This window comes from Zootoca vivipara, chromosome 15 (assembly GCF_965207765.1).
Source record: "Zootoca vivipara chromosome 15, rZooViv2.hap1.1, whole genome shotgun sequence".
NCBI lineage: Eukaryota > Metazoa > Chordata > Lepidosauria > Squamata > Lacertidae > Zootoca > Zootoca vivipara.
In genome coordinates, this window is record NC_142598.1 from 16,775,061 (window position 1) to 16,916,562 (window position 141,502).

The 141,502-nt window shown below is 46.4% G+C and overlaps 8 protein-coding genes and 1 non-coding gene across 11 annotated transcripts; 2 read left to right on the forward strand and 7 right to left on the reverse strand.

The window, feature by feature from the left end:
• Nucleotides 1-8,462: 8,462 nt before the first annotated feature.
• NCAPD2 (non-SMC condensin I complex subunit D2) lies at nt 8,463-37,438 on the reverse strand. Its single transcript, XM_035141283.3, has 31 exons — nt 37,074-37,438; nt 35,410-35,485; nt 34,550-34,608; nt 33,925-34,106; nt 33,496-33,629; nt 33,077-33,204; nt 32,656-32,779; nt 32,433-32,580; nt 31,282-31,479; nt 30,040-30,174; nt 29,043-29,127; nt 28,229-28,406; nt 27,916-28,040; nt 26,579-26,776; nt 25,346-25,520; nt 24,741-24,825; nt 23,753-23,886; nt 21,671-21,803; nt 20,523-20,607; nt 20,274-20,432; nt 19,839-20,059; nt 18,615-18,726; nt 17,298-17,421; nt 17,003-17,158; nt 16,619-16,796; nt 14,167-14,261; nt 13,267-13,347; nt 11,114-11,300; nt 10,778-10,922; nt 9,294-9,446; nt 8,463-9,011 (listed from the first exon to the last, which is right to left on the reverse strand). The coding sequence occupies exons 1-31, from the start codon at nt 37,216-37,218 to the stop codon at nt 8,926-8,928; spliced, it is 4,224 nt and encodes a 1,407-aa protein (XP_034997174.3). The 5' UTR covers nt 37,219-37,438; the 3' UTR covers nt 8,463-8,925.
• On the reverse strand, nt 34,182-34,499 carry LOC118075513 (small nucleolar RNA U85). The gene has a single exon (XR_004691391.1). It is a non-coding gene; the product is annotated as a small nucleolar RNA U85 (small nucleolar RNA).
• Nucleotides 37,439-38,168: 730 nt separating the features above from the next.
• Nucleotides 38,169-41,715, forward strand: MRPL51 (mitochondrial ribosomal protein L51). Its single transcript, XM_035141047.3, has 3 exons — nt 38,169-38,332; nt 40,446-40,553; nt 41,366-41,715. Exons 1-3 carry the CDS (start codon nt 38,245-38,247, stop codon nt 41,560-41,562), a joined length of 393 nt encoding a protein of 130 aa, XP_034996938.1. The 5' UTR covers nt 38,169-38,244; the 3' UTR covers nt 41,563-41,715.
• A 2,372-nt stretch (nt 41,716-44,087) lies between these two features.
• On the forward strand, nt 44,088-53,419 carry VAMP1 (vesicle associated membrane protein 1). Its single transcript, XM_088658936.1, has 6 exons — nt 44,088-44,126; nt 46,111-46,283; nt 49,202-49,328; nt 49,457-49,615; nt 49,982-50,033; nt 50,884-53,419. The coding sequence occupies exons 1-6, from the start codon at nt 44,088-44,090 to the stop codon at nt 50,898-50,900; spliced, it is 567 nt and encodes a 188-aa protein (XP_088515062.1). The 3' UTR covers nt 50,901-53,419.
• Nucleotides 53,420-54,875: 1,456 nt separating this feature from the next.
• On the reverse strand, nt 54,876-81,300 carry SCNN1A (sodium channel epithelial 1 subunit alpha). Of its 3 annotated transcripts, none has more exons than XM_060269158.2 (15): nt 81,173-81,300; nt 79,625-79,675; nt 76,850-76,895; nt 74,944-75,349; nt 73,722-73,971; nt 71,838-72,025; nt 65,976-66,076; nt 64,702-64,865; nt 63,637-63,735; nt 63,347-63,464; nt 63,132-63,210; nt 61,356-61,413; nt 60,048-60,103; nt 58,810-58,885; nt 54,876-56,685 (listed from the first exon to the last, which is right to left on the reverse strand). In XM_060269158.2, the coding sequence occupies exons 3-15, from the start codon at nt 76,887-76,889 to the stop codon at nt 56,365-56,367; spliced, it is 1,956 nt and encodes a 651-aa protein (XP_060125141.2). In that variant the 5' UTR covers nt 76,890-76,895; nt 79,625-79,675; nt 81,173-81,300; the 3' UTR covers nt 54,876-56,364. The 3 variants fall into 3 exon arrangements, with proteins under 3 accessions (XP_060125141.2, XP_088515136.1, XP_034953096.3); XM_088659010.1 differs by having other exon boundaries at nt 79,625-79,984; XM_035097205.3 differs by lacking the exon at nt 79,625-79,675.
• A 24,650-nt stretch (nt 81,301-105,950) lies between these two features.
• Nucleotides 105,951-106,694, reverse strand: LOC132591271 (taste receptor type 2 member 119-like). The gene has a single exon (XM_060269107.2). The coding sequence runs from the start codon at nt 106,692-106,694 to the stop codon at nt 105,951-105,953; it is 744 nt and encodes a 247-aa protein (XP_060125090.2).
• A 25,193-nt stretch (nt 106,695-131,887) lies between these two features.
• On the reverse strand, nt 131,888-134,337 carry LOC118075298 (taste receptor type 2 member 40-like). The gene has a single exon (XM_088658685.1). The coding sequence runs from the start codon at nt 133,811-133,813 to the stop codon at nt 132,902-132,904; it is 912 nt and encodes a 303-aa protein (XP_088514811.1). The 5' UTR covers nt 133,814-134,337; the 3' UTR covers nt 131,888-132,901.
• A 1-nt stretch (nt 134,338) lies between these two features.
• Nucleotides 134,339-137,250, reverse strand: LOC118079007 (taste receptor type 2 member 8-like). Its single transcript, XM_088658684.1, has one exon. It carries the CDS (start codon nt 136,980-136,982, stop codon nt 136,068-136,070), a length of 915 nt encoding a protein of 304 aa, XP_088514810.1. The 5' UTR covers nt 136,983-137,250; the 3' UTR covers nt 134,339-136,067.
• Nucleotides 137,251-140,119: 2,869 nt separating this feature from the next.
• Nucleotides 140,120-140,803, reverse strand: LOC148683395 (taste receptor type 2 member 41-like). The gene has a single exon (XM_088658937.1). It carries the CDS (start codon nt 140,801-140,803, stop codon nt 140,120-140,122), a length of 684 nt encoding a protein of 227 aa, XP_088515063.1.
• Nucleotides 140,804-141,502: the final 699 nt, after the last annotated feature.

Genomic DNA, 141,502 nt, shown 5'->3' on the forward strand with positions numbered 1-141,502 from the left:
ATCCTGGGCTAAAACCAACGAACATAGCTTTCCTGATTTAATTTTACAAGAGAGGGCCAACCCCCGCTCCCCACCCCGCTCTGATTTTTGTGGAAAGAGTTGTTTTCTCTTATAACATGGTGTTCTATCCTGCCTAGTGGCTGACTCTTCTCGCTTTGGATTCAACCCAGACAGATGGGCGGGGTAAAAATAATAAATTATTATCATTATCAACGCCCCAGATGCATATGAGGAAGGCCAGCACTGTGATTTCTCGGCGGTCAGGAAAAAGTGGGTGTCCTTTTTGTAATTGAAGGTTTAATGGAAGTTTTAACATAAACCTTTTCAAAACGCAGCAAACCGTTGACACACCATAACACTGTAATTAAACTGAGTAACGCAGAACATGGTAACAACCCTGAAAGTAGAACAAATTGGGCTGCACAAAAAGGATGGAGGACACACCTTTCTTAACTCTCGAAAAGCTAGGCTCCCTGGCCTTAAATAATAATGCAGTTAAATAATCTAAGAGGTTCCGCATCGTTAATTGGAATTATGTTGAAATCAATGAGACATATCGATGAACAAGCCTGGGTAGGAGGAGGACTAGATTGCATCAGCTGGGCTCCCAAATATGCATGTCTGGGAAACGTCTAGCCGTTGCAATCTAGTCTTACCCGCGTTTACCGAGGAGGAAGTCCCGTTAATTTCAGCAGACCTGAACTTAACTTCAATTTAAACAAGACTGCAAACTCTTAGACGCAGCCCTCATGTCATGGGGGTCGGTTTGGGGATTCGTGTCTCCGCTTCTTGGTGTGTGAAAAGCGACGGTTCCAAATACAATGGGCCAACTTTTGCAAAACGCTCCCTCTCTTTACAAGGGCAGCTCTCCCATTTCCCTCGCCCCCAATTGGGGCTCTTTGTTGGCTCTCTTCTGCTGTGGCCGCGCTGCGATTGCTCATTGACCCAGCTACACCCGCCGACCCGCTTCTTCCCCGTAACAGCCGCATCTCTAATAAGGCCAGGCGAGGGGAAGTGTCCCCCAGGGTTCTACCCGAGGGACGTGACAGCGGAAATCCCGCCTTCTCTTTGCAGTTTGGGGTTGCGCACGCCAACAGGAGCCAAGGGCCAATCGTCGCTGGATGCTACAGGAGCGAGAGGGGCAGCGGGGCTGGAAGGAAGATTCGAGAAGAAGCATTTCCCCCTTAGCAGCTCCCGGAAGGCGTTAGCCCGAGAAGCACTGCGCAGGGAGGGAACATGCAGGTAGTGTTTGGGCACAAGCATGCCTGGAGGCTGAGCGGGGTGAGGTTACAGCGGTGGAACTGGCAGCGCCTGCCTACTTATTGCAAGACTGTGCAAGGTGGCGAGAAGGAAACGTCTCAAACCTAGGCAATGGATCTAGGCTGAAGCAGCAGCTTCCCAGTGGTGGCACAGCACCACTACCACCACCATAGTGAAATGTGCAAAATGTACACGGACTCTCGCCAAAAAGCAAATTACTAGCTGAAGAGTACAGCAGCGAGAGAACAAGCAACAAGAGAGTTGCAAAGTGCAAAGTGCACCATATCTAGAGGAAAGAGAATGCTGCAGGGGAAAGGCACCATTTAGGCCAGAGTTGGACAGAAGGTAGACTAGGGGCCCAAGGTGAACTTTCAGGCCATACTGTCTCTGGCCCTCAAAACTCTTCCCCAGCTTGCTAGCCTTGCTTTGCACCCCAAATGCATCTACCCAGCTAGAATGTGGCCTTGACCTCTGGTGTCATTTGCTTGTCTGGATGGAGGCTACAGGGTGTGTGTGTGTGCAGAAACTAGCCTAGGGTACAAAGGTAAAATGTACATTTATTGCTTCTCTAACTTTTGCCTCTGGCCCCACTCCCACTAGCTTATGCCCCCTCACTCAAAGTTACTTGGAAGCGAATGCAACCGTTGGGCTGAAAAGGGTTCCCCACCACTGAGGTAGGCTATGGTTTATTGGAGAGACCACTGCCTAATTTCCAGTGGGCCCACCTGGCACCTGCTGATTTAACTTCCTCCTCCTTCAAAGTGGCATGGAGCTCAGAAACATCTGGCATCAAAGACATGGTGTGGAAAACATGAGAGAGTTGACATTTAGCCGAGTTGCAGTTTGCCATAGGGCACTGTGATGAATTCAGATGAATTCAAATCTGTCACCTGACAAAGTCCTGAGAAGCCTACATGTGATCTGGCCGATAATACCTTTAGTTTTTAAATGGTTGCCCTGCTGAATTAAAAGACAATTAGGCGAAATATATATTCCAATGGGACTTCTTGCCATCCTTGCACCATGAGCACCAGAGTAAAATGTCTGCAGACAGTATCAAATGGCCTCTTAACTGAATGCAGGTTAGGATATTTGATGCTGATAGGGGCCAAGGAACACTAGCAGGATCTGAAACTCTGTGTTCCAGACTTGTGGCCTCTGAGAGGCAGAGATGTCACTCTTACTGTTTGTATAGGAAAGACATACAGCAGTAGAGCATCTCTTCTGCATGCAGAAGGCCTCCGGTCCAATCCCTGGGATTCCCAGGTGGGGTTGGGAATGTTCCGTCTCACTCCCTGAAGAGAGACTTCTAGCCAGTGCAGACAACACTCAGATAGCTGAACCAGGAGTCTCAGCAATAGTGAGACTTTGCCATTATGGTGGACAAAAAGACTCTGCTTTTAATGGATGATGATGATAATAATAATAACAACAACAACCACCAAACTGCGGGAGGCAGTGGAAGACAGGAGTGCCTGGCATGCTATGGTCCATGGGGTCACGAAGAGTCGGACACAACTAAACGACTAAATAATAATAATAATAATAATAATAATAATATGGTAATAATAATATGGTAATAATAATATGGTAATAATAATAATAATAATAATAATAATAATAATAATAATAATAATATATTTATACCCCGCCCATCTGACTGGGTTTCCCCAGCCACTCTGGGCGGCTTCCAACAGAAGGATTAAAATACAATAATTTATTAAACATTAAAAGCTTCCCTAAACAGGGCTGCCTTCAGATGTCCTCTAAAAGTCTGGTAGTTGTTTTTCTCTTTGACATCTGGTGGGAGGGTGTTCCACAGGGTGGGTGCCACTACCGAGAAGGCCCTCTGCCTGGTTCCCTGTAACTTGGCTTCTCACAGCGAGGGAACCGTCAGAAGGCCCTCGGCGCTGGACCTGCCCAGTGTCTGGGCAGAATGATGGAGGTGGAGACGCTCCTTCAGGTATATTGGACCGAGGCCGTTTAGGGCTTTAAAGGTCAGCACCAACACTTTGAATTGTGCTCGGAAACGTACAGGGAGCCAGTGTAGGTTTTCAAGACTGGTGTTATGTGGTCTCGGCGGCTGCTCCCAGTCACCAGTCTAGCTGCCGCATTCTGGATTAGTGGCACTTTCCGGGTCACCTTCAAAGGTAGCCCCACATAGAGCGCATTGCAGTCCAAGCGAGAGATAATTAGAGCATGCACCACTCTGGCGAGACAGTCTGCGGGCAGGTAGGGTCTCAGCCTGCGTACCAGATGGAGCTGATAAACAGCTGCCCTGGATACAGAATTAACCTGTGCCTCCATGGGACCCAGGTGGCGCTGTGGTTAAACCACTGAGCCTAGGGCTTGCTGATCAGAAGGTCGGCGGTTCGAATCCCTGTGACGGGGTGAGCTCCCGTTGCTCGGTCCCAGCTCCTGCCAACCTAGCAGTTCGAAAGCACGTCAAAATGCAAGTAGATAAATAGGAACCGCTACAGCGGGAAGGTAAACAGCGTTTCCATGTGCTGCTCTGGTTTGCCAGAAGCGGCTTTGTCATGCTGGCCACATGACCTGGAAGCTATACGCCGGCTCCCTTGGCCAATAATGCGAGATGAGCGCGCAACCCCAGAGTCGGTCACGACTGGACCTAATGGTCAGGGGTCCCTTTACCTTTACCTTCCATGGACAGCTGTGAGTCCAAAATGACTCCCAGGCTGCGCACCTTGTCCTTCAGGGGCACAATTACCCCATACAGGACCAGGGAGTTGTCCACACCTGCTCGCCTCCTGTCCCCCACAAACAGTACTTCTGTCTTGTCAGAATTCAACCTCAATCTGTTAGCCACCATCCATCCTCCAACTGCCTCCAGGCACTCACACAGGACTTTCACCGGCCTTCACTGGTTCTGATTTGAGAGAGACATAGAGCTGGGTATCATCCGCATACTGATGAATGAATCCGATTGACAACAATTGCATCATCATTATTGTTTTCCTAGCACTGAATTCCAGGAAATCCAAAGTCCTAAGCTAGTGATAGGAGAACCAAAACAGACTCAACGCCGCCAGGATTTAACATATGTGATTAGTGCCCACAAGTTCTTAACTAGCCACACAGCTATGCACAAATCCTTGCATGCACACACACATTTCTCCATTTAAAAAAATCAAGGTTGCACTCTCATGGGATTCTGAGCAGAACCACAGATCAAAAGATCGAACTTTTATTTTTTTTAAAAAATATGCCTCTGAAATTGCTTTTGCAATGGAACTCTTGACTTGTTCCTTGACCTATGTGGCTTTGCAAAACAGGACAAAAAAAGGCTGAAGAGATGGTGGGAGGTGCCATTTTCAAGAGACGCTGGAGAAAGTTCATTTGGCTCAGGAGGTAACCTGATTCTCATCACCCAGCTGCTGTTCCCAGTACTACTGAAGGACCAAGGCACTAAGTTTAGCCCTGGCTGAGGTTATGACCTTTAACGAAAGGCCAGGGGGATGGTTTATAACTTGATACTAAAAGGATGCCAAGGAAGGCAGGAAGACCCCGTTGCCACTGTCTGCACTAGGATGGTAATTCCCTCTATTGGATATGGGCTACTATGTGGCAAGCCAGCAGAAACTGTGAGGCACCAGGCTGAGTGTGGATTGTGGCCTTTAATCTCCACCAACACCGCAGGCAGGCAGCAAAAGGAGCAGGTGGAGAGTCTCTGAGAAGGCACAAGACTGTCATAGGATTAGGGATGGTGCTTTAGGTATAATATTTGGGGTCCTCTCCAAGCCTGCATTTTTATATCTGGAAGATGGGATTCTGCAGAGAGGCTTCTAAAATGGTTGAAGTCATCTGCCAAGTCTTGCCTCTTCAAGACTAAAGAGTACATGTAGTTGGTGGGCCACATAAACTGCTACTAGCTGCAGCTGCTTCTGAAAAGTGGGCTAAATGGCGAGGCCTTCTCCTTACTCCCCTGACTGGAGGTGATATCATCTGTGAGTGACAAAGAAAAGGAAGTCCTGGGGCCAATGTAATAAATTGAGCTAGAAAGAGACACATTATCTACTTGCTCTCTGTACTGAATCCAGAGCTATGGCTTGAATACGTGTGTAAATGAAGCCATATATCCTAAAGACAGCAAAAATGCATCATCGTATCCAGCGATGCCAAACCCAAGGGATGCAGGTACACCCCTTATTTCGCTTGCTGCTTGGGGTACACATAATACATTGCTGCAAGAGTGGATTTAGAATAGTAGAATTGTAGCATTGAGACTTTGATGGCAACATGTTCTGGGCTACTACGAAGGAAAGTGGAGAGAGCTGGTTTTGAGTCTCGAAGCATTTGCACAATCCGAGTGTTCTGTTTGATGAGCAAACAATTGCCAGCAAGGACTCTGCTTGCAGGGGCCAGAGGACAAATGACACAGGCACACAAACGTTTGCCTGAAGTTTGTACTATCACCAGAACACCCTAGTACTTTGTGGTGGGAGGTAACCAGCTGGGTAGACACCCATTTATTAGGAACATAGGAAATTGCCTTACACCAAGTCAGACTGGCACCAGCCTTGCAGGAAGACGTCTTTCTTAGCAACACCTGGGGAGGCTGAGGGTTGGACCTGGGACCTTTTGCATACAAAGCATGTCCTCTGTTACTGAGCTATGCCTGTTTCCCAACCACTAAACTCTCACTCGTTTAGTTATGGCTCCTAGTTGACCCCTGTGGTATATTTTAGGGCTTGAAGCTGGGGTGGGTGGGGAAGAGACATGGCAGCAAGTGGATAAAGTTGAAAGGTGAGATTGATAAGGCACAGCAGCGAGAGCTGTGTCTCTGCCATAGGAAGATCGCAATATGCTACACTTTATCTTTGAGCATTTTCTCTCAGTGGAGCTGCCTGTTTCATAGCACCCCACAATCTTGCAGCACCTTGTCAGTTGCAACAATATTTTATAGCATGCTGTAACGAAATAACCCTAGGATGATATATTTGGTCACAGCCTGGATGTAGAAGGGTTAATGCACCTCCTGGCGGGGTTACGAACATTCTATGAGGAGAAAAGAGCGGTTATGACAGTGGGGAGAGAGAGGGAGATGAAGCAGGGGAGTGTGAGCTTGGGTGATGGTAGAATAGGTTTATAGAGTAGTGTTAGGTGAGGAATTGGTGAGGTTTGAAGTTATATGTTTAACAAGAACAGTTCCATTGAAACCACATGCTTGTACACATGAACCTTGAATGCAACCGTTAAGTTCATAAGACATTAAATGTTAAAGTTCCATCCGTACCATCGTCTGTGTGATCTTTCCAGCAGAGGTATCTATTGCTCTTCTGGTGGGGATACTCATTAAAAGGACAAAACCCCTTATCTAAGGCAGGAAGGATAGGTTGTTGTCCCTTGAGTGCACCGATAGGAGGAGGAAGAGGGAGACTGGTTCAAGGGTGACACAGAGTTTCCTCGGGAGGGAGGAAAGCTTTGCAATGGGGAAAGCTCAAGAGAGGAGAACCCCTTACTGGTGTGTACACTAGGAATAGTCTCATATCCACCTCAGAGCTTGGGCTGGAAGAGTACTTTCATTTAATCTTTAAACCCCAAGCGTTGTGAGGGGGGTTTATAAGGAGAATAACTGGGATAGTGGGAGGTGGACTTTACCTCAGGACATCCCCATTAAAGCCTTGCACAATCTGAGAAGTAGGTTGTACAATAAAGACGGAAAGTAGAGGACTTTCGTCACACATGCTAAGAAAAGCTTTTACAATTTCTGCCTCTTAACATGAAAAATATTCAAGAGGCAATAGCTCAACATGCAAATGTAGTATAAAGCTCATGTCACCACCTCAACTTCCACTGCTGACTAACGAAAAAATCTGGTGGGATCCTGGCAGTGGGAAGCCTCAGCTGTTCAAAGTGGTAGGATACTGCTTTAAAAGTGCATTGCAGATGGAGCCACACACACATGCATCTATGACTTTAGAGATTTGTTCAAGTCTGACAAAAGCTACAATAAATAAATGGTGTTCAAGGGTCAGGTGCCTGTGGCAGCAACCATCAGGCTGAGCAGGAGCTGCTCTTTCTATGAGGTTATCCATCATTGCAGCATGTCAGCCAGCCTAGGCCTTGACCAGGCCTATCATCCTTAAATGTAGTGGTGGTAGCTGTAGGGAACAGTTTGGCTCATAGCTGCCAAGTTTCCCCTTTTCTCGCGAGGAAGCCTATTCAGCATAAGGGAAAATCCCTTAAAAAAAGGGATAACTTGGCAGCTATGGTTTGGCTGTTCAAAGGCTAAAAACATTTCTGACACCCTTCCCCGCCTTCTGACCACGGCTTGGAAAATGAGACTCAAGATTAACTTGGAGCTTCCTGACAAATGCTGTCGCTGAGATACTGGAGGTTGTGTTGCCATCTGCTGGCAATAGCTTGCAACCCTATCTCACATATTTTCTATAACTGCCCCATAATTAGCAACAGTTTCCTCCTCTCTAAACCATTTTGTCATAGGCTTTAGATACATGGTTGCTCCGTTAAGTAATTTTCTATGCCTGTAAGCAAGAGCCAGTATGAATTGATGCTGTAACGGTATTTAACACTAGGGTTGATTTAATAAAGCGTATTCTGTCACCAGGTTTCAAATACTGTAGCTATAAGGCTCTATGAGCAGGAATTTTTTTTCATGTGGTAGAACTGTCAACTCCTATGATCTGCATCCAATACTTTTACAGGGTCCATATTTGCTTTAGATCCTCTGTTAGTTGAATTTAATGTTGTGGATGTAGGTCTAGATTTGTTAATTGCATGGTTGACCAGGGGTAGTCAGCTTTTTTATACCTACCACCCACTAATGCATCTTCCTTGATGGTAAAATTTCCTTACCGCCCACCAGTGCTCGATGGAAGGAGGATTCAGCTTGTGCCGTAGAACCCCCTATCGCCCACCTAGAATCCTGAAACACCCACTAGGGGGCGGTAGGGACCAGGTTGACATCCCTGGTCTAGACCAGGCATCCCCAAACTGCAGCCCTCCAGATGTTTTGGCCTACAACTCCCATGATCCCTAGCTAACAGGACCAGTGGTCGGGAAAGATGGGAATAGTAGTCCAAAACATCTGAAGGGCTGAAGTTTGGGGATGCCTGGTCTAGACAATGTAGAGATCCCAAGATACTCAATGTTTTAATTTGGCAGAGATGATTGATATAACACACGCATGCACACAAATGAGTATGCAATGGACAGTTCAGTTGACAAGTGAACAGACTTTATTCAATGCTGGAATAGGCACTGTGATCACATAACTTTGCATACGAGCATGTTTGTATTAATTACATTTATTGTGATTACATATTTTACATTTTTAAAAAAGTGACACACACATCAGTGGCTTTTCAAGGGCCAATTTTGAAAACCCGGGACCCATCTGAAATGCAAGGACAGTTCTTGCGAGTGAATGGCACATATTTTCTCAAGGCCTAAGCTGCCTTTTTGCTATCTTTTTTGCCTGTGTGTACCAGCACCTTCACCTCTGTTGAAAACCCATGGGGCAGAGAAGCTGCGCAATCTCCATGTTGAGATGCAAGAACTCAAAAGTCCAAGCTTGCTTTCTGCATTGCTTTAGCATATACAAAAACCTGGAGAAGCAATACTTCCAAAACCCAGAGAGTTTTACTCCCAAATTAACCAGGAGAGAGTCTATGCGGGGTGTCTTCATCGCCGAGCACGGCGGGATGAAGCACGTAAAATGGGAGTAGTTTTGCTCGGCGTCTCCGCATCCGTCAGTTCAGCAGAGAGTTCTGAAAGAGAAGAAGGCACCAGCTGGTTTGGGAGGGAAATGGCCTGTGCACTGGGTGATAGCTGCAGCAAGCTTCAAGCAGCAATCTACCATTTAATGAAATTCTAACCCACTTTTCAATATAAAAATGTTTCCAGGGTGGCCAACGGATCAAACAGGAAATTAAGGAAACGCACAAGAGGTGGCTCTGTGTGTTCATGCCTCCATGGGGAGAAAAAAAAGACCATTCCAAACTGAGACCCCTCCATCTCAATGTTCAGGCACATACGGAACATAATCTCACCTTCCTCTGGGGTGTTTTCCTCATCGCTAGAGAAGACAACAGAAACTTTGAGTCTTGAAGTCTTTCTGCGGGGTTTGGAAACACGGGGCTCTGGAGTGGTGAAGGACGAGTCTGCCTCTCTGTTGGCTGCATGCAAAGGTTGCCGTCGGGAGCCTGCGTAAGAAGTGGGAGTTTGAAGAAGCTACAAGAACACAGACTGAACATGCAAATGATTAAGTAGATACTACTTTCAACCTAGCAGTTTGAAAGCACGTCATGGTGCAAGTCGATAAATAGGTACTGCTCCGGCAGGAAGGTAAGCGGCGTTTCCGTGCACTGCTCTGGTTCACCAGAAGCTTAGTCATGCTGGCCACATGACCCAGAAGCTGTACGCCAGCTCCCTCGGCCAGATGAGCGCCACAACCCCAGAGTCGTCCGCGACTGGACCTAACGGTCAGGGGTCCCTTTACCGTATTCATAAAGCAAAAGTGGGACACTTAAACCACACATACCTTTTCCTAGCCTGTCATGGATGTTTCAGTTGAGATTCCTCCATTTTTGGGGTTGGACTAATGACCCTCAGGGTCCCCTCCCAATTTTACAATTTTGATTCCTAAAGTTTTCCCAAGCCTACTTCTACAAGGGACAATTCCGGTGCAAGGTGCTTTGCATACCATCTCCAAGTGTGCCGCCCCACAACTAAGATGGAAGGTACAAGCTCTGGAGGCTAATAGAAACCTGCAAGTTAAGTTATACTGCCAGATCGCTGAAAGTTTTCCCCCCAGTATCCTGAGGTTTTTTTGTGCTTTCATTAAAAGAAAAAAAGGCTGCAGGTCAAATTTTCCTCGTTTCAAAGAAAACCCAAATGTTTTTCTACAACAGGTCTACAAAAATCATGGAATGAGGATGGGCATTCTTTAATCAACCGTGATAAGCTACCCCAGCACTTGCCTTTACACGCCTTATAAGCTGCTGCAAGAGAGAGACTGTGAGCAACATCATGGCAGAGGTGTGTCTACAACTGAGGTGAAACTGTCAAGCTTCCTTGCTATTTTTGCTTTTGGATGCTGTTAATGTCATTTTGTTAGATTTGAATTGTTTCATATTGTTATATTTGCTATTGTTATTTCATTACATTATTATGAAACTGTTTTGCAGTGTTTGATTTTGAAATGCGTTTCTCTTTGTTGTAAGCAGCTTTGAGCATGATTTATCTGTGGAAAAGCAGGAGACAAATAATACAATGGGTGACAGACGGAAGTCCTATTCATTGTGTATATTTCCCAGTGTCTCTTGCGGCACCCTCTTTGCAACTGTTGCGCCATGGTGGCCTTGAGTTCAATTCCTCTTAACCCCTCAAAAGTTTAGAAAAATATTCCAAGAGTTGTTAAAAAAAACAACACCCTATCAAGCTAGTGAAGATTTGGCACTTTGCTTTAGTAGGCAACCCTGAGCGTTCATGCTGCCGAAAGGTGTTAGTGCAAACTCTTAAACTGTGGACATACTTGCTGCTGCTTTCTTTGTCGTCCGGGGCGCAGGAGTATTTCTGACTTTGTGGTCTATTGATTCCCTAGGAGGATCTTCAGTGAGAGAGTCCAGGCCCCTGTTGTGGCACGTGCGGAGCTTCTGCTCGAATTCTTCAGCAAGAGCCTGATAAATGACACCACATGCAAAAGCAGAAATCAACACATATCACAAAACAAGGAAAATATTGCATGTCTGGATGCCAGCAGTTGAAGAAACTTGATTTTTCTTTGTTTCAGGAGGAAGATGGCAACCTCTTCCCTGCCCTACCTAGGGGGATGGGGGGGACGACCACAAAACACAACAAAGGCCCTCACCTTCATCTCAGGCTTAGTGGTCATTCTGCGAAGCCGGCTCAGCACAGTCAGGAAGCAGTTGTAAACAGCTGCATCCTGAAGCTTGTCAGCAAAGCAATCAAAGTTGTCTTGCATCTTGCGAAGACCTCGTTCTGTGAGAGGAAGCAAGGTGAGGCAGTACGCCAGATCATGGTGCTGACGCTCTGTTCTGCAGGAGAGAGGCAAAAAAGCAACCCGCCTTCAGCTTCAGGGATTGCAAACCAGCTGCAACAAGGGAGGGTGTCTTGTCTTTGCCACAGTGGCCAGGGGATTCTGCTCTAGGTGGAAGTGTCCTGGCTTGCCCTGAGAGGTAAAGGAACCCCTGACCATTAGGTCCAGTCGTGACCGACTCTGGGGTTGCGCGCTCATCTCGCATTATTGGCCGAGGGAGCCGGCGTATAGCTTCCAGGTCATGTGGCCAGCATGACAAAGCAGCTTCTGGCAAACCAGAGCAGCACATGGAAACGCCGTTTACCTTCCCGCTGTAGCGGTACCTATTTATCTACTTGCACTTCGACGTGCTTTCGAACTGCTAGGTGGGCAGGAGCTGGGACCGAGCAACGGGAGCTCACCCCGTCACAGGGATTCGAACCGCCAACCTTCTGATCAGCAAGCCCTAGGAGAGAAGCCTGCAAATGGCTCTGCACTTCTGCTGCGAAGCACAGAGCCCTGACTGAAAATGAGGGCTGGGTTTCATCCACTCTCCTTTGTAGCGCCAAAGCTCATCTCACTCACCTGAGCCTTGCCTTTCCCTTGCCATGGTGAGCAAGGCTGTCAAACCCTGGTTCAAGGTTTATGGCACTAAGGAGATACTAATGCCTAGCTCTAATAAGAGCTGGGAAATTTCTGCCTGGGCTGGACCGCTTCCGATTGAAAGCACCATCACCACTGACATTGCTTCTTTACCTGCTGCTAGGGCCGCTTTGGCAGATAAGCTTTCAAAAGATAGTGAACAAAGCAGGAGATCCGGAAAAAGGACCTTGCTGTGGAATGTCCTGAGGAGTGCTTTACATCCTGTCGGCTCCTGCAGCCCAGCCCAAACCACTTCACCCAGAACTAGGCCTGCCTGTTGTATGCAGAAATCAGGAAGCGGAGAGCTAATCAGAGACACAGGACAAAGTACCGACTTGCATGAGCATTTCATACTATTTTCCCTAACAGCCTGTGCAAGAATAGTTGGAAATTGGTAGCACAAGGATTCGGGGCCATTCGTGGAAGACGGAATAAGAGATTTCAAAGACAGAAACAACTAAAGGAAACATCCAATAGCATAGCAAATCACACTGAACACAAGATTTTACTAATGCTATGCTTGGGTTGCTAATTCACTTTGTTGAAGCACTGCAGAAAATCTTGGCTGGCTGTAGCTGCCTCCTCAGTTTCTGGCAAGTATTCAAACTGGACAAAGAGCTTCTTTCTAAATAATCAGCACATAACCTAGAAAAAAAAAGGCTGCAGACACTGCCATTTAGGCACACCTCTTTTATAGCACTATAAAGGATTTCTATGCCCTAGTCACTGGCTCTCCCATTAAAACTAGAACAATACCCTTCTTAATTTCAGAAAAAAACCCTCAGGAAAGCTTGCCTTCACTAGCTTCAAAATAACACACACACTCCACCCTAGCAAGATTGAAAGTATGGCAAATAAGGAAATCATAACTACTTCTGTCCCCCCCCCCCTTTTTGGCCTGCCACTAATAATTCCTGCAAGGACACTATGCAGCAACTTCAGAGAGACAAGGTGCAGTTCTGACGGACTTTCTCCCTGCCAGGGAGATAATACAGTCTGGCAGGATCAATCCCTCCACACCCAGAAGCACTACAGATTTCTATAGCTATTGGTCCACTGGCCAACGGATGAGCCCAGACAGTCTTGCCCACTGAACTGTCTCGCAGGCAGGCCAAGTGCTCTTCATCGTCTATTTGTAACTTCCTACGGTAAGGCAGTAGTAACATGGAGCTTTTGCTCCCCATGACTCGTTATCATACTTTTGTGAAGCAAGCACACCCTTTCCATCCAATTCTCACCCACCAAGTTCCTTATTCCAGAGCCCACAGCTTCTAATTTCAGGATCTAGTGGACCGAGTTGTGTGTTCCCTGATAGCACATTCCCCTGGCAATTCCTCACTCACCGAGCAGTCCGGAATCGCTGACAAAGCTTCTCCACCAAGCTCTCCGTCTGCTTCTCCTTTGTGATATAAGAGAAGAGCTGCCTGTGGAGGAGAGCAAAAAGAGGAATGAAGGAGGCAGTTGTTGCTGGCCCCCAAGGGTTCCATAGTTTCACACAGACTCTCCTATTGCAGCTTCCCTATCAGCAGGAGCTACAAAGAGTAGGAAGGAACCAAAAAAGGAGAAGCCTATCCAAACATCCGACGCCAGAATTTACAATGCTAGTCGATTTATACAAGAGCATTGTTACCAAGAATGGCAGCTTCACTCTCTGAAAACAGTCTTTAGCAGTGGAGGGAATCGGGAATGTTAACATGTAATATTGAAATTAAAAGTGAGCCTCACAGGAACCCGTATGATGAGAAGAGACGGACCTCCTCTAAGTAAAGGAATAAGAGTCTCACCAAGCCCTCTCTGCAAACTTGAATAGACTTGGGATCCCAAAACGCTGCTGCATCCTGCAGGAGCCTTAAAACAGGACAGGCATTAAGGGTAAGTTTGGCTCCCATAGTGACTCCTTAATACAGCTTACCTGGATAAGACCAAGGATTCAAATGGCGGCCAGCCAAGTATCTCTGGGAAACCCACAAGGTGTGAAAGAAGCAACATGCCTTCATCAATCTGCCTCCCAGAAACTCGCATGTCTGAACCAGGAGATTCAATCTAGCCAGTTGACACGTCTGTCCCTCCCCAACCTGATACACTGTTCTGTTTTCCATTTTATATCGAGCAAGCATTTTAGGACAGCCATTAGCAAATTTGGCCTGGTACCACAGCTGCACCCTTCTGTCAGCCTGAGCACATAGGAAGTTCTGTGCCTCAAAGGAGGGGCGGGTGGGAAACACAAGCCAAAACAAGGCTACCTCATAACGATGCGGAAAGGCTGCTCCTCTATGCCGGAGTCTGGATCTGAGAGACGACTGATGATGTCCGGGAGCAAGTTGTACACAGCGTTATCCTGCATGGAAAGGAGCAGAAGTTGTTGAACTGTTGCTCCATTCGACTATTTGTGCCCTGAAAATGGGCCCCTGGATTCTAGAGCTTTTGGGGATTCTTGGTTAAGATACACTCTAAAACCAAGACAGGAGTCTGACCCAGAGACTGCCTTTTTGTTTTTTAGCTAGGGATACAGAGAGAAGCATCTTTGACAGAATGCAAGCACAGCCACCTGCAAGCAAGCCTAGAAAGAGCATAAGGGCTCTGTCTCTCCTTGGGATAAGCAGGTGCCACTTTTATCACAAAGTACAGAAGGATACTTTCTGAGAATGGGAAAAAAGGAGGAGGATGTCTAACACTAGCAAAATTGTTTGTTTGTTTTTTGTGTTCTTCTTGGTGGAGAAAGTAGCAATTTGATCTGTTTTGGAACATTTAAATATACAATCAAAGCAACACACTGGAAAATGTACTAACAGTTCATGATTAAGAACATTTAGTTCTGGTGGCCACTGAACAGGGACTCACAAAGTTTGGCTAACCTTTGTTGCCTGGATCCCTTCCAACTGGCCTTCTGATTGGGTTTTGTGGCCGAAACTGCACTGGCTGTCCTAATGCAGGGGTGGGGAAGCTCAGGCCCAAGGGCCATTTGCAGCCCTCCAGGCTGCTCTAACTGGCTCCGTGTCACACCCTTGTCTTTGCCTGGCTGGAATGTGTCCTTGAACTCTGATGCCTTGTGTGTCTGGATGGAGGACAGAGGGGTGCATAAGTGTGTGCAGAAAGTCTTCAGCACAAAGGTAATGTTTACATTTGCTGCTCATCCATGTTTGCCTCTACCCTGCCTACCACTGACATGTAACCCTCAGAAGGGAATGCACCCCCTGGCTGAAAGGGTTCTGCATCCCTTTGCTAATGGACGAGTTGTGGCAGGAGATGGACAGGGATATATTATTATGCTTCATTCCCTGAGGCCTCTCCGTAATCAATCGTGCTATCCTTCTGGGTTGGCTTTCGGATAGTTTGGGAAAGCACTGTGTTAAAAGATGTGCTCCAGGTCTGAGGTGGTTTTGAGGGATTAATGTTTTACTTTCTGACCAGATGAGGTCCCATCTCATCACTCACGCTTTTCAACATCTATATGAAGCTACAGTTGTCCAGAGATCTGGGCAACACCCAGCTCTCTCACTCTCAACAGATCTGAGGAAGGCAGTAGAATCCGAGAACTGTTTGAAACTCAATCTAGTTGCGATGGGGATATTGCTGGATGGTGTCGCCTGATTGATGATTAGGCTTTGGCTGGGGTTGCATTCCCCTTGAAAAAAATTAGTTGTACAGCTTGGGGTGTGCTCCTTTGTCAGACAGAGAGATCACTAGGAGTAAAAGTAAAAAAGGTAAACGACCCCTGGACGGTTAAGTCCAGTCAAAGGTGACTATGGGGTTGTGGCGCTCATCTCGCTTTCAGGCCAAGGGAGCTGGTGTTTGTCCACAGACAGCTTTCCGGGTTATGTGGCCAGCAGGACTAAACCGCTTCTGGTGCAACGGGACACAGTGACGGAAACCAGTGCGCACGGAAACGCCGTTTACCTTTCTGCCACAGTGGTACCTATTTATCTACTTGCACTGGCGTGCTTTCAAACTGCTAGGTTGGCAGGAGCTGGGACAAAGCAACGGGAGCTCACTCAGTCGCAGGGATTCGAACCGAGTGCTTTCTACTAGCTCTGGCTAGTATATCAACTGTGTCTGTTCCAAAAAAGTCAGACTTGGCGATGGTCATTCAAGCTGTAGGAACCTCTAGACTTGACCTCTAGGGATGCACACATAAAATATTTGGAGACTTCAACTGGTTACTGCCATATTGTCTAGTGCCTACCAACAAAGAACAGCATCATAGCTTGATTTGGACCCATCTGCACTGTCCTTTCTGTTTCCTCTGCTGGGACGGTGTGCTGCTGTCCTCGTTATTTTGTATTCCTGTGATGAAACAGGAATTGAACCTCAAGCTTACATAAGTCCTAGTGGAGGAGGTGAAACCTTGGGAAATATAGGCATTGGCCAGCAGTGAATGAGTGTGTCACCGTCATAAATCCCAGATTACTAGGAAGTTTCCACATAAAGGGGAGTTTCAGATTTACAGGTTAACTTTGAGGTGAAATTCAATTTGCATCTTCCTCTGTCCTGAGTGGGCATGTCCCAAACCAAAGTGCTTAAGCCCATTTCCGTTTTGAATTGTCCTGTGCTGCTTTTTTAATTTTTTTAAAAAAGGAACTGAAGCTTTTATATGGCAACTACAGTATACTTCATATAACATTTTAAAAGCATAGTAAGTGAGCAAGATTGATGCTTTGCACTCCAGAAGTTTTGCACGATGCCCTTTTGCCTCACCTTGCCAGAGAGTTCTGCGAAGAAGTTCCGAGCGAGTCCCACTATGTCCTCCTCTGGGTCGATGAGAAGAGCTGCCATTTCGCTCACCTGCCCCTTCACTTTCACCATGTCCTTCAGGATCAGGTGAGTCATAACCAAAGCAGCTGTCTGCCTCACACTCCGACAAGGGTCCCGCAGCCTGAGGAGCAAAGCGCCCCGCCCCCAGCAACAGTAGTAAGTAGCCAGGCCATTATCACCTGATGCTTCCACTGGACTCCTGCAGGCTTCCCCCCATCTGGAGAAGTCCTGCTCCTGCTTCAAGCACTGTTGCGTGTTATTACAGCCCTCCATCGCCCAGATTCAAAAGCCCTACACCCCTCCCAATCTTCCTTACCAAAGATTTACCTAGCATAGAGGTGGGGTGTCCAAGGCTCCACCAAGTTGGGGAAGCGAATGGCCAGGTCTCCGGCGGCAATCATGAGGTTGGCGCGCACGCTAGGGAGGGCGGATTTTTCCATCATGGTGAAGAAAAGCCGCAACTGAGAGTCACAAAACTCTGAACTGAATGTGAACGGAAAGGGAATCGGTGTCAAGTATGTCAGAGTGGTGGCTCCAAGTTGTTGAACTTGGAATGGAATACAGAACCATGCAAGAGGGGTTCGAGAGGAGCAGGAAGGGGAGGATCACAAAAGATAAATACCTGATCATGCAAAATTTCCCAAGAGCCAATGTGGCAGCGGCTGAGAGTGCTGGATCACTGTAGAGTCCGGGGTTGTTGCAAATCTTGAGTACCAGGGGAATAAAAGTTGAAAGCAACTGTTTTCCTATACAGAAAGAGGCGGTAGAGAGGTTGCAGCAGATCAGTCCAAAATATAAGCCTACAACTGTGGCTTCATTTGTGTGATGGTTTCTCACAAACTAAGGAAAGTAGCCTACAGCCTGCATGCTACATGCATGTAGTATTTCTGTAGTGGGCAGGCTTGTTAGGAACGTGAGTTTCTAGGGAACAGGAAAATCATCTCCTCTCTTTATACCAATTGCTAACACAATTTACATATTCCTGCTCAACTAGCTTACATTGTATTCCATCAAGGAGCCATTACCACCATATCCATAAAGCACTGGGGTCTCCATTGGACACCTGCGGGAAGTACAGTACCCTCAGATCTCTCTCCCTTGGCATCTGCCAAGGGTCCTTGCCCTCCCCCCATTTTAATTTTTATAAAATAGTTTTTTGGGGAGGGTTGTTTGCCTGTTTTTCCACCCATTTATATGTTTCTCTGTGCGTACACACAGAGATAGGTGCTCTTGTTGCTTGTTTAGAGAGTTCTGAACATTGCCAGTTTTTCTTCCCAGAAATTGACATTTTGTGGAACTCAAAGCGCTCTGTAAGTCAAAGCTTTCCCAACTTTTCATGTTGGTGACACACTTCTTAGGCGTGCATCATTTCGTGACACAGTAATTTAGTTTTACTAGAAAACTGGAGGTTCAACTAACCCCTTTCTAGCCCCGAGGAGCGCAGAGAGCATTCGCACGACAAACCTACACACTGCAGGCGACACACTAACATGCTGTGACACACAGTTTGGAAAGCTCTGCTATACATATTACCAGGAATCCTTACATCAGGTGCCACCAACCCTTTTGGGTCAATGGGCATGTTTACAAACCAGAGTTGTGGTGGATTACTCCCCCCGCCCCCAGTGAAATGACTATTCTATTTGCTACAATAGAATATTTATTTCAAGCTTAATATATTTTTTTTGCGTGTGTACGTATACTAGGGAAGGCTTTTGTGGATGCATGTGCATCTCTGGGTGCTGCCTCCGCAACCCTTGCTTCACATGAATCCTTTAACGCAGGTCACTCTCATACCACATTGCAGACAGGCTGAGAATTCACAGCAGAGCCAAGATTTATGGGAACGTTTTGATCTGAAGTTCAGTTTCTTAAGACATCTAAGGCATGGGAGATGTGTGCCAGGAGGAAAAATTCCTACTCAAACAGCAACACTCACCATCCAGCAGCTCTGCCTCAGTAATGGTGCGGATGAGCTCTGCTTCTGTGTCGTCAGCAGAGGCCCCAACCAAGCCAAGGTCCTCCTCCATGGTGGTATCATTCCCAGTACTCTGAGCAGAGAGAAAGAAGCTGACAAAAGTTAGCACTTTCTCTCTTCCCCTCCGGCACAGACCGCCCAGCTTAAAAGCAGGGGAGAGTTAAGTGCAAAGAAAGGCAGGACACTGATAACTCTTTATTTACCAAAGCCAGGCTAAATGTATTTCCCTCGGAAGTTCTAAATGGCAGACTGAGAGCTGCACCCTCTATCAGAATAGGCTTTGCTTATGTTCCCAGGATGTCGATTGTACGAAGCAATCCTATTGCTTCGTACCAATGAATGATAAAGCAAGGAATCAACTGATCAAACCCTTACTGGCAAATTTGCAGGGGAAACCTGAAGCCTCCCATATTAAATATCTTTTGGAAGACAAGTCAAATGATATTACACTGGCCATGGCAAAGTTTCTTTCAGAGGTTATAAGAAACAAAGATCATTATGCCCTAGATGAAACAAAATGACTGCCTTGGTTCTACCATCTGTCTGGTCATTTTAACTGTATCTAGTTTTGAAATTGTTTTATGGTTTATGGGTCTTTGGACCGCGATAAAAGTATTGATTGATTGGTAACTCTTGTCAGGCAGTATTCCCTGCACCTCCAATTCCAATTGAGGAAGCACTTCCAGAAAATTGGGGCTCCGTCTCTAACTCAAGTATTGGGGATCTACTTTGCAGATCAGATTCATTGGTTTTTATAGCAGAGCGCAGAGCAGAGGTCAAGGGTTTACAAACAAACTGAAAGATTTTGAATACCAAGCAATTCTAGCAAGCGGCATGTTTGCAGCATAAGATGTCCAGGAAAAGGATCCCACTAGTCCTAATGGGATAACATGGAACAACCCGGACTCTTTGCATTACCTTTGTAAAAACAGTGTCAAACCAGGTATGATCAACTTGTATAAATATCTAAGGACTTAGTAACACTCTGCTTCTCCTCCACCTTCCAGATGAAGCAGTGACAAGCAAGCACACCTAGCAAGGGACTTATACAGAAGGATCAGCTCAGAAAGGTTTGGCAGAGGGACCTGCAGAATTTTATGGCCAGATGAGAAACAGAGATCAGTTCCTGCTTTGGTGTCAAAGTGCCAGGAGGCCAATGAAGCAGCAGTGATCCAGCCCCCTCACCTTGCCATTCTGCACCTTCGTTTTGCTTGCAGCCTTTTCTTTCGCTTCCCGTTCTTCCCCAAGGACTCGGCGCTTGCGTAGCTCTGAGCTCACTGACAACTCCAGATGTACAAGCTGCTGCAACGCCACATCCCCAGCCAGAGAGATCAGATGTGTCAACACCATGGTGTCAATAGTGCTAAGGTCATCAGCAACCTTGTTGGGAGAAGATGGCCCAGGCTCTGGAAGCAAATTAAAACTGTTTCATGGTGCATTCGCAGTCTGCCCTTATTTTTCAGCGCTGCACATTTACTACCCAGAGTCCTTGTTTTGCCCTGTATCTAACCTGCCCATCTATTGGGTTCTTGGTAATCTCTTTTCCATTTCACCCTTTCTCCTCACAGCCACATAAGAGTAAACCAGAAGGAATGGGGGAGTTTCCCACCTCCAACTCACCTGCCTCAGTCCCTTCAGACTCCAACTTCTCCAGGGCCTGCTGGCTGCAGCACTGCAAGATCTGAGCACATATTTCATCAGGCCCTTCTGCCAACTGATAGATGAGGGCAATTGCTGTCTCTGTGAAAGGGATCCAGTATGCACTTGATCTAGCAAAGCCTGAAGAAGAGCAGAAGGACTACTTATATTAGGTAAGGCAACAAGCTTGCATACAGGCTCACCCATTGTCTTGCAGTTTCAGTAACTCACCCACAATTATCACTTCGCGCAAGCGTTCAAAGAGCTGATGTGACTGAGGAAGCCGGAAGGAATGACTCCTTTTCTCAAGGCCAGGCTGTAAGTAGAAAGAGAACGCATCATGTTTTTTCCCAGCAAAACCTTGCCCTGTTTGCCTTTCGGCAATAAACTGATTAAATGTAGCAAAAATAAACAGTTCTAATTTAAAGCTACCCTCGCGACTGCTCCGTGAGTTTGGCCAAGCACAGCAGCTTGAGATTTTCGCATCAGAACTCAGTCCTTTATTCACAACAACGGTTAAATGACACATGCTTGGTCAGATTGGGCCGTGGCACTTAAAAGGGTACTGGAGAGGCCTGGCTTTTGGACAATGATCTGGAACTGGAATGGGGAAACTTTCGCCCTCCAGGTGTTGTTGAACCACAAATCCCATCAGTTACAGCAAGCATAGCCAATGACCAGGGATAATGTGAGCAACATCTGGAGGGTCAAAGGTTCCTCACACCTGATCTAGAGCAGGTATATTCAACATTCTCAGATGCAGGGCCCACTTTTAACCCAAACATACCCATTTCTTAATCTTTTACCATCTATATTTGCATAGTGGTAGTTGTCCTGTTGCAGTCCATTTTGGATCAAGCCACAACCCACTAGCACAGGCACCCCCAAACTCGGCCCTCCAGATGTCTTGGGACTACAACTCCCATCATCCCTAGCTAACAGGACCAGTGGTCAGGGATGATTGGAATTGTAGTCCCAAAACATCTGGAGGACAGAGTTTGGGGGTGCCTGCACTAGCAGGTCACAACCCACCAGTTGCAGACCAGTCTACACAACATACTGCAATATTGTGGAGTGATTAAAAGAGCATGAATTCCCCATAGCAGAAAGTGTCTTCCAAATGCCAATTAAAAGGTAGAACACTAGGCACAGTAGGGCTGTTGTAAAAGATGCAAGGTGAAGGAGGAGAGTACTCAAAAACATGCTGTTTAGTTGCACTGTATAGTTACACTGAATATTATTACAGTTTGGGACAAAGAATAAATGCAATATTCATTCCTGATAAAGCTCCAAGACCCAGACTTATCGAAGTTGGGTACACCTGTTGTGGCAGAAAATGCAAGAACAGAACTTTATACCCATCACAGGCAGATTCTGACCTTCTGGCTACTGGCAATTTTGGAGATGGCATTGCACACTTCTCGGGCAAGGCGATAATCTTCATGCACTCTCTCATCCAACCCCACTGCTACCAGAACATCCAGGTTGCTCCCGACAATCTCAGGCTTCCCTCTGGTGAAGGCAAAAACATATTTCGTTAGAACCACATGAGGGTGACTCTGAAGGACTCAAGCCACTAAAATCCAACTATACCACAGAAGCAAAACAATCTAAGAGATTATTCCCCATGCTTAGTTATGCATTAAGCCTCAGCTAGTGGGAGACAAGATAAATTTATTTCACTGGGGTACCACAACAGTAAGACGACTGTGGCTGATATCTGACTTGTGAAATTTGTTGGCCCACACAAAATGCAACACCTTTGAATGCTGGTGAGGACCACATACCTATGGCAAAAAGGGCAATACAGCCAAACCAACCAAATTTCAAGATTACTTTGGCTTCCCCTCACCTACCTAACCCAAGAGAGTGAGGGTAGAAAAGAGCAGGAGCATAGGGGTGGGTGGTGAGGGAGAGAAACTGTTGCTTTGAAAGAGACAGGACTAGCATTGGGTGGGGTTCTCTATCAGAGAAGTTTAACAGTCTGTCTTAATTGACATGACCCTGCCTGTGGCATGACTGGGAAGAGTAACCAATCTCAAGCTAACGTCCTCCACTAAAGAGAGATCATCAGGGGGTTTGGGCTGGGTGTTCATCAATATGCTGATGATACCCAGCTCTACCTCTCTTTCAAATCAGAACCAGTGAAAACGGTGAAGGTCCTGTGTGAGTGCCTGGAGGTGGTTGGAGGATGGATGGCGGCTAACAGATTGAGGTTGAATCCTGACAAGACAGAAGTATAGTGGTACCTCTACTTACGAATTTAATGCGTTCCGAACGCACATTCGTAAGTTGAAAAAATTTGTAAGTCGAATCCCATAGGAAAGCATTGGGAGAAAAAATTTGTAAGTCGAAGCAACCCTATCTAAAAATTCGTAAGTAGAAAAAATCCTATCTAAACCGCATCCAAGATGGCGGACGGAGCTCTGTTCGTAGAGTTATTCGTAAGTAGAGGTACCACTGTACTGTTTGTGGGGGACAGGAGACAGGCAGGTGTGGAGGACTCCCTGGTCCTGAATGGGGTGATTGTGCTCCTGAAGGACAAGGTGCGCAGCCTGGGAGTCATTTTGGACTCACAGCTGTCCATGGAGGCACAGGTTAGTTCTGTATCCAGGGCAGCTGTTTATCAGCTCCATCTGGTACGCAGGCTGAGACTCTACCTGCCCGCGGACTGTCTCGCCAGAGTGGTGCATGCTCTAGTTATCTCTCGTTTGGACTACTGCAATGCGCTCTATGTGGGGCTACCTTTGAAGGTGACCCGGAAACAATTAATCCAGAATGCGGCAGCTAGACTGGTGCCTGGGAGCAGCTGCCGAGACCACATAACACCAATCTTGAAAGACCTACATTGGCTCCCAGTACGTTTCTGAGCACAATTCAAAGTGTTGGTGCTGACCTTTAAAGCCCTGAAGGAGCGTCTCCACCCCCATTGTTCTACCCGGACACTGATGTCCAGTGCTGAGGGCCTTCTGGCAGTTGTCTCACTGCAAGAAGCCAAGTTCAGGGAACCAGGCAGAGGGCCTTCTTGGTAGTGGCACCCGCCCTGTGGAACACCCTCCCACCAGATGTCAAAGAGAAAAACAACTACCAGATTTTTAGAAGACACCTGAAGGCAGCCCTGTTTAGGGAAGCTTTTAATGTTTGATGGATTACTGTATTTTAATATTTTGTTGGAAGCTGCCCAGAGTGGCTGGGGAAACCCAGCCAGATGGCGGGGTATAATAATAATAGTAATAATAATAGTAATAATAGTAATAATAATAATAATTTCAGTGAGAGAGCAGTAAACCCAGTGAGAGAGCAGCTATGCAGTAAACCCTTGTGCGGGCTTCTGTTAGTAAAGCTGGTTGGTTGAATGCAACTCCAGGTCTTTGGAATGACAGTAGTTGGGGGGAAACTGCATTAGAAAGGATTAATCTAAGCTTTTTGCCAGCACACAGGAGGCTAAATTAATGACTCACCGTGCCATCATCCCAAGAAGCATGATGGCAGCATGGCGCTCCAATGCTGAACACTGCAATTTCTCTGTAAACTGTTCCCAGAGCAGCTGGACCACAGCAGGTTTTATTTCATCTTTTTGCACAAACTCAGAGATCTAGGGAACCACAAAGATTATCAGGGGAGAAAAAGCAATCAATTGTTAATTGTTTATTTTTTTAAAAAAAGCATGTAAGTTATTCCCCCCACCCCTGAGTGAGGTCAATTCTGTGCAGATTAAGTGGATGGAATAAATAAGTTGCAATTTTGAGCAGCAGAGTGCTTTTATGCTGCAGAAATTTGGGTGAGTTACACACACACACACACACACACACACACACACACACACACAGTATATAGGAGTTCTATTCCAACTTTTCAAAGCTACTGTCAGGAATGTGGGTTAAGAGACCAATCTGGTTGACCAATTTCCCTTTCCCACCCCAACACAATAATTAAACAAGGACTAAAAATACATTACAATATACAAGATCCCAATAACAACAGACCAATAGTCCATAATTCTCTTCCCAACAATATCCAGCATGATGCTTCAAAGCTGTTCATAAGCAGGGCACGGAAGCAACAACCTTCCTCCTAGTACTATACTTGCCCCCCAATAGCAGGATTCAGAGGACCACAGCCTCTGAACAGAGGTACAATTTGATCTGCAAATTTGTCTTATCCCTCCCTTTGAACTGAGATCTAAGCAGGTGGCCACCAGCATAGCAAATTCCACAAATTATGTGTCCAGGGAAGTACTCTTTTCTTTAACTTGCTTCAACCAAATTACCACCCAATGTCAGTAAATTGGACCAATCTGAAATTGTTCTGCCAGATATGCCTATATTAGTAAGTTCCTCAAGAGCTCAAAGAACTCAAGAAAAAAAACTTTCAAAACAGGCTTATACTCCAAGTCAAGTGTGATTGGGTTTGTGAGAGGTGGTCTGTTACAGGGGAAAGCGCACTCACAATTTCTCCGAGACACTGAGTAGTCCCCAGTGACGCATCCACCAGGAGGAGGGAGAGAGACTTCACCAAGTGCTGGGCTCGAGCCCTGTGTATTGAAGAGAGGCAGGAAGAGAAAAGAAAAAGATAAAGGATTTAGAGATTCTACTTAACAGCTGTCATGATCGCAAACCTAGATTAAAAAGTTGAATGGGGACTACACCAATAGTAGTAACTTGACATAGTTCATAACCAGAGTATTCATTTAGAGGGAAAAGGCAGTTTGAGAGATGCATTGCTTGTTATGTGAACCCCAAGGAGTACACTGGATTTCAGTCTGACAGTTTAAAACAGACCTCAGGACTGGCCACACAGAAATAGTATGCTTGATTGTAACTGCATCTTCTCCACGCCTCCCCGAAACTCCCAGTTAAGATAAAGCACAATCTACTCCAGGCATCCCCAAACTGCGGCCCTCCAGATGTTTTGGCCGACAACTCCCATGATCCCTAGCTAACAGGACCAGTTGTTGAGGAAGATGGGAATTGTAGTCCAAAACATCTGTAGGGCTGAAGTTTGGGGATGCCTGATCTACTCTGTCATGGCAGGTGGAAGGGTGTCAGCCAAACCTTTCAGAGTCTCCACTAGGATTCAGGTAGAGCGTCCTGTAGGCATCCAACACAGCATCTCTGATTCCTGGCTCTTTGGACCATACAAGTGGAAGCATTCGACGTATTCCAAGAACAGCCTGAGGGACACCAAACTGAGAGACTATCACAAAGAATTCAATAGCTTCCTGCATAACTGGGGGGGAAAGAAGAGAAAAGGATGGTGAGGGCACTTGGTTTTCTACTGCATCTTTAAAAAAAACACCCAGATGTCTTAAATGCTGCAATGTTCATGTTACATTTCTGTTAGGCAGCCTTGTAAATGAGCCACAGCAAAAGTTACTAGCCAAAGCATGTAATTGGCCTCCTGAGGGGTGGCAGAAGGACGGAGAGCTCCACCCTGCCTGCTACATCTCTATCCTAAGGAGAGGATGGTGCTTTCGTCCTATGGCAGTAGACCTGGTTTCAATGCTAGACACATAGGAGGGATTGAGTGCTCCACCCCTCCTCCACATATTGGACCAAAGTTGTTTATAGGTAGCTAAGTCAGCAGCTAAGCAGTCTTCAAAGGCAGCCCCTTGTGGAACACGTCACAGTAGATGTTCAACAAGATGGGGGACAGAATAGAATCCTGCAGGACCCCATAAGATAGAGCCCATGGTGTTGTATAGGACCCACAACCATCTTCTGAAACCCCTTCCAGGAAAGACTGGAACCACCACAAAACAGTGCCACCCAGTCCAATGACCCAGGGTACCCTGGTATTGAAAGCGGCTCAGAACCAATTGGGGTGCTCTCCCCTAGCCTAGTTCCTGCTGTAGATCACCTAAGGTGACTAGAGTTGTCTCTGTCCCAGAACCAAATGACTGAAATGGCGGAGTTGAGATGCCATAACATCCTTAAACTTCTCCCCCACCCCCCCAATACTGGAGACCGTCTGGCAATTCTTCAACAAGATGCGATTCATGGAGGGTTTTGCTTTTTAAACAAAGATCTTAACCATGCCTCTTTTGAGCCTGATGGAAACAGCTCTGTCTCGGAGACAATGACCATTCCCCTTGCCCACTCAACCAGTTCCCTCTTCTGCTAGGGCTTTTATAAGCAAAGAAGGGCAAACGATGAGCTATCCTGTGATAGGCATTACTTCACCAAAAATTCTGTCCACATCCTTGGGCTCCACAAACTAAAAAACAACATTATATAAGACTAGCATTATCAGGAAAAGATAAATAAGGAGTAGAAGATTACACCTACCGGAGACTGAGCTTTCATACATTAGTCTGGAGACCAAGCTCAAGGCTTCCGTGATTTTTGCAGAGAAGTTGTAGGCATCCTGCAAGTACTGCACCAGCATCTCCTGCTTTATTAACTCTTCTGGAGGCTGCTCCACTTCCTGGGCTTGTTCTTCCTCCCCATCTGTAGATTCTTGGACACCACCTTCAGCCTGGGACCCTGAAACACAGAAAGAAGACCCATGCAGCTCCAACACACTATCATAGAGGTCTAAATACAATGGCATAGAGACCTATATTGCAATGGTGAATTTTTCACCACATGCAGAGTCTGATGAAAGATAACAGTGTTCTCCATGTTTCCAGACAAAGGTCCAGTGTGGCAGGGAACTAGTGTCAATCTAACAATAGCTGTAGCCACTATGATGTATATAATATGGGAGTGGATGGACAGACTAAATTTCATTAAACATGAGTGGGAGAACTGAATCCATCACCCCTCCCACTGTGCTCTATTGCTTTGGGTGCTTTTCTTCCATCCTGATTCAAGAGTGGGAGTGCGATGGGGTCAAGGGAACATGTTTGGGTGCCTGACTGCTGAGAGGTATGGTGAAGAAGGACGAGTTTAGCTTCCACATCCACAACCCCTTTTTGATTTCGGTACCTTCCACTACTCACTTCATATGAGAAAAGACACACAATTAGATGCAATAGCGGCATCCACATTTGTTTAGTTTGGTCCTCATAAAGAGGGGATACTGGAGCCAACCAAGCAGCAATGTGAGGTGGAGCACTAACAGTGTCAGTTTGCAGAAAGTATTGTCTGATGTGATCTTTCCTATTCTAATTAATTCAAGACGGTTCTGGAAGCTTCTCTGTGTGAAAGAAACAAGCAAAAGGTTCATGATGTTTGGGTTATTCCTTCAGAGAAGCTGAGTACAGCTGGTTTAAACTGGTTCTCTTATCTCTTTCTGTCAAGGTCATGCTGACTATAAAAGTAAGGCCAGTAGGAGCCTGTGCTTCACTTTCTCTTTCTATCTCTTTTCTGTCTGTTTTGTTCTGTTCTGTATATAGCATTAAGGTTTAGTCTTATTATAGTTACTGTAAGCGTAAGTTAAGTCACCTGCAACTGGATTTCTTATGGACAGTGCCAATCCTAAAAGTGTTGGATTTGTGACCATTATGCTCATTTGCCGTCAGTAGCAGTAAAGCTCTGTTGGATGAAATATTTATTGCCTCTGGTCTATTATTTTTTTTTGAATCCTGCAATGTGTTTAAGATGTTACTGTGCTAATTATATGTTGAGGTTCTACTCTGGATCAATATTGAATAGAATTTCAATGACAAATGGATGGTTACCTATGTAAAGTGTTCTCAACACGCTCAGGATGAAGTCTTCCTCATCACCCTTTGTTCTTGGTCCGCTGAAGGGCTCCACTGCCTGGAACTGGCGCATACCTTGTTGTGTCAGATGAATGGCACCCCTGCATTGAAAGCACGTGTGGCAAAATATGTGATCCAGCTGCCCTTCGCACACTCATCCAGCTCATCTGAGAGATGCAGCGTCCCCTTATAATTACTTGCGGGGGAATATTTGGGACACGTAGCTCCCAAGAAAAAACCCCACCATACTGCAATGAGAAGCACACAAATCCTTTCTGGGTTTACTCACTTATAATTGGATTTCCTTAACAGCTGGATGATGCTCTCAAATAATCGTTCTGGGTTCTCCGTCTCAAGCTCACCCACCTCTTCTTCTTCCTGCTTTCGTGAGCAAAGGCAACTCTTCAAGGTCGCTTGAAGCTCTGGCTGCATGGCTTCCCACTCCTCCTCTGGGGGGATCACTGCAGCTGCGAGGTGAAATGAACAGCAGTGAATGGGAGGTTAGTATTCTATAGAGCAAGTGGTGAGGGAACCCTTTTCAACCCAAGGGCTGCATTCACTTCTAGGCAACCTTTCAAAAGCTACATGACAGTGATGTACGGGGCTAGAGGCAAAAGTGGATGGACCAATGAATGGAGATGTTACTTCTGTACAGAGCCAGTGGTATAGTGGTTAAGAGTGCCAGGTTAGGAGTGGGGGAAGATCTTTCCCAACTGATTAACTGGTTTTTACCATGCCATGGAAAACTGCTTGAAATGGGAAACATTTCTGAATCCAAAGCAGCCATGGACTTATGAACTGGGCTTAAGCCTCCTTAATAAAGGAGACAACACACAACTACGTACCAATTGCAAATGTCTTAAGGTGTGTTCTCTAAGACATCCCCTCATACAGGCTTTGCTGGAGCTGAAGGTACAATTTTGAATTGTGTTCAAGTCTCCAGGAGGTTTCTGCCTTTTCTCCTGTGTTCCACTCTCACCACTGGTATCAAACTTTGCCTTTCTATTCTCCATGCCTTTTCCTTTTCCATTTCTGCCTTTTCCCACACCTCCCCAGCCAGGGGCACCTCAAATGTCGAGCTGCGGCACAGGGAAGCACATTACCAGTTTTGGTTCTGCCTTTGCTCTTCATTTCCTGAAGTTTCTGCTTCTCTTTCTTAAGCAGCTCAGTTAAGTCTGTGCAGCTCAACTGTGAACATAAGAATTCTTGTTAACGCAGCTAATTTCATGCTCCTCCCACCAAACCCCTTCTTCCCCTACTATCACCAAATTTCATATCCAAATCTTGTGAGATCTAAGGGAATGTGATCCAAAAGTTAGATTGTCTTCAAGTTACCTGAGCGAATGCAGATATAAAAAGGTAAAGGGACCCCTGACCATTAGGTCCAGTCGTGACAGACTCTGGGGTTGCGGCGCTCATCTTGCTTTATCGGCCGAGGAAGCTGGCGTACAGCTTCCAGGTCATGTGGCCACCATGACTAAGCCGCTTCTGGTGAACTAGAGCAGTGCACGGAAACGCCGTTTACCTTCCTGCCGGAGCGGTACCTATTTATCTACTTGCACTTTGACGTGCTTTTGAACTGCTAGGTTGGCAGGAGCAGGGACCAAGAAACGGGAGCTCACCCTGTTGCAGGGATTTGAACCGCCGACCTTCTGATCGGCAAGCCTTAGGCTCAGTGGTTTAACCCACAGTGCCTCCTGCGTCCCATGCCAATATAAGTAACTTATAATAGTTTTAAAAAGATAAAGGCAGCTCCCATAAGCAACTCAGAGGAAGAGTCATTGCAAACTAACTCATGAAGAGTTACTGCCTCTGGTGTGTGGCCCCCTGTACGTTATGAAATTGGGGGTGGGGAATAAGCCACCAGAAAAGGTGTATGTGTGTGTTTTCAGGAGGGGCATAATGACAAGCACTTGACGCTCTGATCTGTCTTGCACATGTTTCATGCAGCTTAATTGAGTTAAACATTTATCTACCGAGTTACCTCTTCTTTTCCATCCAATTGTGTATGAGTAGGAACCAAAGTTTGGGGAAGGGGGTGTATATAGTGGCAGGAGAGGGTGTTTGTGTACCAAGCAAAATGTGAGATAAAGAGCTTACCTTACAGGAGAAAGGATTGTTGGAAAGGAAGGCAGCCAGCAGCTGAATTGCATTCTTAACCACATTTACAGATTTATCCTGTAGGCGACCCACAGCTAAGCATGCTACAGACTGGAACTGAGTTAAGGGCAAAGCCTACAAGCAGGGAGGAAAGAAAGAAAGAAAGAAAGAAAGAAAGAAAGAAAGAAAGAAAGAAAGAAAGAAAGAAAGAGATGAGAGGCTATAAACAGGTACAACCATAGAAGCAGTAAGTGGGACCAATGCCATGTTACCTTGATTAAGTGGTACTAGAAACCTGCATTTTGCTTTTGGCCCTAAAAATGCATATGATGTTTACAACTGCCCTTGAAATATAGACTGGTTCCTACTTGCACTGCTCCCATGAAGGCCTACAGCTGTCTCTAGCCATCACCTGTAGCATTTTCTGACAAAGTCCAGACAGAGACGAATTTCTACAAACCAGGCTGGGAAGGGCTACCTGGAAAAGCCCACTGCCCTATCTCTCACCTTTCCACCCCCACCAATCTTGTATTGTTTCAGTGTTCCTGTACAGGCATTTCCCCACTTACGTGGGGTTACGTTCCGGGTGAAATTTGCATAAGTGGGGAGACTCTCTGGACACCTTTTAAATGCCCTCTCTGCCACTCTCTCTCCAATCCAGACCAAAAATCTGTATCAATAAATACCCACAACTAGAACTGACGCTCTTGGGCCAGCAACAGGCTGGAGGACAATTGAATTATTATCCCCCTCCCCGGCACCGCACATATGTGTGGTCATGTGCAAGCCCATTGTGCCTTAGTGGGGGGGAGGGGGGAAGGATGCCTGTGCTTACAAACGGTGTGGATCTTCTCATAGCCTCATCCATAAGGAGGGGACCTGGAGGTCTGGCTACCATACATGGCTGCCCATTTCCTGCTTTCTTCAACTGCAGAGGACGGGCAAAATGGAGCAGGGGAATACCTCAAAGATTACACAAAGACTGTGAACCAAAGACTGAAGGGGGAGCAGATGCTCAGCAGACACAACCCCACTCTCAGGTGCAGAGGGGAGGAAAAATTAACCCTAAATAAGCCATTTAAACTTGGCAGGACAGGAAAACTAGAGCAAAGCCCCCTCTAATCTAAAATTACCAAGTCAAGGGAGATGGCACTTCCCAATGCAAACTATCCTTCTACCCTTTAAGGTATGGAATTGATAAAGGATGCTCAACTCAAGAGTGCTCCCTCCCTCACAACTCACTTTTTGTTGCACAATTCGGGTGAAGAGTTGCAGCACACGACTGCGCACAAAGCTACTGACATCACATGTGTGCGCCTGCAGGGTGTCCAGGAATTGATCCCTTGTGTTTTTGGAAGCTTCTTCCAGCTGCTCTCCATTCAGCACCTGCAGCAGCACCTCTGCCATAGCAGTCAAAATGGCATTGCGCATCCCATAGCTCTGCAGAACAATATTGTTTAGAAGGGCATTTCTCCTCGCACTTTCAAAATCTCACAAACAAGGGGCCGAGGAGGCAAATGTCCCAAGGAAACTCCCAATATGAAACAGGTTGAATTGCATAATCTCTGCAGCACTTGTAGGCCAGATGCCCACTACAACAGCAGCTCTGTGCCAGCCTGAGCCTATTTGTCATGGACTGATAGAAGCTGCAGGGAAAGGCAATCCAAAACCAGAATATCCTGATGCAACACTTGGATATTATTGATGAGTCAGAACTAGAGAGGCACAGAATTAAGATGCCATACACACACCCCATTTTGTATAGCTCGAAAGACATTTCTGGGCTGGCACATGTGTGCCCCTAGTGTTCCAGCTGCAGCACAGGGTTGTGGCCGACTTGCACGTTGATCCAAACAAGGGTTTCCTCCAAAGAAAGTCTCAGAAACCAACACCACTCATTACCACGTAACCATGAGCAGGGCTGATGCCACAGAAGAGAGGATTTCATGAATTAAGAACCACAGAGCTGATTCTTGTATTTGAACCAAACTCTTCTGTGCAGCTCTCTATGGTTTGTCTGCAGCCTCAGGAAAGCTGACGATCCATTCTAAAGCAGGTTCTGAATTGCAAGATTGGTCCGGGTGCTCATTTTGCCTGAAACCCGAGTACAGTATAGTTATAAGGCAGGCATATGAAGGGAGCGGGGGCGGCAGAGGAGAAGATGCCAGCTACTGGTTCTGAACCTACTGAGGTGCAACCAAAACAAAGAGATGCAGACAAAATAACAGAGCTTTGACAGATGCAAGATGCTGGCTGGGCAGGTGGGGGTGGTGACTTTCTTTGCTTTAAATAAGCCAGTAAAACTATGTCCTCCCATATATGCTCAAGATCTCAGGCCAAACAAAAGGAGAGTTGTGTGGTCTTAACATTTCACATGGTCCCATATTGAGTACCTCTCCATCCAGGTGATGCAGGAGGACACTTATGTTGGCCAGCACTATGGCTGGTGCTTGTCCAGCCAGTTCTACAAGGAAGGCAGCATAGCCCTTCACCCCTGAGGTGTCTCGGGACAGCTCCTGAGGGCACGTCTGTCCAATCTCCCTGAAAAATGAACCAAGAGTCAGTGGCTGAAGCTGCCGAGAACAGGGTGGGAGCAAGGACAAGAGCCTCTCTCACCTTAGCAGCTCCCCCACAATGCTCTTCATTCCATATTCCTTGATCCACACACTCACAGCCTCCACAAACACTGGAGCTACGTGTTCAAAGTGCTGAAGCATCTGCACGACCTTCAGAGTGGCACCTACCAAAGATAGCTGCGGTAAGAGAAGACTCATTTTCAATAAGAAGATAGGTAGGGAAGTTTAGGTTAGGGGTTTATGGTGCACCAGCAACAGCAGCTGGGCTGTATCATGTTGGACACTGGAGTAGCTCTAGAACAGGCATCCCCAAACTGCGGCCCTCCAGATGTTTTGGCCTACAACTCCCATAATCCATAGCTAACAGGACCAGTGGTCAGGGATGACGGGAATTGTAGTCCAAAACATCTGGAGGGCCGAAGTTTGGGGATGCCTGCTCTAGAAGAAAAGAGTAGACTTACTGAGCATATGGCCATAACGCAGTAGAACTACACCTAACAGATGAATTACTGCATCTCGTGTAGGCCGATGTCTCTGGTGGCCAATGGTAGGGTTCTCCAGGATGCGGTAGCAGCAGCCAGTCACTAAACTGGAGGGAAAATCAAAACAGGAATCAGAACAAATATGGATTATATCGGGGAGAACAGAGAAATGGGAGGGATATCAGATACAACACTGCAAGCCTTGAAGGCACACATATTACTGGTGATAAAAAAATCCCTGAATTATTTTTCCTTAGTTCAAGTTTGCCTTGTTGCCCTAATCAATCCTTCCTCCTCGCAAACTGACTGACCCGTCACTCTTCCGCAATGTAAGAAAGTATGCTTTCAGAGACCTTGCCCAGAAACAGCTTCCTGCTCAACCCCTCCAACATTCACACCTGATAAACTCTTCCTCCACTGCAAAATTGTTCCATAGGCGATGAAGGTCCAGCTGAAGTAACTGCGTGAGCAGCTGCACGACGTGTTGCCTTTCGTCCTCCCAGAGAAAGCCTTTAGCCTGGCTCTTCTTACCCTGTTAACATAAATGCAAGACATCAACTTCAGGTGTGAGTGGAAGAGAAGAATGAGCACACACAACACCCCTTCACGAATTAGGTTCCACATGTTCAAATTGCACTCCTAAGATCAATGCACGAGCTTGCGGTGGAAGGCCGTGTCCCTTTTTAAGTTCTCAGCTTACATTTTATGTATCAATTATTTTTATCATACAACTTGAAAGACTGATTTTAAGTTGACTTTGGGGCAACTGTCCAGAGATAAAAAAGGGCCATCTTAAGCCCAGCAAGTTTTCAGATTCAGCCTTCTACCTTCTTCTTGGAATCCAGCCCCACCAGGTTGCTTTTGCCACACTCTGTTTCAAAAGCTTCCACCAGCCGTGCTAGTAGGTAGCAGTTCATCTTGAGAGCATTATGGTGAAGAGCACGAAGTGAAGATGCTAGGTCAGCACTGTTCATGATGGCTGTCAGGGCACTAGAGTGACTGGCGACAACTGTAGAGAGAAGTGGGAAGATGGATCACCAGGCATGCTCTTGGCACATAGTTGCCTTAAATACAAACCCACTGCAGCTTTCAGATTACCAAAGACTTGTGATCATGTTGCCTCAAAAGCCATAACTCTGGCAGCACCCAGCAACCTATAACCCAGGCACACTAGGCTTGTCTTGTGTCCATGCCCCTGACCACTCCTTGCAACACTTTGCAAGAGATGGATGCCTCCTCCAGAGAGAAAGCCAGAAGGAATGGGATATCCTGTAGGTCTGCCCTTACAGTGGACACACATAGCTTTGCACTGACCACCAAGATTACAGACCTCTATAAGGGGAATAGGCTGAGGGAGCAGCCTGCCAATGAGGTCACATTTGCCTTGATAGCATCATAAAGCTGCCAAAAAAGAAGTCACACTTTCTATGACCTCGAAGGGGCCTCACTCACCTTTCATCATCAGTTCTAGGGCATCTTCTTTAAGAGCAGCATCAACAGTTCGGAAGTGGCTGCCAGGCAGAGATGTGAAGTGCAAAAAAGGGGAAAGCAAGAGCCAGGTTCAGTTCAGAACTGCATTCAGTGACCCCAGCTCCTAAGGCATACGGTGCTTTTAAAGTACATTATGTAATGCAAGGCCTGTATCTGCTGTTGGGTCAAAGACAGGTTAGGAATGCTACTGGTGTACCACCCACACTACTGCTTTACAGCTTCCCTGACTGAGATTGTCTCAGGTGTGATGCTGGAGAAATCCAGAAAAGGGGTTTTAGATGACTTCACTTAGGATCCAGCTTGGGAGTTCACAGCCTCCAATGGTCTTTCTCAAGTGGTCATTGGTCAAAAGCACAGAGCAGAGCACACCTTCCACTTAGTCTGTGCACTTTGGGGAGGGTGGCAGTCTGGAAATAGGTGGAGTTGTTATCACCTTGTTGTGATAGGCAGTCCACTTACAGGTGAGGTTTGGATTTACAGTGACAATTCTCCCCTGCAAGGGTGGTGGGACTAGTTAGGATAGCCCACCCCTGCAGCCTGAAGGTACTGTATCTTATTCCTAACTGCTCTAGGTTTCCTCCTCAGTGAATAGAGCAGGTGATCCTACTGAGGCACTACTCTTATGATGGAATGGCGAGACTTGTAGGGCCACTGACATGATCACTCCTGACAGCCCTCTCCTATGCTGTGCAGCCCACTTTGTTCCTTGGTATACTGAGGAGCTGCATTACCATTAATAAAAGGGCCCCAGGGACTCTCAACCCCAAAAGGCTGAACACTTTCTAATAATAGCATTAATGTTTCCGAGCATGCAAACTCACTGTAGGATACTGTACACTGTATCAAAATGCTGCAGGATAGCAAGAGCTCCTTGTGTGCGAAAAACTGTCCGAAATGCTGCAGAGAGAGAGAGACACATACACACACACACAGAGAGAAAGAGACCACATGTGAGAGATAAATTTTATATAGCTGGCTAGGCTATGACTCACTGTGACTTAAATCAGTGTACTTCCAATTACTACCCTTAATGCTGTTCAGCATCAGAAGAATGTTGAAAGTAAACAATGGAGCAGAGCTAGTTCAGCTCTAGCTCTGCTAGCTTTAAAAAGGGATTCACAGAAGGTAGATCTATTAACAGCCATCAGCCACAAAAGCATAACTGTCAAGTGTCCCAATTTTCCAGGGACAGTATTGGAATGACGAAAGCTATCCCAGCTTGATTTGATCCTGGAATGTCCCTATTTCCCCCGCTAGTGCTGCAGCACAGTGATAAGAAAAACCATGGTGCATCTGCAGCAAAATAACTGGATGCCTTCACCTGCCACAAAGCATGTCTTTCCCGTATTGGTCTCCACAGCCACAGCAGACACTGCAACTTTCCAATAGCTTGACCTCACCCCCAAAGGCAAACTCCTCCACTGTCTCCCAAGACAGACGGATGCCAGCTGCTGCCACTGAGATCAGAGAGGATGATGAGCCAACACTTGTCCAGAGCGGTGGCTGCGAGGGAGCGCCCTGTTGCCTCTCCATGGCTGCCGCTGACAGTTTCCTCCCCTAGGCAGCTCATAGCGGCTGCTGGAAAGCAGGTGAGGAGAGGCTGCCACCAACAAGGCCCAGGCCCGTGAGATGTGCCAGCTTTGAGGGGCAATAATAAAAGGGGAGGGGAGCCCAAGGAGTCTTGTTTTTTTAATTAAAAAAATGCTTTGTGTGTCCACGTCTAATATTGCCCCTTTCTAATTTCTTTATTGGTGTGTGTTTTTACAGAACGGTGGATGGTGTGTCCTATTGATTTAGTGGTAGTGGTACTGGCACTTCTGATAGGAAATGCTCTGCATGGGGGTGGGGAGGCAGACAAAAATGGGGAAGTTGAAGGTTGTTGAGAACGTTGGAGGGTATGCAATAGCTAGCATGGGGTAGCAATTAAAAGACAGAAGCGTGAATCAGTAAACTCCAGGGTTTGAATATCACTTATGCCATGAATTAATTTGATAGCCTTAGGCGTCACTCTTGGCCTTAGCTCCTCCCACTGCAATATTAGCCACATCTCATCAGCAGAGCACATGCTCTGACTCCCCCCCACCATCCCTTCCATGAATCCTTACAACTGCATATCAATACTATCCAATTTTTTATCCTTCCAAATTGTCCATGCTAATGTTTAACCTGTTTACAATGGTCTTGTAAATAAATTATAAATTTTCCCATTCTTTTTAAAAAGTTATTGTCTTCTTGGTTGCCATTTCAGCACTGTCCACCAACTTGGTCTGCCATTTTTCTCTGGTCGGGGTTGTCTACAATTCTGTGATTCTCTCTCTCTCTTTAATCAATCAATCAATCATTTATTGTATTTGACTAAAAGTCATTACTCAGGCTGCACGGTTACTCGGAAGTAAGCCCGGCTCAGATGAAGGCGGGAGGGAGTCTTACTCCAGAGTAGGCCTGCCCCGAGCCCCGGCTACGTCAGCGCTCGCCTCCTACCCACCTGCCAGCTGCCCCGGGAGCTGTTTCGGGGGCAGCACCTCCTGCACCACGTACTGCGAGGGCCCCGCGCCGCGGAGCAAGTCGGCGGGCGACAAGGGCAGGCTGAACTCCCAGGAGGGGGCCGCAGTCGGAGGAGCGTCGGCCATGGCCGCTTCGGAAGCGCGCGTGGAAAATCCACTCAGCAGGAGAGACCCGGAGAGCAGACCTTGAAACACAGCCCGTCCTCAGCGAATGGGGAAAAGCGCGGGAAGCAGGAACGCCTGATCGCAGCTTTGCAGCGCGCGCGCACACCCGCCGCCCAATAAGAGACAACGGAAGAGAGATGACGAAATGCGCGCCGCCACTTCGAACGCTACCCGCTCGCCCAATCACGACGCTGAGCCCGGCCACCCCAATCACGTACAGAGGGCGGGGTTCTCCAACGGCCCAAAATTCCGATTAGAGCAGCCTCGGAAGAGCTCAGCAAAAAGCATAGAGATGTGAAAGTATCAGATACTTCCGAGACAATGATTCTTCAGCATCAGCTTCGTTGGACTGGGCATGTTGTGCGGATACCTGCTGATCGTCTCCCAAGGCAACTACTCTATTCCGAACTTAAAAATGGAAAGCGCAATGCTGGTTGTCAACAAAAGAGGTTTAAAGACTGTCTCAAGGCAAATCTTAAAAAATGTATAAACATTGACAACTGGGAAACACTGGCCTGCGAGCGCTCCAGTTGGAGAACAGCCTTTACCAAAGGTGTCATGGGCTTTGACGACACTCGATCTCAGGACGCAAGGGAGAAGCGTGCTAAGAGGAAGGCACGCTTGGCAAATCCACACCGTGATCAACTCCCGCCAGGAAACCAATGTCAAAGTCAAAGCCATTTCTCACTGATTTCTTTAGGCAACTCACTCCCCCCCCAAATTAATTTATTTAAAGCGTGCTTTGTTTCTTTCCTAACCCCCTTTTTTCAGCCCTAAAAAAGTATTCCAGATTGGCTTGCATTCCCCCCCCCCGCTTCCTAGCTCTATGGTAATTTCATTCTATTCCCATTAAAAAAAGAGAAAACCCATGACCGGAAACTGTGCGGAAGCGATGCATTCTGGGAAGGTCCCAAGATGGCGGAAGTTGACTCCTGAGGCCGCTATGGTCGTCTGAGCAGGGAAGAAGTTTAGTAACTCGGGATCTCGATGGCGGCGGCGCTGCTCTTGTCAGCCGCGCGGGGCTTGTTGGGCCGCAGTTTGCTTGCTCCCGAAGTGAGCCGGCCATTCAGCACAGGTGAGTCAGCCCGTCTGCGCGGAGGAGAAGTAGCTGTGGTTGGGGGGGGGGGCGTCGCCTGACGATGACGTCACCGGAGCCATGCCGCCGTAGTTCCCAGCTATTTGAATGCTTACAAAGCCTACTTCGTGTATCGTGCCATCAGGGTTACTCAAACTTGGTTCCCCGGCTGCTGTTGGACTACAACCTCCATCATCCCTAGCTAGCAGGACTAGTAGTCAGGGGTGATGAGAATTGTAGTCCCAACAGTAGCTAGGGACCCAACTTTTGTTCCATTTAATACGGTAATATACATTCACATCATTATTATCAACTTTACCTCTCTGGCTCCTTAGAGCCTATCGACTTCCCTCCTGCCTCATGGCTTTCAAAATTAACCTTTATATCACTGCATTTTATACGTTTTCCAATTCTAATTATGCTCATTACAAAATAACTCTAATTTAAATAAATATAAAAAGGGAGGGAATTTCTCTTTACAAGTCTTCAGATAACCCTGCTAGTGATGTTACTTGTTTACAATAATCTTTCAAATATCAGATGAATTTACTCCAGTCCTTTTGGAATATTTGATCATGCTGGTTTTGGATTTTTCATGTCAGCTTCGCCAGTTCCGCAAAGTCCATAATTTTCATCTGGGGACCCAACTTTTGAGTCACACTAACTTCTGTGAGCTTGTTCACTCAGATCAGAAGCAAATCCTGCTAGTTTTAATGTGGCTTGCTTCCTGGTGACTTAATCCCTAGAAATAATTCCTAGGTAGCTTTAATCTCTGCCTGGCACATGTAGACTTGACTTCAGTGGGGAACACTCCTGCAGAGGGGTGGATCCAACCCTTCTTGTGAGGCGTGCTTGTGGGGTGTCCCTGTTTAATACAGTGGTGGTGATGTGTAATCCTTTAAGGGTCATAACTATGTTCTGCTTTGTTTCTGGGCCCAGTTGAAGATGTCAGTTTCCCCTCCTATAAAGTGCCACATGGGTCCTCAGGCTTCAGTACCCAAAGGGACACTTTTTTTCCATATGTCCCATGAGGTTATCAGCAGAAGCCCTTCTCCAAGAACTCTGGCTGCAATATTGTACACCTTCTGAAGTTTCTGCTCCTCGGTTGTAACTGTTATGCTGACTGTTGGGGGCACTACAGCCATACCTTGGAAGTTGAACGGAATCCGTTCCAGAAGTGAAGGTGGTGAAGGTCCTCTGTGAGTGCCTGGAGGCGATTGGAGGATGGATGGTGGCTACAGATTGAGGTTGAATTCTGACAATACAGAAATCTCCCTCATCCTGAATGGTGTAGCTGTGCCCCTGAAGGAGCAGGTGTGCAGCCTGGGAGTCATTTTGGACTCACAGCTGTCCATGGAGGTGCAGGTCAATTCTATGTACAGGGTAGCTGTCTACCAGCTCTATCTGGTGCACAGGCTGAGACCCTATCTGCCCGTGGACTGTCTTGCCAGAGTGGTGCATGCTCTAGGTATCTCTTGTTTGGACTACTGCAATGTGCTCTATGTGGGGCTACCTTTGAAGGTGACTTGGAAACTGCAATTAATCCAGAATGCGGCAGCTAGACTGGTGACTGGGAGTGGCTGCTGGGACCATATAACACTGGTCCTGAATGACCTTTAAAGCCCTAAACGGCCTTGGCCCTGTATATCTGAAGGAGCGTCTCCACCCCCCATCGTTCAGCTCGGACACTGAGGTCCAGCTCTGAGGGCCTTCTGGTGGTTCCCTCACCTGCCCTGTGGAACGCCCTCCCATCAGATGTCAAAGAAATAAGCAACTATCCTACTTTTAAAAGACATCTGAAGGCAGCCCTGTTTATGGAAGTTTTTTAATGTTTAATGCTGTATTGTGTTTTTAATATTCGATTGAGAGCTGCCCAGAGTGGTTGGGGAAACCCAGCCAGATGGGCAGGGTATAAATAATAAATTATTATTATTTTATTAGCATGGGTGGGTATTGATCCCAAGTTGCCCACATCTAAATCTAACTGAGTAAGTAGTATTTTTGGACATATGCAATGTGAGAGCTTCCAAGGTGAGTACCTAAAGAACAGCTCCCAAAGGTGGAGTTTTTACAATGATAGACCTAACATTTCTGGTCACTTTTTCTCTTCCAGGAATCCCTAACCAAATTCGTGTGAAGGAGCCCCCCCGCCCCGAACCAGTCGATCGATGGACAGAGAAACGAGCATTGTTTGGGGTCTATGACAATATCGGCATTCTGGGTAAATATTGGGGATGCAGAGTTACTGAACAGATAAATCGGGCAGCATGCAACTTTATGTCAGCAAACACAGGCTTTCTCTTCCTCTCCTCCCTACCCTGCAGCCCTCCACAGTTCCCCAATCTACTCTGGAGGGTCCCTCAACCCATTGTTTCTTGAGGGAGGGCGAAGGGAGCTGACATGAAAGCCTCAATCTCGGGGAGATGTATGTGCTGGCATTTGATGACAAGCAGTAAGGGAAATGCATGTTTATCTGTTAATAGGTATTTGTTAAGAGTGCTTCCCAACCGAAGATGCACACGGCAGATAGTTAACTCTTTATTGTCAAGGATAATACTTAACACTCCCCCTCTACCACTTTATGTACCTACCCCTGTCATAGCCCAAGACTCTGCCTGCATGGCAACCTCCTCTGCTCCTCCCTTTTCAGTCCTCTCCTGGTTCTGGGAGACAGTGGTGCAGGAGAGGGTGAAGAAGTACATGGGCCCTTCACTTACCTGACCTGCCTCTTCCTCCTGTTCTTTCAATCCATCCTGCAGCTCCGAAGCTCCCCCTGCCTCCGACTCTTGCCCCCTAGCCGATATAGTTTCCCCAAAATCACTGACCCCCCCTGCCCTGGGTTAGACTCCAGCTCCTGCCAGTCACTGACAGCATTTTTATTATTACTTTTGTGCTCAGAAGGGGGCCGGGCAGCACGGGTGCCTTGGGAGGTGTGTGCAAAAGAGGAAGGGGGACAGTGTCTGGCTATTCAGCCTACAGCCCCAAGGCTGACCTCTTTTTTAATGTCTGTTGTATCTCTTTCGCTCTTTTTAGGGGACTTTAAGGCCCACCCCAAGGACCTGATCAGAGGCCCCAAATGGTTACGTGGCTTTCGGGGGAATGAGCTTCAGAGGTGCATCCGCAAAAAGAAAATGGTGGGTGACCAAATGTTCTTGGACGATTACCACAACCTGAACAAGAGGATTAGATATTTGTACAGGCGTTATAACCGCACTGGGAACGTTCGCTAGCATCTGTCTTGAAGAACATGGTGCAAAATATTTGCTCACGTTCTTAGGGCTCCAAAGAGAACTATGGGTGTGGAAAGTTGTTCTAATGATCTTATTCTGATTATGTTTCCATTGTATGCCACTTCATCTACCAATATATTCCTGTACAATGTACTAATGTCCCATTGTGAGTGTACTGCTGTGACTTTTTTTCCAGTCCAAGGGCTACATATCCTAGTAGAGATATTGGGAAGGGGCATACAAGCTAGTGATGGGTAATGTAGGCTACATTCCAACCATGCAAAAACCAGAGGTTGCTACACACATTTCCCTCCATCCTTCATCCATGCCAAAGCAGTTGAGGAGGGTATAGAGAAGGGCCTTATTAGAAACTCGGATATATAAGCTGATTGTCAAATGGCACCTTAAACCAAGGTTACGGTCATCACAATGGAATGTTTAGGTGCCATTCCCCCCCCCCATGAATAACAACAACAACAACAACAATAATAATTATTTTAATCTCAAAGCGGTTTACAACACATTAGAACATAAAATAGAACAATCCAGAATGAAACAAATTCAAGCTTCAAGGAAAACATTTCAGATCCTTCTCTAAGTGACATCTTGCTTTCCTGATATTTATTTACGTCCTTAATTTATATAGTTGCCCCATAGCAGAAGTACTCTAGGAAGCCAATGCGGTGTATAGTTGTACCTTGGATTCCGAATGCCTTGGACGCTTTGGCTCCCGAATGCCGCAAACCTGGAAGTGAGTGTTCCAGTTTCTAAACATTCTTTGGAACCCGAATGTCCAACATGGCTTCCGATTGGCTGCAGGAGCTTCCTGCAGCCAATCAGAAGCTGTGCTTTGGTTTCCGAACGTTTTGGAAGTTGAATGGACTTCTGGAACGGATTCCGTTCGACTTCCAAGGTATGACTGTAGTGGTTAGTGTGTCAAACTAGCACCTCAAGCCTGGGCAGCATATATGGAGGTCCTGGGACTTGCTGATATTGTCCAAACAAAGGAAAGCAGAGGAATCCCTTTGGCACCAGCTTGGCTACAGGACTTGCTGGAAGGAGGTGTACAAGGTGCCTTAAGGACTCCACTAAGGATCTGTGTAGGGTTTACTCCTTAGCCCTTTCTTCTCTCGAAGATATCCCATAAGGAAGCTGAGTTTTAGGATCAGTTTTCCTTCTAGATGGGCTACTTTCCCAGATTGACAAGCCCCATCTGCCCCTCACTTCCCACAACAGCACATGCAGGAACTGCTTTCTTGACCATTGGATCCACTATTGGTCTCGTCCGCTCAATCCACCGAAGCCTGTTTTCACAAGCAGGGGACCTCCGTAACTCACTGAGGGTTTGAGACCCATCGGCTACCCTCACCATGTACATGACATGTGATGCTAATTATTTCCCCCAAGAGTTAAATGATAACTAATCAGAGGCAGCTACAGGAGAGCTATGAGATTCAGCTGAGGGTCAGATGCCCTGTCAATCCCAGCAGGTATATAAGAGGACGACCCCGCCCGCCCAGGTCTGCAGCCTGCCCAGGCGAATCCAATCGTCACCATCACTGACTTTGTCTTGAGACAAGGTGGGTCTCTATTCCATCAAGTAATCCCTGACCTTTGAACGTCTCCTGGCCTGCAATGCAGTTTCCCCTCCTTTAGTCCAGGATGAGCCCTGGAAGCTTTTCAGCTGAATTATGTGGAAGGAAAAGCAAGTCTTCACACCGGCGATTAGGATAAAAGTCCGATCAAGACTCGGTTTATTAGGAGAATTAGGTGTTGGAGAAGAACCTCATCAGCAGTGTCGGATTTATGTATAGGCTAAGTATGCTGAAGCCTAGGGCATCTAAATTTAGGGGGCCTTGCTAGCCCTCCCGCTCCCCAGTGGGCAGTCTCCCCTCTCCCAAAATGGGAAAACCAAGACTTCATGCGAGGGCAGGGCAACTTGGCCCTCATTAGATTCTGGGCTAGCCAGTGGGGCCCAATTTGAAGCAGTGGGATGCAGCTTGATTTTTTTTTTGTTAGGGCTCCAGTTCACAGCCAAAGTCTACAAAATCTTATAAATAAAACCCATCTAGATTGCCCTGGTGCAGGGGCCCCCGTAGGAGCAGCCTGCAGGGCCCAATTTGGCCCAATTGCTCCAATTGCCTGAAGGTCAGCCCTGATGAGACTGTGCAGGGGTTGGACTGACAAGCCCTGCACCTTCTAGGTCCCTGGTGTCACCATTCAGAGTACAGACTCTAGGAATTGTTATGGAAATAAAGGGACACTTATTGGAAATCAGTTTTGTCACCTCTTCCCCCCCAAACCGCAATACAATGAGCCTAGCTCACAGTCGCATAAGCACTACACTACAGCATGGCCATAAACTTGTATGTTCAACCGCTGAAATATACACCCAATAAGTAGCAATGGAGATCAGGGCCGTCTTAAGCTTATCTGGTGCCATGGTGCACGGATCCCTCCGGCGTCCCCCACCCCCACGTTTCCCTCCGGGCGGGCAGCAGCTGGAGGGCAGCTCCTCCGGCGCAATGGAGGCTCTGGGCGCCACGCCGCGCAGCATGGCGGAGGTAGGTGAGGGTGGCAGTTTGGCGGGGCTGGAGGGAAGTTCCTCCGGTAGGGAGGAGACTCCAGCCGTGGCGCGGCACGGTTGAGGCGGGCAAGGGCGGTGGGGCTGGAGGGCAGCTCCTTTCGCAGGGAGGAGACTCCAGATGCGGCGCTGCATGGAGGAGGCGGGCGAGGGTGGCGCTGCTGGCGGGGCTGGAAGGCGGCTGCTCCGGCAGGGAGGAGGCTCCAGGCGTGGCGCAGCATGGCAGAGGTGGACAAGGGTGGTGAACTGATGCTGGGAGGTGCTGCATCCAGGGTCCGCCTCTTCCCTGGTTCCTTCCAGAACTTGGCCCGTGGTTTCCCACGCCACTAGCTGCTATGGCTAAGCCACCCCTGGTACAGCCATAATGGCTAGTAGCCATTGATAGCCTTCTCCATGAATTTGTCTAACTGTCTTTTAAAGCCATCCAAGTTGGCGACCATCACTGCCTCCTCGGGGAGGAGTGATGCGGGTGGCTCTGTGGTCTAAATCACTGAGCCTCTTGGGCTTGCCGTTCCATTGCACCAGAAGCGGTTTAGTCATGCTGGCCGCATGACCCAGAAAGCTGTTTATGGACAAATGCCGGTTCCTTCAGACTGAAAGTAAGATAAGCGCCGCAACCTCAAAATTAAATTGAACTGGACTTAACTGTCCAGGAGTCCTTTACCTTTTAACGTACCTTGGGGAGAGAATCCCATAGTTTGACTATGCCCTGCTAGGGCGTGTTGAATTTTTTACCTTTCAGATTCCCAAAATAAGGAATGCTAAAAAGTTTCAACATGACTTGGGAATTTGAAAGATATTTGGGTTAAATTAATATAGTTTTGCTTGGTAAATAACTACATCAAAAATACTGACTTTTTTATTTTTTGTGGAATTTCCAGTCATTTTAAACTTGTCTTATTATTCTTTTAAAATTGCATAAAAATAATTAAAAACAATTGCCAAGTATTTGCAGTAATGTATGTATAAATACCGGTATTTTATTATTTCTATATTATAATATTTTATATTGTATATTACGGTTACATGCACACATAATTCACTAATGTTGTGCTGTAGTTGTATTTGCTTCTTTGGTAGGTTGAGTAATCTTTATCAGTGTATTAAAAATTACTTGTTGTCAGTGCTAATACTACTGCCATCCTAATGGGTGGGAATTGACCTACAATGGCTTCTTCAAGACTGGGGACATTCATTCACGCATATGAGCCACCTAATTGTAACTGGCAGAGAGTTGTTGCCTTTTGAACTCCCAACTCTGTGAGATGACTGGTTCTGTTGGATCACATCAGATTGGATTGCCAGATCTGTCTGAGAAGCTAAAAAGCAGAAACAGCCAGAAGACTTGCTGAATATGCTGCTTTGCCAACCATTCAGTGCTCAGCATGGCAGCGGAATGTGGGTTCAAGCCCCACACTGGGCAAAAAGGCTTCTGCACAGCAGGGGGCTGGACTAGATGACCCTCGTGGTCCCTTCCAACTCTACGATTCTTCAGGTTGCAGCAAAAGACGCGTTTATCCAGTCTACTTCCTTCCAGCCCAAATCCAGCGCTCAACTCAATGCAGTAATAAACTCTCGCCTGAAACCCGGAAGACTCACTGCTGGCCAGATGGAGCAGCGTTCTCCTTCCTTTCCCCCCTGGTCAAATCCTGGCTCTCTCCACTGACCTCGACATGCAACTCTCCCGCTTCCGCCCTGCTGGCCAAAACAAAACCCAAAAAGCATAAGAGAAACGGAAGCTGAGATTTCTTGCTCCCGTCTAACGATTAAGGCCCGACTGGGAGAGCACCGTCTAAGTATGCAGATTGAGTAGGACGCTGATTGGCTGCCGGACGGGGGAGTGTCTCTTTCGGCGGACAAGAGAAGGTACGGCGTGAGCGCCTATTGGCTCGCCGAGCTTGGCCGGCGACAATGGAGGGCGTGGCCAGGGCGAGAGGGACTGCCCCCTCCGACCGTCTATAAAGCGCGCGGGGCAGCAGCGCGGCTCCTGCTGCAGCAGTTCTCCGAGCGCCTGCGGGAGAGGCTCATTGACGTGGACGTTCCCCCGGGTGGGCCGTCGACCCTTGCTTAGCGCCGCTTCGCACGCTCGGTCCAGCGGCCAGGAAGAAAGGGATCTCCCCGAGCTGAAGCCGGCCATGTGAGTAGCCGGGCTGGGTAGTGGGCGGTGGGTGGGAAGATGGAGTCTGCCCTGCCCTGCTGCGGTCCGTCCTGCGCTGCGCTGCCGCCTTCCCCTGCGCGGCTGCGGCACCTGCCGAGTTGCGCATTGCAGCACCCGCTCCCGCCCCCGCCCCGTTCTCCTTCCCGCCGTCCGTTCCCTGCTGCCCGGTGCTGAAGTCAGATGGGGCGGGAGCAGCCGGCGCGGATGGCGCAGCATCCCGCCCGAGGTGGCCGCGGCTCTCCGGCCAGCAGCGCTTTTTTCATTTTTTGCCTGCTGCAGTTGGCCGGCTCTATCCGCTGTCTCCTGTCCCGCAGCATCGCTGCCCATTTGAAACATTGTGCTGCTCGTGGGGAAGCGAAGGGCGGCTCCGTTGTGTGGTGTGTGTGTGTGTGTGTGTGTGTGTGTGTGTGTGTGTGCGCTAGGAGGAAGGGAAAACATTCGCGGATAAGGGGGGCATTTTCGCACGTGACGGTGCCTGCACGTGTGAATGTAAATATGCGGGAACGGTCGAAAGGAGGGTGGTCAAGCTAATGCGGGTTTTACGGTTGGGGTAAAGCAGAAACACGCCAAAACCTTTGCGTTGGGTGTCATGTGTGACCGAGGCGGCTCTGCCCGGCATGTGCCACTAGGGGCGGGGGAAGGGAGTGCGGAAACCTCCTTTGCATGAGCTTGTGTGTGGAGGAATCCTTCAGAGCTCAGCAAAATTATATTGAGCTGACCCTAGAGATCTCAGTAGCAGATATTGAGGAGGGATGGGAGAGAAGAGAGACCTGTGGTTTTGAGATAGAAGGGTGGTTTAGAGTAGGAACACTCAGTTTTGTCTCTGCTTTCCTTTGGACTTCTGCAACTATGAAGTCTTTGCCGTCTCCAGTGAAAGCATGCCTCCATCCGTCTCCTTTTATCTGTGGGCCAACCAATGGCTGCCCAGTGGTGCTGCTGCTTCAAACACCTGATGGCAGATTGTGCTAGACTAGTCATTGGTCCAGTATATCCTGGTAGCTTCTTTCCTTGCCCACAGTTGCCATGCAAGAAACCCAGCCTTGCTGTCAGAACTGGGACTTAACTGCTAGTTCCTCTGACCTCTCCCCTCCTTTCGCTGCAGGAACAAATTATTACGGCAGCAAAAGCCCAAGGATATTGGTAGCAAATTTCTCCTGTGGCAAAAAACAACAATGGTCCAGCCTTGTGACACAGCAGTTATTTCGTGTTTTGCCCACACCTTAACAGACCTGGGAGCTTGCTAGGTTTCCCTGGATGCTGAAGAAGCTGTTTGACCTTGTTTGCTGCGATGTTTGCTCTGGCGGTGTAATTGCAGTCACAATAGTACAGAGCACTTCACACATACACATCCTAGGAAGCCTTACAACAGCCTTGTAAGGGAGGCCAGTCCTCCCATATTGCAGGTTGGGGATGCTTAGGCAGACAGTGGCTTGCCTACAACTGCCTAGACCAGGCACCCCCAAACTGCGGCCCTCCATATGTTTTGGCCTACAACTCCCATGATCCCTAGCTAATAGGACCAGTGGTCAGGGATGATGGGAATTGTAGTCCAAAACATCTGGAGGGCTGAAGTTTGGGGATGCCTGGCCTAGACTGTTGCTGAGGTGACGTCCTGGGCTCATAGCTCATGATACCAGCTGTGTCACCCTGATTTTATCCCTCATGGACAGGTGTCCCTGGCAGGTCAAAAACCAGTTGAGGAGCATTAAGATGTCACAGCATTGTTGCTTACTGTCAGTTGTTTGTATTCTGGAATTCTACCTCACTTGGCGTGTTTAGCTTCAGTTGCAATCTCTGTGGCATTTCCTAGTTTAAGAGCGTTAGATGAGCCACACTAGATAGATCAGGCCAGCGGTAACCCAGCCACATATATCTGGGAAGTTGTAAGAAGGGTATAGAGGCAAAGACTCCTGCCTCTGTTTTTCCCCTAGCAAGCTAGTCTTGAGAGATGTTTCCTATGAGCATAGAGGTCTACTTTGGCTGTCATGGCATGTGGATGTGGAGACCTGTCTTCTAAGCCAGAAATGGGGAACCTGTGCCCCTCCAGATATAGATTAGCCAATCATGTAGATCCATCCCAATCAGCATAGCCAGTAGTTAGGCATCATGGGAGTTGTAGTCTTACAACTGTTGGAGGACCACGGGTTCCCTATGCGCTCCAAGCCATCTAAGCTTGTGGTCTTCACTGCGTCTTGTACAACCCTTTGCTTGAAGTTCTTCTTGGGTGACCTTGAGTTCCATGGTTGGACGAAGAGAAAAGCTTCTCTCTGTACTGTGCGTAATCCTCTCATGTTCTGAGTTGTCTTCCTTTTGGCTTAAGGAAAAGCAGTTGGGTCCTCTTTCTACATGGGGAAAGTAGCCCAACTCTTTGATCATTTTTGGTTATCATTTTGGTGTCTTTTCCAGCTTTAGAATGCCCTTGGCTGCCTCCTGTTCTGCTAGGAATACAACATTGGGAGCTGTCGTTTCTAGTTGCAGTTGAGTTGCTTATCTCTGTGCTGAGGGCCCCAACGTGGCCCTGTGGTTATCTGGATGTCCTCAGCCACATGCTTGGTGCCCACCAAGGCACATTGCTGCTCCAAGTTTCCATATTTTTAATGGTTTTTCCCCCCTTGGGTTGGGGGTATTGTTTTGTTTGGGGGACGTTCCTCTTTTTGTGGGGTGTTTCCTGCTTTCTTCTGCCTGCGTCTTATCTGTTGGGAGGGATGTGTTAATCTTTTGCTTGTTTGGGAGGCGATGGGAATGTTCTGAGCACCAGCAGTTTTTCTTCTGTGGTGCCCACAGCAGACATTTAGCTCTCCAGAAGTGCCCCTATTCCCCCAAAGGTTGGGGACATCTCATTTGGGGGGAGCACCGGACACGTGTGACCACTTCTTGCACCCTATATGCCTCCGCAGGTCTGATCCAGCTCAGCAACCAGGGACGGGGCAAGAAGGGGAAGAAAATGCTGGAGGCCCCCCTGGAGCGCCCCCAAATTTGACCAGCAATCGCCGCCTGCAACAGACCCAAGCGCAGGTGGAAGAAGTAAGTTGCTTAGCCCTCCTGAGCTGTTCTCATTGGGTCTTCATGCTTTCTTCGTTTCCAGGTGAATTCAGCTGTCCCTTTTCTTTTCTCTCTCTCTCTCTCTCCCCCCCCCTCCATCCCTCTTCCAGGTGGTGGATATTATGCGTGTGAATGTGGACAAAGTCTTGGAGCGAGACCAGAAGCTATCGGAATTAGATGAAAGAGCAGATGCGCTCCAAGCTGGTGCTCAAGTATTCGAAAGCAGTGCAGCAGCGCTCAAGAGAAAGTATTGGTGGAAGAACTGTAAGGTGAGCTTTGGAGGGAGCGGGGAGCACACAGCAATTTTACACTGGTAGATTGAGACAACAATCGCAGTCCTATTGTGCTGCTGTTTCCCGAACTGGAGGGGGGAGGGCCCATCTATTGGAAGTAGAATGAATGCTCTGAGATTTCAGGTTCAATCCCTAGAATTTCTAGAGAAAATATATGTCTGGGTAGCAGGGCTGGGGAAAAAAAGTAAAATCTGTGCCTGAGACTAGAGAGTTGCTGGCAGCTATAATAGACCAACCTTAATTGACCTGATGTTCTCCCAGATGTTCTGGGCTCCTAGCTCTCTTCAGCGGGGTGCTGTGTTGGTTAAGAATGTGTGAGCTCACGGTGACTCTTCTCCCCAGATGATGATCATGCTGGGAGTGATCTGTGCCATTGTGGTCATCGCAATTGCACGTAAGTACCAAGGGGGAGCCAGGGGGAACTGGGCTTGTGACTGAGCACCGGATAAACAGCACCGTCCTGTGGGTGTGAAACTCTACCTGCTTACCTCTCTCCTCTGAGTGATGCTGAAGCCCAGCAGATCTGTGACCCTGGTGCCTTCTAGGATAACGGGGTAGTTTTGCCTGCTGGATGAGGGCAGAGGCATGGCATTAAGGGTGGGCCTTCCTTTCCTTGGATGTTCAGCCTGTGTTCAGTGTGGGAGGCTTGGTGTAACATGCCCTCTTGTTCTCTCCTCTCTCTTCCTTCTGTTGCTTCCTGTCCCCCAGTCTACTTTTTTACCTGAGAATGTGGTCCCTTTCCCCCCTCCCTCCCCAGTCTGCAGCCTCCTTTCCCCATCTCCCTTTCCAGTCCCAGGTGTTCCTCCTCCCTCCTCCTCCTTTCCTTTCCTTTCCTTTCTCCCTTCATTCCGGCTTAGTCATCAGTTTTCCTTTTGGTTCTATTTGCCTTCCATACGAGACTTTAACACACTGTTTCCAGATTTGAGTTGATTTCCCCCTTCACAGCTGCTGCAGCAGCCTCTGAGCAGGGCCACCTCGCCTTGGAGGGTGGCAGTGGGACGAGAGGAGGAAATGTGTGGGGTGGTGGAGTGATGCTTGCGGGTTTGAGGCCTACTCTAGGTGTCCGCTTCTCTTGCTGTGTATTTGCTTTGGGACAGCATTACTTACATCTCTACAGGTGGCAGGAGGAGAGAGGAGGGGCGAGCCCCCCCCCCAGCACCAGGGAGAAGATTTGGATATTGTGACCCCAGGGTAGTGTTCCCTTAATGTGAGGCATAAGCTCACGGTGTTTGCTCTGTCTGCAGAAATTCTGGTCCTATGAAGACAGGACATCTCCTTGCAATCCTCGGGCAACACTTGGCCTCACCAACCCTAGCAGGAAAGATGTTGGTTTGATCCAGTCTCCTCTGCTCCGGGGAGCAAGCGCACCATCCGTGGAGGCTTGCATTCCCAGGATCGTCAGAAGTAGGGACAGAGGTGTGCATCTTGCAGTTTTGTGGCCATGTGGTTTGCTGGAACGCACCGGCACTTAGATGGAGCTTGCTATTCAAACAGCAAGTCCCAGACTACTTGCTGCTTAGCTGGATACCAAGTCCTGCTGCAGAACAACAGTAGCAGCATGTCCCTCTTTGCTCTTAGGGAGTCGCAGAAGGGTTTTCTTCTAAAAAGCAGGCCTGTTGTGCAACAACAGGCCTGAATTCTTACCTAGTTTTTAGACTTCTTGGGTCACAGGTGGTCACGCAGAATGCCAGCGTTTCCAGGGACCGCTTGAATGCAGATTCACATACATGCCTTTCATCACTCCTATTTTTTGGCCATCACTTAATGATGCTCCCAGTGGTGAGCACGTGTGTATGAATTCATGCTTATTTTGCCACCTGACATGCTATGGAGGTGCTGTATTGATCCTGTTTGGAAGAGAAGCCCAGTGCAAATGGGTGTTAAGTTTTAAATCTGCTTTAGAGTGGGTTCTGCCGTGCCCGCCAGTCAAAGACACAGGAAGTGGCATAGCTATGAAGCACAATCAGAGAGAGAGTGAGAGTGGGGGAGAGGGGAGAGAGAGAGAGAGAGGTGTTTGGGTATCCCAATATGGCTCCAATCAGAGTTTGGCCAGAAAAGAGAACAGTGTTGAAGGGCGGAGGGAGAAATGGAGACTGCAATGCTCTAGGACAGAGATGGTCAACTAGCGGCCTGGGGAGCTGTATTGCGGCCTCCTTGGACAAAGCAATATGATCTGGACCCTTCAATGTTTTAACCCAGGAATACTCTCCCCATAGCATGCTGCGAAGGTGCTGACTCTGTTTGCATGCTCACTGCCACGCACCAGCATTTCATTTGCAGAGCCCATCTCCTTGATCTCCCCCCACCTTCCTCCACCTCGGGGGGATGCCTAGAGGAGAACAGGAACACCGAAGCTCTCCGCTGGTTTGGACAAACCTCTCCTGTCTCAGCGGAGCTGGGCTGGCGAAGCGCAACACACCTGAAGAGGATCCGGGGTCCGTTTTGTTTTGTGATGCTGCTGTCGCTTTGGGGAGGAAACACAGTAAGGTGTTTAAAGAGCCCTCTTGATCTCTTCTGGACAAGATCTTGGTTTTGATCTGCTGCCGTCTGTATTAAGAGGAAAGCCCTCCTGGCTGCTTTCTTTTGCTTGTCTGTTCTCATGGATGTTGTATGTTTTGCGCCTCTCTCTCTCTCTCTGCCCCTGCCCCCTTTTTACCTCTCCACTTGCTCCATCTCTTAATGCATGGGCAAAAAAGTTTACCCCCTCCCCTAGGCCCTCTGTGCCTAAAGCAAGGGATGACTTTCTCTATGCAGAGGACTTCAGCCGCTTTCTCACGCACGTGTGGTTTCTGTCTTTGTAAGGAACACAGCCGTAATATTTTCCCCCCTCTGGCATGTGTCGATACGCCAGCTCATCTACTCTTTAATCTCCGCCAACAAACACTCCTCTGCCGCCCAAAACGAGTCTGCGTCCTCTGCCCTGAGTGTTAGTGAGAAGGGGGTTGCTGCTTTTAAAGTGGGAAGGGAAGAAGAAGGCACAGTAGTACCTTGGTACTCGAATGGCTTGGCTCCCAAATGCCGCAAACCCGGAAGTAAGTGTTCCAGTTTGTGCACCTTTTCTGGAAGCCGAACGTCCGACATGGCTTTCTCTTGAGTCCAGGAAGCTCCTGCAGCCAATCGGAAGCTGTGCCTTGGTTTGCGAACGGCTTCGGGAGTCGAACGGACTCCCAGAGTGGATTAAGTGCAAGAACCCAAGGTACCACTGTACTTAAAACCTAGGCCACAGCACCCCCTGGAAATGTATCCTATCTTTAAGCTGTAGATCGTAGGCGAGGAATGTAGCACCTAGACAGGAGCAGGAGATCTTGCAGGACTAGTTTACAGCACAGCCGGATCTGCGTCCCTGTCTGCCTGCAGCAGCCATGCTGTGGTCGTGGAGATCCTTTGCTCAGTAGACTCTGGTCAAACCTGCACCCTGGTAGAAGGAACCCGCGTATGCAACCTAGCTGGTGTTTGCGTGGCGCTCTCTCATGCTTTTGCACTCGTGGGTGGAGCACATTTGTCAAGAGGTTGGCCCCACAGCTGGCGTCGACTCTTCCATCATGAAGGGCTTATGAGCAGCCCGCAGAGGCCGGAAGGCTTGGCTATAGTGAGAAATGGCCTAAGCTAGGGCAGCTCCTGACTTGGGACCTCAGATAGCCATACCGTGCTTTGTTCCTCCTTGTCCTGCCTTCCCTTATCTTACTGGCATAATGCACCTTCTGTTTCCTTTGCATAAACGAGCTAAATTCACTGAAACCATCGATATGAGCAGAATAAAGTGTGTCAAGATAAACCAAATAACCTGCCGTGTCATTTTCCTAGTCTGGTTCTCTTTCTGGAAGTCAAGTCTTGTAGAACGACCGCCTGAGATGCTGCAGTTGAGAGTCTAGTCTGGGCTTTGCTATTCAGACCTATCTAGATGCTGCATTGGGGGGGGGGGGCAGAATCAGCGGTGGTCCCTCACTCTATGAAAAATGAAGTGACATGTAGTAGGAGGCCAATCTGCATCTCCTCCATAAGACGAGAGGAGACCTAAACACAACGTTTATGCTCTCAGGAACCCAGAGTCCTGGGTTCCTTACACACCCACTTCATGGGTGCAAGTGTAACTCGAAGTAGTGGGAGAAGCTCCATTTGCACTACATAATTGGTAACTTTAATTTTTGTACCATTTCTGTTCAAAGAAGAAAACGTGTATCCGGGCTGTTGCAGAAGGAAATGAGAAAAGCACTCCAGGGATGTTATGCCACAACTCATGCCATTGCTACCCTTGTAGTATGTTGACCACGTCTGGCAGACATCTAGCTTCCATCATCCTTGGCCATTGGGCCTTCCTGCGTAGGGGTTGAAAGGAGTTGTCAAATGACACTTAGAGGCTTCATCAGTGCTGGTGCTGCTGATGAGATGGAAATCTTACATGAAGGTCCTACATAGCAGGCATGCAACACAAATGTATACATTTGAGGGTACAAAAATCTGGTCAATGCAGTTGTTACCTTGGTTGACGAACCCCTTGCGAGTCAAACGTTTTGGCTCCCGACGCCGCAACCCCGGAAATTAGTGTTCCGGTTTGCAAATGTTCTTTGGAATCTGAACATCTGGCGTGGCTTCCGATTGGCTGCAGATGTTTGGGACTACAATTCCCATCATCCCTCAACACTGGTCCTGTTAGCTAGGGATGATGGGAATAGTAGTCCCAAACATCTGGAGGGCCAGAGTTTGCCTATGCCTGCTCTAAAACATCCTTTTAAACTCCGGGGGTGGGTGGGTAGTGTGCAACAAATGTATGTGTGCCAGGGTCCCAAGTTGTCTACCTGCAATCTGTTGTGGTGCTGTGTCAGTACAACAGCAAGCAAGCAGTAAATACCTTGAAGCAGTAAATACTTTGCAACGCCAGAGGGAGCACTGGTGGAAGAGCAGGACACCTGCTTGCTGATATGGGAAATAATTAACGCAGACCATTGTGAACAGTTCTAGAACAGGCTTCCTCACCCTCGGCCCTCCAGATGTTTTGAGACTACAATTCCCATCATCCCTGACCACTGGTCCTGCTAGCTAGGGATCATGGGAGTTGTAGGCCAAAAACACCTGGAGAGCCGAGGTTGAGGAAGCCCGGTCTAGAAGATTTACCTTTGAATGGAGCAGAACAAAATCCCTTGTGTGAGATGAGAGAAACTGAAAGAAGCTAGTCCCCCCCCCCAAAAAAAGTTTGATCCCACAATGTAGGTTGTTTCCCTTTAATGAGGAGGCACACTTCATTGTTCACACTCAAATATTTAATTCACACTTCTTTTTTTTTTACCAGCGTGGTGTTTTTCCGTGGTGTTCCTGCTGTGGTATAACACCATTCAATAGTGCCGTGTGCCTAATCAGGGCTGGGAAGGGCTGTGATGTTCCTTGGATTCTCCTGAGCTTCCTTACCTTCTCCTTACCTTCTCCCTCTCAGTTTCCCCCCTGATGCTACAGTTGTCACCTTTGCCTGCCTCCCTGTCTGTCAGTGCTGCATGAGGCATCCCAGCTCTGAGGGACATAGATGGATGCCTCCAACATGGTGAACTTGGTCTTTACAGGCTCTCATTTTAGTCCTTTCCTTGACGCCCATGCCGGGCCTCACAGTACTGCCTCAGTTCTAATAGCAGGAGCTCTCGGGTCTACCGCATTTCTGTTCTCCGTTCATATTACATATCCCAACACTGCTGCACGATAAAAGGACTCCCCGGGCTCCTAGTGGGATGGAGGAAGATGCCGCCAAGCCTTTGTCTAGCAAGCTTGCAGAAGCAAGGCCCATTTCCTGTCTTTAGGCAGAAAAAAAATGTATGCATTGCATAGGGCGGCAAGACTCCAGCTAAACTGACTTTCCTGCATCTCTCCAGATGCAAAGGAATCTGCTGGGAATGGCCGCAATGAAGGCAAAATGGGTAGAGAGTTTTCCCTTGAAGACCGTGCTAATCTGTGTGGGCTGAAGGGGGTTGGTTCCTCGTTCTTCATGCTCTCTTTCCTGCCAGACTCTTGCTCATTGTGCATACAAAGACCTAGCAGATACACCGCCTGTTTCGGGTTTGTTCTTTTAGATCAGGGGTCTGCCACCTTTTGGGGCCTGGGAACAACCCATTTCACAGAAGGAAAAAAAAACACGGTGATGCTTTCCATCAACAGCAACCCCCCCAAAAAAACACAACACAGACCAAAAAAAAAAGTTCCCCCCAGTGGCCAGAACACACTCCACAACCAAACAGCAACAAGAGCCAATCCAAACACCCCAAAACCAAGCAAAGTAAAAAGCAAAACAAAATATACACCAAAGGGAAGGGGGGAACCCCCCAACAATTTATGCATGGGCCCAGGGACATTCTGGGGGAAAGGAGGGGTGGGTGGATAATTGAGTTTTGTTTTCTCCCCGGCCCAATGTCACTCATGGTCAAAACAAAACAATTGGGAGGGATGGGCAGATGGCAACTCTCTCTCTCTCTGTGTCTGAGGGTGCCACATTGGGGACCCCAATCTGAAATACAGATTACAGTAGCTGCATACAGCAAAGTTGCAAAGCAGCCAGAGAGGTCATTCCAAGCCACTTGGGCCCTATATATGTACTATGACTTCCTTCTGCCAATAACCTCCCAGAAGACCTTTCGGTCCAATCTGCCTCATGGAAGTATGAAAAGTACAGTGAGCTGCCGGCAGTCATGTCCATCTCAATGCTTCAAGAAGAAGGGCTCGTGCAAGCCATTCTGGCCCGGCGCCCCTCACTCTGTTCTCCTGAAGGCAACTCTGTGCAGGGACAGCGATTCCAAGCTGTTGTAGGATGGTAGCGCAGCAACTTCAGACTCGAGCGACGAGGCGCGTTGTGGGGCGTCGGTGGCAGGAGATGCAGCATGGGAGGTGGGGTCATGGCTGTTGGGTGTGTGGAGGTCAGAGGATTTGTGCAAGTACAGCCGGTGGAAAGTCAGGATGCAGGTGATGGCGACGAAATCCAGAATCAACTCAGCCAGCTCTACCACCGAGAGGACAGAGGACCCAAACCAGAGACTCCACTGGCTTCCCAGCTGTGAAAGCAGCGTCACCACCTGCAGAATGAAGATCAGAACAAGGGGATATTTTATTTTTTTAAAAAAACAATGCTCAAGAAAGAAATTTGGCTCCTCAAACATCTTAGCCAGTGATAGAGATTGGAAAGGCTGACATCTTTTCCCTTGGGACTCTCCTAGATCACCTTTTCTGTGAACTCCATTTCAGAAGAGATCACAATATCCAGTGTAACTGCAATGAGGAGTGTCTATGTTGCTCCCGACAACAGAGCCTAGGGCTTGCCGATCAGAAGGTGGGCGGTTCGAATCCCTGCAACGGGGTGAGCTCCCGTTGCTCGGTCCCAGCTCCTGCCCACCTAGCAGTTCGAAAGCACGCAGTACAAGTAGATAAATAGGTACCGCTCCGGTGGGAAGGTCAACGGCGTTTCCGTGCGCTGCTCTGGTTCGCCAGAAGCGGCTTAGTCATGCTGGCCACCTGACTTGGAAGCTGTACGCCGGCTCCCTCCGCCAATAAAGCGAGATGAGCACTGCAACCCCAGAGTTGTCCGCGACTGGACCTAATGGTCAGGGGTCCCTTTACCTTTAACTATGTTGCTCTTGCCTCCTGGGAGCTGGAGATGTACTCCAGAACATTTAAATTTTAATGTCTACATAGGATCCAAATGTTGACACTTGCGCTTCAAAATCGAAATTGCTGTGATACTTTTACAGTCACCTCTTTCGATTCACTGAATGAGGTCCATATAATTTTTTTTTCTAAATTATGATGCAGGTCATGTTGGTGTGAAATTTTGACATCATCTACTACATGCTGTCAAATATTGACTGCTACAGCAAAATCCGGCAGCGACTGTCAAGTACTTGCTGAGGTTCTAGAGAACGCTCACTGTCAAAACGTTCACAAAGGATTGGGGATCGTGTGTGCATTTTTACTCTAGCTCCTGTGCCCGTGCTTGGCTTGAACACTCTCAGATGCTGAAAGTGACCAATCTCAAGACTTCTTGCTGGGTATGTGGGGAATGGGGTATGTGGATGTGGGGAATAGGATACTTCTCTTGAGACTAGCTAGCTTAAGCTTCTTTAGGAAGACATCTTTGCAGGGGCTGCTGTTAGCAGGCATGGGGGCAGGGAAGTTGTGCCGCTCAGCATATTGGCTGTGAGTCCTGAAAGACCTGCTCCCTGCCTTGCAGGCCTTTCCCCACCTGGCCTGAGAGGGTGGGGCTCTGACTGACTCCAACTACAAAAAACTGAGCCCGTTGAACAGAACCTTGGGCTGGGGTATTGTTTAGGGGAGGTTGTTGCTCTAAATCAGTGGTGGCCAACTCCCAAGAGACTGCGATCTACTCACAGTTAAAAACTGGCAGTGATCTACCCCCTTTTTGGGGGTTCAGGTCAAAGTTGTTGAGCTTTTTTTTTAGCAGGAAGGCCCATTTTTTGAGTTTTTTCAGGGAGGAGGTAAAATGTTAAGCTTTTTCAAAGGGAGCCACAGTTGTTCAGCTTCTTTGGGGGGGAGCCAATGATCTACCAGTATACCACAGACGTCCAGTGATCTACCGGTAGATCACGATCTACCTGTTGGACATGCCTGCTCTAAATGTTTGTATATTTATATTGGATTTTAGGATTTATGTCGAAATTGCTCAGTTTGGTTGTGCTCTTTTTGATGCTTTATTTATTATGACTACTTTGGGCATGTTTGTTGTTACACAATTTTTCATATGCTGTAAGCTGCCTTGAGCACGGTAGGGAAGGTGGCAAACAAATAAAGTAATTCATCGATGCCAAGGGATGGGCATTATTCTAGCATTTGCCCATGACATTCTAACTATAGTACATTCCAAAAAGTGGTGCAGAATGCAGTCATGTTGCTCCTTGGGGCAGAGAGCCACATTTCCCCACCAACAATAATGACATTGGTGTTTTTTTTTAAAGAACTAGGGAAGTGCAATGTACCTGAAACAGAAGCACTTATTTGGAAGAAGGTAGCTAGAGTCCCAGGCAATGAACAACAACTGGCATATTTTTTATTTCCAGGAACTGACCACCTGGACAAGCTTGTACGTTTAAAGGATGATGGCTTTTTGGTGTCACGAATGGTGGTACGGTGGTAGGGGGAGCAGTTGGCAATACTGTATGTGACAACAAAGGGAATACCGTACATACCGTGAAAGCAGGAGACTCCCCGTTGCTTTTATAATTCCACTCCTCAAAAAATATATTCACTTTGGCAATTCCATTCCTGGCAATAAAAAAGGGAAAGTTCTGGCTCAATCAATATCCTGCAGCACAGTCCTATAAATGAGTATTCATCCTATTCAGTGCAGTGGGGCTTATTGCCAGGTAAGTGGCGATAGGATTATAACCTACATCTCTCGCAAAACGCCCACTCCTTCCCAATTCACAAACCCCCATCCACAGCATTTCTCTGAACTTTATCTCAGAAACTCGAATTAAGCTGCCCCATAACATGCCAAATGTTTAAAAACAGTGTGAGCATCTGTTCAGAAACTATAATTTCCTACTTCACCTCCTGAAACCCGCAAACTGTCTGTCTAGGGCAGTCAGCAACTTGTGGTTGCTGATAAACAGGACTTGTTGGAGTGTATATTTTTAAAATAGTGTGTGTTTGTGTTTTCAGCTGTTCTTATTGAAAGAAACTCGGAAAATGAGAATATTGTCGAAAAGTGCATTTATATCAGTAACGCAATTTAAAAGGTGAAACCAATATATGAGATAGATGCATGACATGCAAAGCAAGATATGTCAAGCCTTTATTTGTTGTAATTGTAATTATTTGTCGTTAGGCGGCTCAATTATAAATGGAATGTAATTAATGAAATGTAATAGAGATCTTTATTTTTGTTTATTTTTGTATTATTGTAACTATTTGTTTTATTACTGTGGAATTTCCAAAATAAAACATTTGTAAAACAAACAAACAAACAAACAAACAAACAAACAAAAAGTAGCATTACTGAAATAAATGCACTTTTCGACAATATTCTCATTTTCCGAGTTTCACCTGTATCTGTAAGCCTCCTTGAGTCTCTAACATTATGTAGAGGAATGGATTACTAAATTGCTTCTTGTACCAGAAATCAGAATCATATAATTGTAGAGTTCGAAGGGACCCTGGAGCTCGCCTCTGCTGTTCAGGAATCTCAACACATGGTCCCCCGTCCAATTAATCTCCATAGTTTCAGAAAGCATACATTTAATTTCTGCAATCTAGTCTAAGCCCTGTCCCTAAGCAATTTCTTCCTTGATCCTAGAATTCACCACACTCTCCCCTCTCAATATAGCTTAGCATCCTGTGACCCTCATTGTTTCTCCCCCATTTTTCATCGACCTTTGCATCTCCGGTGCTGATTTTCTATTCTGACTGCAGGTGGCGCTCTTACCTCTTGGATGTGATGTTGTACTTGTTTTGCCGTGACAGCATGTGGAACACCCAGGCCTGAAACCATTTGCAAAATAAATAAATAAATAAATAAATAAATAAATAAATAAATAAATAAATAAAATAGAAACGAAATCATTATAGGCAGCCCAGAAACACACAAATACATGTAACTGAACCCCAACAAGAAAAGAATCCACCTGGGGGTGGGGAATTTATAGCAAAGCAGTGGGGGGACGACGACGACTTAGTCTCCCCCTCCCCGACACTGTTTCCTCTTTCTTTTAATTGAGTTTTACATTGCAAATTTAAATTCAAATTCAAACATTAAACATCAACATCAACATTTAGGATTCCCTGAATCCTTTGACTTCCTTCCGCCCTTCCATGGTTACCACTATCAAACTTTTTTCAACTGCTTCACTTATTTTCTCTATGTTTCTTAATCATCCATTTGCACCTTAGTTTTTTAATACATTACAAGCGTTACTCAAATCCTGCCAAAGTTTTTAGTTGTTTACAGTGTTCTCTTAAATACGTAGTAATTTCCCCCCATTCCTCCTTAAAGTTCTTCTCTTTCTGATTTTCTGTTTCCACTGTTTCTGGTAGCCTGCCCCACGGGGCTGCCAACCCCCCACCCCAGTATCCTCAAAAAGTGAGTTTGATAGAAACATACTTTTGGACTCCCTGCTGCAGGGAAAGGCTGAAGCCTTCTGAAATGTTATAGGTAGGTAGCCGTGTTGGGCTGGCTCATACCAATGACAAACTTAGTTGGTCTCTAAGGTGCTACTGGAAGGAATTGTTTTATTTTGTTCCTTCTGAATTGGTTCTTCTTTTCTTTTCTTTAAAAAAAGCACGCTTCGTACATGCATTTCTCATACCTGCCAAGTTCCTGTGGGAGAAATAAGGGACCTGACCGGAAGTAGCAGACCGGAAGTAGTGCTGCCGCCATTTTGGAACTGGGCAGAGCATGCTCAGAAGCAACGTTTGATGCTGCTTTGCCCAGTTCCAAAATGGCCGCTGCACCAGAAGTCGCACTGCAGCCATTTTGGAACTGGGCAGAGCTGCATCAAAAGTCGCTTCTGAGCATGCTCCGCCCAGTTCCAAAATGGCCGCCGCGCCAGAATAAACCAGGAAAAAACAAAAAAAAAATCGTTTTTTCAGCTGGGGACAGCTAGAAAAACGGGGGTTTCCAGGGGAATACGGGAGACTTGGCAGCTATGGCATTTCTGCAAAACATGTAGCTGCCCCATGGCAGTTCTTAGGTGTGCATGCGCGTATGCATGGAAGCAGGAAATCATCTGCTTACCTCAGAGACAGCAGAAGGCCATCGTGAATATCCAGCTGCCAACTGGTATTCTGTCACCCTAAAGAGAAAAGCATACGAGAAGTTTAGAGGCACATTGCCAGGGGACCTTATTCACATCCCCATAGCTGCCAAGTATCCCGTTTCCGCCGGGAAAACCCCTTTTTTCTTACCGTTTCCCGGCGGTCTCCCGTTTAGTGAAAAATCCCGGTATTGTCCCTTAAATCGGCTTCTGCCCGGCGGCCATTTTTCTGGTGCCGCTTTGCCCTTCTATGGGCACCAGAAAATGCTTCCGCGCATGACCGGAAGTTGCGTGACGCGACTTCCGGTGGCGATTTGCCCTTCTATGGGCATCAGAAAATGGCGGCGCCGGAAGTCGCTTTTACGTGTTTCCGGTCATGCGCGGAAGCGTCTTCCAGCGCTGGCGCCGCCATTTTCTGGTGCCCATAGAAGGGCGAAGCGCCACCGGAAGTTGCGTCACGCAACTTCCGGTCATGCGCGCGCTGCCGATCCCGGATCTTTACGTCCCGAACTTGGCAGGTATGCATCCCATGTTCGTGGGTATCAAGGATTGTAACATAACCTCCCAAAATTCCTCAGATGAAAATCGGGACATTTTCATCTGAGGAATGCAAGGTGTTTCTGGCTGTTGGGGCATGTGCGGAAATACTTGATGCATGCTCAGAAGCGCTTGTGCCCCCTCTTCATTACTTCACACATTTCCGGGTAGGACCCTAGCGCTGGGCTCCAGTCTTCTTCCCCTTTCCCCCTACCCTTGTCCCCATCCTGCTGGTCACTCAAGACTCACCAACTGCCACTGCTGGCTCCAATCTGCACTGCAGCTCTTTTAAGCCCATGCCTCTCTCCACACACCCCAGCCTGTCTCTCTGCCTCTGGCACTCTGCAGCACCCTGGCAAATGACATCATCAAGGCACGCCACCAAGCCCGGAGGCAGCTGCCATGTTGCAAGGGGCAGAGAGGCAGAATTCGCTACTGGGGCAACACTGTGATGGCTGCTGCTGCTGGTGGAACAAAGCCTTGGAATTGGGATGTCCTGATTCAAAGTCAGAAAGCGTGATGGCTTCCCCAATTCTGGAAAAATCAAGGTACTTGAGGGGTATGCCATAAGGGTGCAAGTTTTTTATAATGCTGCTCTTCTGTTGGTACCATTCTGAACCAGGCCCAGCCTGCATGGCTCAGCTATGTCATACGCCGAGCTAGGCCACCTGTGGCACATCAGGCAGTGGCATAGCGTGGGTTGCCAGTGCCTGGGGCCACATTGGAAGGGAGGGAAATGGATAGAGTATGCATGCAGATTCAGTGGTCTAGTGGCATCCATGTCACCCAGGAGTTTGGAGCCACAGAGATAAGAAAAGAAGAGTTGTTCCATTGGGTCACTTTCTGGTTTGTATGGAGAAGCCGTTTTCAAGGGAGCCCAGCGACGGAAGTGTGCAGCTGTATTGCGGCAGCACCGGGTGTCCCCTGTCCTGTCCCCCCCCCCCCGCTATGCTACTCCACTGACATCAGGCGGGACATCAGCTGGAGGAAAGAGGCAATGGAAGAACCCAGCATTACCGGGTTTCTGAAGAAAGCCTGGGGCTGAGAGGCCCGAGTTTGGGAAACCAGCATGGAATGATAAGTTGGGTACAAAAAACCCACAAAAAACAAAAATCCTGTTCCGCTCCATTTTACTGAATATTTTTTTTATTGCCCAGCAAGCTCTGTGGAATTTGACCAGGCCCAGGAATGCAACTGCACAGGTTTTGAAGCTGACTTACTTGCAAGGTTTCCGGCATTTGGCGAAACATCCCAGGGTGCCTGTTTTGAATTCAGCCTGGAGTTTGTAATAACAATAACCTAGTCCAGAGACAGAGGGACAGTCGATAAAGTAATTGTGTGAGCTGCGTGCATAGGACAGGAGCACCTTGCACCTTGGATATGAAACAGGTGAGATTGTGGGTTTCTCCCCCCCCCACCTTTTGTCTCCACTTACCCCAGGCGGGATGCTTGTTGTAGTCACAGTAAACTGCTCCGGTGGGCAAGGGGTAGAAGAAATGGCCACAACCACACCGGTCCACCATGCTATTCTGAAAACAGGAACGAATGCAGACCTAGGCGAAGTAAAAGGAGAATTGTCACCACCCAGGGCAGCGTTAGCAAGACCCTGGGAAACCTACGGGGATAGGCATGTAATGCAAATCAAAATAAGGATCGTAATCATAACAGGGTTGGCCTGGTGCCAATTACAGGGCAAGGATTAGCGGGTGAGTCAAATGTAGATACCTGCTCAGTATAACGGGATTGGTAGAGGATCTTCACGGGCACATCGCTGCCGTTTTCTGTGCAATCGCTGTAGGTGCCTCCAAGACGGTTTGTTGTTTCCTGACAGTTAATTCACAATATGTCAGATCAACACAGTTGCATTCCTTCTCTTTGATTTGCAGCTGTTTCTCTGGCCAAATCAGCTCCTCTCTCTATTTCTAGTTTTATGGGAAAGTAACCCACATTTACTTTGGGACGCGGGTGGCGCTGTGGGTTAAACCACAGAGCCTAGGGCTTGCTGATCAGAAGGTCGGCGGTTCGAATCCCCGCAATGGGGTGAGCTCCATAGCTGCCAAGTCTCCTGTATTCCCCAGGAAACCCCCGTTTTTCCAGCTGTTCCCAGCTGAAAAAACGGATTTCTTTGTTTTTCCCGGTTTATTCTGGTGCGGCGGCCATTTTGGAACTGGGCGGAGCATGCTCAGAAGCGGCTTTTGATGCTGCTCTGCCCATTTCCAAAATGGCTGCCGTGCAACTTCCAGCGCGGCAGCCATTTTGGAACTGGGCAGAGCAGCATCAAAAGTCACTTCTGAGCATGCTCCGCCCAGTTCCAAAATGGCGACAGCGCTACTTCCGGTCTGCTACTTCCGGTCCGATCCCTTATTTTTCTGGCAGGAACTTGGCAGGTATGGTGAGCTCCCATTGTTCGGTCCCAGCTCCTGCCAACCTAGCAGTTCAAAAGCACGAAGTGCAAGTAGATAGGTACTGCTCCGGTGGGAAGGTAAGTGGCGTTTCCATGTGCTGCTCTGGTTTGCCAGAAGCAGCTTAGTCATGCTGGCCACATGACGTGGAAGCTGTATGCCGGCTCCCTTGGCCAATAAAGCGAGATGAGCGCTGCAACCCCAGAGTCGTCCGCGACTGGACCTAATGGTCAGGGGTCCCCTTACCTTTACCTTTAACCCACATTTGTTTATATTTTCTTTTTGTAACCTGTGACTGAATCCAATGACAGGAGTCACGTGCTTCCCCCTCATTCCCTCACAATTCTGCACACTGAAACCAGGTCTCATATCTTACTTCTGACCTCACCTTTCTCATACTGATGGAGGTTTCAACGCCGGGGCGCACATTAAAGCCCCCGTCATCCATGAAGGCCGGTTCCTTCTGACCGTGCACCATCACTCGGGCTCCCGTCACAGTGGATAGAAGTGGGATAAAGTCATTCTGCTCTGTGCGGACAACTAGAGAGAGACCTGTGGAGACAGAGGGCAGGGAAGGCCAACGGCAGTCAAGCACAGAGGTGAAAACAGGGCAAAAGAGAGATGGAAAGAAGATAATAACACAAATAATAACACTTTGGAGATCCCGAGCCATAAGATGCTTAGGTTGGTCTCAATTAGGGCCAGGGCCTTTTCAGTACCAGCCCCGACTTGGTGTAATGCTCTATCACAGGAGACCAGGGCCCTGCGGGATTTGACATCTTTCCGCAGGGCCTGCAAGACGGAGCTGTTTTGCCTGGCCTTTGGGTTGGACTCTGTCTGACCCCTATGTCTTCTCCCCTTATAGTTTCGATTTATGGGCTACTTTAAAACGAGGCTGCATTTAAAATTTTAAACTGTATTTTAACTCGAATCTTAATTAATTGTTTTTCTTTCTTTTACGTTTTATTATAATTTTATTGATGTCAACTGCCCTGAGTCTTGACTGGGGAGGACGGGGTATAAATAAATTATTATTATTATTATTATTATTATTATTAAGTTCCCACAAGAGAGGAACGGTAGACCAAACTGATCGACTATGTGGAGATGGCGAAAACGACTGGGAAAAATCAGAAGCCAGGAACACCAGAATTTCAACAAAGACTAGAGGAAATTCATAATTTACCTTGGAAACAATTGAACTCTTAAGCAAAATTTGGATAACACTTGTAGTGTAAAAATAACTAGGAATAAATGGGACACTTAAAAAGTTGGAGTAACTTAAAATATGCAGCGGAAAAGGACTAGGGATGGAACCCAGGGAAGGGTGAGGGGGGAAGTCCAGAGATTTGTGTGAATCTTTGTCTATTTACCTTTTTATTACTTATGACTTTGAATGTAAACTTTAACTTGTAAAACCGAATAAAAAGTATTATCCAAAAAGAAAGAAAGAAAAGAAGCACACAAAAGTGCAAAAGAAAGAAAGAAAGGAAAGAAAACAGGGCAAAAGAAAGGCAGAAAGTGGTGGCTGCAGGAGATGGGAAGAAAAATCAATTATTTCAGGAAAGAGATGAATGTGGTGCCAGCTTAGAAAGGGGAATGAGGATATAGCTCAAGTTGCCTCTTCCGACATCCATCACCACCTTCCAAGCACCTGCTCACCATTATTGATCCCAGGCAGGGAGGACATCCAGAGTGTGCTGCTGTTGTCATTGAACGTGTAGCAGTTTCCATAAATTGGGTGATGGAAATGAGTGTAGTTCCTGAGAAGAAGAAACACAAAGTGTCCAGGTCAACAATGGAAGAATTGTAGAACTGAAGAGTTGGAAGGGATCCCGAGGATCATCAAGTCCAACCCCCTGCAATGCAGGAATATGCAGCTGTCCCACACAGGGATGGAACCTGCAACCTTGGCGTTATCAGCACCACGCTCTAACCAACTGAGTTGTCCAGAAAGACAATTCAGTTCAACAAAAGTGAAAAAGGCAGGCCACTCCGTTGGCCCATTAGAAATGAACAAACATCAACAGTAGCACAATTTCTGCACTGGGGGGCCAAATAAACACAATAGCAAAAAAGCCAGCATGAGAACTCAGCCCTAGGTATCAATCCCCTGTTTTAAAAATGGAAGAGAGGAAAAGAAGTTTCTGTCATGGTGGAAGTCCCAAGTTTTGCAGCTTGCCTGTCTTAAGATGGAAGGTTTTGTGCTGGTTTGACATTCTGCCAATAGGGAAAAAAAACAAAAACTATTGGTCCAATCCTGGGGTCAAGATTGGACCAATACCCCCCAAGAATGCCATACAAACTACCTACCTACCTACCTACCTACCTACCTACCTACCTAGCGGTTGGTATTAAGCATACCACTATATGCCAATGAAGCCAAACCAACATGCCTTTGTTGATAACTTTAATTTGCCAGTAAAACAGTACGGTGGCACATTAGTATTTAGAGCTCAATGTAAAGTCTAGTATATAAATGCACAGGGACAGTGCATGGAGAATAACATAAATCGAATTATTGTGCCATTAACATATATCTAAAGTTAAGTATAAAAGTCACACAAGCGGAACAGTGTAGAGATAATTAGTTGTGAATGATTAGAGCGGCAACAACTCTAATGGGCCTTGCAATTTTAACACACCACTTGAGCAGCCTGGGCACAGTCAACGTATTTCACTACGGAACAAGTTGGGTTGGCGGACTGGTTCCATGCAGTGCACGGCTGCTGCCAACCACGGAGATGCCACCTTGGCATTGTCTTGGTGCCCTCATTTCTCCTTGTTAAAATTCATCTTGTTTGCTTTGGCCCAGTTGTCTAATCTGTTAAGGTCATTTTGAAGTGTGATCCTGTCCTCCGGGGTATTAGCCCCGTTTTGTAGGGTTTTGTAGCGTGAACCCCTTGTTTTGCAGAGGGCACCCCACTGATTAATTGAGACACCAAACGGGGGTTCGTAGTTAACATCAAAAAAATCAAACATGGTTCGTGCTACAAAATCCTACAAAACTTTGGCACCAGTTTGGAGGGGACCCCAAATTTCAGGGTTTGAAAATTTCTCTGGGGAGCTTTGGTGCACTTATCAGCCTTCTCAGAGAAGATCAAGCACTTTCTAATTCAACGGATGTGTGAAAGTTGTGGGCATGACCCACGCACAAGCTGTGTCTACACCATAAATAGTGTCTGCGGCCCCAGAAGCAAACCAGCAAGGCTTAAACATATTGCAAATTTAAACAAGAATAAACGGCATTCAGCGCACTTGTGAAGAAGCCTGCTGTCAGCGGCAGGTGGGTTTGGAGGGGGGGGGCAAGTTGAGAAAGGAAGGTCAGAGTAAGGTGAGTTGACAAAGTACTGCAAACAATTGCTGGAACTAATGGTGGTTTGTCAGCCTGCCAGCTAGACCCAAACAACTGAGGCTTGGCTGCACTGGAAAAATGGTATTTTTGTTCTAGAGATGGGAATCTAACCAGTGTAACTAACCCCTGTGGTCACGGAAGGCCTGATTCATGTACTCCCTTATCACCAAGCCAAATGCAGCCCACTGGGAAATTGATACACTTCCTTGTTTTGCTGCTTGTGGTGCACTGGGGGGGGAAAACAGGGGCAAGGGGGCTGGTGGCCAAGAATCTGGCAGCAGAGAGGGGGGGTATACACATGGCCAGCGGGCTGTATTTGGCTTGGTGGGTAACAGGCAGAGCAGGGCTCCCTCAGCATCACATGGAAAGGGGTGTCAAATGAATCATGTGGACACCTTCCAATGGAAGAAGTGAACTCCCCACAACATTTGGGTGCCGTTAACCTCCTTCTTGGCAGGGAGTGGGGATATTTGTTGACATGGCTGTGTTATAAGAATTTTAAGGTCTTAGGTATAAAAGATAAATGTTCATAACTGTATATATAAACCACATGTCTGAAACCCCACAGAAAAAAAAAGTCCTAAACAAATTGACCTCAGATATTTCTCTGCAAGGTCAAAGTGGGAAACCTCCCCATTGTCTCTTTTCTCACAAATCCTGTCTTAAGGGCACATTTAAGATACGGTGTGAGCCTCTGTCCTGGCTCTGGAACTAAGTATTTATCATTACAAAAGACTGGCCAGGCTCCCCAGGTAATCCAGTCAAATGACCATTTGGACCCCCCAATATTTTATTCAAGTTGGCACCCTGCCTGGCATAGCTGCCAAGTCTCCCGTTTTCCCCGGGAAATCCCCGTTTTTCCAGCTGTTCCTAGCTGAAAAAATTGATCTTTTTTGTTTTTTCCCGGTTTATTGTGGCGTGGCGGCCATTTTGGAACTGGGCGGAGCATGCTCAGAAGCGACTTTTGATGCTGCTTTGCCCAGTTCCAAAATGGCTGCAGTGCGACTTCTGGCACGGCGGCCATTTTGGAACTGGGCAAAGCAGCATCAAAAGTCACTTCTGAGCATGCTCCACCCAGTTCCAAAATGGCGGCAGCGCTACTTCCAGTCTGCTATTTCCGCCCGGTCCCTTATTTCTCTGACAGCAACTTGGCAGGTATGCTGCCTGGACATAACTTGTAATAGTCCTTAACTGGGGTTGCCAAGCTGCCAGGCAGGATTTTGCAAAGGTGGGACTGCTTTTCATTCAAATGTCACATTTGAGTGGAACGAGAAGGTTTCACAGCAAAAACATGTTTCCAAATACACAGAGATACTGGGAAAAATAGGGTTGGGAGGGCACTCAGGGCTCGTCCAAACTTCTGCTTGTCCTGTACTTTCTAGACATGAGTCAAAGTTTTTCTTTTGTCCCACTGTTTTCGCTGAGGAAACACACTGTTACTGTTTAATTGGAACAAATGTTCATCCGCAGAAAACCCGATCATTGTTTGTTATGACTCAGTGGTCATCCTCGGGGTTTCCTAGGGAAAGCGGTGGGGCAAATGAAAAATCTCTCAAACCCATGCATGGAAGTGTGAACAAGCCCTCAAATGTTCCAATAATAATAATAATAATAATAATAATAATAATAATAATAATAATAATAATAATATTTATATCCCGCCCATCTGGCTGGTTTTCCCAGCCACTCTGGGCGGCTTACAACAGAAAAATGAAATAAAATAATCTATTAAACATTAAAAGCCTCCCTAAACAGGGCTGCCTTCAGGTGTCTTCTAAAAATCTGGTAGCTGTTTTTTTCTTTGACATCTGATGGGAGGGCGTTCCACAGGGCGGGCGCCACCACCGAGAAGGCCCTCTGCCTGGTTCCCTGCAACTTGGCTTCTCGCAACGAGGGAACCGCCAGAAGGCCCTCGGCACTGGACCTCAGTGTCCGGGCAGAATGATTGGGGTGGAGACGCTCCTTCAGGTATACTGGACCGAGGCCATTTAGGGCTTTAAAGGTCAGCACCAACACTTTGAACTGTGCTCGGAAACATACTGGGAGCCAATGTTGATCTTTCAAGACCGGTGTTATGTGGTCTTGGTGGCCGCTCCCAGTCACCAGTCTAGCTGCCGCATTCTGGATTAGTTGTAGTTTCCGGGTCACCTTCAAAGGTAGCCCCACGTAGAGCGCATTGCAGTAGTCCAAGCGGGAGATAACCACTCTGCACCACTCTGGCGACACAGTCTGCAGGCAGGTAGGGTCTCAGCCTGCGTACCAGATGGAGCTACTAGACAGCTGCCCTGGACACAGAATTGACCTGCGCCTCCATGGACAGCTGTGAGTCCAGAATGACTCCCAGGCTGCGCACCTGGTCCTTCAGGGGCACAGTTACCCTATTCAGGACCAGGGAGTCCTCCACACCTGCCCGCCTCCTGTCCCCCACAAACAGTACTTCTGTCTTGTCAGGATTCAACCTCAATCTGTTAGCCGCCATCCATCCTCCAACCGCCTCCAGGCACTCACACAGGACCTTCACCGCCTTCACTGGCTCTGATTTGAAAGAGAGGTAGAGCTGGGTATCATCCGCATACTGTTGAACACCCAGCCCAAACCCCCTGATGATCTCTCCCAGCGGCTGCATATAGATGTTAAAAAGCATGGGGGAGAGGACAGAACCCTGAGGCACCCCACAAGTGAGACCCCTGGGGTCCGAACACTCATCCCCCACCACCACTTTCTGAATGCGGAACAGGAGGAAGGAGCGGAACCACTGTATGACAGTGCCCCCAGCTCCCAACCCCTCTAGACGGTCCAGAAGGATGTTATGGTCGATGGTGTCAAAAGCCGCTGAGAGATCCAGCAGAACAACTCTCACCTTTGTCCCTAGCCCACCAAAGATCATCAACCAGTGTGACCAAGGCAGTTTCAGTCCCATGATGAGGCCTGAATCCCGACTGGAAGGGATCCAAATGGTCCGCTTCTTCCAGGCGTGTCTGGAGTTGTTCAGCAACCACTCGCTCAATCATCTTGCCCAAGAATGGAAGATTTGAGACTGGGCGATAGTTGGCCATCTAAAGATGGTTTTTTAAGAAGCGGTTTAATAACCGCCTCTTTCAGCGGGTCTGGGAAGGCTACCTCACAGAGAGAAGCATTCATCAACCCGCGAAGCCCATCGCCTAACCGTTCCCGGCTAGCTTTTATAAGCCAGGATGGGCAAGGGTCAAGGCAGCCTGTCAACATCCTCAGAGGTAACAGATTGGAATTGATCCCACGCAACTGGACTAGACAGGACTCTAGCACTCCCCCGCCCCGGCCCTGCTCCTAATGAAAACACATTTTTGTAGACAGTTCTGATCAATGTACACATTTTTGCAAGCCATTTTTATTACAGTGATACCTCTGTTTATGAACACAATTGGTTCCGGAAGTCTGTTCATAAACTGAAGCGTTCATAAACTGAAGCGAACTTTCCCATTGAAAGTAATGGAAAGTGAATTAATCCGTTCCAGATGGGTCCGCGGCGTTCGTAAACCGAAAATTCGTAAACCGAGGTGTTCATAAACCGAGGTTCCACTGTAATTGAATGCTCTTTCATATGTTATTTTCACAAATGTACGTACATATTGTTTGCCTAGAGAACTGCATTGCAAAATTTGAATAAATGTGCACTTCGACGGGGAGGTTGTGTTTAGCTTCTTGTATAGTTTCAGAAAGTGCAAAGATTCAGCTTTAAATGTGAGAGGTACTGAACCCCCCCCTTTGCTAATGCCCACCAATTCTCTTCAGAAAAATGCCCCTCAGACAATTTTCCACCCCTGCTCTTGGAAAGAGGTTCACAGATCATGTTGTGAATTCTTTAACATGGAAATCCACTACTTCATCAGCTATTTTGTTGTTGTTGTTTTTGAATTTTTGAGCCACTTTGAATCTGTGATGGGAAGGTGGCATGTAGATGCTGTAATTTTTATTTTTATTTTTAAAAAACCAAACATGTATTTTTTTCAGAACTAGGCCAAAATTAAAATACCCAGGAACAGTGAGTGACCCATGTCAATCACTGAGAGCCTTTCCTAGCCTGTTGGCCTCGAGATGTTTTGGACTATAACTCCCATCAGTCCCAGCCAGCAACAGGTACCGAGGTGGGGAAGGTGGGTTTATAAAGCAGGAGTTATTTGGGGACTCACGCTTTGTTGCAGGTCTCCTCGTTGAAACGGCAGGAATAGATGAAGCTTGTGAAGTTGGACTCGTCGAGGTCTTTGATATCAGGGATGCTCGCCAGGATGTTGATGTAATGGAAGCTGTACCACTCTCGGACGGCATCCACACCTGAGGAGTACATTTGGTGGAAGCAGTCTGTCTTGTTTTCATTCCACTGCAAAAGGAAGTTAACAACCCCGTTAGGCCACTTCCCCAGGGCATAGAGGATGAAATGTGGGCCCTGGTTAAAAGAGAAACAAGGGGATGGGAAGATCACATGGACATGGAGGAAGAGGGTCGTTCCAAATGCCTGACAAGGACGAAATGTTGGGGAAGCAGGAGAGAGGCTCAAATCTTGGTTGTCACACAAGCAATAATGTCATAAGACATATGGTTGTTCAGGATAGCTGTGATGCAGATACATCAATTGTACATCTCAAGGGCGTACCCACCATGCGGCAAGTTAGGGCAGCTGCCCTACTCTAGAAGCAGGGCTGGTGGGCAGAGGCGGAGCACAGCCCGGCGGAGCGCGAGTTCGCCATTCCCGCCGCACCGCGCTGCGCCCTCCCTCCAGCTCCCCGTCGCGCCCTCTGGCAAGGCCAAGCGCGGCGGGGAACCAGAGAGCGCGGCGCGGCGGGCGGGAACGCTGAACTCGCGCTCCGCTGGGCTGGGCTCCGCCTCTGCCCACCAGCCCTGCTTCTAGGGAGGGGCACAGCCCGGCGGAGCGCGAGTTCGCTGTTCCCGCCCACTTTGTGGCCCCTCCCCTTCCGTGCCTTGGCCCCTCCCCTTGCCCCCCCCCTAGTTTTGATCCTGGGTACGCCCATGGTACATCTATTCCCTCGTCCAAAGTAAAAACAGATTATCTTTATTGATGAAAAGCATTGTTTTGTTTCTCTGATGAACTGGGGATTTGCAGATAATCTGAACCTGCACCATTTGAGAAGATGAGTGACACCGAGTTAGATTCAGTCATTGTCCTTTCCAGCTTGTGTGTGTGTGTGTGTGTAATTTTTAATTATTATTTTTCTAATTTACATTTCAAAATATTCAAACAACTTTAAATCAACGACTTCCCTTCTTCTCTTTCCGTGGCTCAATTTGCATACCATACACCCCTGCATGTTTTGCGTAAACTAAACCATTCGGTATTCCATTTTTACATCTATCAAAACTTATTTACACTGTTGAATTTACCTTAATGCTACCAGTGTTATTAAATGTACACAGTTTCCCCCCCATATATTCAGTAAACATTTCCCAGTTTTCTTTAAATCTATGTTCTTCTTGTTCTCATATTGTATATGTTAAATCTGCAAGCCGCACTTATTCTATCAATTTAAGTTGCCATTCTTCTTTAGTTGGGACCTCGCCCGTTTTCCATTTTGGGGCTAGCAAAACATGGGCCGCAGTAGTGGCATACATAAATAACCTCTTTTGACACTTGGCAATTTCCATCTGAATTATCTCCAACAAAAAGGACTCTGGCTCTCCCCTCCTTTTTTTGGAAAGGTACTTTTAAAACATTTTTAAAAATTCCTTCTATATTATTTCCCAATACTCTTTTATACCCCTTTACAAGTCCACCATATATGATAAAATGTACCCTCCACCTCATTACATATCCAGCACTTATCTGATTTGGATTTATACATTTTAACAAGTCTACTTGGAGTTAAATACCATCTATAAATCATTTTCAGGTAGTTCTCTTTTCTTTCCAGCTTTTGAAGTCCAGCACAGATACTGGACTTAGAAACAATATTGGTGTGTGTGTGTGTGTGTGTGTGTGAAAATCATGCATGGCAGACCGGTTTGAGGGGAGCAGGAAGAAGCAGAGAGGTGGCACCAAATGAATAGGAAGTCATCCTTACCAGAATGAAACCAATCTTCCAGTCACTCTTGTCCACTTGGGGATTGTTCTCCTCCATGCTGGTCTCACGCTTGTGTCTATAGAGCGGGTGGCGTTGGATGTGGCGGTACAGGCTCCTGGAGCTGCGTTTCCGCAAGGATTGGGCCTGCCAGTTCTTCTGCTCCATGGACATGTTATATTTGTAGAGCTCTATCAGTGTCCGCTGTGTGATTTGATCCAGCTCTTGCAGCTGCTCCTGAATTGCACTGTACCTAAAAGATGGAAGAATGGGCTTCAAGGGGTCCGTTTCTCTACACTTACCTCAAGGGATCCAGTACATGAAAGGTGGGCAGAAGGTAATACGGTCTACTTGATGGTCAGTTGATGGGGTGTTAGGGGAGGGACACACCATGCCCCTTCTGGGGTTGTTTTGTCCACCTTTGGTCCTCACCCTGTACTCGGCTCTCACCTGTGGCTCCTAGAAGCTGTCAACAAGCGACAGCGGCCACACCCTGGGAATGGCCTCGACGGACCGACTAAACCAGGCAAGGGCAACCAATGGGTCTCAAACCCTCGGTGAGTTGAAGACTTCCTCTACATGCAAAGACAAGCTCTGGTGGAATGAATGGACTAGGTCAATAGTTGGTCCAATGGTCAAGAAGGCGGTTTCTGCATGAGCTGCAGAGGGAAGTGAGGGTCAAATGGGGCACATAAACCTGGGAAGGTAGCCCATTTAGGAGAAGGAAAAGTCTGGTCCTAAACCTCTGCTGTGTTGTGGCTATACTCATTTGTGAGAAAGGCTTTGGGAGTAAACCCTGAGGAAAAATCTGCCAAACATATTGTTCTGCTTTCATTTGGCCCACATCAGCAAGGCTGAGAGCAGGGTCTTGTTGACTGGGCAGCCCAGGACCTCCATACACGCTACCCAAGCTTGTGCTCCAGCGAGGTCACTTTGGCACCGCTAATGCAGCAAAAACAGCACAGGAGGCAGTAGTTACGAACTGCCAGTTTCTGCAGCCGCAGCAGGCGCTGTGATTCCCCAGCAGTGTGCCTTCGTTCTCGGTGGTGCACTTCGTTGCCTCTTGAGACAAACGGATGCCTGGTGCAGGTGAACCGCCCCCTTGATCTGATCGGGCATGGAGCATATTTCACCCTTTATCAATTTAAAACACTGGGCGGGGGAAGTAGACCACGCAAGGCTCAAGTCAGCCCCAACTGGCAATATTGCACATCATCAGGCTTACCTGTAGGGATTGAGAGTACACAGCGTGACAGCAGGGAAGGTAAGCCTATCAGAGTTGAGGTTCAAGTTCAGGTTGACAGGAAAGCTGAAGTACTCTCTGTAGATAATTCCAAACTGCCAGTACATGAGGCCAAAGGTGAGGAAGAAGAGAACCGACCAGAAGGCAGTCTTCATCTTGTTCTTCTTAGAACAGACCAGTCGGATGGCCCCATGGATGGTTGTGTTGTTACAAAAGAACTGGAAAAGCTCCTGATAGGAGCTAAAGAATTCAATGAGACCAGAACGCTCTTCTTTTTTCTCCTCCTCCTCCTCCTCCTCCTCCTCCTTCTCTTGCTTTGTCTCCATTTTGAGCTGTTCGGCCTTCTTGCTTCTAGGCTGGTTTTCAGCCTTCACGGTTGCAATTTGAGCTGAAAAGAACAGTCACAAATATACAAAAATATCAAAATCAACCACTTCCAACTTCTCCAATCAACTTCTCAAAGGGAAATTTCGAAATGTAAATGTAAATTCACACGTTGAATGCAAATGTTTAACTTAAATGTTTGAAATTAGACCACCATGCAGCCCGTTTAGTGCTTGCTTACCCAGAGGTAACATAAACTAATGGGAGAGGCTTTGAATAAAATGTACGGAGAAATGCACCCCTATCTCTTGGTAGCTTTGATGTTGACAAGTATGAAATAGGACATTTCATTCATATGGAGTACAGCCCTTGAGTTGACGGCTGGTTCACTAAACTGCCTCAGGGTCTAACTCAAGTAGTCAGGCTTGCCTTGGTGATACGGTAGTCAGTGATACCCAGGGCCGGTGCTAGGGCTTTTTGTGCCCTAGGCAAAATCGCCTTCTGGCGCCCCCCGGCACACGCGACATGCCGCATGCGTCATGCCCCACGCACAACGCCGCAAGCCAAAAGGAGAGCTCAGCGCCCTCCCGCCTATGGAGGGAACACTGTGAGCTCCTCAGTGGTTGCAGCGAGCGAGCGGTGGAGGCAGCAGCAGCGCCCATAGCTAAAGGCTTCAGCTACGGGCGCTACTGCCGCCGCCGCCACCGCTCGCTCGTTCTCTGCAGCCGCTGAGGAGCTCACAGAATCCCCTCCATAAGCGGGAGGAGCGTGCACGCACGCTGTGGGAGGGCGGCGGTGGCACGGGGTTTTTGCGGGGCAGTTTGGCCAGCTCCCCCTCCATTTATGCGCCCTAGGCGACCGCCTAGTCTGCCTAAATGGACGCACCGGTCCTGGTGATACCCTACACACATTATTCCTGTCTGTGCTCACTTATTCCTAGGTTCATAGTATTGTAACCTAGCCTCCTTACTAATACAGATCCACACCACAGATTTAAATCACATCCAACATAAATGACTTTCCCGCAAAGAATCATGGGAACTGTAGCTTGTTAAGGAAACTGGGAATTGTGATTATGCGAGGGGGAAGCTGCAGTTCCCAGAATTCCGGGGTAGAAGTTGTGGGCTTCAAAGGTGCTCTGGAGGTGCTTCAAATGTAGGATGTGACATCTTGAATGCTCCCTGTTAGGTTGAGAAAGGATCTTGGCTCTGCAAGCCTATTCCTTTCCATCTCCCCTGTCTCAGCCATAGCCCAGGATATCAATTCCCGGAGCCTCTTTACAGATTAGGCTCAGGAATGTAATATTGTTTGGTTTCGGTGTGATGTGCCTTTTGCACCAACAAATATCTCCAATGTTAGAAGCAACTGTTTGCCAGTTTCTGGGAAACACAAATGGGGAGACTCCTATTGCACTCATGTCTGGACTGCCAGTTTGCCAGAGGCATCTGATTGGGCACTGTGGGATTAGATGGCCCTTTGATCTGATCCAACAGGGATCTGCTTACATTCTTAAAACCACACAGAAGTGTGCCTTGTGCCTTATGTTTGGTGACAAGAAGCCTACCTTTTCCACGAAGTCTTTGACTCAGGCCCTTGGTCTTCATATCCAACTGAAACAAAACATAAGTGAATGTAACTGTATCTGCTCATATGCATCCCTTGACCAGCTGAACCTCTCCCGTTCCCTCACCCCCCCTTTTTGTCTCACCCGCTGCTGAAATGTAGACTGTCACCTGCTTGGGGACACAGACCTGTCTTTTTGAGTACATTCCTGTTTGAGCTGAGCAGGACGTAATTCCTACCGCAGTGTGGTGTAGTGGTTAGAGTGTCAAGCCAGGACCTGGGAGACCAGACTTCGAATCCTTGCTCAGCCACAAAGCTCCTTGGGGGGTGACCTTGGGCTAGTCACTGCCTCTCAACCTAACCTACCTCACAGGGTTGTTGTGGGGATTAAATGAGGAGGGGGAGAAAATAATGGACGTCGCCTTGAGCTCCTGGGGGGGGGAAGGTGGGATATAAATGCAATAAATAATAGTTTCATGTGTCATAGCTGTTTTTGATTTCATAAGTACCGTAGCTGGCATGGCAGGGCGGGGTGTGTGTGACGACAATGAGAACTACATATTGCCAAGTAACATCTAGTTTGGCTTCTTCTTCCCTCATAATGTAATGTGCAATCAATCGACTCATTGACAGATCCTTGCAACAGCAGACTAAACAGAAAATGTCCACACTGGCTAATATTTCAATAAGGATTTTTTTTTTAAAGTCTACCACAAGAAAAAAACACAGCACCCATACATAACAAAGTGAAAAATGAAGTTCTATTATATATGACAATCTTTTCCTGTGCCGTGATAAAATGAGTGTCACTTCAGATTACTCAAGGAAGTGCTTATGGTTGCCTAATAAAGCCTAAGGGTCAGAAGCAGAAACTGAGCTGGCTTTATCACCTTCTTCACATTGACATGTATTTATTCATTTATTTGTAATTCTTTAGTCTAACCTCATAGTTTAGCTTCTGCTTGGCCAAATTGTTTGAAAGCTGATGTTTGGCTGGTGCATTCCTGTAAACTGCTTCTATCTGAAAAGCTGGAATATAGAACTCTGAAATATAATTAATAGTCAAAATTTGTTCTTAATGGTTGCGTAGCTTACGTAGGTAAAACACAGAGAGCATGATCCAGCCAGAATTTAAGGGGGGGGGAAATATAAACAGCACTCCCATGGGACTTATAAAGGCCCAAGCTAGTTCTTTATTTTTTTTTTACTATCCCTCTGCTTCTTCCTCACAGATTCCTGCCCAGCACAGAAGCTCTTCAAATGTACAGGCCTATTCCCAACAAGATGTCTTAGTTTCCTTACCCAAATCATTAGGCTGCATGCATACATTTAAAGCACATTCCCCTACCAAAGGACTCTTTTGTTGAGGCTGCTAGGAATTGCAGCTCTTTGAGCAGTAAACTAGAGTTCCCAGGATTCTGTGGAGAGGGGGACATGCTGGAAATGCATGGCATGGCATCTGTGCAGCTGACAACACTCGGGGGATGGGGTAATTGAACCCAAATAAAAATGGAAGTGATTTTGAAAGGTAGTTGCTCCTAAAGTAAGTAATTCCAGCTTCCTTACAGGGGTGGAGGTGGAATCAAAAGGTCATCAAAACTACAGAATGACAAAGATGCTAAAGCCAGCAAATTTTGAAGAACAATATCTATTATATGTGACATCTAATAAAATAGCATGCTCTGAAATAGCCTTTGCTAAACTGGTGTCCTTCTGGCTGGTCTGATAGGGGTTATTGTACAGAACATCTGCAGAGCAGCAGGTTGTCAAAGACACCTCTAAAGGGCTAAGCAAAATGATGTTTAGACATGTGGCTATAATGTAAAAAAGTGTTGTCTGCCCTATTTAAACATGAAAAAGTGGGTGTGAACATAGCCCATACCCTCCAACATTTAGCCGATGAAAATAGGGATATTCTTGGGTGGATCTACACACAGGAAACTCCCCCTGCTATAAACACACCAGAAATTAAATTGTTATAACAAAAGAAAAAAACCCGCTATGGAGAATCACATAGAATTTTTTCTGTGCTCTCTGGCGCCATCTGGTGTTGCATGTTTATAACACATTCAAAACACTGCTTCTTGACTAATGTAGCTGAGTCCCTATTATTGTTTATACCCTGCCTATCAGGGTGGCGCTGTGGGTTAATCCCTGTGACAGGGTGAGCTTCCATTGCTCGGTCCCAGCTGCTGCCAACCTAGCAGTTCGAAAGCACGTCAAAATGCAAGTACGTAGATAAATAGGTACCACTCCTGCAGGAAGGTAAACGCCGTTTCCGTGCGCTGCTCTGGTTCGCCAGAAGCGACTTTGTCATGCTGGCCACATGACCTGGAAGCTGTACGCTGGCTCCCTCGGCCAATAACACGAGATGAGCGTCGCAACCCCAGTCGGTCACGGCTGGACTTAATGGTCAGGCGTCCTTTACCTTTACCCTACCTATCTGACTGGGTTTCCCCAGCTACTCTGGGCAGCTTCCAACACATATAAAAACCATCATAAAACATTAAACACTAAATATATATATATATCCCTAAACAGGGGTGCCTTCAGATGTCTTCTAAAGGTTGTATAGTTACTTATCTCCTTGGCCCAGGGGGGGGGGGTCACATGACTCCATACCCTCCAACATTTCTCCCATGAAAATGGGGACGTCCTAAGGAAAAGTGGGGCATTCCAGGATCAAATTAGAAACCAGGACGGCTTCTGTAAATCCTGGACTGTCCCTGGGAAATAGGGACACTTGGAGGGCCCTGACCTCCCAGTTCTTCCTTACCTTGCAGTGCTCTGCACTTCACACACCTTTCCTGCCAGCGGGGCTCACTTCCTGTAAAAGAGACATGCTGGCAGAAAAGTGCCCGCAACGATGGCCACTCACCCCATTTGGTATTAAATGAGACGGGCTGGAATAAAAATGTCTGCAACGATGGAGTGCAGAGAGATGGGGGGAGGGCTCAGCTCCCCCCAGCTACTCGCCCCTTCTTGGTTCAAAAGGGACCGTCTGGGAGAAGACTGCTTGTAACAATGATGTGTGGAGAGGGGTACCGTAGGTACATGAACAGGCCAGAGCTGTGACTGTGTAATGCTAGGGCTGAAGCCACCACATTTCATTGGGTCTTTGCAAAGAGACCATTACCTGCAGGAGCGAAAGTGCTCGGAGGTGAGGAGAATTGCGAGGAGGAAAGCAATGGGGCTTAAGCACCATTCTCTGACAGTGTCTCTGCTCCAGATCTCCCCCTCCCAATGCTGCTTTTCTCTCGAAGAACCTGCTGCTAGAGTTTTAATAAGCACGTAACCGGGCAGTCAGACCCCAACAACAAATCGAGGCCACTCGTGTTTTCCCCCATGCAAAATGGTTGGAATGGATGGATGGCAGCTTCACCACAGAGAGGTGAGTGCTGCAAAACATATTATTATTATTATTATTATTATTATTATTATTATTGGTAAAAAAAAAACTGAGAAGACCCAAGGCAACAAGCCCAACAGGAGTGCCTGGGCAAACAAAGGTGACACCGAGTTTTGTGTGTGAGAGAGATTGAGAGAAACATTATATACTTTAGTGTGCTAACATTCCATCATTTCATGGCAGAGAGGCAAGACAAGGGTTTGGCGGCTGTCTGTCTGCTGCTTCAGCATCACAGTGGAAACAAGACGAAGGAAACCAAACTCCAAAAGTGGGCTCAGGAGAACTCTTCCTCCAAGCAGGTTATTGTGGCCTCGGTGCTGCTCATACATTCAATTTTTATGCTGCGCCCGCACAATGCCTCCCCCATCAAAATGCCACCCCATATTATTTCTCCATTTCACTTACACAGAAGACCCGTAAGTAAAAAACCAGAAACCCCCAGACCATGGAAATGGCAAATCTGGATTAAACTGATGGTGGGGTTAGATATGGGACGGCAATTTAATGTGGACGGTATTGTGTGGGTGCTGTGAAAAGCTTGCCTGCGCGAACAACACAGAGCCCGCCATAAAGTGGCTTGCGGAAGTGCCTGTTTTCTCACCCTGCGATAAAAGTACAGGGCTGTCCCCCAACAGAGATCCACATGCAGTTATCTCTCTCTCCCCAACACCCTGCTGTGCCTTTAAAGAGCTGCCCAACATGCCAAAACTCAAGCCCCCCCCCCCGTGGAGATAAAAGTGATGGGAAAAATTAAACCCCACCTGCTAAATGTATGTATTGCTAAAGTTACAGATTTCGAATAACGGTAGAATTGGTTAATTCCAGTAGGAGACAGCTGACTTTGTCCTACCCCCCCCTTATCTACTTGTATCCCTTGTCTCCTCTGCCCACAACTGCACAGTCCCCAGGCTTTACCTGTTGATTAGAATCAGAATCAGAGGTGGCAGGGAGACCAGCCTCTTGCATGTTGCCTTTGGTGATGATGCTTCTGTCCTGCATTTTCCCTGGAGGGCTGCTCCACCCAGCAGCTGCTGTCTCTGCTACAGAAGAGGGAGAGAGAGAGAGATCTCCTTGCCTGATCTCAGGAGGCTGGCCCCTGCTTCGCTGGCAGGTCCTTGTTCCTGATGGTTGGGATTAAACTGGTTCCTTTCCAGATCTATCTGGCGACTTGTCCTGCTCCTTTGGCCCTCCCTGCCTCTCCCCGCCCATGTGAAGGGGCTGGGATGAAAGAAAAGTTTAGACTGCGGCAGCAGCAGCAGCAGCAGGCGTCTCAATTTACTGCATAATAGAGGCTGAGAAAGGTGGAAAGGAGGAGGTGATATCAGTAGAAGGGAAAGATGAGGCTATGACTCCACTGCAGGACATCTTGCTTTACATTAAGAGAGGGATGTTATTTATTCTACGTTATATTGAATTATAGCGGCTAGCTTTCTAATTTGATTTCTCCTTGTGCAGCCCATTTGTTGCATCACTTCTTCCATCTCATGGTTTCACTGGTCTAACATACCTCAGTTTTCCCTGTGTTTGGGCTGCACTGGCTTGTGACTGTGTAACTGGCCTTTGAAGTGAGTGGAAGAGATTCGGCGCACTTCCAGATGACTGGTTTATTGTGCATTCATCCTGATTTGTTTGCAGGGAGGTTAGACAGCATTGGTTGTTTCATGAGCATTCGTTTTATTTGCGGAGAGGTCAGATGAGATGCATACACACTATACCTTCAAAGCACATTCGAAGCACATTTTCCCCCTCAAAGAATTCTGGGCACTGTAGATTACCATTTATAGAGTTATATGCTCGCAGCAACCCTGAAGAAAACTACAGTGCCTGGAATTCTTTGAGGAGAAAGCTGTCATTTGAACGTGCTTCAAAGGTGCAATGTGTATGCAGCCATTGTGTCAAAGCAAGTCTTACCCTCACTTTCCTTATTGCAAAAAGCCCAGTCTTTTGGAGAAGCGGATTTGCTGCACAACTTGAAATTTGCCTGTATGTGGTTGAATCCCACCTGAAAATACCAACAGCCTAGAAGTGTCTCTGTTACCCCCCCCCCCGAGTCAGCTTTTTGAAGAAGTCTAATAAAATTTGGCTGTTGTGTACATGTTCATCATAAGCATGCAAAACTATGGGGGAAGGGGGAAGAAATAAGTTGTTGGGGTTGAGGATGGTATACAAGGACTCTGCTCATGTATACCGGCCACAATAGTATACTTAAATTCACACACAAATTTGTTGCACAGTAAATGTCCCCCAATCTGATTTATTAACTGGATGCCACTGAATAAAGCTGGGGGTGGGTCTCAGGGAGTGTACCATTCATGGGGGAAGGTCTTTATTCTAGTACAGTTGTACCTTGGAAGTCAAACGGAATCCGTTCTGGAAGTCAGCTCGACTTCCAAAATGTTCGGAAACCAAAGCGCAACTTCTGATTGGCCCACCTTCAGAAATGTAGTGCTTCACTTCATCCAGTCTTTATAATTTTGGCAGCCCAAAATCCACCCAATGAATCCACAACCAATTCACTAAGCATCATTAGTGCCTGCCCAATATCTTTCTCAAATTTAAAATGGCCGCCAGGTAATATATTGTCCCCCTGCAGGCTGCAAACTCAGCTCCCCTCATGTTTCTTGTTCGTACAGTCATACCTCGGTTTAAGTACACCTCGGTTTGAGTATTTTCTGTTTAAGTACTCCGTGGACCCGTCTGGAAGTACGCTTCAGGTTAAGTACACTTCAGGTTAAGTACGGACTTCTGGAACCAATTACACTCATACCTCGGGTTAAGTACGCTTCAGGTTGAGTGCTCCGCGGACCCGTCTGGAACGGATTAATCCACTTTCCATTACTTTCAATGGGAAAGTTCGCTTCAGGTTAAGTACGGACTTCCAGAACCAATTACACTCATACCTCGGGTTAAGTACGCTTCAGGTTGAGTGCTCCGCGGACCCGTCTGGAACGGATTAATCCACTTTCCATTACTTTCAACGGGAAAGTTCGCTTCAGGTTAAGTACGCTTCAGGTTAAGTACGGACTTCCGGAACCAATTGTGTTTGTAAACCGAGGTACCACTGTACCTCAGTTTTTAGTGAAACTAGAAAAGAAGCAAGAAGATCTTGCCTTACAAGGAAGCAATATCCCCCAGGGCTATAGAGGTGATGACCATGTATGCATTAGCCACAAATAATTAGCAGCTTAAAATGCAGTGAGGTCATCGCTGGTCCCACTGACTGTGTTTCAAGTGGCATGTTTCTGTTGCTGGACACACCAGAGAGGGGGAGGGGATGTGTTCACTAGATGTGCATTGCCTGGTTAGTTTCACTGCGCCTACAATCCCCCCCGCCCTAAACAACAATTCAGTAAAGTGGTCGTCTGTGCAAGCACAACAGCGTTCTCAAATGTACACACCTCAGCTTAACCATAGCATCTGTTTTCAAAACAGGTTCAGCCCAAGGAGGTCCTAGACTTGTGCTTGGGATCTGTATAGCTTGGAGGAAGGGATGCAGAATCCCACAAAAAAGGGCCACCTAGATGTCCCGACTCCCAGTGTACCTGGCGGTAAGTCAGTCCAAATAGTAAAATACTGGTCCGGGTCCAATACAATGAGCAAGGTCCGAAGTCAGTCTGTGAGGTCAGGTTCCCACCTCCGCCAAAGAACCAGGGTTGGACCACCTGGGATCAGTCCAAAAGTCACAGTCCAGGGGCATTCCTGAACCAGCCAAGTCATATTCTGTCAATGAAGAAAGTTGAGCAGATGCAGAATCTCAGCCTTGCTTCCCTTTTATCCTTCCCAGTCTTGATTGTGTTGAAATGTTGTGGATAGTAGGAGAGGATCTTTTGATAAAAAATATTATCCTTCCTCTCTCAACGTTAGTGAGCTAGCAGCAGAGCACATTCCCTGTATATCACAGGAAACTAGTTGGTAGATTCGTTAGAATCTCTTGAGTTAAGCAGTCCAGTCTGGCTTGTCCAGATCGGATTCGTTCCTGGTAAATTCCCCTTTAATTCCCTCTTAAAAACAATAATGACACAACAGTCTTCTTTTAAAGGTTTACTTACATTCAGTTTACTGAATGTAAGAAGTTTACTTACATTCAGTTCACAGTATGATCCTGAAGGCATGCTTTAGCTTGTAGTTACAGTTACCGAGAAAAGTGTGGATTCTTCCCATTTGGGGATTGTGCCCATGTGCTGTTGGCTGAGAGCTAGCACACAGCAAAATAACACCAGGAAGATGGAGAATCAAGAAGAAGGGAAAGGGAAGATGGCTGCGTGACTAACCCCTTTTATGGGGTCTCCCAGGGTCACGTCCATCTACCTGGTCACAAGCAGGGGGAGGATGCTCCAGAGAGGTGTAACAGGAAGTCCTCCTGGCTGAACTAACCCCCCCCCTGTGTGTCCACTCTAGGCAAACAGGAAATGTTGTACTTGACTGCTATAGTGATGTTACATCCCACAGACTGATGCACCTGAGTTTGCTCCAGCTGAGCAGCTGTCCTCCTCCACTTGACAAAACATATGTTATCCTCGCCTGCTCTGAGCCTAATCCAGCTCAGCAACTACAAACCTCCTCCCAGACCTAAGGAACCCCATGATCTCCACCTGGTCCACTAGTGAACTGGGCTGTGTGCCCTTGCCTGCCTTCCTGCTGTTCCCAGTGCCTCAGAGCCCACTGTGCCTGCTGAGATCAGGGTACCTCGGGTTCTGGTGATGGCTCTCCTTCCTCTGGCTTCTGTGAACTGTTCGCTACTCCCTTGACATTCCCTGATGTCCCAGGAGTATGTCCTAAGTCCCCAACCTCCCCTTTGCCATCTTCATCTTGCCCTGGTATGAACCAATTGTGGCCTCGTCAGGATCCTCCCCACCCCCATTGGTGTCCTGCCAGCTCATGACACTAAGATGAGGCACAGAACCAGTCGTGACCCGAATTCTGTCTTCTAAGCTGAAAGCCGATTCCGTTCTGGAAACTGCTGGAAGGAAAGGCCAGGGATTTTGCTCCTAACGATGTTCGGTGGAACAATCTGATCCAAAGCAGTTGTCTTGAGAACGTCATATAAACTGAAGTCTGGCTAAGTGGAACAGTTAACCCACACAGCTTGGGGGGGGGGAGGACTCAGCTCCATCAACTACATTTAAGGGGGGGGGGCTGAAGTCGCCTCAGTCCCTAGGACAGGGGTCAGCAAGGTTTACCTGGCCTGGGTCAGTTCACTCCAGCAGAGATCCCTCCATGGGCCGGATCGGGCGTGAGTGTGTGTGCTCGCCGCCGCCCGATTTCCAGCGTCTGCGCAGACACGATTTTTGGTGATGTGAAAGCGAGTCTCTGCACCACACTGTGCCGGTTTAGTGCAGCGTGTGGGGACTCAGCAAGCAGGTGGCTCGGTTCGGGGGTGGCTCGTGGGCTGGTTAAATGACCCCTGTGGGACGCTTGTGGCCCATGGGTCTTAGTTTGACGACCCCTGCCATAGGAGTTGGCGCCCCTGCCGCTACCATTCAGTTCAAAAAGCGGACCTTTAGAAATTAGTTGCTGAACATGCATTTAAATGAAAATGAAACTGACTCCACAGCTACTTGTGGCTCATAAAAGGACACTCCAGCGAGTAAAGCACATGTTTCTATGGAGTTTGCTTTCTGCTGAGGAGTCCCTTCTTAGAAGATGATCATATTGCACAGGGTGGAGACAACCAGAATGAGGGGGGGTTGCTGGTGGCAACGGCAGAGTTGCCACCTTTTGGGGGGCGTCTCTGCTCCTGCGCTTTTTTAACAGCTGCTGACACACAGAGAAGGCTTTCCCCGCCACTTAGCTCCATGCTATCAAAAGCTTCACACGCTCAATTTCCTCAGGCCAGTAAAAAAAAAACTTGGCGGACGTAGCATTCCGCCTCAAGTCTTACTTGATGTGATTACGATCTCCCTGTCACCTGAAACAGGTGAGGGGGAGGAATGACACTTTCTGCTCCAGGCTATAACTGCACACTGCTTAAAGAACATTGTGTTCCTGGAATGGTGGCGGGAGGGGACCAGCAGGTAAACAATTAGCTAAGGTAGCAAGGAAGAAAAAAGAAAAAGAGTTGGCAGCAGCTTCTCAGAGACTTCAGGTGATGATCATCAGGAAGTGTCCAGGATTAGTGGTTCCTCTTTTCCAGGCTCCAGGTCTATTGTAAAAGCATTTGATTTATTGCTCGTCCTTCACCATAAGCTTCCAGGGCAGGCCAAAGCAAATAAAAAGTAGAATAGTAAAAACAGTTTAAAATAAATTACTATCCATTGTTAATGCATGTGTGCCAGTTTACATCCTGTCCTTTTGGGATGGTGTGGTTTGTCATGGCTTCACAATACATTTGCCTTCGTTTACCTGCACCTTGTCTGTCCCACTTTTTGTTTCTCATGGTTTTCACACACCTCAGGCCTATGCCAGGGTTACTGGCACTGCCAAAGAGGGTTTGCCCATTTGCCAGGCATCTGAGCTGCCGATGGTATAAATAAAATAGGAGATATACATGGTCTCTCTCTCTCTCTCTCTCTCTCTCTCTCTCTCTCTCCCCCCCCCCCACGCACAGCTTTATTGTGGTCCATGGACCCAGGTGGCGCTGTGGTTAAACCACTGAGCCTAGGGCTTGCTGATCAGAAGGTCGGCGGTTCGAATCCCTGTAACGGGGTGAGCTCCCGTTGCTCGGTCCCAGCTCCTGCCAACCTAGCAGTTCGAAAGCACGTCAAAATGCAAGTAGATAAATAGGAACCGCTACAGCGGGAAGGTAAACGGCATTTCCATGTGCTGCTCTGGTTTGCCAGAAGCGGCTTTGTCATGCTGGCCACATGACCTGGAAGCTATACGCCAGCTCCCTCGGCCAATAATGCGAGATGAGCGCGCAACCCCAGAGTCTGTCACGACTGGACCTAATGGTCAGGGGTCCATTTACCTTTACCTAGACCCCAAATACACAGTACAACATAGTACAAGGTGTGACCGGAAAGTGTGGACAGCGAGAAAGATCCGAACATACATACCGTACAGGCCTTCAAAGAAGGCCCCCTCTGACACAATGCACCATTGGCAATGTTGGTAGAACTGTTGGAAACTTCTGGATAAGTCCTCTTTTCATACTGCTTTCAGTTTCCTCGGCACAGCATCTTGGATGTGTGAAATGTTGGGAAATCTGTGCCCTTTCAGTGCAGATTTCAGTTTTGGAAAAAGAAAGAAATCTGGTGGGGCCAGATCGGGAGACTATGGAGGGTGGGACAACTCAGTAACGATTTCATGCGGAATATGCAATTCTTCTGCCAGCATTTCGACGGACAAACATGGATCCCGCATCAATAACTCGTGAACTCTGTCAACGTTTGCCATTCTGCTCGTCGATGGTCTGCCGGACCGAGGGTCATATTTGATGGTTTTGCCGCCCTTCACGGAAATGCTTAAACCACTCGTACACTGTCTTTCGAGTTACGGCTTCATCCCTGTGCACAGTTGTGAGCATTTTGTGGGTTTCCGATGGCGATTAGATGTTCGAATATTTCTCGCTGTCCAGTTTCTATTCACTGAACTTTCCGGTCACACCTTGCATATATCTTTTTTTTTGAATAATTTTTTTTTGAATTTTACATAGAGAGGAAAAAAAGAAAAAGAAAAGAAGAAAAATTTAAAAAAGAAATACAAAAATACAAAAAACAAAAATGACAATATTATCACATCTTATTTCTTAAAACTTCTTCACTTCCCCTTCTTACAGTCCTTATTAATAATTAACTCTTACCATTTCCAAATCTTAGCTAGACATCATAAAATTACGTCTTGTCTCCCATTTCATAACCTTATTCTTAAATGATTCTTATTCATTTTGTATAGAAGAGTGAAGGAAAAATAGAAATAAAAAACCCAAAATAAAAATAAAAAGACATAAGACATAATCATATTTTCCAATTTCTAATGAAAACATTTCGGACTTCCTCATTTCCCCTTCTTGAGTTCCTTATTAATCACTAATTATTGCAGTTTCCAAATCTAAGATTACCTTCTTTCTTCCAATTTACAACTTCTTTTTAACCATTTACCTTTCATACTTCTCTTTACCTTCACACCTTGCATCTATCAACGGTGATTAAGGTGTAAGATCGCCCATGCTAGCCAACGGAGGAGCTTCAGCCTGTACATACTGATTTCTGATTTTTACTGCATCCGGGAGGAATTTTGCTACAGCTAGTGAAATAGTATCAATTTTATCCTCACCTAGGGCCTTTTTACCTGGAACTCACCTGAAATATACTCGGAGTCAAGAGTGAATTTCATGCTCTTTATTCAGCTCATAGTCATCAAGGAGGAGAAGAGAAGACGAATGGCTCTTTTCCCCAAACCATCTGCTTATATACATTATTTACACAATGGGCCTTGCGTGATTGGCTACTTCAGGGCTACACCTCAGGTGGGCACCAGAGCCAATCTAAGAGAACGAGGGAGGTGCCTGTGGTGAGTTCCGGCGCCTTTCTTTTCAATAAAAATAGCACTGGTTGTACCTATGAATTACGAGACAGAACCCATGGATTTTACATGTACAGTGTATGGACACATCCCACGGCACTGTTCATGGAACCAAACAGGGAGAAAACACAAGTTTTCGCTTGGAAATTAGCCTAGATGTGTGCAAACTTCCTGGCTGAAAATGCCTTTGCTGCCTCCTTCCTGCGCAAGGCCTTTCCCCGTTGCAAGGAGTTGTCACACACAACTTTGATGGTTGGCCTTGACACCTCCCTCCTGCTGCAGGCAGCTAAAAACATTTTTTTGTTCCGCAAGGCCTCCTATTTACTGATAAATATTGAGGAATTATCCCTCGGCTGTGGATTTGTTGCTTGCTGAATGGCTTTCGGTGTCATCCGTTCTCTTGCTTTGCATGCATTGTACTGTAGTTTATTCCGAAATGTTGTAAACTGTTTTGCGCCTTGTAAATCAGATGTTTGATGTGTTAATATTCTGGAAGCCCCCCCCCCCCAGAGTGGTTGGGGAAACTCAGTCAGAAGGGTGGCATATAAACAAATTATTATTATTATTATTCGTTTATTAGATGATGATGATTGGTAAAAGAAATAAGGACACAGGGCAGGATTCTTCTCATGAGTTCCATTGCAGCGGGGCTGTCTTTAGCATATGCGCCGCCGGGGTGCAAAGATCTGCCCAGCGCCTCTTTTTTTAGGGGGACGAGCTCAAAGTTGTTGACTTTTTTGGGGGGGGGGGGAAATCGCTCACCTGTAACGACGACGCAGTGGGGAAAAAACGCTTTTGTTTGACGCTACGGAGTAATAGTGTGACCGGGGGGTGGGCGGACTTGTGCTCCATTGCTTTTCACTGCCGCCAATCGAGAGGGATTGGTATGCATTTGGCGCCACCCAGAATTCAGCACCCGAGTGCACTGTACCCCTTACACCCTGGGTAAAGATGGCCCTGCCCTGCAGAAAGGCATTTATCGCACTGCGCACATGCACAGAACAGGCACCTCCGGTTGCGGAAACCTCAGGATCTGGCCAGAGCTCTGGAACGGATTCCGTCCGCAACCAGAGGTACCACTGTACAATTAAGACGGAGTATATTAATAGTGAAATACAATTGAGAAGAAGTGTATTTTTGGGGGGTCCCCCAAGAGTGTGAGGCCCTAACCTATAGCTTGTTTAGCTTATACGTAAATCCGTCACTGGCTACCATTGTCATTGCTCCTATATCCATGCTACAATCCACAGTACTTGGGAAACATTTTTTTTTGGGGGGGCAGCTTTATTTATTCATTGCATTTATTTATTTATTACATTTGTATACCGCCCTTCATCCGCAGACCTCAGGGCGGTTCACATCATAAAAATACAAGATAAAAAACACAGACTACATAATGAAAACAAAAACAGAACAGAACAATGGCCCCCTTCCCACCACATTTGCACCAGTTTGTATGAAATACATATTTGATAAAATGGTTTGGGCATCCCTCATGCTAACCTTTAAAGTGTCTTGCGACTAGGAATGTCAGAGAATTCCAACAGAAAAGGACATGGGAGCAGAAATTGGCGGTGTTCAATTATTTGACGTGTCCAGAATGGAAATTAATCCAGTGAATACATATGATATTCGCAATTGTTGTTTTTAATCCATAAACAATACATAATTGGTTACCTCCCCCCCCCACTTTGAATAGTATTTCCTTAATATTGAAATGAATGTCCTTTGCATTGAAATGAGTAGCATGGAATAGGTTGTATCAACAAGTTGCCCATACGTACTTTCTGCATTATAGCAATGGCCAAATAGTCTTTTCCCATATTATACAGACTATAGGGCCATAAAACACACACACACACACACACACACACACACACAAAATTTGATTTTTTTAAAAAAGAAATGCTGCTGGAAGCAGCAGCCTGATTCTGTGGGCCTACCCTTTGGAAAATCAGTTGGTCTTGCAAGTGGAGAATATTGAAGGATTGAAGGCTCAGCTTTTGCCTGGGCTCATTGCGTCAGAATCGCCTCACAGGGAAGGACCAAGTAGAATTGGAAACTCAACCTTCAACTAAGTAAAAGGAGCTTGACAAACATTAGCTTAACTGTCTTAACCCAAGCCCTTCCAGGAACAGAGATTAGCTGCAAACTTCTATTGACTATATATATATTTCTAAAAACACACACACGTTTGTTCAGGGCAGATTTCTCCCTCCCCTGATTTTATGTGTGTTGCAAACCCCAAACCCAGGACTAAGGAGCATGGAACTGCCTTCTTTTATCAAGGGGCATGGAGCAAAAGGAAAAAGAGCATTGCTCAAGTGCTTTTATCACAGAGACGAAGGACCCGTGGTTCTTCAAATGTGGCTGGACTCCAACTCCCATAATTCCTAACTATTGGCTGTGCTGGCTCAAGTTGATGGAGTTCAGCCACATCTGCAGAGCCACAGTTTCCCCCTCCTTATCTTCAAACATTTTCACCAATACTGTACATCTAGGAAGCCAAATCATAGGCAATACTGACTCTTTTCTTGAAATTAAAACACTTGATAAAGTATTCAAAAGCTTTTACTTGCAGAACATACAGCTAGAGGAAAAGAATATGCAAAGTATTTACATCCACATGCTTATCCAAGTAGTTTAACTTAGTTGAAGATCGCAGCTTCTTCCTTTAACATCCAAGCAAACTGTGTCTTTCTCTTTTTCTGTATTTTCACTCAGCCTTCTGTACATTACCCAGCAAGGCCATGTAGTTCCTTCTGAGATGCTTCTACTTTCTCCTTTCAGCAGACTTCTCCTTCTTTGGCAGGGTTGCCATATGTCCAGGCAGAAATCAGGAAAATGTCCGGGAAGGAAAGCTCAACAAACACACCCATTCAACAACTTTGGCAAAAAAGCTCAAATTTTTTTTGTCTGGGTTTTGAAATATGGCAACCCTATCTTTAGGAGAACATCAACTAGTGATAATATGCCCAGGAACCTCATCAAAATGCTGGAGAGGATGCACCTCAACAGGCACATATTTCCACATGTGGTGGGAGTGCCCCAAAATCCAACTATTCTGGACAACAACCATAAGAGAAATAGGTAAAATAACCCAAGAAACATTAGAATTTACCCCAGAATTGGCCTTGCTAAACATCTTCCAGGACAATAATGCCCACCTGCATCACAAAGAACTCATAACCCACTTACTATCAGCAACCAGAAGCACCATAACCAGACACTGGAAAGACCTGTCAGGAGTAAGCATGGACCAATGGTACCAAACAGTATCGGAAACAGCCCTACTAGAAAAATTAACCAATAAGTTGAAACTGACACGGGGACAAATAGAAGAAGATGGCTTCACCTTTATCACATACACAGCCCAACAAGACAACAACAAAAATCCACCAAAAGCATACAAATCAATATGGTTAACCTGACTCAAAACACTCACCCACCCCACTCACACACAAGACAAAGACCACCACAGCCAACCACAAAGGAACAACTATATCCTAGGCCAACCCCAACATCTCTCACCATCAAAGGAAAACAAGTGAACAACAGGCATCCCCAAACTTTGGCCCTCCAGTCCAGATGTTTTGGACTACAATTCCCATCTTCCCTTACCACTGGTCCTGTTAGCTAGTGATCATGGGAGTTGTAGGCCAAAACATCTGGAGGGCCGCAGTTTGGGGATGCCTGACCTACACAAGCAACGCTGACAACCCCCCCCACTTATTAAGCAAAATAGAAACATTGTCACCCCACCCCACCCTCCCTCCATCTACTTTCCTTCCCCTCTCCTCACCAATGTCTCAACAAATGAAACTGATTTGTAAAAATGCTAAGAGAGACATTGCACATATCTTTGTAAACCAAGAAAACCCTTAATAAAAAAACCCACAAAACTTTTGTACTTCTTTCTGACACATACACACACACAGAAACATTAGTACTCCTCTCGTCTATTGCGTTTAGAGAGAGAGAGTTATCGAACACTGTTCTCTTCTTCAGTGTTTATGGAGATGCAGGCATTACATTCAAGTCACACACACAAAACAAAAAATGGAGAATCTAATAAGATACCTTCTATGTGACCAGAGTTAACCAATCACACAAGAGTTAACGGGGGAACATTCCAGAACTAAACACACAGTAATGCATTTAAGCCAGGCTTCCTCAAACTCAGCCCTCCAGATGTTTTGAGATTATAATTCCCATAATGCCTGACCACTGGTCCTGCTAGCTAGGTCTCATGGGAGTTGTAGGCCAAGAACATCTGGAGGGCCGAGATTGAGGAAGCCTGATTTAAGCATTCCCAATTTCAGTAAATTAAATCGCTACACTTAACAGGATGGGCTAAACCTGTTAAATGTCCAAGAGTCCCATGTCCAACACACATGCCCCTGCCCTATGGCAAACAATTAATAGGGAACAGCCATCAGGGATCTGTCCCCGGGTGGCTTTGAAGACCCTGTTACCGGGAGAACAAAGATAATAAGGAGAGTGGGTAAGAACAGGTTTCTCGATAGCTGGGTGCTTTTGGTAAGAACTAGAACTAGAATAAGGAAGCAGGAGGTCTTGGCCTGGGAGAACGGAAAACCACAGAGTGCTGCTCTTTGAGGAAAAAAACTACAACACCTGTAATATTCCAACTTCAGAATTGAAGCTCTCTTTCTTGGTCATTGCTCCTCAAGTCAACACACCTCGCTATGCCGCTGAGCTTTTCCTCGTGTGTCTATATCCTTTGTTTCAGCCAGACTGTAACCTGGTCTAGTTGGGAAGAAGAAACATGTGGAGTTTCAGCTTCTGGGTTTTTATAGAGAAGCAGATGTGGAGCTCTATATGTTCCAAACACACACCAGAAGCTGAGGAACAACTGCTGCCCTGAATTTGCTTATACTACAGGCAGCCACAAAAAGGAAGGCACAGGGCATATATCTGAGGGTATTGCCAGATCCTGAAAGGGTAGGTGCCCTGATTTACAGAGCCAGTCCTCTATTTGAAGGGTGGTCCAGTTGAAAGATAAATGAGAGTTGCCCAGAACAGTTCTTAAGCACAGTGGCGTAGTGTTGGTTGCCAGTGCCCGGCATTCCGGCCCCTAACCTTCGGTTCCTGTCTGGGCTGTGCAGTGGTAGTGATGGTAGTGGGGAAGGGTCTTCCGAGCAGGGAGAGGGAAAATTGGGGGGTGGGCAGGAGTGGCAGCAGTTTATTTTATTATTACTATTTATTTCATGAAAAATTTACACCACTTGATTGTTACCCCCCCCTCAAAGCAGTTTATTTTTCTTTTGAATTTGTGCACACACACCCCAACTTTGTGCCCAGGTCAACAGCCCCTCTGGCACCCCTCCCCCCACAATATGTTACTGCTTCCAGGGGTCAGCAAACTTTTTCAGCAGGGGGCCGGTCCACTGCCCCTCAGACCTTTTGGGGGGCTGGACTATATTTTTGGGGGGGAAATGAATGAATTCCTATGCCCCACAAATAACCCAGAGATGCATTTTGAATACAAGGACACATTCTACTCACGTAAAAACACGCTGACTCCCAGGCCACCCGCGGGCCAGATTTAGAAGGCGATTGGGCCGGATCCAGCCCCCGGGCCTTAGTTTGCCTACCCATGGCTTTTAAGCGGACTGCAGACTTGAAGGCTGTATGGTCACTGTTTGAAGCTTGAAAAGACAGTGTTTTGATAAAGTGGACACACATTTTTAATGCAAATTTGTGCCCTCTTTTTTGGGGAGGGGATGTGATCCATTTCCTCTTCTTTGACATTGCCTAAGTGGCCACACTGATGAAACTACTCCTGAAACTTTCAGGCATTTGTCTGGAAACCCAGCCAGATGGGTGAAGTATATATGATTCTGATTCTGATTATTGTTTCAACATAGAATTCCCTGGGTTGCCTTGACTTTGGCAAAGAGCTACTTGTCCCCAGAAATATCCCCCCCTCCGTCTAGATCAGAACTTGAATGGAACAGGTGGCACCATCTGGGCCAAGATCTGTGACCCTTGCTCTAGGAATTGATCTTAAGCTCCAAGGGCTACTGTTCCCATGTACTCCTTTTCTAAGTTCTGCAAATATTTACAGGAACACTTTTGCAAATACCTCTGTTCGGCCTGAACCTGTGATGAACAAGTTTGTTTAGCAGGCAGGTGTAAGCAGCACGCAACAAGTAGGTCAAGCTGGGCGGGATGGGCAAGGAGCCTGGCACTGCCCCTTGGAGGAGAGGAGATGGGGCACTATTTTAATGTTTGCCTCAAGGGTCTCTGGGCACCCTTGTCTAAATGTGCTGCCGGAAATTGACTGGAAGCTAGCAAACAGGGTGGAGAAGGGGACTTGTTGTCTTGATGATTTGTGTGTAACTTTCCAAGGAACTTTGACTGACCACTGTTGGTATGAGAAATGGATGGTGGGCTGCATGGTCTGATCCAGCAAGAGAGTCCCTATAGATGTATTCTATGGAATAAGACATAAATCACTGCTGGTTGTTCGATGTCCTTACTAAAGAATTGAGTTCCAATGACAGTAATGAAATCAGCATGCTGGAAGTGATCTTAGCACAGTGTTCTCTCTCTCTCTCTCTCTCTCTCTCTCTCTCTCTCTCTCTCTCTCTCTCTCTCTCTCTCTCTCTCTCTCTCTCACACACACACACACACACACACACACGGACTGAGTTTGTGAAAAAACTGATTCTCTGCATTTATGGAGTGGTGTAGCATGTGGGGGTCCTGGGCACAAAATTCCGAGAGGGGTACAACCAGGTGCCCCCACGACGGGCTCCCTCAGTGTGGCTGAGCTCATACCACCTACTGGAGCTGCAGGGAGGCAAGCCACACCTGGCTCAGTCCTTTGGGGCCAGGGTGTTGCCTCCTTCTTTGTGTGGCTAGCAAAGGGACATCTGTGCGTGCCTTACCCTGGGCTGGCCAATGAGGTTGGGCCAAATTGCCCATCCCTCCATGCAAGCTCTGCACCCGCCCTCAGGTTCCCATCCCTGCTGCCCAGTTCACTAGGGAGGTGCAACAGTTGCTCTGCCCCAGGCACTGGCAACCCATGCTACACCACTGTGTTTATGCACTGTGCATTGATGGGTTGGAGTCTGTGGCGACATAATAGACTTCCCTTCCCTCTCCCTGGAAGCTGTTTTTCAATTCTTTTAAAAGGGTATGGGCAGACCCACAACACATATGTAAAACACATGACTTCCCTCAAAGAATCCCGGGAAGTCGAGTTTTCCCTCACAGAGCTACAATTTCAGGCACACTTAAACAAACTCCTGTACAGCAATTTATTTGTTTGATTATTTTCTTCCACCATGGAATGCAAGGCTGTGTTGATGTGGTTCCCAGCAGCCACCCACCCAGACATGGAACAGAATCAAAACTGCTTAGCTTTAGCAGGGTGGTAGCCCCATGTCACCTCATGTGCCTTCAAACCGTGTTACTGCTGCCTCACACTAACGATTATATATAAAAAACTAAATTAGATGCACTTGGAGGTGTCCTTTAAACAAAATTTTAAAATGTAAAAAAGGAGGAGAGCATCCATGAGTTGTCAACTTGCTGAGAAGTGCCTTTTTTCTGAAGCACTGCGAAGATGAGGAAACTGCTGCAAGGCTTCTTTCAAAGGTATGGGTCAAGAATGGAGAATGATATTTACTAGGCCTCCCGGCACCCACGTCACTGTGTCTCATAGGGAAGGAGAGGGGGGGGAGTGCAAGGCGGTGGGGAGGTTGACATGGTGTGAATGCATTGCCGGAAGTGCTGAATTGGCTCTGCCTGAAAACCTGCACTATGACAAACTCCTGCCTTGTCCTTCCTCCTCTTCTTCCTGGTAAGGCACAGTGAAACCAGTGCTAGGAAGCTGATAAGCACTGCTACTCTTCCCTGCCGGACGCTCCCCAAAATTACCTAACTGTACTACTTGGCTATTGACAGGAGCAAGCCAACAGTAAATCACACTGTGCATGTTGGAGTTAACTCTTTATTAGAAAGAATAGGATCTGCACTGACTTGGTGGAGTGGCAGGTCTCATGAGTGGCAGGTCTAACGAGCACAGCAACTCATCCCCGATACGTCTTGCCCCCATGGATCAGTTGCCAAGACTAAAGGTCCCTACCTCCCCACAGCCATCTATGTCTCTTGCTTCCCAGGCAATCGGAGACTGCGCCTGCATGCCTGACTTTGCTCCTCCCGTTTCATGCTCCTCCTGGTTCTGGGATGTCAGGTGGGAGGGGAGCTTGTCACAGCGGGGGAAGGGGGGCACAGGCACCCTTGGCTCTTCACCACCATGACTCATCTCTGCCTCTTGGCCTCCCTCCTCTCCTAATTCAGCTTCTGCCTCTGATTCTGGACTTGTCTCTGCCACCAACTCTCACAGCTCACTAAGCCCCGTTAACTCTTCCCAGTCTTTTCCCTTTGACCACTCATCATTGTACCACCACCTGTCCTTGGGCACTGAGCCTTTGTCCACTAGGGGTTTCCCAGCTGGATCCTCCCACCATTCCTCTGCGTCCAACCAGTCCATGACAGCTGTTGATGCACGATGATAAATCTGGAGCATATACTGTAACAAGAGGCATCAATGCAAGCCAAGGTTGACACTGACAGAAAAGGCCACTGCTTACAGCCATCACCATGTGCTCTTCTGTAGAGGCTGGTTCTTGCAGGGGACACTGAATATGCTGTTGGCTTGTTGGGCCCCTAAATCACTCTAGACCTTACCTTAGCACATGCCTGGTTTTGCTGGCCGCAGTCTCTGGGTGTGGGTCTGTGATTGATGAATTATTCAGTCCCAGTCACACAGTCAGAGACCAGGAAGCAGCTTCCAGTAGGCAGATATTGCCAGCTCAGTGCTCCATGAGAAAGTCCTGCCCCGGTGGAATCAGTTTTCTTGGCAAACAAAAGGACAACAGGACTTTCTGATTGCCCTTGACTGACCCAATATTTGAGCAGCAACAACACCACAAAGAAGGTCCATAGGGAGCAGATCCAGTGCTTTTGTTGCTTTCTGTGGCAACTGGTCATTTCTATGCCTGGGGCAGGATATCAGTTCTGGGCCAGTCCCTGAGAACTGGCACTGTAGCAAGCTAAGGAACCTCATGGGCCTTCCAGGGTTCTGTTCCTGAAATTCAGTGCTTTAATTTCTCCAGGAGTTTTGCTCCTGTTTGGAATCTGCTGTGTAAAACACCAGCTGCTCTCCAACATCACATGGTTATCGTTTTCTCTTATTAAAAAATTTCTTCCAGTAGCACCTTAGAGAAGGATTTTTTTTAATTTTGTTTCGACTACGTCAGACCAACATGGCTACCTACCTGTAACTAGTTTTCTCTCATGTTAGGGGGCACGAACAGGGTCCATTAGAAGCTGCAACAGCTCCTGGCCTGCTGTTCTCAGTAAAGGCCTCTCCGGACATCCTTTTCATTGTGGATACATTATAAGGCCTTGTCCACACTTCTGCATGTTCTGTGCCTAGCAAGCACTGGTCTGAGTGGTTCTCCGCTTTACCTGCGCTAGTTAAGCATGGCTCCAAGTGGTTTTCTACTTGCCCCGCTCCTTTTGCAGGAAAAGCCTGCTCTTTAGTTTGCTAAATTGGAGCAAACATCAAAGTGGAGAAAACCTGAATAGCCATTTCCTCTGATAGAGCTCTAAAGAGCAGTTTTCCCTCAGGGGAAAACAGAAGAAGAGGAAGAGGAAGTGTGTATATGTTCAGAGAGGCAATAACTTGTGCTCTTGATGCAATCCTATTTTCAATACAGTTTGAAACTGCAAACGTTTTGGGGCAGACATCATGCCTCATTCCCAGGTGCACCAACTATAGGGGGCTGACGTGTCTCCAGCCCCCTCAATCTTTGTTGGAAACGGGCCAGCCAGGCCCCCTCAATGTTGAGGCGGCCTGGCGCATTGCAGCTTCAGTGGCCGGCTCCCACAGAGGGCTTAGCCTTCTCCAGATGACGCAACGTCACATGATGTCACACACCGTGACATGCTATGCTTGAGTGACATCACACTCACGTGCGCTGGGCCATCACAATCTTGGGGGCAACCTGGCGCCTCTGCTCATTTCCAAATGCCCTGTATGGCTGCACCACAGAGTAAGAATGCCCCTCCAGATGGCAATAAAGGGACTAATTCTATTGGAAGAACATTGCAGAACAACTAATAAGGTGAGCCGATTTGCAGACTGTTCAGTATAAATCCACCACTAATGTAGTATTATGGGATGCAGGTGGTGCTGTGGGTTAAACCACAGAGCCTAGACTAGAGCTTGCCGATCAGAAGGTCGGCAGTTCGAATCCCTGCAACGGGGTGAGCTCCCGTTGCTCTGTCCCAGCTCCTGCCAACCTAGCAGTTCGAAAGCATGTCAAAGTGCAAGTAGATAAATAGATACCGCTACAGTGGGAAGGTAAACGGCGCTTCCGTGTGCTGCTCTGGTTCGCCAGAAGCGGCTTTGTCATGCTGGCCACATGACCTGGAAGCTGTACGCCGGCTCCCTCGGCCAATAATGCGAGATGAGCGCCGCAACCCCAGAGTCGGTCACGACTGAACCTAATGGTCAGGGGTCCCTTTACCTTTACCTTTAATGTAGTATTATTGCAACAAAGACATGTTGCAGAGATGGCTTTTGTATCAAGTTTCCCTTGCACTGAAATGAATGGGGCAGAATAACATAATGTCCTTTGAGAGGAAGAGTGGCATAGAGACAAAATACTTAATAACTTTTTAAAAAGTATACTTCTGTAAGATTTTGTACCACCTGAAATAACAGTATCAATCTGTGCAGGGGGCGGGGGAGAGAGAGCCTGGTGAGAAACATATTAACTCTGCGTTTTGTGAGACTTGAGTTCAGACTTCCCTACTTGAAAAGGCAACGGCACATGACCACACACTTCACAGTTGCAGCATTCCTAGGCAGGCCTTTGTAGGCCCTTTGCTGAGACACCACCTACTTTGGATGCATGCAAGGGACCCTGGACCACTGAGCTCATGGTTTTTCAAGAGCGAAGCCAGAGCCAAGAATCATTGCTCAGAAGTTGTGCGCAGGATTTTGCAAGAGTATGGGCTCATGTTCAAGCTCTTAAAACACAAAACTCACATTGTATTTTTCCAACAGTGTTCTTGGAAAGAAGGTGACACAGCCATTGCTTAATCTTTTTTTTTTTTAAAGGAAAAATACCAACACAGACATATCAAAAACGCAATGTACTGTTAATGGCAATCACATGAGAAAATGATTAGAATAAATCATATGGATAATATAAATATCTAATCCATTTAATGAAATCTTCAAAATTTTAGCTTATGATGACAAGCAATTAATATTACATTCTGGCAAAGCAATAATTTAGCTATAATGTTAATATCTAGTCTCCCAACGTTCCCTAAAAGGTTGCCAATCCATCATAAATTCCATTTCCTGCTATCTTACCCCTGTCAGTCTGATTTCACTTAATTCAATCAGCAGAATGGCCTACCAAACTTTATCCCTTCCCTGCAGTTTTGACCTCCCCAGTTTGTTAGCAATAACAAATTTGAGGGCATTGCTCAATCTGTATATTTATATTATTAATTTCTAAAAGCATTTTTTGTTCCATCAGTAATACTCTATTCTCTATATGTCTCTTCTAATTTATTTTTTGGGGTGCATGTTCACTCCAGCTTCTTATTGAAGCTGCTCGTTCAACTTGCTCTTGAACTCTCACTGGAAGAGGAAGTGAGGAGCTGGGAATCTCAGCCTCATCTTTTGCCTGGCAATAGGGCTAACCCACCTGGTTGCTCGGAAACCCGAATGAAGGACAGGAAGTGAGAAGCTTCTTTCCCTACTTACTGTTTGCAGAGTTCCCATTTAGGGTTTCAGATATCTAGGGCACGGGAACTCCCCAGCAGCACACAACCCTCTCAGCTCTCTTTCTCATGATCCTAACCATTTGAGAAGCGTACACAAACATTAAAAAAGAAGCAGCACAGATTTCCACCAAATGGCTCACAAACGGTCCTTTGGCAAATGACACAGAGGGCAATATTTGTCAGTGAGTGCCTGATATGCATGCTGCTGTCATAACTATAAAAGCGCTGTAATGGTTCACCCAACAGAGGTCATCATAACAGGGCTTGAAAAGCTGGCCAAAACTCAAAAGAGCTGGCAATGAGCTGGGCTCTTGATAAGTGCAAAGTACAAGGGGCGCACAAACCTCTCGTGATATTTGCCCCTGTCAGGGGGACTCCTTACAGGGACCCTCCCCCAGTCATCCTGACCAGCATGAGCAGCAGGTCAGGAGGAAGGAATGAGGAATGGAGCGGGGTGGAGAGAGGGCTCTCAGACGTGTCAGGGCCTAGGCACCGACCCAGCTGGTCAGAGGAGGAAGGGCAGCTCAGCGAGGTGTCGGAGGTTGGCAAAGCTCCAGCCAAAGGGCGGGAGAAGGAATGCAGCCCCTTCCGGCACCCGAATTGAGGCGCACGCCCACACGCAGGGCTAGGGGGAGGCGCTTTGGGGTGCCCAGGCTTTTATGCTGGTCCAAGACGCGACAGGAGCCATTGCTGGGTTCTGAATCGGACTAGGCAGTCATGTTTCCTGATATCTCTGCACTGTAAATAATATGCACAATAAAACTCTGAAAGACAGAGCGGACTGGAGCGTCTTTACTCGAGAGTAGCCGCAACAATCCCCTGACAGCCCCAGTCGATCATCTCTTGAGCGAGGTTCCTTTGCCTTCCATAGTTGACATGAAGGGAGAATTTCAGCTCATATCAACTTCTCTCATATCGATACCAACAAAGGATAACCTTCATTTGCCCAAATTCAGTCATGCTGGCAATTATTGGATGTCATATGACCCCAGTACCATGCAGCACAACAACAACAACAACAACAACAACAACAACAACAACAACAACAACAACAACTTATTTATACCTCACCCATCTGGCTGGGTTTCCCCAGCCACTCTGGGTGGCTCCCAGAATATTAAAAACACAATAAAACATCTAACATTAAAAACTCCCCTAAACAGGGTTGCCTTCAGATGTCTCCTAAAAGTCAGGTAGTTGTTTATTTCCTTGACATCTGATGAGAGGGTGTTCCACAGGGCGGGCGCCACCACCGAGAAGGCCCTCTCCCTGGTTCCCTGTATCCTCATTTCTCACAGTGAGGAAATCGCCAGAAGGCCCTCGGTGCTGGATCTCAGTGTCCGGGCACTTTGAATGGTGCTCGTCGAACAAGTCTAGGTCCTAGATTTCTTTTAATGAAAAACAAAACAAAACCTGGAGGCAATCTGGAGAGGTTCATATTTAATCCCATTTCCAGCTTCTTGCACAGTGGCCTATAGGAACGCTCCCTGCACATATGCCTCTGCATTGTCATGCTCCTGTGCAGCTTCAATTCACTGCATGAGATTTGTGCAGGAGAGCAGCCTGCTCACACGCACTAACTTAAAAAGGAAATTGGGTGGGAGCTGGTGTCGCACATGTGCGCGACATCACGTAAGCAATGCTTGCCGTGCACCGAGCATCCCAAACAACATGTGCCGAGTGTTGCGCTCCAGGAAGGTTGCCCCTGTGTTGCTAGTGAAGCGGTTTGGCTTTACCCTTGGGTGCACACTCCGTTGTCTCTCGAGGCAAACAGATGGCAACAACACTAGCTCCCATCACCCCAACCAGCAGCCATGTTAGCTGGGGTCAACGGGAGTTGGAGTCCAATAGTGTCTTAAGGGCCACAGCTTGCCTGCCTGGTATACAGGATGGAGGATATACAGTCGTACCTTGGATCCCAAACACCTTGAGAGGCGAACGTTTTGGCTCCCGAACGCTGCAAACCCGGAAGTGAGTGCTCTGGTTTGCAAACGTTCTTTGGAACCCAAACGTCTGAAGTGTCTTCTGCAGCTTCCAATTGGCTGCAGGAGCTTCCTGCAGCCAATCGGAAGCTGTGCCTTGGTTTTCGAATGTTTTGGAAGTTGAACGGACTTCTGGAATGGATTCCGTTCAACTTCCAAGGTACCACTGTATTTGCATTAGAGATATAAGCAGGCACATTTTTATTTATTTGCACCTCTTTTCTAATAACAAGCTAAATTACATGCCCTCCAGCATTTCTCCAATGAAGATAGGGATGTCTTTCCAATGAAGATAGGGATGTAATTCCGGGACTGTCCCTGGAACATCAGAACATTTGGAGGGTATGAAATTAAAATGCATATGTTCGTTAAGGGAACATTTTATCAGAAAGCAGACTTGAGGTCACAGAAAACCATACAGTACTTTTTTTTTAAAGAGCTCAGAATGGCAACACTGCCACCTGCTGAAAATGAGTGAAATTAACAATGGAATTTAATGCAGCCTTTGCATTTTTTCATTACTTACAAGCAACTTTGAGAATATTTCATGCTGTTCGATGAGGTGCTTTTATTGTTGTTTGAAAAAGCTTGTTTGCTGAGGCATGTGATGCCAAAGATTGTGAACATACCTGCAGCAAATTTCTTTAGGTTATTCTTGTTGTTGTTGTTTAGTCGTGTCCGACTCTTCGTGACCCCATGGACCAGAGCACGCCAGGCACTCCTGTCTTCCACTGCCTCCTGCAGTTTGGTCAGACTCATGTTGGTAGCCTCGAGAACACTGTCCAACCATCTCGTCCTCTGCCGTCCCCTTCTCCTTGTGCCCTCAATCTTTCCCAACATCAGGGTCTTTTCCAGGGAGTTTTCTCTTCTCATGAGGTGGCCAAAGCATTGGAGCCTCAGCTTCAGGATCTGTCCTTTCAGTGCTGATTTCCTTAAGAATGGATTTTCTTCCAGGACTGATTTCCTTAAGAGTGGATAGGTTTGATCTTTTTGCAGTCCATGGGACTCTCAAGAGTCTCCTCCAGCACCATAATTCAAAAGCAACAATTCTTCGGCGATCAGCCTTCTTCACGGTCCAGCTCTCACTTCCATACATCACCACTAGGAAAACCATAGCTTTATCTATACAGACCTTTGTTGGCAAGGTGATATCTCTGCTTTTTAAGATGCTGTCTAGGTTTGCCATTGCTTTTCTCCCAAGAAGCAGGCGTCTTTTAATTTCGTGACTGCTGTCAGCATCTGCAGTAATCATGGAACCCAAGAAAGTAAAATCTCTCACTGCCTCCATTTCTTCCCCTTCTGTTTGACAAGAGGTGATGGGACCAGTGGCCATGATCTTAGTATCAAATCAAATCAAATCAAATCAAATAAAATGAAAAATTCCTTTTAAAAACATGTTTATTAAGTTTTGAGAATAAAGCTGCAAAAAGTCAACAAGTTGCACAATTCAATAAAGGAGAACAAAGAAGCATAACTAAACATGACTGTGACTAAGTAAAGTACAGAGATTGTTTACATCACCTTCAGCTTCAATATTAAGAAATAAATATGGAGCAATGGGTCGGAATGAAATGAGATCAAAAGCGTCATTAACAACAACAGCAAAAATAATCAACAGCAAAAATAATCAAACAATTACCGCCCAGTCAGCCTGACATCAATATCAGGAAAGATTCTAGAGCAGATCATAAAGCAAACAGTCTGTGAGCACCTAGAAAGAAACGCTGTGATCACTAAAAGTCAACATGGGGTTCTGAAAAATAAGTCATGTCAGACTAATCTGATCTCATTTTTGACAGAATTACAAGCCTGGTAGATGAAGGGAATGCTGTGGATATAGCCTATCTTGATTTCAGCAAGGCCTTTGACAAGGTGCCCCATGATATTCTTGTAAAGAAGCTGGTAAAATGCAGGCTAGACAATGCTACCATTCAGTGGATTTGTAACTGGCTGACTGACCAAACCCAAAGGGTGCTCATCAATGGCTCCTCTTCATCCTGGAGAGAAGTGACTATTGGGGTGCCACAGGGTTCTGTCTTGGGCCCAGTCTTATTCAACATCTTTATCAATGACTTGGAAGATGGGCGTGAAGGCATTATGAGTAAGTTTGCCGATGACTCCAAATTGGGGGGTGGGGTGGCTAATACCCCAGAGGACAGGATCACACTTCAAAATGACCTGAACAGATTAGACAACTGGGCCAAAGCAAACAAGTTGAATTTTAACAAGGAGAAATGTAAAGTACTACACTTGGGCAACAAAATTGAAAGGCAGAAATACAGGATGGGTGACACCTGGCTTGAGAGCAGTACATGTGAAAAGGATTTAGGAGTCTTGGTAAACCACAAACTTGACATGAGTCAACAGTGTGATGCAGCAGCTAAAAAAGCCAATGCAATTATGGGCTGCATCAATAGGAGTATAGCATCTAGATAGATCAAGGGAAGTAATAGTACCACTGTATTCCGCTCTGGTCAGACCTCACCTGGAATACTGTGTCCAGTTTTGGGCACCACAGTTCAAGAAGGATACTGACAAGCTGGAACGTGCCCAGAGGAGGGCAGCCAAAATGGTCAAAGGCCTGGAAACGATGTCTTATGAGGAATGGCTTAGGGAGCTGGGTATGTTTAGCCTGGAGAAGAGAAGGTTAAGGGGTGATATGATAGCCATGTTCAAATATATAAAAGGATGTCATATAGAAGAGGGTGAAAGGTTGCTTTCTGCTGGTCCAGAGAAGCAGACACGGAGCAATGGATTCAAGCTATAAGAAAGAAGATTCCACCTGAACATTAGGAAGAACTTCCTGACAGTAAGAGCTGTTCGCCAGTGGAATTTGCTGCCAATGAGTGAGGTGGAGTCTCCTTCTTTGGAGGTCTTTAAGCAGAGGCTTGACAGCCATATGTCAGGAATGCTTTGATGGTGTTTCCTGCTTGGCAGGCGGTTGGACTGGATGGCCCTTGTGGACTCTTCCAACTCTATGATTCTACGATTCTATGATTCTATGGTTAGGGAAGAGAACAGTATTAAACATGTCTAATGCAGGCAAAAGGAGAATCTGTCAGCGGGAAGAAAATACCGCCTTCATAGCCATGCATGAGTTTTTGGAGGTTTGTATAATACACTGCTACAATTTAGAGGGCATACCCAGCAGAAAGTTCTCCCATGAACCCTCCATGCGATAGCTGGGCACTCTTGTTCAGGAGAACTTCTCCTAAGCTGTGTCCTCAGAGCATGTGGGCACTTGCAAACTCACAGACAGACAACATTGTGCAATATTCTCCTATGCAAACCACTCTGCAGAGGTTGTGCAGTCCTGTGCAGGAGAACTTCTTCTAGGCGGTTCTCAGACAGAAAGTTTTGTTCTTGCAAAAGAGGAAGGCACTTCCATAAGATCTTGGTAGCCTTTAAGATGGTGGCTTCTTTATGCATTTTAGCCGATGTAGCAACCTCATGGATTCCTGTTTCAGTTTGGGATTGATGAAGATCAGGATAACGGTATGGCCAGAGGAATATGCAGCTATCACATTAAAAACAATTAAGTATATCCAAACGCATTTAATGTCCCCCCAGAACATGAATGTATCTAAAATCTCAACACACAAATGAGCTATGTAGAGAATGCAGAAAGAAGCCAGAGCTTTGATTGCGTTCAGGTGAGCTTCTGTGCTGACATCCCTTGCACTGTTTCGTAGAAGATTTTTGTGCCTCCACAGAGAAGTTAGCAAAAAGATGGAAGAGGAGAAAAATATCACAAAGGGAAATAAATTTGGAAGAAGAAAAAAAAGGAAAACATACCTACAGGAATGGGATGTTTTCATTCCTGAGTCACTGCCATTGCTTAGAATTGGTGCAAATATATTACATTTCGACATAATGCTACTGCCTGTTAATGCCACAATGGTGGTGATCGCAGAGAAGACCACTGTCCCCAGAAGCAGCCAAGGCACCAGCCCAGGGAATCTCCGTTTCATTTGCAGGAAGAGAGGGTGGGAGAAGTTAGCAATTTTTACACAGTACAAAACACTGAGCCAAGTGGCAAACCAAAGTTCAGCAATATTGACAAATGTCCATGTGCTGTAGGAAGGAATGGATATTTGCATCTGTAGAAAAGCATCCTCTTGAAACAGGTTATAGCTTGTATTCTGCATCACAACTGCATGCAATGCCAATCTGAACAAGCTAAGACAACTCAGGATCATGTCGGCTCGGGATAGTTTTCGGCTTCTAATCCAGTCTCTGCAGTTAACGATAGCAATGAATCCATTTCCCACCATCCCTATGAGGGTTTCAATCACCAGGAGAACGAAGCCGAACAATTCAAATAAAGTAAGCATCTTTCTGAACGTGAAGGAGAATGTCAACTCTGTTGTAATGTGTAAAAATTACACCAATGGCTGCTGCCACCACACTTTTTTCTATGAGCAGTGGAGAGCACAATACTTCTGCCTTGTGTCTAGAACAGAAAAAACCTGTATATGGAGGGAGGGAGGAGCTCTTTCCAGTTGATTCTGTTTGGATGCAAATCACACCTGGAAAGATTCTATTACTAAACCAATATTATGTGTTCCAATGTCATAGTTGCAAATTCCACATAGGTGATAAATATCATCTTGGGAGCACTGTGTTTTGTTCCATTTTTATTGGGGGGTGGGGTGGATTCCAGAAGGTGGCCTTGGAGGTCCTTGCCCTATGGCAGGGGTGGCCAACTCCCAAGAGACTGCGATCTACTCCCAGAGTTAAAAACTGGCAGTGATCTACTGGGGTTCAGGTCAAAGTTGTTGAACTTTTTTTTAGGAAGGAGGAAGACCAATGGGGGGGGAAAATTAAGGTCAAAGTTGTTGAGTTTTTTCAGGGAGGAGGTAAAATGTTGAGCTTTTCTTACGGGAGCCACAGTTGTTCAGCTTCTTTCGGGGGAGCCAATGATCTACCAGTGATCTACTGCAGACATCCAGTGATCTACCGGTAGATCACGATCTACCTGTTGGACATGCCTGCCCTATGGCATCATCTAGGGATTTGAAGTTTCATATTACCTATGATTTTTCTCACCTATCCTGTCTCTCACTTATGCCCTTGTTGGGGAGGTTGATGCTTGTGACTTGGCATGACTTCTTGGGTTGGGGGGGGGGGGGAGAAGGTGGCCTCTCCTTCTTCGTGAGTGGCTGGCTGTTTCTTAAAGCTCCAGCCTGCTGCAGAGGATGACAGGATATGCTGGCAAAACATAATATGTAAACTGTCCGATGAGGGGCAACATGAGAGGCAGGGCTTCAGAGGCAGGCCGGAGGGAGCAAGTCTTCACTCTGGTCCACTAATGGGGCATTTAAGCTGGACACCCCCAGTGCAGTCAGTGGCAGGTCAACCCACCCAGCCACCTTGTATGTGGGGTGTGCCTTCTGGCTCCATGGGTGGCTTGTCTTAAAGACATTGCTGTGGAGATAATTGGTCATCATATTAGGGTCTGGAAAGGAATTGTGCCTGCAACCAAATAGGCCCTGTGTGGAGGTTTTTATCTTCCTCTCATAGCAATAGTCACAACTTTGGCAGTTAAGGCTTTGGGTAGAACTCTTAGTCCAGGCATCCCCAAACTTGGCCCTCCAGCTGGACTACAATTCCCATCATCCTTGACCACTGGTCCTGTTAGCTAGGGATGCTCCAGCAGCCAATCAGAAGCTGTGGGCGCCTCTGGGCTGAGCGGGAGGAAGCTGCCGGAAGCGGCCGAGAGCAGGAAAGAAGAGGCGCCGGCAGCGGCACAGAGACAGCGTCCGCCGCCCAGGCCAGCCTCCAGAAGGCACGCACAGCAGCAGCGGCCTCAGAGGAGGATCACCTCCCGCGTCCTCCTCCCCACAGTGCCCCTGTTCACCAAGTGTCCTGGCGCCCCCCAGCCTGAGCCTAGAGACGGCCCTGCAGGCAGCAGCGGGTGGCGGGCAGGCTGGCTGGCCGGCCAGCACAGCGCCCCTCAATTTCGGCGCCCTAGGCAGCGGCCTAGTTTGCCTATATTAGCGCGCCGGCCCTGAATATAGTCCAATTAGAGGAATGGAACACCGTGTAGAGTGCGTTTGAGGCTCTTACCCGTTGGGAGTAACGAACAGAGACCAAACCACTAATATTAAAGCAAAGCAGCTAGTAAGCCTGATCTTTATTAAACTGTTGCAACAGGGTGCTCACCCCCCCACACACGCAGGAGGGAGGAGGAACCTAGAACATTGGTGTGCAAGCTCTTATATAGACTTTTGAAATTGCCTGCCCTGTAGCTCAATACCACCTCCCAAACATACATACATCACAGAAAGAGGTGGTCCAAAGACAATTGGAAAGCTTTCCCCATTTCCTTCCTCCTTGCAGAGAAATATTTGAGGTCAATTTGGGAGAGTCAAAATGGCTTCAGGTGTGTTCTCCTGTACTATTTCCTACATGTGGTTTATGTACTTATGTATGTGTTTGCCTTGTATCATTTATGAACATTTATTATATATATATATATATATATATATATATATATATATATATATATATATAAGACCTTAGAATTTCTATAAAAGATTCAAACACCAGTGGTGGGAGTGTGCTAGAATTAGAGCTGAGGAAAATGGTAATGTGTACACAGCCTGGCTCAAAACTGTTTGGCTTGCGTCCCTTGCTTCCAGCACCTGCTTTTCTTTCCTTTCTATTTTTTAATAATATTTTTATTAGTTTTCAATTACAGTCCAATAATAGCCTCATTATAACAATGCCAAATTATAATACAATTACTAATACCAGTCATTCAAATACCAAATTATATAATTTAGGTGTCCCCCATGGTTTTCTTTATTTCTCCGTTCTAAAATATTTTTAATTTCAATTACATTCCAATCAAAATAATAATCCCATATACAACAACTGCAATATTAATAACTTCTATTTGTGTTGACACGTTAAATGATTTATGAAACTACAAGTGAAGCACTAAAACTATATCCTTGCTCTTCCTGTGTGTGACGATAATTCTGTCCGTGATGTTTCTTCCTGTCCTTGTAAAATGTTATGTCTATCTTCTCCAGGTTGTTGCTGTTCTCCATCATGCCTTGGGTGGAGCTAATATCCTATTGTTGTTTCAGAAATTTCTCCATTGCTCTGTCCTGTGCTTCGTTGTTTTGCAACTTTGACAACAGTTGCAAAAATCACACTGTCTTGGTAATGAACCTCATCAGTTCCTTGGCAAGTTCGCAGATTCCTTTCATCCTTCCGCCCGGCTGGAGATAACTGAGCAGTTGTACTTCAAACTAAATTGAATTCCAAGTCCTTTTAACATTATTCAGTTCAGTCCGTAAATAATAAAGGATAGGAAAGAGTCAGCTCTAAGTTTCCATCGTAAACCTCTTGCAACATAGAGCTTCCTCCCCTTTTCCTTTTTTTTTTTACACACACAGTTCCATTTAATGTTATATCCCATATCTACAATCCAATTGCATCCCTCCTCACTTGCACATATACAATCTGAATTAGCATTCAAGAGAGGGTTGCCGAAACATAAATGTAGAGAAGAAAAATTCATATAAAGAAGCCGTAGGCTCCCCTCCCCCCACCGCCTTTTGTACCGAATGACGTCTTCTCTCGAGTTCAGACCTTAACAACCTTGCAACTGGTTGAGTTCCGCAGTTTATGATCTCATCTCTTCTAGAATGATCATATATATTAGTCCAAATTAAGCTCTGATTAACAGGAGAACCTCTATTTCTTAATGGCGGCGTAGGAGGGTTATTTGCAGGCGAAGTGCTTTTGCACTCAGCGCCTCCCTGTCTTTCACAACCCATGCCGGAGCGAGAGACAGGTACTGAGATGAGCTGTGAGTGAAGCCTGTTCCCCCATGTCCCTGGTTTTCAGGAACAATATCTGTATATTCCTTAGTCATTGTCTACTACAGCGTAGTGTGCCGTGAGACGCTGGCTGGTGTGCCGCGACGTGCGGCGACGAGAAGGGCGATTTGCATTGTCAGCAAGCGCTGACCCACCGGAAAGGAAGCCGGCTGGATCACGACGCGGGGCGAGCGCAGCTCTCAACAGCCACCACCACGGCCTCGGACGTGAGAGGCGGCCGGCGGGTGCTGCTGCTGCTGTTTGTGTCGCTCTCGCTGCTCTTGCTGGCGGCGCCCGGGGCTTGGTCGGCGCGAGGCCGCGGGCCGACAAGCAGAACAGCCTCCGGAGGGCAGCCAGCAGCGTCTATGAGGGAGTGAGCGGCCGCTTCGGCGAGGAGCACGTGCGCGCCCTGCAGAAGGTGAGGCGCCTGGCCTGGACTGAGGAGGGGCAGGCCCATTGCTCCCGGGGAGTCGCGCGGGTTCCAATGGATATTTTTACAGGACACATCTTTATGGCAATATTTCTCCTCCTCTTTCCCAAAGCTCAGTGCAAACGACTGGAGGGTGGTTTTACTTTATATATAGTCAATATAGGCACAGAGTTAATTTTTTTAACTTTTTAAATGGTGGTGTGCCTCGTGATTTTTTTCATGGAACAAGTGTGCCTTGGCCCAAAAAAGGTTGAGAAACGCTGGTCTACTACCTACCTGCAAACATTGTAACTAACAATACATCTATGAAAATGATCTTCAACATTACTTCTAGTTAACAGATCCCACATTTAAAACTACAGGTTTGGAAAGCGCCCCAGAAGATTATCTCCTACTTCAGGCAGAAGATTCCCCCCACAAAGGCTGCACCCCCTACTTTAAGCTCATTTCATCTCTGCTCATTCCCATTTCAATGCTGCTTGCTCACTCTGAGGCACATAACATACAGGTGAATTGCGCATTCAAGAAAAGAACTGCAGCCATTAAGAAAAAAACAGCACCTTCAGAACTCTGATTAACCATATACCACCCACCTCACAATGTTGTGTAAATAATGTGGAGGAAATTAATATGGATATCTGAAAGTAAAGCACAGAACTAAGAAGGAACCTACATTGGTAGAACACTTGCTTTTCAGTTTTGACATGAAAGTGCATTCATTCATTCATTCATTCATTCAATACTTCATTCAGCATTTTAGTTGATGTAGCATCTTGATTGATTCCTGTTTCAGTTTGGGACTCATGAAGATCAGGATAATGGCATGGCCAGAGAAATATGCAGCAATCACATTAAAAAAGATTAAATGCACCCCTTTGTCATTAACGCCCATCCAAAACAAAGCTATTGACAAGATTTCCACAAAAACGTTAGCTACGTAGAGAACGGAGAAAGAAGCCAGAGCTTTGATGGCATTCAGGTGAACTTCGGTGCTGACATCCCTCGCACTGTTTCGTAGAAGATTTTTGTGCTTCCACAGAGAAGTTAGTAATAAAATGGATGAGAACGAAAATATCATGAAAGGAAGTATATTTGGAAAAATATATAGTAGGGTAAGAAACTCACAGGAATTTGTCGTGTTAATTGCTGAGTCATTGTTATTGTTTAGATGTGATTCAAATAGATTACATTTAGACACAATGATACTGCCTGTTATTGCCACAGTGGTGGTGATTGCAGAGAAGACCACTGTCCCCAGAAGCAGCCAAGGAACCAGCCCAGGGAATCTCCGCTTCATTTGGAGGAAGAGAGAGTGGGAGAAGTTAGCGATTTTTACACAATACAAAACACTGAGCCAAGTGGCAAACCAAAGGCTAGCCGTATTAAGAAATAGCCATGAGGCATTGGATGCAACATATATGTTCGTTATCTGAAAAGTGTCCCAGAAAAAGATGTTTATGATTGCAACCTGTATCAAAATGGCATGAGATGCAAATCTGAACACGCCAAGCAAACTCAGGATCATGTCAGCTGGGGATAGTTTTCGGCTTCTAAACCAGTCAATGCTGTTAACAATAGCAATGAATCCATTTCCCACCATTCCTGTGAGGGTCTCAATCACCAGAAGAACGAAGCCGAACAATTCAAATAAGGCAGGCATCTTTCTGAGCATGAAATAGAAGTGTTTCTTCCAGTGTAATGGGTAATATTAGCACCGGCTGATGTTGATGCTGCCCTTTATATGACCAGTGGGGAATAGAATACTCCTGCCTTCTTTCCAGAATAGAGAAACTTGCAGGGAGGGGAGTGAGCTATTTTCATTTGTTGATTCTGTTCAGATGCAAATCACATCTGGAAAGATTCTATTACTAAATCAAATAATCTGTTATGATGTCATATTTGCAAATTCGATAGTGGTGCTAAATATCATCTTTGCATCTGGCTTAACAAACAGTGATACATGATTCTTTTAGGATTTGTTTATCTTGATTAATGTTTGTTCACCAGTATGATTCTTTTTATCCGTCTGAAAACAGAGATGTCTATCAAATCACTTCATAAATTTATTGTGTTTGTGGGGGACGTGGTTCTAATTGCTCAAAAAAATAAAGCAGGGTGTTTAATTGTGCAGGCCAATAGAATTTTTTTTTTAAAAAAAGACTTTATTCATTGTTTTCTAAGTTCTTGCACCTCTTTAAGCAATCATTGGATTTGATGCTCAGGTTATCATCCTCTTATGGGACACTCAGTGGGGCTGCCCTCTGTCGCCATTGCTGTTTGCTTTGCTCATGGATGTCCACTAGGCATCCAACTATGCAAAGATACTTCTACAGAGGGTGTCATTGTGCAGGATGAGGTACACATTGTGCAGGATGAGGTACACATTGTGCAGGATGAGTGTGTTTGCAGATGACACCCTCTTATCTTTGCAAAATCCATTAACAGCCCTTTAACCACTTAAGTGGCAGCGAAAAATGTACCACAGGATAGCAGAATTGCAAATCAACTACTCTAAATCTGTGTTCCTTCCTATCAATTTAGAAACACTATAAGAGGCTGGCGACTAGCTAACTCTCCATTTGCCATAGTGCATGGAGGGTTGAAGTACCTGTAGTTAGGTATTAACCTCACTGCTGACACGGCTTCCACTTCCAGCTGCCTTAATGGAGACAGCTCCCATGACAATGGGAGATCGTTGGCGAAGGAAAAAACAAGGATGATTGAGGGTAATTATCCTTGCAAGTTGCCCCCAGGGCCAGGGGGGAACGGGCTTCACTTACAGATCATCTCGGTACCTGGCTTTTGCTCCGATATGGAATGCGGGAGGCAGGGAGGTGCTCAGTTCAAAAGCACTTTGCCTGGTCGTAACCCTCCTACGCCCCCATTAGGAAGCAGAGGTTATTCCGCTCATTAAAAGTTTAGTTAGGATTAATGTATAGACGTCTCAAGCGCCCCTGGCACCGCGGAGCGACGGATCCCTCCAGCGCCCCCGCCCCGTTTCCCAGCGCGGTGGGCGGGTGGGTGGCGCAGCGCCGTGCAGCTGACACAGGTGCGGCTGCCACAGGCGCGGCTGCGTGGCTGCTACAGGCGCTGCTGCGCGGCGGGCAGGGCGGGCAGGCACAGCGCGGCTGCCGTGGGCGCAGCTGTCCGTCGAACTGGCGGACCGGCCGGCCAGCGGGCGGGCGCAGCTCACGGCACCCTCCTGGCGGGCCGGCGCAGTGGTGCCCTGCGCCACCGGGGGTCTACCTAGAGCCGGCCCTGTATAGATGCATGCTCGAAGAGTCGGGACAAGCTTACAAACTGCTGAATTGAAACAGCTGCGAGGTTGTTAAGATGTGAATTAGAAAGAAGACTTCGTTCAGTGCAAAAGACGGTATGTGTGTGTGTGTATGGGGAGAGCAAGCCTAAAAATGGATTCTTTATATATTTTTATTTGCATAACTAATAGAATGGGAAGAAATGGAGGCAGTGAGAGATTTTATTTCTTGGGCTCCTTGATCACTGCAGATGGTGACAGCAGTAACGAAATTAAAAGGCGCCTGTTTCTTGGGAGAAAAGCAATGACAAACCTAGACAGCATCATAAAAAGCAGAGACATCACCTTGCCGACAAAGGTCCGTATAGTTAAAGCTATGGTTTCCACAGTAGTGATGTATGGAAGTGAGAGCTGCTGGACCATAAAGAAGACTGATCGCCGAAGAATTGATGCTTTTGAATTATGGTGCTGGAGGAGACTCTTGAGAGTCCCATGGACTGCAAGAAGATCAAACCTATCCATTCTGAAGGAAATCAGCCCTGAGTGCTCATTGGAAGGACAGATTGTGAAGCTGAGGCTCCAATACTTTGGCCACCTCATGAGAAGAGAAGACTCCCTGGAAAAGACCCTGATGTTGGGAAAGATTGAGGGCACTAGAAGAAGGGGAGGACAGAGGATGAGATGGTGGGACAGTGTTCTTGAAGCTACAAACATGAGTTTGACCAAACTGCGGGAGGCAGTGGAAGACAGGAGTGCCTGGCGTGCTCTGGTCCATGGGGTCACGAAGAGTCGGACACGACTAAACAACAACATTTGCATAACTGACTCAGCAAACCCCCTAGAAGCCAAATTAATATTTTAAAGCAGCAAGCAGAGTAGGAGCAAACTAGATTATAGATATGGTTTACAAATAAAAAAAAAGAAACCGTTGTTGGCTCTGCTATTCGAATCTCAGCTGTCTTTGGCACAGAGAATCAATAATAGCCAGAGACAGAGGAGATCCAACAAACACTCATTTGTTCAGCTGAGCAAAAGAGAGGGCAGAACATATCCAAAACAAATGGAAGTGCCGCGCCGAGGAGATGATTCTTATTTCTTTATAAGCCCCTTCTTTCCCCCCTTCCCTCTTTCACCCTCCCTTTTGGGGCCTCCTGGCTGTAATTGGACCAGCCTAACTAGAGAACTTGAGCAAGCTGACCAGACAGGAAATAACACCTGTTTCAATACTATTATTCTATCCTAACATAGGCACCTTCTCTGTTACATTCTTCAGCAAGTACGAAAGCTGATACAGTGGTACCTCTAGGTATGAACTTAGTTCATTCCGGAGGTCCGTTCTTAACCTGAAACTGTTCTTAACTAGACGCGTGCTTTCGCTAATGGGGCCTCTTGCTGCCACTGTGCCGCTGACACAGCTTATTTCCATTCCCATCCTGGGGCAAAGTTCTCAACTCGAGGTAACTCTTCCAGGTTAGCAGAGTTTGTAACCTGAAGTGTTTGTAACCTGAGGTGTTTGTAACTCGAGGTACCACTGTAACAGTAATTAAGACTATCCATCACTAGCAGGCTTTCACAGGAAACAAAGCAGAGACCAGACTTCAAAGAAAGAGCAGATAGCACACTGATTGAGCCATAAACTTCTGACAGACTCTTTTGCAGGAGACAAGACAGAGACAAGCATCAATGGCAGCATTATTTCTACTAAGACTCCCCATTAAATTCCTTAGCAAGCGTTCTCTGTAAAGCAAACCTATTAATTTAGCAAGCAAATATGGTGTTAGTTATACCATATACCAGGCACGTCCAACTGGTAGATCGTGATCTACTGGTAGATCACTGGCCACCTGTGGTAGATCACTGGTAGATCACTGGCTCCCCCCCAAAGCAGCTCAACGACTTTGGCTCCCCTAAAAAATGCTCAACATTTTAGCCCTTCACCTCCCCAAAAGAGGGCTTTCCTCCCACCTCAGAAAAGCTCAACAACTCTGACCTGAACCCCTAAAAATGGGCCTTCCTCCTCCCTAAAAAAAGTTTAACAACTTTGACCTGAACCTCCCAAAAGGGGGGGTAGATCACTGCCAGTTTTTAACTCTGTGAGTAGATCGCAGTCTCTTCGGAGTTGGCCACCCCTGCCATATACAAACAGAATCCAAAAAGGCTTCTGCATCTTTTCTGGGACACTCACATTTCTGAGACTCCACACTGTGTGTGTGGAATATAAAACAAAGAGAATAATTTTAAATGGGTGTGGAATTAATAAGCTGGTCTGAGTCAATTATTACTTTGTGAGAAGAAAAAGGGGTTGTTATCTTGGACAGTGACAAGATGGGAATTTGGAGACATGGTAAGGCTTTGGCAAGGCTGGACGGACAAAGGAAGAGAAATTGGAGACCTGCCAGGACTTTGGCGGGTGCCAGTTAACTCTTTCCCTTGGCTGATGTATTTATGTTGCAACTACAATTGCCAATCTACATCAGAATGAAATGAGATCAAAAGCAGCAGCAGCATCAACAACAAAAATGACCAGTTGGTTAGGGAAGAGTACAGTAGTAAACATGTCTGATGCAGGCAAAAGGAGAATCTGTTAGCAGAAAGACAAACGCCCTCTTCATAGCCATGCATGAGTTTTGGGAGGTTTGTATAATACACTACTACAGAATTAGAGAGCATACCCAACAGAAAGTTCTCCCGTGCAACCCTCCTTGTGACAGCTATGCACTGTTGTTCAGGAGAACGTCTCCTAAGCTATGTCCTCAGAGCATGTGGGCACCTGCAAACCCACAGACAGACAATACTGTACAATATACTCCTGTGCAAACCACTCTGCAGTGGTTGGGCAGTCTTGTGCAGGAGAACTTCTTCTAGGCGGTTCTCAGCAGAAAGTTTTGTATCTGCAAAAGAGGATGACACTTCCATACTGTAATGTCTTGATGACCTTTAAGATCAGGCATCCCCAAACTGCGGCCCTCCAGATGTTTTGGCCTACAACTCCCATGATCCCTAGCTAACAGGACCAGTGGTCAGGGATGATGTCCTCAGAGCATATACATAAGGGTCTGACTCTTCTGTTTCAAGTATATCTGAAGAAGTGTGCATGCACACGAAAGCTCATACCAAAATAAAAACTTAGTTGGTCTTTAAGGTGCTACTGAAGGAATTTTTTTATTTTGCTTCGACTCAGACCAACACGGCTACCTACCTGTAACTGAATTGTGATGCGTCTATTGCAGTGTGGCACAGCACTGCTACCATCTTTGGACGCCCAAAGACTGGGGGAGATGTCTCAGCCTCTAACTTTCGTCGTGGGATTCAAACCACGTTAAGCAGAGAGAATACTAACATGTGGACAGCCAGATTTGATGCTGTCAGTCTATTGTTCTTTATACAAATCCCTTGCCTGCAGCATCCTCTTTTCAGAACAATATTTACACAATCCTTTGTCATTCTCTGCTACCTACCTGCAAACTGTGTACAAAATAGATCTATATATATATAAGTGTAAAGGGTCCATGTTTGGGACTTTCCACTTTTCTCGGAAACCGCTTGATCGGTTGTGTTCAAATTTGGACACAGCGTCCAGAACCAATATGCGAGTGCCAACATAACCCTAGATTCCACACGTGCCAAACCTTTGGCAGGTAAAAACGAAATTTTCTAAAAATAAAATAAAAAATAGTGCCCTCCAGTGGACGTCAAAGGAACATACACCTCACCTGCTGCCATTGGCTGCATACTATCAGTGGCATCACAACAGAACAGTCCAACCAACTGAATATGGGCCTTTAACAGAAAACAACACCAATGCGGGGGAACCGGCCAGGCCGCAGGGGTTTGCGAGGGGGTCAGGGTGGGGCCAATCACAGGGATGAGCCAGGGGGTGGGGGGAGGAGGGGGCGGGATAAGTCACGGGTTGGGACAGGGTGTGGCCAGTCACAGGCATGAGCGGGGGGTGGTGACAGAACAGGTCATGGGTCGGGACAGAGTGGGGGTAATCACAGGGATGAGCCGGGGGGGGGGAGGGAACAGAATAGGTCATGGGTCAGGACAGGGTGTGGGGAGTCACAGGGATGAGCCTGGGGTGTGGGGAGGAGGGGGCAGAATAGGTCATGGGTCAGAACAGGGTGGGGGCAGTCACAGGGATGAGCCACAGCAATGCGTGGCCGGGACAGCTAGTACTTCTATGAAAGTAACATCCAGCATTCCGACTACTTCAACTGGTTTAGCAGATCCCTCTCTTAAAAATCAAAGGAGATCATCTAGTGCAACCTCAACCCCATAAGAATATAACCAGGGCAGGAGTGAAGACAACCAAGACAACACCTGGAAAGATTCTATACTAAATCAATATCATGTGTTCCGATGTCATAGTTGCAAGTTCCACATAGGGGCAAAATATCATCTTTGGGAGCACTGTGTTTTGTTTCATTTTTGTTGTGGGTGGTGGTGTATGGATTCCAGAAGGTGGCCTTGGAGTTCCTTGCCCTGTAGCATCATCTAGGGACGTGAAGTTTCATGCTACCTATGACAGCACAGGCAGTAACCATGAGAGACAGCACCATGAGAGACAGGATAGGGGAGAAAAATTACTTACACCCTTCTTGGGGAGGTTGATGGTTGTGACCTGGCATGGCTTCTTGGGTTTGTGTGTGTGCGTGTGTGTGTGGGGGGGAAGGTGGCCCCTCCTTCTTCATGGCTGGCTGTTTCTTCAAGCACCAGCCTGCTGTGGAGGACGACAGGATACGCTGCCAAAACATAATATTTAAACTGTGCAATGAGGGGCAACATGAGAGGCAGGGCTTCAGAGGCAGGCTGGAGGGAGCAAGTTTTCACTCTGGTCCACTAATGGGGTATTTAAGCTGGACACTCCCAGTGCAGTCAGCAGCAGGTCAACCTACCCACCTGCCCTGTGCCTTCTGGCTCTGTGGGTGGCTTGTCTTAAAGACTTGGCTGTGGAGATCATTGGCCACCATATTCGGGGCTGTAAGGTAATTGTGCCCACAAACAAATTGGGCCTGTTTGGAGGTTTTGTCTTTCTCTTTTTTAAAAAATATTTTTTATTAGATTTTAACAAGAAATACAGAAAAGAAAGAAAAACAGCATAAAAAAGAAAATACAACAGTTAAAAGAAAAAAAGGAAAAATGAAAAAAAACCCGTTAACATCATTCTAAAACTTCTGAACTAATCCCTTCAGACTTCCTTATTTCCCTTTCTTGAGTTCTTGTTGTTAAAATAATTCTCGCAGTTTCCAGATCTAACTTCACATTCTTTTTTCTAAATTTCAACTTCTTCATTGCTATTATCCATTCTTTTTATACTTTAACTTCTTTTTTACTAACATCCTCTCTCCAAAATTACTATTATTTAACCACTAATCTCTTTCCCTTACCCCAAAATATATAAAATTAACATCCAAATCTTTTACCCATTTATTTCTACCCTCACAACAAAGTTCCCACCCCCCTTTCCCTGAAGTCGATGTCTCCAGATGTATCAGCCAGGTTCTTAATACAATCCTTAATACATTCCAAGGTCAGACCATATTATATCAAACAATACCAAATAATCCAAAACCCCTCAACCCACCTCTAGTCTGTCCCATTCCAGCTTTTGCCGAACTCTTGCCCCCCTCTTCTGTAATCCCATCACTTTATGTCTTTGCTCATTATCATCCTCTTTCTGCACCCCAACTGTTTGCATCATCCCCTCTCCCACCGGGGTGCTGATTTTTCTGATCTCTTTTTTGGGGTGCTTTTTTATTCTCACCCTTTCCTTTTTCACCTCTCTCACCAGTGAAACAGTGTTTTCTCCTAGTTTTCCTCCCTGTTCCACCCCTCCCACCAGTGGAACAGTGTTATTCTCACAAGTTAAGTCCATTGGTTCAGCATATTGTCCTTCAATATTGTCTTTCTCCTCTTCTGGGTTTTTTGCATACGTCACACCAACACAGTCCTGCTCCTCCAATCTTTTTTCTTCTCCCTTCTCTTGTTTTTCAATTTCAATTAGTTCCTCTGTTTTAAAATCAGAAACAAATACTTTCACAGTCTCCTCTCTCAAGAGGCTTACATCAAGTTTGGAGATACTTACTTCCTTTGTAAGTTCCAGGACTGTTGCCAACATGGGCGTAGGCAGGGGGCAGGAGGGGGCAATTGCCCCCCTAGAAGCAGGGCCGCTGGCCAGCCTGCCCCGCTGCCCGCCCGGTGCCGTCTCCCTTCTCCCTGGCTGGCTGTGGGGCGGGCGGAGGGAAAGCCCCAGAGCCGCGCAAAGCGTTTGGCTGGCTTTCCCTCCGCCCGCCCCACAGCCAGCAAGGGAGAAGGGAGACGTCCCTTCTAGCCGGCTGGCTGTGGGGCGGGTGGAGGGAAAGCCAGGCAACCACTTTGCACGGCTCTGGGGCTTTCCCTCTACCTGCCCCGGCGATTGCAGACGGGGAGGAGGGGATCGGAGCAGCCCGATTTCGGGCTGATCCTGGCTCCCCCTCGCCCCTGCCGATCGCGGAGGGGGAGAAGGGAGTCGGAGCAGCCCGATTTCGGGCTGATCCGGGCTCCCCCTCGCCCCTGCCAATCGCGGAGGGGGAGGAGGGAGTCGGAGCAGCCCGATTTCGGGCTGATCCTGGCTCCCCCTCGCCCCTGCCGATCGCGGAGGGGGAGAAGGGAGTCGGAGCAGCCCGATTTCGGGCTGATCCGGGCTCCCCCTCGCCCCTGCCAATCGCGGAGGGGGAGGAGGGAGTCGGAGCAGCCCGATTTCGGGCTGATCCTGGCTCCCCCTCGCCCCTGCCGATCGCGGAGGGGGAGAAGGGAGTCGGAGCAGCCCGATTTCGGGCTGATCCTGGCTCCCCCTCGCCCCTGCCAATCGCAGAGGGGGAGGAGGGAGTTGGAGCAGCCCGATTTTGGGCTGATCCTGGCTCCCCCTCGCCCCTGCCGATCGCGGAGGGGGAGGAGGGAGTCGGAGCAGCCTGAAATCGGGCTGCTCCGATCCCCTCCTCCCCCTCCGCGATCGCCGGGGCGGGAGGAGGGAAAGCTGGCAAGGAAGAAGGGAGCTTTCCTTGCCCCGCTGTGGCCCCTCCCCCTCCCCTTGGCCCCGCCCCTTGGCCCTGCCCCTTGCCCCCCTGATTTTCACCCTGGCTATGCCCCTGGTTGCCAATATTAAATCCCACTGTGTGTCTTCCTGTCTGCTCTCTGGAACCTTCTCTCCCAGTCCTTTGCCAAAGACCTCCTCCATCTTTGTGCAGACAGGCAGTGAAGTTGTTATTTTTGTCCAATATAAATGAAAAGTCAAAAATCTAGTCCCACTTGGTCAGAGTCTCTCCTTTTACTCCTTCTCCCCCCCTCAAAGTCAATACTGAGCAGCCTTGAAGCAAAACAAATCCTCTTTATCTGTTTACAGCTCTCAGTCTCTCACACTCAACCAGACGCATTCCATTGTATTGTGACGTCACTCAGCAGACTGACTGATCCTTCCTTTGACCCGACTCCAGGCTCGCAGGGGGATTTTCTCATGCTAAATCTCAGTCTTTTGCAGAGATGAATGCACAGCTTACTTTTCCCTTTACTCTGCATCAGGAAAAAGTCCTTTTGCAGTATTTCTGGGTTTTCGAAGGTTACTGCGTTATTTGATTACTCAGTTGGGGGGGCGATGACTTCCTTTTTTTATCTCCGCCTCCCACTACCAAATTCTTGTTCCAAATTAATTAATTTCAACTTATTTCATCCAGATCATAACTTTTTCAGGAAGAATCCACCGCTTGCAGGCTGAAGGCTCGGGGCTTCTTTTCTTGGAGGTAACGATGGTGCCCAAAATGGCTCCTGCGACTGCCACTCAGCTGGCTCTCGGGGGCTCTTGCGGGCTTCCCGGGCAACTGAGGAATTGCTTCTGGAGCTCTGCCAGGCAAAATTTGCCCCCTGGACGCACAACCAGGGGTATTTACGGGGATCCGCGTGCCCCCACGAATTCCCCCCCCCTCTGCGATGCCAGGAACCATGGAGTACGAGGTTTCTGCGCCTCCATTCCAGTGCGGCAGACCGGAAGTTGGAGGTTTTGTCTTTCTCATAGCAATAGTCACAACTTTGGCGGTTTAAGGCTTTGGGTGGAACTCTTAGTCTATTCCTGGGTGGGTGAGATGGTGTATCTCCCTCCTCCCATTACAAGCAGGACGATATTCAAGGTACCTCAGTAAAGGGGTCTGGGTAGAAGAATCTGCCCAGAGCAGATAGACCACAGATCTTCCCAGTGTTCACCTGGGGATGGGGGTAGTCACATCTGTGGACCTGCATCTTGAGGTGACCTTTAACCCAGGCATGACTGTGGGAAGTAATGCATTGGAGCAGTGAAATACAATGTTTCTTCTTTTCCTAGAGTGGACACAGGCAGGGGGATGTTACTCCAGTATAACTTCCTGTTCCACTGGTCTGAAGCGTCCTCCCCCTGCATGTGACCAGGCAGATGGGCATGACCCTGGCTGACTCCATAAAAGTGCAGAGTCATGTCGCCATCTTTCTCTTGATGCCATTCTGCTCTCCTGCAGCCATTTTATTCTCTTGATGCTGTTCTCTTAATGTAATTTTGCTGCCTGCTGGCTCTCAGCCAGCAGCACATGGGCTCAATCCCCATGGGATTAACTCACACTATGTTCTGTAACTACCAGCTAAAGTCTGCCTTAAGGGATCATACTGTGAACTGAATGTCAGTAAACCTCTTGTTACTTTTAAGGAAGGACTCTTGTGTCTTTATTCTTTTAAGAGGGATAAAAGGGGACACCAGGAATAATCTAATTGGATTGCTTAACTATAGAGATTCAAATAAATCTGCAAACTAGCTTCCTACTTTATTGAGGGGAATCTGCTACATGACTCACTAGGGTGAGTGAACGAAGGACAATATTTAATCAATCTCCTACTATCGTTAACATTCCCACAATGACCCTGTTCAACACCTTCCTTCTGGCAGGAGGCTGATTTAGGATACACACCCAATGCCTGCGCCTAAACTTACCGTGATCTGTAATCAATAAAATTGCGGCCATTTTCAATTCCAAATATCTGTTGTGGTGCCAGTTTTTTGTCTCATCATCACCTTTCCCATCTCTTCTGTGGCTCACTTTAAATGGGCCCACAAAACCCTCTAACAGAGTCGTTGCTTCTGTAGTTCTTATTGCTGCCACAAAATGTTAAATGACTCTTAAAAGACATCTGAAGGCAGCCCTGTTTGGGGAAGTTTTAAATGTCTGGTGTTTTATTGTATTTTAAATATTTTGTTGGAAGCCACCCAGAGTGGCTGGGGAAACACAGCCAGATGGGCGGGGTTTAAATAATAAATTATTATAATATTATTGTTAAGCTTTATTCAAAGGTTTCTTGGCTAATTAGCTTTTCAACCCCTAGAACATATTTTCTGGGCCAGCCAGTTCTCTGAACTGGGAAGTACAGTAAGAAAACAAAGCATCAGGGGATTTTTTTAGAATTTTTTAAAATTCATTTTTTGGCTGAATTCCAAGAAAGCCCCCATCCCACCCCAAGTTTTCTAGATGTATAATGTGTTAGCTTCTGGGGCAGTGCACACATATGCACACAACTTGGCCAGGGATTTATTTTCACTTGAGTAAAACATTTATCTTTTAAAAAACAAACAATCTTCCTTTGCTATTTCTGGTATCCTAAATCTACATTTAAAAAGAATTTATTTGAAATAACTGACATATTGATACATTCTGCACGACAATGAGGTATAGTATTTATTGTGTGTTTCCTACTTTCCTTACTCTAACAGCCCCAAGGATTGAACTTTGTTTGGATAGAAAGCCAAAAACAAAACAAAACAAAACAAAAACAACCCTCATCCCCAAAAAACAACCACCACTAGGAACTTACAGTGATTTTGCAATAGCTAATTTATTTAGAAATATTCTGTTAAGAACATACAAAGTCTCTAAGCAGTGAGAAGTTTCAGAGGTTCGGTTTCCTTTGGAATGTGATTAGAGGGATGCTTGATGGCATTTTGAAATAGTTGTGCTTACTTAGAAATATACAAGTAGAAGACAGGTGAAAATTTAGCATTAAGCACTCCGACAGATGTCTAATAGTTCTCGGCACCCCCATCAGATTTTCAGAGAGACAGTCAGCACCACCCTATCCTTTTAGAAATCAATTCAGCACTCTCTCGCTCTCATTTCCTAGACTCGAGCTAGGTACAAATTAGCGGCTTGTCCCTCACCCGGACCACTGCATCTCAAGTCAAAAGCGGGTGGGGATGTCTTCAACCGTTGTGCAATACCTGATTTGTTTCCTTGCAACGCATCGCCCCCAAGTTCTCCAATTCAGTGGGGTGTCATGTGTGCATGCTGAACAGCTGGTCAAAAAATATACATCTCAGCTTAGCTGCCTCTTCCCACAGGGACCAACGTGGATCCTGCTGTTGTCATCCAAGGCCCTTATTTGTGTTCCTCCTGTGTGGAAACTTTGGAGGGTGGTGACATGGTAATAGGCCTGCTCAGTGGTGGCCCCTCACTTGTGGAATGTTCTCCCCAGGGAGGCAGGCATGCTGCCACCTTCATCCAGTTTTAGTTCTTTTATTTCCGCCTGGCTTTAGTTTGAGTTGCTTTTTTTAGTGTAAGTCTCTTTGAATTACTTGGGAAGGAAATGGACTAGCAAGCATAATAACTGAATAAAATTTAAAAAAAGAAACCACAACTTGCAGCTTTCTATCAGATGGAAGCTGGTTTGAGGGGAAACACGCTGAACACCAGGATTTCTCAAGAAGCTGCAGGTCACATATGGATTGTGGCTTCAGTCATGTGTAAAGGTAAAGGTAAAGGGACCCTTGACCATTAGGTCCAGTCACGAATGACTCTGGGGTTGTGGCGCTCATCTTGCTTTACTGGCTGAGGGAGCCAGCATACAGCTTCCGGGTCATGTGGCCAGCATGACTAAGCCGCTTCTGGCGAAACCAGAGCAGTGCACGGAAATGCCATTTACCTTCCCGCTGGAGTGGTACCTATTTATCTACTTGCACTTTGACGTGCTTTCGAACTGCTAGGTGGGCAGGAGCTGGGACCAAGCAACAGGAGCTCACCCCGTCGCGGGGATTCGAACCGCCGACCTTCTGATCGGCAAGCCCTAGGCTCTGTGGTTTAGACATATGTACTTGGATTCAAACACCAGTGGTGGGAGTGCACTAGAGTTAGAGGAAAATGGTAATGTGTACACAGCCTGACTCAAAACTGTCGGGCTTTTGTTATTTATACAGATCCCTTGCTTGCAGCACTTGCTTTTCAGGAACAATATCTGTATATTCCTTAGTCACTCTCTACCACCCACCTGCAAACATTTGAATAAATGATACATCTATGAAAGTAATCTTCAAAATTCCTCCTTGTTAAGCTGGTTTAGCAGATCCCAGACTTAAAACCACAGAATTGGAAAGTGCCCTAGGAGATTATCTCCTACTTCAGGCAGAAGATTCCCCCCACAAAAGCTGGATCCTCTACTTTCGGCTTACTTTGTCTCTTTCCATTCCCATTTCAATGCTGCTTGCTCTCTCTGAGGCACATAACATACAGGTGAATTGCGCATTCAAGGAAAGAACAACACCCATTAAGGAAAAAACAGCACCTTCAGAGCTCTGATTAACCATATACCAGCCACCTCACAATACTGTGTAAATAATGTGGAGGAAGTTAAAATGGATATCTGAAAGTAAAGCACAGAACTAAAAAGGCACCTACATTGGTAGAACACTTGCTTTTCAGTTTTGACATGATAGTGCATTCATTCATTCATTCATTCAAAGCGTCATTCAGCATTTTAGTTGATGTAGCATCTTGATTGATTCCTGTTTCAGTTTGGGACTCATGAAGATCAGTATAATGGCATGGCCAGAGAAATATGCAGCAACCACATTAAAAACAATTAAAAGCACCCAAATGCTGCTAATGCCCATCCGCAACAAAACTATCGACAAGATTTCCACAAAAACGTTAGTTACGTAGAGAACGGAGAAGGAAGCCAGAGCTTTGATGGCATTCAGGTGAACTTCTGTGCTGACATCCCTTGCGCTGTTTCGTAGAAGATTTTTGTGCCTCCACAGAGAAGTTAGTAATAAAATGGATGAGAACAAAAATATCGTGAAGGGAAAGAGATTCGGAAAAATATATAGTAGGGTAAGAAACTCACAGAAATTGAATGTGTTAATTCCTGAGTTAGTGTTATTGCTCGGAAGTGATTCATATAAACTGCATTTAGAAATAACACTAACATTCCCGCCTGTTATTGCCACAGTGCTGGTGATTGCAGAGAAGACCACCGTCCCCAGAAGCAGCCAGGGCAGCAGCCCAGGGAATCTCTGCTTCATTTGGAGGAAGAGAGGGTGGGAGAAGTTGGCAATTTTTACACAGTACAAAACACTGAGCCAAGCGGCAAACCAAAGGCTAGCCGTATTAAGAAATAGCCATGAAAATTCAGATGAAATGTTTAGGTTTGGCATCAGAACAGCGTCCATGAAAAAGAGGTTTATTGTCGCAGCCTGTATTAAAACGGCATGAAATGCAAATCTGAACAAGCCAAGTAAACTCAGAATCAGGTCAGCTGGGGATAGTTTTCGGCTTCTAAACCAGTCAATGCTGTTAACGATAGCAATGAATCCATTTCCCACCATTCCTGTGAGGGTTTCAATCACCAGAAGAACGAAGCCGAACAATTCAAATAAGGCAGGCATCTTTCTGAGCATGAAATAGAAGTGTTTCTTCCAGTGTAATGGGTAATATTATCACAGGCTGATGTTGATGCTGCCCTTTATATGACCAGTGGGGAGCAGAATACTTTTGCCTTCTTTCCAGAATAGAGAAACTTGCAGGGAGGGGAGTGAGCTATTTTCATTTGTTGATTCTGTTCAGATGCAAATTACATCTGGAAAGATTCTATTACTAAATCAAATCATCTGTTATGTTGTCATATTTGCAAATTCGATAGTGGTGCTAAATATCATCTTTGCATCTGACTTAACAAACAGTGATACATGATTCTTTTAGGATTTGTTTATCTTGAATAATGTTTGTTCACCAGTATGATTATTTTTAATCCCTCTGAAAACAGAGACATCTATCAAATGATTTAATAAAATTCTTTGTGTTTGTGAGGGACTTTGTTCTAATTGGTCAGAAAAATAAAGCATGGTGTTTAATTGTGCCAATCGTGCAGATTTTTAAAAAGAATTCATTGTTTTCTAAGTTCTTGCACCTCTTTAAGCAATCAGTGGATTTGTTGCTCAGGTTTTCAACCTTTTTAAGGGACACCTAGCAGGGCCTTAGCTGGCTTTGGCGAACAGCCACGGTAAAAATGTCAATGTTACCTAAGTTCTTACATTTTTTTTCAAGTTCTGCCTATTCCTATCCCTCCTCTTTAGCTAAAGAGATGGCAAAACAAACTCAATGCATTTGTGTTGGGATGCAAAATCTAGGATAAGCAACAAAACTCTCTATGGACATAGAACAAAAGAAGGAATGGGAATGCCTAAGTTAATGTCATACTATGCTGCTTTTCAAATCAAATCCTTGATCCCATTGCTCAGGGGAAGAACAGTCCAGGTCCAACTCGAGATGGTCCCTTCCACACTTTCTGTGAGAGGCCACCCTTTCTTACCTTTGTCCTTGAAGGAAAATGGACAATTCCATTTACAAGATCAGAACCGATGGCATAGAGAACGAGGAGCTAAACACTGGCCTCTTACCCTTCACCACCATTCCTGTTACTGGATCATCCAGCTTTCAAACACAGAGATAAATGTCAACAGTTCAAGGATTGGGAAGAGGTAGGCATTTATACAATCCACATGACCTGCTTCCCAGAGAGAAAACCATTTCCTAAGAGGAACGGCAAGGTAAATTAAAAGTACTACCTGGTTCCAGGTAGCTCAAGCTCATTCTTTTGCACTTTGTTTGGAGCACAAAGGAGAGGCCCTACACACATTTACCTTGTTTGAATCCTTATGCCACAGGGTAGCATATGACCTGAAGGGTGCTGCTTCCCTAATATATAGAAATCTATTCCGGTTCCCAATTAGGGGTCCGGGGACCACTGGTGGTCTGCAGAACACACACAGGGGGTCCGGGGTCCCATCCCTTGCCTCACCACAACTTTTTTTTGGTCATTTCTGCATGGTAATACCACAAATTTTATGGTCTGTTTTAAAACCTTGCAATTTTGCAAGATATTGGCCAAAATTGGTTTTGAAATCACACTAGCAATTTCGACCCAGCAATATGCAGCAATATATCGCTTTTTGCGTGAGGGAGAACAGGGCACCCAGATATCCCACTGTGATCTCAGCCAATAACACTGCTGATCTGAGCTGCCTTCCCTCACGCTGAGGGAAAACAGGGCAGCTGATTGCGAGGCGCTTGCCTTCCGCTCACACTGATCATGTGAAAACAGGGCAGCTGATTGCCCTCACTTCAAGGCACCGTGGCACTACCTTCCACGGTGTAGCAGAAAAGCAGCAGCAGCCACAGTGGACCTGCATCTGTGCTGGCTGCCACCGCTGGCTACTCCGCTGACAACAGCTTGATGCATCCCCCATCCCCTTCCATTCAAACCATGTGGTGGAGGTCACTCCGCTTCCTCTCCACCCTCCACCCATCCGTTCTCTGTGACTGCTCCTTCCCTCATCCCCACGCCTGATCTCCAATTACAGACATTGCGATTTATTGGAATATTGCAATGTTTAGCTGTTGATATATCACGATGTTGAACACCAGATATTGCTCTGCCCTAGTTTGTTGTTCTACTATACCTAAAATCCTTTGCTTATTAGGGGCTACCCCACATTTTGTTCAAAATTTTGCTTTGCAGATAACTCTACCATTGAGTTATCAATATTTTCATAAGTAGGGGGTCCGTGGCTTGGCTTTTGAAAAATAGGGGTCCTCAGTAATTAGCTCTTTCAGAGAGCTAATTACTGAGGACCCACTATTTTTCAAAATATGGTCTGAAGCTCAACATCAAAAAAACTAAGATCATGGCCACTGGTCCCATCACCTCTTGGTAAATGGAAGGGGAAGAAATGGAGGCAGTGAGAGATTTTACTTTCTTGGGCTCCATGATCACTGCACATAGTGACAGCAGTCACGAAATTAAAAGACACCTGCTTCTTGGGAGAAAAGCAATGACAAACCTAGCCAGTATCTTAAAAAGCAGAGACATCACCTTACTGACAAAGGTCCGTATAGTTAAAGCTATGGTTTTCCCAGTGGTGATGTATGGAAGTGAGAGCTGGACCATAAAGATGACTGATCGCCAAAGAATTGATGCTTTTGAATTATGGTGCTGGAGGAGACTCTTGAGAGTCCCATGGACTGCAAGAAGATCAAACCTATCTATTCTGAAGGAAATCAGCCCTGAGTGCTCACTGGAAGGACAGATCCTGAAGCTGAGGCTCCAATACTTTGGCCACCTCATGAGAAGAGAAGACTCCCTGGAAAAGACCCTGATGCTGGGAAAGATTGAGGGCACTAGGAGAAGGGGATGACAGAGGATGAGATGGTTGGACAGTGTTCTCAAAGCTACCAACATGAGTTTGACCAAACTGCGGGAGGCAGTGGAAGACAGGAGGGCCTGGCGTGCTCTGGTCCATGGGGTCACGAAGAGTCGGACATGACTAAACGACTAAACAACAACAACAGTAATTAGCTAATTGGGAACCGCTGTATTAGATCATGATGCGGGGGATACCAGAGGCCATCAAACTGCAAGGGAATCAGGCCACCCAAGATCACAAATGGGAGGGTATCTGGACCACTACCCCCCCTTAAAACCATCTCTGCTCACTTACAGGAGGCCTCACTCAAGGTCATGCTCCAATGGCACTGGATGCCAGTCAAGCTACCAAAAAAATAATCCCTCCCTTTCCCCTTTATGTCGGAAGGGTTGTGGAAAACTTGGCTTATTTTTCATGTTTGGTGGGAATGACCCCATGTTAAAAACTTTTGGAACAGAGTATTCTCCATTATATCCATAATTACAAGCCAAACCTCTTAGTGCTACTACCTTTGGACATAGGCTGGATCTACACAGATATTTAAAAACGCTATAAAAACACTATGAATAAATAAATATATGCAACTTGCCATCAAGCTCTATGGCACCATCTGATGTCCCAATGTTATAATTGCAGCTGTGTAGCTGAGTCCAACAGACTTAAACCCCATTCTGCACCACAGAGAATTAGTAGGCCTCTTATTGACTGCAGCACATTTAGCGATAGCTTATCAGTGGAAGTACCAGACTGAAACACCTCTGAACATATGGGAAAAACATATTTGGATGTCTCACAAGACACAGGAGGGCAATTAAAGGCGTAACAAAGAGACACCTTCCAAGAAACGTGGACCCCATTCTTTAATTATGTTAATGACCAAAATGGGTCAACTTTGTGAGCATGAAATAAAAGTGTTTCATCCACTGTAATGTGTAATATTTGCACTGTCTGCTGCCACCAGCATGCTTTATTTATATGAGCCGTGCAGAGTACAACACTTCTGCCTTCTCCTTAGAACGGAAAAACTTGTAGAGTAGAGGGAGCTTTTCTCATTTGTTGATTTCTGTTCTGATGCAAATCACACCTGGAAGCACTCTATTGTTTAATCTATAATATCTGTTCTGACATCATATTTGCGAATTTTCCAGAGGTGCTAAATATCATATTTGCATCTGGTGTAACAAACAGGGATTTGCGATTCTTTCAGGATTTGTTTATTTTGATTAATGTCCGTCCCCACCCCAGTATTAGTAGTTTCAATCCATCCAAAAACATAGCTGTTTATCAAAGGACAAGTTTATCGCATTTGTGAGTGGTTCTAATTAGTTGGATAACTAAAAGATTAACTAGTTTGATAATAAAAAATGTTATTTTATGCATGCCAATAGGAGGGGTGTTTATAATTATACTTCCTAGAAAAGTCGGAATTGGGGGAATTAACCATCAGGAGGTGTAAATCCAACATAATTCTTTCTCCAAGTTTTCTGCCTTTATAGAGAGATTTTACAGAAGCATACAGGTGATGCCCCTGCCCTGGGAATTGTAATACATTCAGGGTGCTAGGTTAGACCAAGGATAGGGAAAATCAGTCTCAGGGAACCAAAGCAGCTGTCCAAGCCTCTTTCTCAGGCCACCCCTCTCCACTTCTGATTTTCAGTGTCCGTTCATTCTTTTTATGGTGTGTGGTTTTTTAAAAAATGTTTCTTTGGATGGAATGAAAGTGCAAAGGTGGTGGGAGGGCACTCATCTCAGCCCTTCTTCCTTGCCCCCTCCCCAGTTTGCCTCCTCTTCCCATTTTGCTGACTGACCACTCTCTTGCATTTGCACCATGGCTTACTGGCTGAAGACTGAAGTGACTTCCTTGCAAAGCTGGGAGCCTGCCCATCCCGAGACAGATTCAAACTAACATAACCTTTAAATACTCATTTGGGAAAGTGAAATAAACCAAAATATAATTAAATGTGTTTCAACCAGTGGCCCATCAAACATGTATACAATATATAAGATATGCAAAGAATTTACATTCAACACAAAAATGATTAAAATGCTCTTAAATAACACACACACACACACACACACACACACACACACACACACACACTAAAACAGGCATTGACCCTCTGTCTCCCTTTGCTATTCCCTCTATTTTATTTTAAATCTTCAGTTTTAAAAAAAATCCTTAAAACTGCTGACATCTTGATAGACTGTGACCTTTTATTGTGTATGAAAATGGGGTCTAGTATTCACTGTGTGAATACAGTGTGAATACTGTGTGAGAAAAAAAAGAGAGAAAAGCAAAGTGACTTTGCAATAGCTATTTTATTTAGACATATAATGCTAAAAACACACGAAGTATCCAAGCAGTGAGTTGTTTCAGAGGTTCTAGTGCTTTCCTGGTTTGATACCTTTGTAATGAAGTCAACCGGGGCTTGCTGGTATTTTATTATTTAGAAAGATGGAGGCAGAAGACAGGTGAGAGCTTAGCGTTAAACACCCTAATGTGTCTCATAGCTCTTGGCTCCCCAGTCAGACTTTCAGAGAGACGGCCAACACCACCAGCTCTTTTCAGAGAGCAGCTCTCTGCACATGCTATGTCTCTCCCAGCCTCATCCCATTTCAAAGAGTTGGGCTACATACACATTCCCGGCTTAAAATGCAGCAAGGTTATTCCCCCCCCACTGCATTTCAAGCCACATTTTTCTGTTGCAGCACATACCCGAAAGATGTGGGGACAGGGTGAAGCCCTCCCCCCAATCTTGAGGGGCCAGGCCTCCCCAGAGTGGTGTTGAGCCTCATTGCGCCTCACGGTCTCCTCCTGACACATGTGATATCACAAACACGCCAGAGGCCCCCAATGTCAGGCGGAACTCAGCACCTCTGTCAACTGGGTGCTGGCCCCCCCGCCAGATGCACTTTTTATTACCCTGATGCAGACCCAAGCAATGCCTGCTGACGTGGCTGGACCCTGGAGATGCTCTGCCTGTGATGGACCATTTTACAGGCAAGGTTACGATCTGGAAATTCCTTTGGTAGCATAATTGGTGTTCAGTTTTGACATAATAGTGAACCATTAAGCAAACGGAGTAAATGTGGTATCATAAAATGCAGACTTTGAGGGCATACGCAGCAGGAAGTTCTCCTGTTCAAACTTCCTTTCAATGGCTTGCCAGTCTTGTGCAGGATAACATCTGGTAGACTGTCCTCAGTGTCTATGTGCACCTGCACACCAACAGAGAGACAGGCATCATTGTTCTTCCAAATGAGTATGCCATTTCCATAAGGTCCTGGTAGCCTTTAAGATGGCGTGTCTTCATTCAGCATTGTAGTTGATGTAGCATCTTGATTAATTCCCGTTTCAGTTTAGGATTCACGAAGATCAAGATAATGGCATGGCCAGAGGAATATAGAGCAATCACATTAAACAGAATTATTGTTATCCAATCATCTTTACTGTCCATCCAGAACAGGACTATGTCCAAAAACTCCATACAAAAATTGGATACATAGAGAATGGAGAAAGAAGCCAGAGCTTTGATGGCATTCAGGTGAGCTTCTGTGCTGACATCCCTTGCAGTGTTATGTAGAAGGTTTTTGTGTCTCCACAGGGAAGTTAGCACTAAGACAGATGAGGACAAAAATACCACAAAGGAAAAGAAATCTGGAACAATATAAAGATGGATGAGATACTTACAGAAGTCAGACATTACATTTCCCGAATTGCTGTTATTGCTTAGATGTGATTCAAATAATCTACATTTAGATATGATAGTACTGCCTGTTACTGTGACGGTGGTGACAATTGCAGAGAAGACCACTGTCCCCAGAAGCAGCCAAGGAATCAGCCCAGGGAATCTCCGCTTTATTTGGAGGAAGAGAGGGTGGGAGAAGTTAGTGATTTTTACGCAGTACAAAATACTGAGCCAAGTGGCAAACCAAAGGTCAGCAGTATTAACAAATGCCCATGAGGCATCAAATGCAATAAATACATCCCTCTTCTGAAAAGTGTCCTTGAAAAAGAGTAGGAAAATTGCATTCTGTATCACAATGGCAAGAAATGCCAATCTGAACAAGCTAAGACAACTCAGGATCTTGTCGGCTGGGGATAGTTTTCGGCTTCTAAACCAGTCAATGAAGTTAGCAATAGCAATAAATCCATTTCCCACCATTCCTGTGAAGGTCACAATAACGAGAAGGACAAAGCTGAACAATTCAGGTAAGGTAGACATATTTGTAAGCACAAAATAACTGTTTTTCCCCACCGTAATGTGTTGTATTTGCACCGCCTGTTACTGATGCTGTCCTTTATTTATCTGAGCAATGTAGAAACCTTCTGTGTAGGTTGGGAAACTGTAGAGAGTGGAGGGAGCTATTTTCATTTGTTGACTCTGTTCAGATGCAAATCACACCTGGAAACATTCTTAGTAATTCAATATCATCTTTCTTGATATTTGCAAAATCCACAGCGGTGCTAAAATATCATATTGGCATCTGGCTTAACAAAGAATGATATCATTCTTTGTTAAGCCAGATGCCAATATGATATTTGGCATCTGAAGAAAACAGGGGTGTTCAAGTTGAAGGTCCACCACACACAAAGGCTGGATCCCCCACTTTCAGCTCACTCTTTCCATTCTCATTTCAATGTTGCTTGCTCTCTTTGAGGCATATATTCCACAAGTGAACTGACAATTTTAAGGAAAGGGTCACAGACATTAAGAAACACCAACAATTTTACAGTTCTGATTATTCATACACCAGCCACCTCAAAATATGTAAATAATTTGGAAAAAGTTAATATGGCTAGGTAAAGGTAAAAGGACACCAAACCATTAGGTCCAACCCGCGGATGACTCTGGGGTTGTGGCGCTCATCTCGCTTTACTGGCCGAGGGAGCCGGCGTACAGCTTCCGCTTCTGGTGAACCAGAGCAGTGCACGGAAACGCTGTTTACCCTCCCATCTGAGTGGTACCTATTTATCTACTTGCACTTGGACGTGCTTTCAAACTGCTATGTTGGCAGAAGCTGGGACCGAGCAACAGGAGCTCACCCTGTCTGATCAGCAAGCCCTAGGCTCAGTGGTTTAACCCACAGTGCCACCCGCATCCCCAGAGTCATCTGATAGCAAAAGATGGAACTGAAGTGGAACATTGACTGCTGGAATGATTGCTGTTCGGTTTTCACACAAATCATTAAGCAAACATAGTAAACACCAGTGCTTTTTTGTGGGGCACTCTAGGGCAAACAAAGGGGGTGCTGGGGACCTGGGGACCCACAACACTTTTTTGGTTGGTGCTCAGCCCCCACACCGTGGGGCCTTTGATGCAACTTCTGATGCTTTGTGGGGCCTCAAAAGTCACACCAGAGATATTGGAGATATTGTAATCTTAAGATGTATTTTAACTAATTGATTGCCTGTTTTTATGTTCTTATGTCCTTTGTATACTGTGTTAGTTTTATGATGTTAGCCACCCTGAGGCCCGGCTCCAGCTGGGGAGGGTGGGGTACAAATAAAAATTTATTAGTAGTAGTATTATTCCCGAGACCTCCAATGCGACTTCCGGGAGAAACTGGAAGTTGTGTTCAAAATTTGTGTCCAAGGCCTTGTGGGACCTCGGAGATTGTGTCCAAGGCCTCACAAAGCTCTGACGTGGCTTCCGGTTTTCCCCAGAAGAAACCTTGGCCACAACTTCCAGGGGTCTCAGTTGGCACTGTGGTGCACACGACGTAACGTGACACAATGGCATCAACGTTGCAATGTGAAATCATGATGTCACGTTGCATCACATGCGCTGCTGGGCACACATAATCTGGGGCCCCTCCTCAAGGGTACACAGTACCAGAACCTTTGCACCAGTAAACAGAGTATAAAAACAAATGCAGACTTAGAATAATAGAGTTGGAAGAGACCACAAGGGCCATCCACTCCAACCCCCTGCTGAGCAGGAAACACCATCAAAGCATTCTTGACATATACCTGTCAAGCCTCTGCTTAAAGACCTCCAAAGAAGGAGACTCCACCACACTCCTTGGTAGCAAGGACATACTTCAAGGGCATACCCGGCAGAATGGCATACCTACCCCGCAGAATGACACAATGGGTCAGTGGGTGCAATGGGGGAGTGCATCTGGCTGTTAACCAGGAGGTTGGTGGTTCGAACCCACCCAGGGACACCTGTAGGCAGGATTCCTGCACTGCAATGGGTTGGACTTGATGCCCCGCAGGGTCACTTCCAACTCTACAATTCTATGATTCTAGCATTCTATGTCTGCAAGGGCTTGTCAGTTTTGTGCAGCAGAACTTCTGCTAAACTGTGCCCTGCACATGCACAGACAATATCGTTCTTGCAATAGAGGAGGCAAAATTGGTAGCCAACAGAGAGACAGGCAGTACTGTTCTTGCAAATGAGGATACCACTTCCATAAGGTCTTGGTAGCCCCTAAGACGGTGGCTTCATTCACCCTGTGAGACGGTGGCTTCATTCAGCATTTTAGTTGATGTAGCATCTTGACTGATTCCTGTTTCAGTTTGGGATTAATGAAGATCAGGATAATGGCATGGCCAGAGGAATATGCAGCAACCACATGAAGTAACAAAAAATTCATCCCAGTGGCTTGCATGCCATTCCAAGAGAAGAACACTGCCAATATTTCCACAAAAAAGCTAGATACGTAGAGAATGGAGAAAGAAGCCAGGGCTTTGATGGCATTCAGGTGAACTTCGGTGCTGACATCCCTTGCGCTGTTTCGTAGAAGATTTTTGTGCCTCCACAGAGAAGTTAGCAATAAAATGGATGCGGAGAAAAATATAATGAAGGGAAAGAACTGTGGAACAACATATAGAAGGATGGAATACTTACAAAAGTCTGATGTATTAATTCCTGAGTCAGTGTTATTGTTTAGAAGTGATTCAATTGTCTTGCATTCAGACATGAGTCTACTAAGCATTATTTCCTTGATGGTGGTGATGATTGCAGAGAAGACCACAGTCCCCAGAAGCAGCCAAGGCACCATCCCAGGGAATCTCCGCTTCATTTGGAGGAAGAGAGGGTGGGAGAAGTTGGCAATCTTTGCACAGTACAAAATACTGAGCAAAGTGGCAAACCAAAGGTTAGCAGTATTAACAAATGTCCATGAGGCACTGCATGCAATATATACGTTCCTCAACAGGAAAGTATCTGTGAAAAAGAGGAGAAGAATTGCAGTCTGTATTCCAATTGCATGAAATGCGAATCTGAACAAGCCAAGACAACTCAGGATCATGTCGGCTGCGGATAGTTTTCTGCTGCTAAACCAGTCAATGTAGTTAATGATAGCAATAAATCCATTTCCCACCATTCCTATGAGGGTTTCAATAACCAGAAGAATGAAGCCAAACAATCCAAATAAGGTAGGCATCTTTCTGACCACGAAATAAAAGTGTCTTCCCAGTGTAATGTTTAATATTAGCAGAGTCTGCTGCTTATGATGTCTTTTATATGAGCAGTGGAGAGCAGAATACTTCTGCCTTCTTTCGAGACCAGAACAATTTGCAGGGAGAGGAGCAAGCTATTTTCAGTTGTTGATTTTGCTCAGATGCAAATCACACCTGGAAAGATTCTCTTCCTAAATCTATATCATATTTTCTGCTGTCATTTTTGCAAATTCGACATTGGTGCTAAATATCCTCTTTGCATCTGGCTTAACAATGATAGATTATTCTTTTGCGTGTTCAGACCCAGAAACCTCCCCCCTAAATAAATTCACACATGACTCAAATTTTTGGTTTGGTTTTTGGCAGAATTTAGGCCACAACTTTATTGATTACAGAAATTGAGTGGTTGCATAGGCTCTGGTTCGACTAGCTCCCTGCACCCTTGCAGGTAGTGCTGACCCAGGACACCAGCATAGGTCAGCCAAGGGTGAACACCCGAATAGGCATAAAGCCGGAAACAAGCTATGTCCGCCACCCAGATGTTCCCCTGGACTCAGGCACAGGTACAACCCCCTCACAGGGTTGGCCAAACCTTTTGAGTCCCTGGATTCCTTTAACAGAATACCCTTCACATAGGGATGGTGAGAGCATTCTTCCATCCCTATCACCTGAACCAGTGCCTATCCGCAACCTTACAAGTTCTGACGGTTTGCTACACGGTAGGCGAAACCCAAACGGCACCAGCCAATCAGCCAAGTGGGGGAAATTCCTGCCGTTCCCCTGTCCCAATGACACATGACACACGACGGCATAGCAAGGTGATGCGCAACAAACCCTGAAGGTAGGGAGAGGTGGGCAGGAGTTCCGAATGCATGTACCGAAAGAGGAAGCTCTGGGACACGTGCATGGGCATATATAGGTCCCTCGATCCGTTTGGAATGTGCCCCATTGGTCAGATTGAACCCAACATGGAGGGACCTACCAATCGGGTGTTGTGGCTGACCAATCTTACCCACCCACAACAAAGGGTGTCAGTATTCAGGTCTCACCACAACACATGCCCTCTTTGAAGGAGGACTGAATTTATGATATCTATATTTTGATTAATGTTTGTTCACCAGTATTTTTATTTTTAATCCATCTGAAAACAGAGATGTTTATCAAATGATTGAATAAAATTCACTGTGTTTGTGAAGGACGTTGTTCCAATTGGTAAGAGATATAAAGCAGGGTGTTTAATTATGAGACCAATAAGGAAGCTGTGCAATGTTATGTGCGCCAATATGGACTATTTCTGTGGTTTATTTCTGTAGATAATGACGTCAGTAAAGTGAGATGGTGATGACAGACTTTTGGGTGTGGTGGAGAGGTTAAAGGAGAAAAATAAAATGCTTTGATGTGAATGATATTTGGACTAGGGGGAGTTGAGGGTTTAGTTATTTTGTTCATTTGCTAAGCAGGGAATCCGAGTATCGCTTTGTTTATTATTAGAGTTTTTTAATATAAATGATATTATATGAAATCTTAATGTATTATATTATTCTTTCCTCCCTATAGTACTTTCCTCCCTATAGTAATATGTATTTTGTGTGTGTGTGTGCGTGTATGTATATATACCGTATATTACGACCCAGCGTATAAGACGACCCCTGACTTTTGAGAAGATTTTCCTGGGATAAAAAGTAGCAATATATATATATATATATATATATATATATATATATATATATATATATATATATATTGCTGTAAGTCACTTGGAGACCTTTGGATGAGAAGTGACTAATGTCTAATAAAGAGAGGAGCAAGCTTTTGTCAATTGTTTATTGCATTCAGATGCAAATCACACCTGGAAAGATTGTATTATTATCTTGATATCATAAGATATACAAAGATATATAAGATTTGCAAGATATACACATATATGAAAGATATACAAGGAATACACCCATTCAAACCATCCAAATAATTAAAAAAAGAAAAGTGATTATTATTACATTATTACACAACAAAAATGTTAAAGCAGGCAGTGGTCCTCCACCTCGTTTTGCTATTCCCTTTATTTTATTGTTATGGGCCACCCCAATCTTTGCTGAGCTGTAGCAAGAGATTTCAGGGGTCTTGGCACTTAACCACAGTTTGTGTTTCCTTGGGGGTGGGGGAAGGGCACAGGGAAGTCTGCAATGTCTTAGAACTATGGTTTATTCACACATGTTTACACCTGAAGTCTTCAGTGGAGGTGGAGTTCATAGCATTAACATCTCAAGAGGGGTTTGTCCTTCCCAGCATCCAAAGCAGCACTCACTTTTCGCTCTGTAACAGCCTGCTCCAGCCAGCCCACATGGCAGATGTCCTACAGTCCCCACCTAGAGTTCTCCCCACTTCCTGATTCTTCTTCCCAGAATCCCCTGATCTCTTGTTTCCTCTCTTGTAAGACAACACTCCCTCTTCCTATGGTGACATCATGCACTGATCTTATCCTGGCAACCTCCCTATGGGCCTGGCTGAGCCTTCTGTTCGGTTGACACCTCCCCTTGGGGGACTAATGGCTGACCATCAGGAGAATTGTTTCTTCAATGTCCCACCATCACCTGGCTGGCCCCATGAGAAAGTTAACAGTAGCTGTTGTTATTCCTTGCTTAGTCCAGGAATCCATGAACACTGACGCTTCTTTGAATGAAGAGATTATGAGGAGTCCCTCCTCCCCCGATTTATAACATTATTTTAAATCTTCATTTTTTTAAAAAAGAATTTCCTTCAAACTACCAACCTAACTTCGAAAGGCATACCCTGCAGAATGGCATACTCTGCAGAATGACACAGTGGGTCAAGGGAGCAATGGGTGAATGCATCTGGGTGTTAACCAGAAGGCTGGTGGTTCGGAGCCACCCAGGGACACCTGTGGGCCGGATTCCTGCACTGCAACGGATTGGACTTGATGCCCCCCGGGGTAACTTCCAACTCAACAATTCTATGAATCTAGGATTCTCTGCCTGCAAGGGCTTGGCAGTTTTGTGCTGCAGAACATCTGCTAGACTGTGTCCTGCAAACCCACATACAGACAATATCATTCTTTAAACAGAGGAGGCAGAATTGGTAGCCTTTAAGATAGTGTCTTCATTCAGCATTTTAGTTGATGTAGCATCTTGATTGATTCCTGTTTCAGTTTGGGATTAATTAAGATCAGGATAATGGCATGGCCAGAGGAATATGCAGCAAGCACATTAATAAATAAAAATTCCACCCCAATGACTTTTATGCCCATCCAAGTGAAGAACCTTGCCAATATTTCCACAAAAAAACTAGATACGTAGAGAATGGAGAAAGAAGCCAGAGCTTTGATGGCATTCAGGTGAACTTCTGTGCTGACATCCCTCACACTGTTTCGTAAATGATTTTTGTGCCTCCACAGAGAAGTTAGCAATAAAATGGATGAGGAGAAAAATATAATGCAGGGAAAGAACTCTGGAACAACATATAGAAGCATGGAATACTTACAAAAGTCAGTAGTCTTAATTCCTGAGTTAGTGTTATTGCTTAGAAGTGATCCATATGAACTGCATTCAGACATGAATCTACTAACAATTATTGCCTCAATGGTGGTGATGATTGCAGAGAAGACCACTGTCCCCAGAAGCAGCCAAGGCACCATCCCAGGGAATCTCCACTTCATTTGGAGGAAGAGAGGGTGGGAGAAGTTGGCAATCTTTACACAGTACAAGACACTGAGCCAAGCAGCAAACCAAAGGTTAGCAGTTTTAAGAAATGTCCATGAGGCACTGTATGCAATATATACATTCCTCATCTGAAAAGTATCTATGAAAAAGAGGAGAAGAATAGCAGTCTGTATTCCAATTGCATGAAATGCTAATCTCAACAAGCTAAGACAACTCAGCATCATGTCGGCTGAGGATAGTTTTCTGCTGGTAAACCAGTCAATGAAGTTAATGATAGCAATAAATCGATTTCCCACCATTCCTATGAGGGTTTCAATAACAAGAAAAATGAAGCCAAACAATTCAAATAAGGTAGGCATCTTTCTGACCACGAAATAAGTGTTTTCCCAGCGTAATGTTTAATATTAGCAGAGTCTGCTGCTTATGATGTCTTTTATATGAGCAGTGGAGAGCAGAATACTTCTGCCTTCTTTCGAGACCAGAACAATTTGCAGGGAGAGGAGCAAGCTATTTTCAGTTGTTGATTTTGCTCAGATGCAAATCACACCTGGAAAGATTCTCTTCCTAAATCTATATCATATTTTCTGCTGTCATTTTTGCAAATTTGACAGTGGTGCTAAATATCCTCTTTGCATCTCGCTTAACAAGCAATGATAGATGATTCATTTACCAATTCTATATTTTGATTAATGTTTGTTCACCAGTATTTTTTTTAATCCATCTGTAAACAGAGATGTTTATCAAATGATTTAATAAAATTCATTGTGTTTGTGAGGGACGTTGTTCCGCTGACTTATAACAGCTGACCTTGATACCAGACTTTTGGG

What these genes read in the sequence shown, in the direction of transcription:
- NCAPD2 (XM_035141283.3), bottom strand. Translation starts at nt 37,218, where the DNA reads ATGGCCGACGCTCCTCCGACTGCGGCCCCCTCCTGGGAGTTCAGCCTG. An exon ending in TGCATCACCTGGATGGAGAG is followed by an intron (nt 31,480 to 32,432) that starts GTACTCAATATG and finishes ATTGTTCTGCAG; the next exon opens with AGCTATGGGATGCGCAATGC. An exon ending in AAATTGCCAGTAGCCAGAAG is followed by an intron (nt 20,608 to 21,670) that starts GTCAGAATCTGC and finishes TTCTACTTACAG; the next exon opens with CCTGGCCTTGAGAAAAGGAG.
- MRPL51 (XM_035141047.3), top strand. Translation starts at nt 38,245, where the DNA reads ATGGCGGCGGCGCTGCTCTTGTCAGCCGCGCGGGGCTTGTTGGGCCGC. An exon ending in GAGCCGGCCATTCAGCACAG is followed by an intron (nt 38,333 to 40,445) that starts GTGAGTCAGCCC and finishes TTTCTCTTCCAG; the next exon opens with GAATCCCTAACCAAATTCGT. An exon ending in TGACAATATCGGCATTCTGG is followed by an intron (nt 40,554 to 41,365) that starts GTAAATATTGGG and finishes CGCTCTTTTTAG; the next exon opens with GGGACTTTAAGGCCCACCCC.
- VAMP1 (XM_088658936.1), top strand. Translation starts at nt 44,088, where the DNA reads ATGGAGGCTCTGGGCGCCACGCCGCGCAGCATGGCGGAG. An exon ending in CGCCGCGCAGCATGGCGGAG is followed by an intron (nt 44,127 to 46,110) that starts GTAGGTGAGGGT and finishes CCGTCTATAAAG; the next exon opens with CGCGCGGGGCAGCAGCGCGG. An exon ending in ATTGGTGGAAGAACTGTAAG is followed by an intron (nt 49,616 to 49,981) that starts GTGAGCTTTGGA and finishes TCTTCTCCCCAG; the next exon opens with ATGATGATCATGCTGGGAGT.
- SCNN1A (XM_035097205.3), bottom strand. Translation starts at nt 81,256, where the DNA reads ATGCAGGACAGAAGCATCATCACCAAAGGCAACATGCAAGAGGCTGGT. An exon ending in GAGGAGACCTGCAACAAAGC is followed by an intron (nt 66,077 to 71,837) that starts GTGAGTCCCCAA and finishes TCTTCTTCTCAG; the next exon opens with GAACTACACTCATTTCCATC. An exon ending in AATCCCGTTATACTGAGCAG is followed by an intron (nt 63,465 to 63,636) that starts GTATCTACATTT and finishes TACTTCGCCTAG; the next exon opens with GTCTGCATTCGTTCCTGTTT.
- LOC132591271 (XM_060269107.2), bottom strand. Translation starts at nt 106,694, where the DNA reads ATGCAGAATACAAGCTATAACCTGTTTCAAGAGGATGCTTTTCTACAG.
- LOC118075298 (XM_088658685.1), bottom strand. Translation starts at nt 133,813, where the DNA reads ATGTCTACCTTACCTGAATTGTTCAGCTTTGTCCTTCTCGTTATTGTG.
- LOC118079007 (XM_088658684.1), bottom strand. Translation starts at nt 136,982, where the DNA reads ATGCCTACCTTATTTGGATTGTTTGGCTTCATTCTTCTGGTTATTGAA.
- LOC148683395 (XM_088658937.1), bottom strand. Translation starts at nt 140,803, where the DNA reads ATGAGGAATGTATATATTGCATACAGTGCCTCATGGACATTTCTTAAA.